General features: G+C 46.2%; 1 protein-coding gene across 1 annotated transcript; it reads right to left on the bottom strand.

Annotated features, from left to right (window-relative positions):
- Positions 1-138,084: 138,084 nt before the first annotated feature.
- Positions 138,085-138,726, bottom strand: LOC309978928 (NOP protein chaperone 1-like; the record flags this gene model as incomplete). The annotated part of the gene is made up of 1 exon (XM_082865783.1): positions 138,085-138,726. The coding sequence occupies one exon, from the start codon at positions 138,724-138,726 to the stop codon at positions 138,136-138,138; it is 591 nt and encodes a 196-aa protein (XP_082721909.1). The 3' UTR covers positions 138,085-138,135.
- Between the last annotated feature and the right edge of the window lie 5,453 nt (positions 138,727-144,179).

Below are 144,179 nucleotides of genomic sequence, written 5' to 3'. Positions count from 1 at the left end.
AATGGACAGATATAATGTGTTCATGGATTGGAAGAATTCATATTGTTAAAATGATTCCACACCCCAGAGCAATCTAGAGATTTGATGTCATTCTTATCAAAATACCAGTGGAATTTTATGAGAACTAGAACAAAGAATTCTAATGTGTAAGGAAACAGAAAAGAACCTGAATAGTCAATACGATCTTAAGAAAGAAGCACAAACTTGGACATATCACACTCCCTGTTTCAAACTATACTACATATCTAGAATAATCAAGACAGTATGGTATAGGAACAAAAGAAATATACATAGATCTATGGAACAGAATGGAGAGCCCCAAAATAAACATAGGCATATATGGTCAATTCATCTACGACAAAGGAGGTGAGACTATACAATGGGGAAAAGACAGCCTCTTCAATGAATGGTGGTGGGAAAACTGGACAGCTACATGCACAAGAATCAAACTGGAATCCTTTCTTATACCACCTACACAAGCCACCTCGAAATGAATCAAATACTTCAATGTAAGACCTGAAGCCATAAAGCTCCTCAAAGAAAACATAAGCAGTCTGGTCTTTGACATCTGTCTTAGCAATATTTTCTGGATCTGTCTCCCGAAGCAAGGGGAACAAAAGCAGAATAAACCAATGGGACTCCACCCAACTTTAAAGGTTTTCAATGGCAAAGGAAACCATCCACAAAATGAAGAGGCAGCCTACCGAATGTGAGAAAATAGTTGCAAACAATATGTCTGAAAAAGGGTTCATATCCAAAATAGATGAAGAACCACACAACTGAACCTCCAAAAACCAAAAACCCAATTAAAACTTGGGACCGAACATTTTTCCAAAGAGTACGTACAGATGGCCAAGAGACATATGAAACTATGACCAATATCACTTATCATCAGGGAAATGCACATCAAAAGAACAATGAGATTATCACCTCACACCTAAAAACTTGGCTATCGTCCAAAAGACAACAAATAAGAAGGCTTGGCGAGGATGAGGAGAACCCTCAGGCATTCTCTTGGGAAAGTTCATTGGTGCAGCCACTATGGAAAACAGTACAGAGGTTCCTCAAGAAATTAAAAATAGAACTACCATATGATGCAGGAATTACACTTGGGAGTATCTTTCTGAACGAAACAAAAACACAAATTCAAAAAGGTATACACAGGGAGATCAGCTCGGTGCTTTGTGACCACCTAGAGGGGTGGGATAGGGAGGGTGGGAGGGAGGGTAACGCAAGAGGGAAGAGATATGGGAACATATGTATATGTATAACTGATTCACTTTGTTATAAAGCAGAAACTAACACACCATTGTAAAGCAATTATACTCCAATAAAGATTTAGAAAAAAATATAAGAAAACAAAAAATACGGGAATGCATCTAAATCACATCTACAATGGACACTTAGGTTTATCTCGTATGTCTGAACCACAGTTACTCCTTTTTGACAGTCAAATGCATTCCCCTCCTCAATGCCAAAGCAGATGTACAATTCATATCCAAAAGACCACAAAACAGGCCACTTTGGTCAGTAAAATTTAAATTAAACCATGTATAAGCCAGAGTGACTTCCTCACACCTCAAAATGTGAAGAGTTTTTTTCCCTTTTGATTACAAGTCTTTCAATAGAAAGCATTGATGATCAAAATGTCAATCCCTCAGTGCCAGAATGATTCAGCTGTTTGGCCCACGTGTAGATCATGTCCCTCAGCGCTAGGCCTCCTTTATATTTGCCTAGTTAATCCACATTGGAGGAATACTGAGCAGGTATCGTGAACATGCTCAGAGGAATGTTAATGAGAAAATGCTTTATACGGGCCATACCTTTTATTATTCATACCCAATTGTCACACAAGCATTGCACATCTGCTTTTAGCAGTAGACCTAAAGCAAACAGTGATACATCATGAGTAGTTACATTCTCATAACTTCACTAGGTAATTTTCCTTTCCTCTTAAACATCAGGGCAAAATGAAGCCAACACAGTAACTTTCATAAATACACACTTCCATACAGAGGTGTCATTTATCCAATTGTTCCAAGTCCTAAGTAGCTTGAGGGGAAGGACTTCCCTGTGTCTGGAAAACACAGATCAAAGCCAGTAACAAAAAAAAAACAAAAACATTATAACCATATTCACCAGTTCACTCAGTAACCAATCCTTCTGTTAACTTCTTATGAAGCCATCCGATTCTCCATTAAGATTTTTCATTTCTTACCCAGTGTGGCATTATGATATGACATTTATCAGAGACCTGTGCTTGCCAAAAGGTCCTTCACATAGATCTTCTTGAAGATGGAGCACTTTTGCAAAGTGTTAGAGCACAACAGTAACTATCTATGAATCACATAAAGACTTAAAAGGTCATGGTTAAACATTTGACCACAATGTAAATGACAAAAGAAACCATTATTGCTGTTACATACAACATTTAGAAATAACTAGAATTATGACGGATAAAATTTTACCAGGACATACTAGCTTTTTAGGAATTCCATGTAATTTAACATACTAATCAAACATTTCTCTCTGAGATGGCTCAAGGGCCTTCGAAAGCAGCTCAAAGTTAGCTGGAGATCAAAAGAACTGTTAGAATTGGCCAAACAACACTTATTCACTGAAGAAAAGTAAAGAGATTTCGAACAAAAATACAGATCACAGACATAGGCAAAGGAACTCACAAGCTGTTCACAATCAAACGCAGCATTCCAAGAAAACTTTGGAGGGAGAAACCAAATCCAGGCTTGCCCTAACCCACTTGCAACAAAATCCATCTTAGAAAATCCTGGTCATGCACAACTCTTTCCTCAGTGATCCCTTTGCACAAATGTTCATCACCTTCTGTATCCAATTTATGTTGCCCCTTATTTTTTTCCGCATTCAGACACAACCAGCTCTACTACAAAGGGACTTTCTTTTCTCTTTATACCTGTCAGCCTGTTACCTAGCTACTCAGTTTCTTTATTACGTAGCTTCATAAATGCTTGAACATATGGAACTTCTTTTGTCTTTCTCTTCCTGTGACAAAAGAACTCTAGCTGAAGGATAGTATAGTCATTTAGGCTACCTTTCAAAGACCACCATTCCTCATTTTTCAAGAATGTATCCATACATATGCCAGAGAAATTACAACAGAATTTCATTCTTTTCTTAGTCTTAGGTTTACAACTATAGGTTGACCAGTTTGCCAGGATTTTGCCCATTGGCTATCACATGGAACTGAAGAAGAAGCACTTCTTATGCTTGAACCATAGAACACTCACACACGGACAAAAACATAACAAAATCCTAAACACCAACGGAAGCCTCAAACCAAAGGAACCAGAAACCAAACTGAAACCAAAAACCAAATAGCACAAGACTCAAATCATCTTCCAAGTCTCAACTTAGCCTGTGACCTCTGTCCAAGGGGTGCACCTTCCAAATGAGATTTCCTGGAATGAAAAGTCACCCAAATGGGAACCAAGGTTCCCCCAAATGTACAGGGTTAAAAGGACCTCAGACTGCATGCCACGGGAGTTACCACACGCTGGCTGAGGTGCTGAAACATCCCAAATGCTATTTTCCTGGTGCCCCAAAATAATCCCTGGGAGTAGGACATTCAGGGCAGCCCAGGCAGGAGGAAGAGAGGAACGTCCTCAAGGTAAAGACGGCCTGGGCAGCTGCTAGGGAGGTCCCTCTTCCACCATCTATTCCTGCCCCAGAGTTCTAACTGCTGGGATGACTGGGACACAGCCTTTCCAGGCAAGGGTCCCAGGCGGTCTGGCCTCTAAAGGAATTCTCCAACCCTACACTCTCTCGAAAGAGGCTGGCGTGGAGAAAATCTCAGTGTCCGGTAGAGTCAGGGAACCCACAGGGGCCATCCCCAAGTCAGCCCCACATTGGGTACTAAATTTGTTGTCAAAAACTAGACCTCTGTGCACCAGTGCCAAATAGAATCTCAGAGACAGAGGTCTGCAAGAAGTAGAAAAGAATAGCTTTACTGCTTTGGCAGCCAAAGGGGGACACAGAAAACTCGTGCCCTCAAAAACCATGTGTCCCAATGTGGGAGGATCTGGTGAGGAGTTTTACAGCAATGGTTTAAGTTCACAGTTGCTCCTAAGGATTAGTGGGTGTACAGGGCCTTTACTCCCTTTAATCTGGCCTCAGATGTTCTCTTGATGAGCTTCTCTGAAATAAAGAAGACTAAAATCTTCTATTTTGTGGGGGCTTTAAGTTGGTAAAGAGTCCAAAGATACTCATACCTGTATCCCTTGAGGCAAAACCAGGATCCTGCCCCAAGGCTGCACTATTGTTTCTTGATGGTTCCTCCATTGTCTCTGAATCCCCTCCCTTCCCTGATTAACAACTGTTCCAATCTACCCTTTGGAACTCAGGGAAGGTCCTGGAGGCTCTAGCCTAAATAAGGCCCTGACACTACACCTAACTCAGACCCTGATACTCTCTCTAACCAAGGCCCTGACACTACTCCTAACTCAGTCCCTGACACTGTACCTAACAAAGGCTCTGATGCTAATCCTAAATCAGGCCGTGACACTGTGTCTAACTAAGGTCCTGCTGCCATCAATATCTAAAGTCCTGACATTATCCTGAGCTAATATCCTCACCCAGGTCTTACTAAGGTCTTACAACTGTCCCAAAGTAAGCCCTTACGCTGTCCCTAAATGAGGGCCTGAGCGTGTCTTTAACGAAGACCCTAAAGCTAATCCTACAGAGTTCCTTACACTACTCCTACATCATGCCCTGACACTGTCCCTCACTCAGGCACTAAATACAGCCCTCACTTAGGCCCTCTTGCCGTACCTCAGTTAGGCTCTGACGCAGTCTCTTTATCAAGCCCTGACACTGGTCTTGATTAAAGACCTGACACTAGTCCAGATTAAAGCCCTGACACTGGTCTTAACTAGGACCCTGATGCTCTCAATAACTAAGGTCTTCACGCTATCCCTAGCTCATTTCCTGATACTACCCCTGGCCTGGAAGCCGACGGTGTCCCGAGCTAATTTACTGCCTCTTATCCTCACTGATGACTTAACGCTCTCCCTAACTAAGGCCCAGAATAGTCCTAACTAAGGCTCTGACACTGTCTCTAACTACGGCCCGGAATCTTCACGAATATAGGCCCCGCTACCAGCGAAAACTAAAATCCGGAAACTATCCTGAGTTAATATCCTGACCCATTTCTAACCAAGGTCCTGACAGTGTCCCTAAGAAAGCCATTTTGCTCTCCCTAAGTCAGGCACTGGCGCTGACCCTACCTGCAGCCATGATGCTGGGTCTAAATAAGGCCCTGATACTCTCAGTGATTAAGGTCTTGACACTAACCCTAGGTCATTTCCTGACATGCTCCATAAACTTTACCCTTAACCTATCCCTACCAAATGTGTTGCCTCTTATGTTACATGAAACCCTTATTCTGTGCCTAACACAGACACTGAATTTAGGCCCAAGGCCATGACACTGTCACTAACTGAGGCCTAGATGCCCGTCCTAAATCCGGCCTAGAACTGTCCCTCACTAAAGCCCTAACACTATTCCTAACTCAGGCCCTGACACGGTACCTAACAGAGGCCCAGATGCTAGTCCTAACGCAGGCCCTGACACTGTGTCTAACTAAGGCCCTGCTGCCGTCAATATCTAAAGTCCTGATATTAGACTAAACTAATATCCTGACCCATGTCTTACCAAGGTCCTGACACTGTCCCAATGTAAGACCTGACGCTGTCCCTAAGTGAGGCCCTGAGGCTGTCCCTAACAGACGCCCTCATAATGGCTTTAGCAAAGCCCCTGAGGATGATCCTACTGAGGCCCTTCTGCTGCTCCTAAGTCAGGCCCTGACACTATCCCTGGCAAAGGCCCTGACACTAGGCCTTACATAAGCCCTGTCGCTCTTCCGAAGTCGGGCTCTGACACTGTCCCTACCTGTAGCCTTGACACTGGTCTTAAATTAGGCCCTGATGCTCTAACTAATAAGGTCTTGGCACTATCCCTAGGTAATGTCCTGACACTATCCCTAGACCTTAACCTAAACTTGCCTTTAACTAAAGTCGAGCCTCTTATGCTAACTAAATCCCTGACGCTGTCCCTAACTAAGGCCCTGAAATTAGTCCCGAGGTGGTGACGCTGTCCCTAACTGAGGCCTGGAGGCTCATCCGAACTCAGGCCCTGACACTACACCTAACTCAGTCCGTGACAATGTACCTGACTAAGGCTCTGAGGCTCATCCTAAGTCAGGCCCTGACACTGTCTTAAGGCCCTGCGGCCATCAATATCTAAAGGCCTGACATTATCTTGAGTTAATATCTGACCCTTGTCTTACCAAGGTCCTGACACCATCTCTAAGAAAACCCTGTCGCTGTCCCTAAGTGAAGGCCTGAGGCTGTGCCTAACTGAGGCCCTAAAGCTATGCCTAACTGAGGCCTTGACATTTTGACTAGCTCAGGCTCTGATCATGTCTTTAACAAAGACCCTATTGCTGATCCAACAAAGGCCCTGATGCAGCTCCTACATCATGCCCTGACAGTGTCCCCAGCTAAGGGCCTGACGCAAGGCCTCACTCAGACCCTGACGCTCTCCCTAAGTCAGGCTGTGATGCTGTCCCTACCTGAAGCCCTGACACTGGTCCTAAATAAGGCCCTGATAGTGTCAGTAACTAAGGTCTTGACACTATCCCTAAGTCATTTCCTGACACGATCACTAAACTTTACACTAACCCTGTCTCTCGCAACTGTCCTCCCTCTTATGCTAACTGAATACCTTATGTTGTGTCTAACTCAGGCTCTGAATTTAGTCCCAAGGCCGTGACACTCTCCCTAACTAAGGCCTAGATGGTTGTCCTAAATCCGGCCCTGACACTGTCCCTTACTAATTCCCTAACACTATTCCTAACTCAGGCCCTGACACGGTACTTAACAGAGGCACAGTTGCTAGTTCTAAGGCAGGCCCTGACACTGTCTAACTAAGGCCCGGAATCTGTCCCTAATATAGACCCTGCTACCAGCAATAGCTAAAATCCGGACACTATCCTTAGCTAATATCCTGACCCGTTCCTAACCAAGGTCCTGACACTGGCCCTAAGAAAGCCCTGCCGCTGTCCCTAAGTGACGACCTGAGGATGTGCCTAACTCAGGCCCTGAAGCTAGGCCTAACTGAGGCCTTGACACTGTGACTAACTCAGACCCTGATCATGTCTTTAACTAAGACCCTATTGCTGACCCAACAAAGGCCTTGATGGAGCTCCTACATCATGCCCTGACAGTGTCCCCAGCTAAGGGCCTGACACTAGGCCTCATTCAGGCCCTGTCACTCTCCCTATGTCAGGCTCTGATGCTATCCCAACCTGAAGCCCTGACACTGGTCATAAATAAGGCCCTGATAGTGTCAATAACTAAGGTCTTGACACTATCCCTAGGTCATTTCCTGACACGTTCCCTAAACTTTACCCTAACCCTGTCCCTCGCAACTGTCCTGCCTCTTAAGCTAACTGAAGCCCTCATGCTTTGAATACCTCAGGCCCTGAATTTAATCCCAAGGCTGTGACACTGTCCCTAACTAAGGTCTAGATGCTCGTCCTAAATCTGGCCCTGACACAGTGCCTAACTAAGGCATTATTGGTTCTGATGTATCAGCTATGACTTTTTTTCCAATGGACTGCACACACTTACTAAAGTAAAATAAAAACATTATTTTTAAATGATATAAATAAATGAATAACTGCAAGAGATAGATTTAAGAGTGGATTTGGACCTGGCAGTTCTGGTGGCTCACTCTCTTGCAGTGTGGTCTGGTCTCTCTCCAATCCTTTGTCCTGTAAATGCCTTTGGGTGGCCCCGTTCACAGGAACAGTCTCTCTCACTGCATCCAGGGCTTCCAGAAACTGCAGGCGACACTCACTCAATGTCCATTTTAACAGAAAAGAAGAGGTTCAGTTAAGGTCAGGTACTGTGGTCACCCATCCAGGGCTTTGGCTGTCCTCCCTCGATGGCAGGAAGCTCTTCCACTAGCTAAAGTAGCAACTTTGCTGTTGGTGGTAAACTTAAGATTCTTGCTTTGGGCATCACATCCGAGGCTGGCCCTGATTGCCTGTGTACCTCAAAAGGCACACAGATTTCATTTGAGTCCCTGGCAGGTGGGAGCCCAGGAGTCACTCCTGCCCTCTATCTATATTAATCACCCATCTCCACAGAACACATCTGCTCATTTTCCTGTCTCTGCTCTCTCCTTTACAGAGTACAGAAACCAAATGGTAGGTGGTAAGGAAACTGTTACTCAATGGAACAGGGTCTCATGGATTATTCTATACCATGGAAGCCACAGTGGGCTGGCTTTCTGGAGAACACAGGCACTGGGTCCAGGATGCACATGGCTTCTGGAGACCACGCTGCCTCTGTGGGAAAACAACAGTTGGGAGGCCACTTGCTCCCATAACTTTGATTTTTCATGAGCATGAATGTGAAAGGTTTGCAAAAACCCGAAGGCCAAAGGATTGCAGGGCCATGGTCTGCTGTATGCTGAGGGTGGACAGGGCCACACTCAATGTCTGGAGGGTTATTTCCTCTCAGAAGGCTGGGAGGCTATGAGTGAGGAGGCCCTTTTCTCAATCACGTGGATGTAGGGAACTGAAACATCCCGAGGGCCGTCTACGCTACCCAGGTAGCTGTTCAATTGCCCAGCAGCGAGGTCAGCTGAGTGATTGGCCACAGGGGCTTGACAGGGCCCAAGCAGGCCTGAGCTGGAGGACCACAGATGCCTGCCTGGGTGGTCAGCGGTCAAGGGATATTCTGAGGTTTTATTACCTACTACTTCCCACTCAAATGGGACGAAGGATGCAGCCAGTCCTGAAGGGCACCGCCAGCCCTCAAGAAGGCAGCATATGGGGGCTGGCAGCACTACAGCCTTGCATGCATGCCAACACATCCCACTGAGTACACTGCGTGTCAGAGCTGGGCTGGAACCTGGGTCTAGCCCCACACTCCCCATGTTGGCGGCGGGGACCTTCCCGACTTCTGAGGCATCCCACAACCACAGACTGAGGTTAAGGTGGAGCTGAAACAGTCAGCAACCAGAGCAGACATTTCTTTCAACTTCTTTTGAGTCCAGGATGCAGAGAGGAAGCAGAGGTTGAGCAGAAAACCAACAGTCCAGCTTGACCCCACGTCACTTGCACCAGGAGAGTCCTGTCCATCGTGGAGGTTCAGATAGACGAGAGAGCAGAAGTCGAAGCAGGCCCAAAGATAGTAAACACTAGGTGTGTAAAGTATGAATACTTTCTGGTTTTCTTTTTATTTACAGGAAAGTTCATTTTTCAATCATTAAGATATGCTATTAGTAAAATAAATAGATTAAAATTGTGTATACCTTTTCAATCGCCCCTCACTAAATGTGAATTCTGTAGAAGGTACACATCATCTGAAATCTCTTCTTACAGGAGTCGCAGATTTAATTACTAAAAGCTGGCAGGAATCAACACAGGCGACTTTGCAGTTTAAGGATTGCCTGGGTCCGTGGCTTGCTGGGCTGGTTCCTTCTTTCCACCTCTGTAAGATGCAGGTGGAGAAGCAACGGTGAGACCTGTCTCTCTATTAGCTGTTCAGCTAGGACTTTGAGGTACTTACCCTGTGCAGTATGTGGTAGCAGAAGCACGGGTCACAGCAGGAACAGAGTACTTGGTCTCGGCCCTTAGATGACCCACAGTGGACATTAGATACTCAGCCAACAACCAGAAAAGAGAGTCCACACATCTTACCTCCCTTCTACGAACACGTGCGGCTCAGGAACACAGGACACAGAAACTGGGCAGATATAGAGTTTAAATGCAGAATCTCTGGGACTTCCCTGCTGGTCCAGAGGTGAAGACTCAGGGCTTCCACTGCAGGGGGGCAGGTTCAATCCTTGGTGGGGGAACTAAAATCCCGCATGCTGCATGGCCCGGCCTAAATGAATAAATACACAAAAGCAGAATTTCTGTTCTCAAGGTGCTGGTTGATGGGGGAGGCAGAGAATAATTTCTGTGCCCCTCCCCAGAGTGGAAGTGCCAGAGCCAGCCACAGTCGAGGATCCCTATGGGGGATGCAGGGTGGGAGGGGCAGCCGCAGGGGGAGGAGAGGTGGTGAGGAAGGGAAGGGACCCAGGGCTCCGGCCAGCGAGGCTGCCTCACAAGGCAGGCCTGGGAGACACTGTGTGGACAGGACCACAGGCCCCCTGAGGACGGGGGCTGAGCTGCTGGTGGGACCAACGGGGAGGCCCTGATAGAGGGTTGGGAGGCTCCAGGATTTAGAGCGAGCCCTGGACCCCTGTGAGGATGATGCAGGGAAGCGAAACCCTGCAGAGAGCAGCAAGGAAAGGGTGCACAGATCCAAGCAGACGCCAGAACAAGATCGCACCAGGGGACCATGTACAGGCAGTAGACGAGATTGAGTGACTGTTGGGCAGGTGGGGTGGGATGGCACCCACGCGGAGTGGGGGGGCACATCACGGGGAGCATCTAGGAGCAGAAATCTGGGGAGAGAGGAGGGAGGGCAGATACGATGAGATTGGCTGTATAGGTCAAGCCATAGTGACAAGTGTCCAGACGGTCTGCCTGAGTGCAGAGCTGGCCACCCACTCTCTCACCGTGCACCCCAAGTAGGCTCAAGCCTCTTCTGTCAAGGCTGTCAGACTTCTGCCCCCCCAGGAGCTCATAAAAAGTGTAGCTAGTAGATCTCATTACAACCCCCAGGAACTGCACGATCATATGAGTTGCCACTGTGGGAACACAGGTGCTTCAGATCTGTACTCCACACCAATTCCATTTACCAACTATAATTTCTGTCTGGAACTATTTTTCTTGGGGTGATTCCACTGTGTCTGTCCTTCAACCTTTAATTGTACATAATAACTTTTAACCAGTCTGTAGTTAAAGACTAAAGAATGATTTTTCACTGGGAATTAGCCAGTGATTTAGGAAGTCCCTTGGGAATTTAAACATTGGTGGGTGTTCCTATCTGCAAGCAGTTCCTCTACAGGCCTAAACACCTTCTGCCACAGAGCAATGGCCACGTTACGTGGTTAGCTAATGATATCAGGCAGAATCCGCTTTCACAGAACAACTTGCATCTGGAATGTCTCCCAAATCCCAGGCCCACCTTGTCCCAGGCCCTGTACTCCACCAAGACTGCAGGCACATGGAGAGAGAAAGCTTTGCCTGCCCGTCCTGTTCTAGGACAACAGTTCCAGGATCCATTCCTCTACCTATCAGCCAGCCAGGTGGCCCCAGAGGAAACTTACAACTATTGGAAAGGATAGACAGACAGAAAATGACAGTGTGGTGTGACAAGTGCTATGACATGGAACATTCAGGGGAACAACTAAGCCAACAGGAGGCCAAGGGGCTGTAGTGGGCAGGCCAGACCAGGGCGCGGGGTGGGGAGCCTCCTTGAGGAGAGACACTGTTTCCTTGAAGAGCGACAGGTGTTTGTTTGGCCGGCAGTAACCAAACAAGAGAATAACCAGCAGGGGACGCTGAGGGGAAAAACAGGCACCATGAAAAAGCAACTGCTGCCACAGCTGAGGAAATCAAATCTCCAAAAAGAGTGCAGTGTGCTGCCCTACACGCGACATACACAGAGTGACACTGAAGGGCTACGTGCCTGGATGTTGCTTAGAAGGCCCAGGGGGTCCTGGGGGTACTCAGTGTTCCTGCCGTGAATAGGGTGCTGACGCGAGGCTCCTAGGTGTCCTGAAAAGCGTACTGCCTTTAAGATAATGCAGAGCAGTGGCTACGGCCCCATGGAAACTGCTGCACACCTCTGCTTTTGCACGGCAATTCAGGGCCTTACCTCGAGACAAGTGCTCATGCTCAGTGTCCTGTTAGCAACACAGCATGGTAGGATGGTGAATTTCTCCTCGAGCAGAGTGACTACAGGTACGAGGTCCTAGAAAAATTGTAAGCGGAATGTTTGCCCACGGCAGGTCAGACGATGGCCATAACGAAGACTTCCATGGCACGGCGGACAGGCCAGAAATGTGGTCCTGAGGTTGTTCGAGGAATCTGGAAATGCAAATCTACTTAAGGAACGTGCAGTCTGTGGCCCATCACTCGGCCTACATGGAGGGCCTCCGAGGGACCAATCTATGGGCCTCGATGTTCCTCAGAAGGCCCACAGGGGTCTGGAGGTACTCAGTGATCCTGGAGGGAATTGACGCACACCCGAGGGGCCTAGGAGTCCTGAAAAGGGTACTTCCTTTAAAATGCAGAACACCTACTAAGACCTCATGGAAAAAGCTGCATGCCTCCCTTTCCCTACTGATACTCAGGGCATTTTCTCGAAGCAAGGGCTCACGTTGAGTTTCCCTTTAGCAATAAGCATGGCAGACTGAGCTTCACCCCGCCCATGGAAGCACCTGGTTTAGATAGAGGAAACTCATTTTCTTCCCAGAGCCAGGCCTACAGTGGCTAGAGACCTGTCAACAGCAGTGAATTTCAGGCTGCTTCAAGGCAGCATGCATGGAGCTTTCAAAATGGGAAAGCAAGGCTAGATCAATCAGGCCCCCATTTCCATGGGCACACACCTAGCATACATCCCTGTGGTTTTCAACAAGTCAAAAGAGACACAGGTTACCCAGTGGTTCCTTCCCTGAATCAACTCCTTGAAGCAGGGTGTTCTGCATCTACTGAACTCCCCCAACCAAGATACGCCTTAGCTAGGCCTCTGGGCCTGAGGCTCTTCAAATACCTGCAGTATTACATGAAGAACTGGGCTATAGTGGCAGTTGGAAAGCATGCCGACTTTATCCTTGAAACAGGGTGAATTCAGGTAGGAGGTCCTAGATGGAATGTGAAACCGAGTGTTTTTCTAAGTCCAGCTCAGACTAGGGCAATGAGTCAGAATTACATGGCATGTTGGACATGCTAGAATGGTTTACCTGAACCTGTGGGAGACTGGGGAAATCAAGCTGTCCCAAAAAAGAGTGTAGTGTGTTGCCCTACACTCAGCATAAACAGAGTGACTCCGAAGGACTACGAGCCTGGAAGTTGCTTAGCGGGCCCAGGGGAGTTGAGGGTGCTCACTGTTCCTGCTGGGAACAGGGTGCCCACGCGAGGCTGCTAGCTGTCCTGAAAAGCATACTGTTGTTAAGATAATGCAGAGCAGCAACATTGGCCTCAGGAAACTGCTACATGCCTTGGCTTCTGCACGGACATTCAGGGCCTTACCTTGAGGCAAGCGCTCATGCAGAGTGTCCCGTTAGCGACACAGCATGGTAGGATGCTGAATTTCTCCTCGAGCAGAGTGACTTCAACTATGAGGTCCTAGAAGAATTGTAAGCAGAATATTTTCCCATGGCAGCTCGAACAACGACCATGACGAAGACTTCCATGGAATGTCGAACTGGCCAGAAATGTGGTCTGAGGCTGTTCGAGGGCTCTGGAAATGAAGCTGTCCTTCACGAACAAGCAGTGTGTTGCCCATCACTTGGCATACACAGAGGGCCTCCGAGGGGGAGACATACGGGCCTAGACATTGCACAACAAACCCACAGGGGTCTGCAGGTAAGCAGTGATCCTGGAGGGATATGATGCACACGCAAGTGACCTAGGAGTCTTCAAATGTGTACTTCCTTTAAACTGCAGCAGAACAGCGACTAACACTTCATGGAAACAGCTGCATGCGTCCTTTCTGTATGGATACTCAGGGCCTGTCATCGAGGCAACTACTAACATTGAGTTTCCCCTTACCTCTAGAGCATTGTAGGCTGAGCTCAACACCGGCCATGGAAGCACGTCGTTTAGATAGAGGAAACTCATTTTCTGCCCCGAGCCAGGCCTACAGTGGCTAGAGGCCTGTAAACAGAAATGAATTTCAGGCAGCTTCAGGGCAGCATGCATGGACCTTTCAAAATGGGAAAGCAAGGCTACTTCCATTAGGCATCCATTTCCATGGGCACACACACCATACATCCCTGTGGATTCTAACAAGTCAAAAGAGACAGAGGTTACCCAGTTGTTCCTTCCCTGAATCAACTCCTCGAAGCAGCGTGTTCTGCATCTACCAAAATGGCTCAACCAAGGTATGCCCTAGCTAGGCCCCGGGCCTGAGGCTCTTCAAAACCCTGAAGTGTTACATGAGGAACGGGGCTTCACTGGCAGTCGGAACGCAAGCCAACTTTCTCCTGGAGGCAGGGTGACTTCAGGCAGGAGGTCCTAGATGGAATGCGAAGCCGAGGGTTTTTCTCAGCGCAGCTCAGACTAGGGCAATGGGTCAGACTTACCAGGCATGTTGGACATCCTAGAAGGGTCTTCGTGAACCTGTGGGAGTGCTGGGGATTTCAAGCTGTCCCATGAAGGAGGGCAGGGTGTTGCCCTATCCTCGGCATACACAGAATGGCTCTGACAGGTTACGGGCCTGGCAGGTGCTTAGCAGGCCCAGGGGGTCCTGGGGGTACTCACTCTTCTTGCCGGTAATAGGGTGCCCAAGTGAGGCTCCTAGGTGTCCTGAAAAGCGTACTGCCTTCAAGATAATGCAGAGCAGCGGCTACGGCCTCATGGAAACTGCTGCGCGCCTCCGCTTCCGCACGGCAATTCAGGGCCTTACATTGAGGCAAGTGCTCACGCTGAGTGTCCTGTTAGCAACACAGCACAGTAGGATGTTGAATTTCTCCTCGAGAAGAGTGACTTCAGGTACGAGTTCCTAGAAGATCTGTAAGCAGAGTGTTTTCCCTAGGCAGCTCAGACGATGGTCATGACGAAGACTTCCAAGCACGTCGGGCTGTCCAGAAATGGGGTCCTGAGGCAGTTCGAGAATTCTGGAAATGTAGCTCTCCTTAAGGAACCTTCACTGTGTTGCCCATCAGTCTGCATATACAGAGGGCCTAAGAGGAACCGACCTATGGGCCTCGATGTTGCTCAGCAGGCCCACAGGGGTCTGGAGGTACTCAGTGATCCTGGAGGGTAATGATGCACACCAGAGGGGCCTAGGTGTCCTGAAAAGGGTACTTCCTTTAAACTACAGCAGAACAGCGACTAAAACCTCATGGAAACAGCTGCACGCCTCCCTTTCTGTATGGATACTCAGGGCCTGTCCTCGAGGCAAGTACTCACATTGAGTTTCCTTCCCTTTAGCTCTAGAGCATGGCAGGCTGAGCCCCACCCAAACCATGGAAGCACCTCGTTTAGATAGAGGAAACTCATTTTCTTCCCAAAAGCAGGCGTACAGTGGCTAGAGGCCTGTCAACAGCAGTGAATTTCACGTAGCTTTAAGGCAGCATGAATGGAGCTTTCAAAATGGGAAAGCAAGGCTAGTTGCATCAGGCCCCCATTTCCATGGGCACACGCAGCACACATCCCTGTGGGTTTCTAACAAGTCAAAATGGATACCGGTTACCCAGTGGTGCCTTCTCTGAATCAACTCCTCGAAGCAGGGTATTCTGCATCTAGCAAACTGCCTCAATCAAGGTACGCTGTAGCTAGGCCTCGGGCCTGAGGCTCTTCAAAAGCCTGCAGTGTTACACGAAGAACCGGGCTTTAGTGGAAGTCGGAATGCAAGCCGACTCTCTCCTGGTGGCAGGGTGACTTCAGGCAGGAGGTCCTAGATGGAATTTGAAGCCGAGGGTTTTTCTCAGCGCCTCTCAGACTAGGGCAATGGGTCAGACTTACCAGGCATGTTGCACGTGATTAAAGGGTGTTCTTGAAACTTTGGGAGTGCAGGGGATTGCAAGATGTCCCATGAAGAAGCGCAGTGTGTTGCGCTACACTTGGCATAAACAGACAGGCTCCGAAGGGATATGCGCCAGGACATTCCTTAGCAGGCCCGGGGGCGGGGGGGGGGGGCTGGGGTACTCAGGGATCCTGCCGGGAATTCGGTGCCCACGCGAAGCTCATAGGTGTCCTGTAAAGCCGTTAAGATAACGGAGAGAGGCGGCTACGGCCTACTGGAAACTTCTGCACGCCTCCGCTTCTGCAGGGCCTTACCTTGAAGCAAGTGATCACGCTGAGTGTCCCATTAGCGAAACAGCATGGTAGGATGGTGAATTTTTCCTTGAGCAGAGTGACTTCAGGTACAAGCTCCTCGAAGAATTGTAAGCAGAACGTTTTCCCATGGCAGCACAGACGATGGTCACGACGTAGACTTCCATGGCACGTTGGACTGGCCAGCAATGTGGTCCTGAGGCAGTTCGAGAATTCTGGAAATGTAGCTCTCCTTAAGGAACATTCAGTGTGTTGCCGAACACTCGGCATACACAGAGTGGCTCTGATGGGTTACGGCCCTTGCAGTTTCTTAGCATGCCCAGGGGGTCCTGGGGGTACTCACTGTTCCTGCCGGGAATAGGGTGCCCACGCGAAGCTCCTAGGTGCCCTGAAAAGCGTACTGCCATTAAGATATTGCAGAGCAGCGGCTATGGCCTCATGGAAACTGCTGCACACCTCTGCTTTTGCACGGCAATTCAGGGCCTTACCTCGAGACGAGTGCTCATGCTGAGTGTCTCGTTAGCGACACAGCACGGTAGGATGGTGAATTTCTCCTCGAGCACAGTGACTACAGGTACGAGGTCCTCCAGGAATTGTAAGCGGAATGTTTGCCCATGGCAGGTCAGACGACGGCCATAACGAAGACTTCCATGGCACGGCGGACAGGCCAGAAATGTGGTCCTGAGGATGTTCGAGGGATCTGGAAATGCAACTATACTTAAGGAACGTGCAGTGTGGCCCAGCACTCGCCCTACACAGAGAGCCTCCGAGGGACCGACCTATGGGCCTCGATGTTGCTCAGAAGTCCCACAGGGGTCTGGAGGTACTCAGTGATCCTGGAGGGAATTGACGCACACCCGAGGGGCTTAAGGGTCCTGAAAAGGGCACTTCCCTTAAAATGCACAGAACAACTACTAAGACCTCATGGAAACAGCTGCATGCCTCCCTTTCTGTACGGATATTCTGGGCATGTTCTTGAAGCAAGTGCTCACGTTGAGTTTCCCTTTAGCTCTAGTGCATGGCAGGCTGAGCCCCAACCAGGCCATGGAAGCAACTGGTTTAGCTACAGGAAACTCATTTTCTTCCCGGAGCCAGGCCTACAGTGGCTAGAGACCTGTCCACAGCAGCGAATTTCAGGGAGCTTCAAGGCAGCATGCACGGAGCTTTCAAAATGGGAAAGCAAGGCTACTTCCATTAGGCATCCATTTCCAAGGGCACACGCAGCATACATCCCTGTGGTTTCTAACAAGTCAAAAGAGACACAGGTTACCCAGTTGTCCCTTCCCTGAATCAACTCCTCGAAGCAGGGTGTTCTGCATCTAGCAAATGTCTCAACCAAGGTATGCCCTAGCTAGGCCTCGGGCCTGAGGCTCTTCAAAAGCCTGCAGTGTTACATGAAGAACCGGGCTTTAGTGGCAGTCGGAAAGCAAGCCGACTTTCTCCTGGTGGCAGGGTGACTTCAGGCAGGAGGTCCTAGATGGAATGCGAAGCCGAGAGTTTTTCTCAGTGCAGCTCAGACTAGGGCAATGAGTCAGACTTATCAGGCATGCTGCATGTGCTTAAAGGGTGTTCTTGAAACTTTGGGAGTGCAGGGGATTGCAAGATGTCCCATGACGAAGTGCGGTGTGTTGCGCTACAGTCGGCATAAATAGACAGCCTCCAAAGGGATATGCGCCAGGACGTTCCTTAGCAGGCCCAGGGGGGCCTGGGGTACTCAGGGAACCTGCCGGGAATTCAGTACCCACGCGGAGCTCCTAGGTGTCCTGAAAAGCCGTTCAGATAACGGAGAGCAGTGGATACGGCCTCATGGAAACTTCTGCAGGCCTCTGCTTCTGCACGGCCATTCAGGGCCTTACCTTGAGGCAAGTGATCACGCTGAGTGTCCCGTTAGCGACACAGCATGGTAGGATGGTGAATTTTTCCTTGAGCAGAATGACTTCAGGTACAAGCTCCTCGAAGAATTGTTAAGCAGAACGTTTTCCCATAGCAGCACAGACGACGATCATGACGTAGACTTTCACGGCATGTTGAACTGGCCAGCAATGTGGTCCTGAGGCAGTTCGAGAATTCTGGAAATGTAGCTCTCTTTAAGGAACATTCAGTGTGTTGCCGAACACTCGGCATACACAGAGGACCTCCGAGGCACCAACTTATGAGCCTCGATGTTGCTCAGCAGGGCGACAGGTGATTGGAGTTACTCAGGGATCCTGGAAGGAAATGGTGCACACATGAGGGGCCTAGGACTCCTGAAAGGGGTACTTCCATTAAAGTACAGCAGAAAAGTGACTAAGAGCTCATGGAAATAGCTGCATGCCTCCCTTTCTGTACGGACACTCAGGGCCTGTCCTCGACGCAACTACTCACGTTGAGTTTCCCTTGACCTCTAGAGCATGGCAGGCTGAGCTCCACCTCGGCCATGGAAGCACCTGGTTTAGATAGAGGAAACTCATTTTCTTCCCTGAGCCAGGCCTACAGTGGCTAGAGGCCTGTCAATAGCAGTGAATTTCAGGTAGCTTTAAGACAGCATGCATGGAGCTTTCAAAATGGGAATGCAAGGATAGTTACATCAGGTCCCTATTACCAAGGGCACATGCAGCATACATCCCTTTAATTTCTAAGAAGTCAAAAGAGACACATGTTCCCACTGCTTAGTTCCCTGAATCAACTCTTCGAAACAGGGTGTTGTGCATTTAGCAAACTGCCTCAACCAAGGTATGCCCTAGCTAGGCCTCGGGCCTGAGGCCCTTCAAAAGCATGCAGCATTACACGAAGAACTGGGCTTTAGTGGCAGTCGGAATGCAAGCCGACTTTCTCCTGGTGGCAGGGTGACTTCAGGCAGGTGGTCCTAGGTGGAACTGGAAACCAAGGGTTTCTCTCAGTTTAGCTCACACTAGGGCATTCTGTCAGAGTTAGCTGGCATGTTGGAGGTTGTAGAAGGGTGTTCGTGAATCTGTGGGAGTGCTGGGGATTTCAAGCTGTCCCGTGAAGGAGTGCACTGTGTTGCCCTATACTCGGCATACACAGAGTAGCTCGGGAGGGCTACGGGCCTGGCAGTTGCTTAGCAGGCCCACAGGGTCCTGGGAGTACTCACCGTTCCTGCCGGGAATAGGGTGCCTACGAGAGCCTCCTAGGTGTCCTGAAAAGCGTACTGCCATTAAGATAATGCAGAGCAGCGGCTACAGCCTCATGGAAACTGCTGCATGCCTCTGCTACTTCAGGAAAATTCAGGGCCTTACCCTGAGGCAAGTTCTCACGCTGAGTGTCCCATTAGCGGCACAGCATGGTAGGATGCTGAATTTCTCCTCGAGTAGAGTGACTTCAGGTACGAGACCCTTGAAGAATTCTAAGCAGACTGTTTTCCCACGGCAATTCATACGATGTCCATGACGAAGAATTCCATGGCACGTCGGACTGGCCAGAAATGTGGTCCTCAGGCTGTTCGAGGGCTGTGGAAATGTAGCTCTCCTTAACGAACATTCAGTGTGCTGCCAATCACTGGGCATACATAGAGGGCCCCCGAGGGACCGACCTATGGGCGTTGATGTTGCTCAGCAGGCCCACAGGGGCCTGGAGGTACTCAGTTATCCTGGAGGGAAATGATGCACACCCGAGGGGCCTAGAAGTCCTTAAAAGGGGACTTCCTTTAAACTACTGCAGAACATCGAGTAAGACCTCATAGAAGCCGCCAAATGGCTCCCTCTCTGTATGGTACTCAGGGCCTTTCCTCGAAGCAACTACTCACATTCAGTTTCCCTTTATCTCTAGAGCATGGCAGGCTGAGCTCCACCCTGGCCATGGAAGGACTTGGTTTAGATAGGGGAAACTCATTTTCTTCCGAGAGTCAGGCCTACATTGGCTAGGGGCCTGTCAACAGCAGTGAATTTAAATTACCTTCAAGGCAGCATGAACAGAGCTTTCAAATTGGGAAAGCAAGGCTAGTTCGATCAGGCCCCCATTTCCAACAGCACAGGCAGCATACATCCCTGTGGTTTCTAACAAGTCAGAAGAGACTCAGGTTACCCAGTGGTTTCTTACCTGAATCGACTCCTCGAAGCAGGGTGTTCTTCAGAGCAAACTGCTTCACCCAAGGTAGACCCTGGCTAGGGCTCCGGGCCAGTGGCTCTTGAAAAGCCTGCAGTGTTTCACAAAGAACTGGTTTAAATGGCAGTCAGAACGCAATCTGACTTTCTCCTGGAGGCAGGGTGACTTCAGGCAGGAGGTCCTAGATGGAATGCGAAGCCGAGGGTTTTTCTCAGTGCAGTTCAGATTAGGGCAATGAGTCAGACTTCCCCGGCACGTTGGACGTGCTAGAACGGGGTTCGAGAACCTGTGGGAGGATTTGGTAAAGCAAGCTGTCCCAAAAAACAGTGCAGTGTGTTGACCTACACGCGGCATACACAGAGTGACTCCGAAGGGCTATGGCCTGGATGTTGCTTAGCAACTAGGACCCTATTGCTGATCCAACAAAGGCACCGATTCTGCTCCGACATCATGCCCTGACAGTGTCCCCAGCTAAGGGTCTGACGCTAGGCCTCACTCAGACCCTGTTGCTCTCCCTAAGGCAGGCACTGATGCTGTCCCTACCTGACGTCCTGACACTGGTCGTAAATAAGGCCCTAATACTGTCAGTAACTAAGGTCTTGACACTATCCCTAGGTCATTTCCTGACACGATCCCTAAACTTTACCCTAAGCATGTCCCTCACAACTGTCCTGCCTCTTAAGCTAACTGAAGACCTTATGCTGTGGCTAACTCAGGCCCTGAATTTAATCGCAAGGCCGTGACACTGTCCCTAACTAAGATCTAGATGCTCATTCTAAATCCAGTCCTGACATAGTGCCTAACTAAGGCATTATTGGTTCTGATGTATCAGCTATGACATTTTTTTCCAATGGACTGCACACACTTACTAAAGTAAAGTAGAAACATTATTTTTAATTGATATAAATAAATGAATAACTGCAAGAGATAGATTTAAGAGTGGATTTGGACCTGGCAGTTCTGGTGGCTCACTCTCTTGCAGTGTGGTCTGGTCTCTCTCCAATCCTTTGTCCTGTAAATGCCTTTGGGTGGCCCCGTTCACAGGAACAGTCTCTCTCACTGCATCCAGGGCTTCCAGAAACTGCAGGTGATGCTCACTCAATGTCCATTTTAACAGAAAAGAAGAGGTTCAGTTAAGGTCAGGTACTGTGGTCACCCATCCAGGGCTTTGGTTGTCCTCCCTCGATGGCAGGAAGCTCTTCCACTAGCTAAAGTAGCAACTTTGCTGTTGGTGGTAAACTTAAGATTCTTGCTTTGGGCATCACATCCGAGGCTGGCCCTGATTGCCTGTGTACCTCAAAAGGCACACAGACTTCATTTGTGTCCCAGGGAATTGGCAGCCCAAGAGTCACTCCTGCCCTCTGTCTATATTAATCACCCATCTCCACAGAACACATCTGCTCATTTTCCTGTCTCTGCTCTCTCCTTTACAGAGAACAGAAACCAAATGGTAGGTGGCTGTTACTCAATGGAGCAGTGTCTCAAGGATTATTCTCTACCGTGGAAGCCAGAGTAGGCTGGCTTTCCGGAGGGCACAGGCACTGGGTCCAGGATGCACATGGCTCCTGGAGACCACGCTGCCTCAGAGGGAAAACACCAGTTGGGAAACCACTTGCTCCCATACCTTTGATTTTTCATGAGCATGAATGTCAAAGGTTTGCAACAACTCGAAGGCCAAAGGATTGCAGGGCCATGGTCTGCTGTATGCTGAGGGTGGCCAGGGCCACACTCAATGTCTGGAGGCTTATTTCCTCTCAGAAGGCTGGGAGGCTATGAGGGAGGAGGCCATTTTCTCAATCACATGGATGTAGGGAACTGAAACATCCCAAGGGGCCATCTATGCTGCCCAGGTAGCTGTTCAATTGCCCAGCAGCAAGGTCAGCTCAGTGACTGGCCATAGGGACTTGACAGGGCCCAAGCAGGCCTGAGCTGGAGGACCACAGATGCCTGCCTGGGTGGTCAGCGGTCAAGGGATATTCTGAGGTTTTATTATCTGCTACTGCCCACTCAAATGGGATGAAGGATGCAGCCAGTCCTGAAGGGCACCGCCAGCCCTCAAGAAGGCAGCATATGGGGGCTGGCTGCGCTACAGCCTTGCATGCATGCCAACACGTCCCACTGAGCACACTGTGTGTCAGAGCTGGGCTGGAACCTGGGTCTAGCCCCACACTCCCCATGTTGGTAGAGGGGACCTTCCCGACTTCTGAGGCATTCCACAACCACAGACTGAGGTTAAGGTGGAGATGAAACAATCAGCAACCAGAGCAGACATTTCATCTTCTTTAGAGTCCAGGATGCAGAGAGGAAGCAGAGGCAGAGCAGAAAACCAACAGTCCAGCTTGACCCCACGTCACTTGCACCAGGAGAGTCCTGTCCATCGTGGAGGCTCAGATAGACGAGAGAGGGGAAGGTGAGGCAGGTCCATTAGATAGCGAACACTAGGTGTGTAAAGTGTGAGTACTGTCTGGTTTTCTTTTTATTTACGGGAATGTCTATTTTTCAATCATTAAGATACGCTATTAGTAGTATAAAAAGATAAAAATTGTATATCCCTTTTCACACACCCCTCACTAAATGTGAATTCTGTAGAAGGTACACATCTTCTGAAATCTCTTCTTACAAGAGTCACGGATTTACTTACTAAAAGCTGGCTGGAATCAACACAGGTGACTTTGCAGTTTTAGGATTGCCTGGGTCCGTCGCTTGCTGGGCTGCAGTTCCTACTTTCCACCTCTGTAAGATGCAGGTGGAGAAGCAACGGTGAGACCTGTCTCTCTATTAGCTGTTCAGCTAGGACTTTGAGGTACTTAACCTGTGCAGTATGTAGTAGCAGAAGCACGGATCACAGCAGGAACAGAGTACTTGGTCTCGGCCCTTAGATGACCCACAGTGGACATTAGATACTCAGCCAACAACCAGAAAAGAGAGTCCACACATCTTACCTCCCTTCTACGAACACGTGCCGCTCAGGAACCCAGGACACAGAAACTGGGCAGATATAGAGTTTAAATGCAGAATCTCTGGGACTTCCCTGCTGGTCCAGAGGTGAAGACCCAACGCTTCCACTGCAGGGGAGCAGGTTCAGTCCTTGGTGGGGGAACTAAAATTCCACATGCTGCATGGCCCGGCCTAAATGAATAAATACACAAAAGCAGAATTTCTGTTCTCAATGTGCTGTCTGATGGGGGAGGCAGAGAATAATTCATGTGCTCCTCCCCAGAGTGGTAGTGCTAGAGCCAGCCACAGTCGAGGATCCCTATGGGGGATTCAGGGTGGGAGGGGCAGCCGCAGGAGGAGGAGGGTTGGTGAGGAAGGGAAGGTTCCCAGGGCTCCGGCCAGCGAGGCTGCCTCACAAGGCAGGCCTGGGAGACACTGTGTGGACAGGACCACAGGCCCCTGAGGACCGGGGCTGAGCTGCTGTTGGGAACAGGGGGTCGGCACTGATACAGGGCTGGGAGGCTACAGGGTTTAGAGCGAGCCCTGGGCCCCTCTGAGGATGATGCAGGGGAGCGACGCCCTGCAGAGAGCAGCTAGGAAAGGCTGCATGGATCCAAGCAGACGCCAGAACAAGATCGCGCCAGGGAACCATGTACAGGCGGTGGACGAGATTGGGTGACTGCTGGGCAGGTGGGGTGGGATGGCAGACAGGGGGCACATCACGGGGAGAGCCTAGGAACAGCGATCTGGGGAGAGAGGAGGGAGGGCAGATACGATGAGATTGGCTGTATAGGTCAAGCCATAGTGACAAGTATCCTGATGGTCTGCCTGAGTGCAGAGCTGGCCACCCACTCTCTCACTGTGCGCCCCAAGTAGGCTCAAGCCTCTTCTGTCAAGGCTGTCAGACTTCTGCCCCCACAGGAGCTCATAAAAAGTGTAGCTAGTAGATCTCATTACAACCCCCAGGCACTGCACGATCATATGAGTTGCCACTGTGGGAACACAGGTGCTTCAGATCTATACTCCACACCAATTCCATTTACCAACTATAATTTCTGTCTGGAACTATTTTTCTTGGGGTGATTCCACTGTGTCTGTCCTTCAACCTTTAATTGTACATAATAACTTTTAACCAGTCTGTAGTTAAAGACTAAAGAATGATTTTTCACTGGGAATTAGCCAGTGATTTAGGAAGTCCCTTGGGAATTTAAACATTGGTGGATGTTCCTATCTGCAAATAGTTCCTCTACAGGCCTAAACGCCTTCTGCCACAGAGCAACGGCCACGTTACATGGTTAGCTAATGATATCAGGCAGAATCCGCTTTCACAGAACAACTTGCATCTGGACGGTCCCCCAAACCCCAGGCCCACCTTGTCCCAGGCCCTGTACCCCACCAAGACTGTGGGCACATGGAGAGAGAAAGGTTTGCCCTGCCCGTCCTGTTCTAGGACAACGGGTCCAGGATCCATTCCTCTACCTGTCAGCCAGCCAGGCGGCCCCAGAGGAAATTTACATCTAGTGGAAGGGACAGAGAGACAGAAAATAACAGTGTGGTGTGACAAGTGCTATGACACGGGACATTCAGGTGAACAACTAGGCCAAGAGGGGGACCAAGGGGCTGTGGTGGGCAGGCCAGACAAGGGTGTGGGGTGGGGAGCGTCCCCAAGGAAAGACGCTGTTTCCTTGAACAGCTACAGCTGTTGGTTTGGCCGGCAGTCACCAGACCTGAAAAGAAACAGCAGGGGACGTGGAGGGGAAGAACAGGCACCATGAAAAAGCAACTGCTGCCACAGCTGAGGAGATCAAGCTGTCCCAAGAAAGAGTGCAGTGTGCTGCCCTACACGCGACATACACAGAGTGACTCAGAAGGGTTACGGGCCTGGATGTTGATTAGCAGGCCCAGGGAAGCCTGAGGGTACGCAGTGTTCTTGCAGGGAATACGGTGCCCACGCGAGGCTCCTAGCTGTCCTGAAAAGCGTACTGCCATTAAGATAATGCAGAGCAGCGGCTATGGCCTCATGGAATCTGCTGCGTGCCTCAGCTTCTGCACGGCAATTCAGGGCCTTACCTTGAGGCAAGTGCTCATGCTGAGTGTCCCGTTATCAACACAGCATGGTAGGAGGCTGACTCTCTGCTCGAGCACAGTGACTTCAGGTATGAGATCCTCGAAGAATGTTGAGCAGAGTGTTTTCCCATGGCAGCTCAGATGGTGACCATGACAAATACTTCCATGGCATATCGGACTGGCCAGAAATGTGGTACTGAGGCAGTTCGAGGGCTATGGAAATGCAGCTCTCCTTAACGAACGTGCAGTGTGTTGCCCATCACTCGGCATACACACAGGGCCTAGGAGGGACCGACCTATGGGCCTCGATGTTGCTCAGCAGGCCCAGAGGGGTCTGGAGGTACTCAGTGATCCTGGAGGGAAATGATGCACACCCGATGGGCCTAGGATTCCTGAAAATGGTACTTCCTGTAAAATAGAGCAGAACAGTGAGTAAGACCTCATGGAAGCCGCTAAATGCCTCCCTTTCTCTACGGTACTCAGGGCCTTTCCTCGAGGCAAGTACTCACATTGCGTTTCCCTTTATCTCTAGAGCATGGCCGGCTGAGCTCCACCCCAGCCATGGAAGAACCTGGTTGAGATAGAGGAAATTCATTTTCGTCCCAGAGTCAGGCCTACATTGGCTACGGGCCTGTCAACAGCAGTGAATTTTAGGTAGCTTCAAGGTATCATGCATGGAGCTTTCAAAATGGGAAAGCAAGGCTAGTTCCATCAGGCCCACATTTCATGGGTACAAGCAGCATACATCCCTGTGGTTTCTAACAAGTCGAAAGACACAGATTACACACTGCTTCCTTCCCTGATTCAACTTCTCCAAGCAAGGTGTTCTGCATCTAGTGAACTACGTCATCCAAGGAACCCCCTAGGTAGAACTTCGGGCTTGTGGCTCTTTAAAAGCCTGCAGTGTTACACAAAGAACTGGGCTTTAGTTCAAGTAGTAACGCATGCCGACTTTATCCTGGAAGCAGTGTGAATTCAGGTAGGAGGTCCTAGATGGAATGCGAAGCTGAGGGTTTTTCTCAGTGCAGCTCAGATTAGGGCAATGAGTCAGACTTACCAGGCATGTTGGACGTGCTAGAACTGTTTACCTGAACCTGTGGGAGTACTGGGGAAATCAAGCTGTCCCAAAAAAGAGTGCACTGTGTTGCCCTATACTCAGCATACACAGAGTGACTCTGAAGGGCTACGAGCCTGGAAGTTGCTTAGCAGGCCCAGAGGGGCTGGTGGTACTCACTGTTCCTGCCGGGAACAGGGTGGCCACGCGAGGCTCCTAGGTGTCCTGAAAAGCGTACTGCTGTTAAGATAATGCAGAGCAGCGGCTACGGCCTCATGGAAACTGCTGCACACCTCCACTACTGCCTGGCAATTCAGGGCCTCACCTCAAGGCAAGTGCTCTCGTTTAATGTCCCATTAGTGACACAGCATGGTAGGATGCTGACTTCCTACCTGAGTATAGTGACCTCAGGTACGAGGTCCTTGAAAAAGTCTAAGCAGAATGATTTCTCATGGCAGCTCAGACGAGAGCCATGATAAAGACTTCCATGGCACCTTGGACTGGCTATAAATGTGGTCCTGATGCTGTTCGAGTGCTCTGGCAATGTAGCTTTCCTTAAGTAATGATCAATGTGTTGCCCATCACTCATCAAACACAGAGGACCTCCAAGGGACCAATGGCCCTCGATTTTGCTCAGCAGGCCCATGAGGTCTGGAGGTACTCAGTGATCTTGGAGGGAAAATGATGCACACCCAAGGGGCCTAGGAGTCCTGAAAGGGCACTTCTTTAAAATAAGGCAGAACCCCGATGAAAACCTCATGGAAACAGCCGCATGCCTCACTTACCGCATGTCTACTCAGGGCCTTATCTCGAGGCAAGTACTCAAGTTGAGTTTCTATTTAGCTCTAGAGCATGGCAGCCTGAGCCCCACCCAAGCACTGGAAGAACTCTGTTTAGCTAGAGGAAACTCACTTTCTTTGCAGAGCCATGCCTACAGCGGCTAGAGTTCTGTCCACAGCAGTGAATTTCACGTAGCTTCAAGGCAACATGAAGGGAGCTTTCAAAATGGGAAAGCAAGGCTAGTTCCATCAGGCCCCCATTTCCATGGGCACACGCAGCATACATCCCTGTGCTTTCTAACAAGTCAAAAGAGACACAGATTACACACTGGTTTCTTCCCTGAATCAAAATCTCCAAGCAAGGTGTTCTGCATCTAGTGAACTATGTCAACCAAGGAACCCCCTAGGTAGGAATTCAGGCCTGTGCCTCTTCAAAAGCCTGCAGTGTTACTCGAAGAATTGATCTTTAGTTGCAGTAGGAACGCAAGCCGACTTATTCTTTGAGGCAGGGTGACTTCAGGTAGGAGGTCTTAGATGCAATGTGAAGCCAAGTGTTTTTCTCAGTGCAGCTTAGACTAGGGCAATGAGTCAGACTTCCATGGCATGTTGGACATGCTAGAAAGGTGTTCGTGAACCTGTGGGAGTATTGGGTAAATCAAGCTGTCCCAAAAAACAGTGCAGTGTGTTGACCTACACACGGCATACACAGAGTGACTCTGAAGGGCTACAAGCCTGGATGCTGCTTAGCAACCAAGAACCTATTGCTGATCCAACAAAGGCCCTGATGCAGCTCTTACATCATGCCCTGACAGTGTGCCCAGCTAAGGGCATGATGGTAGGCCTCAATCTGTCCCTGTCGCTCTCACTAACTCAAGCACTGACGCTATCCCTACCTGAAGCCCTGATCTTGGTCCTAAATAAGGCCCTGATACACTTAGTGCCTAAGGTCTTGACACTTACGCTAGGTCATTTCCTGACACGATCCCTAAACTTTACCCTAACCCTGTCCCTAGCAACTGTCCTGCCTCTTATGCTAACTGAAGCCCTTATACTGTGAATACCTCAGGCCCTGAATTTGGTCCCAAGTCCGTAGGCCTAGAAGGTCGTCCTAAATCTGGCCCAAACCTGTCCATAACTAATGCCTTAACAACATTCCTAACTCAGTCCCTGACACGGAAACTAACAGAGGCCCAGATGCTAGTCCTAACGTAGGTCCTGACACTGTGTCTAACTAAGGTCCTGCTGCCAAATATCTAAAGTCCTGACATTACCCTGAGCTAATATCCTGACCCATGTCTTGCCAAGGTCCTGAAACTGTCCCAAAGTAAGCCCTGACTCTGTCCCTAAGTGAGGCCCTGTGGCTGTCCCTATCAGAAGACCTGAGAATGTCTTTAACGAAGACCCTAAGGCTGATCCTACAGAGGCCCTTATACAACTCCTATGTCATGCCCTGACACTGTCCCTCACTCAGGCCCTAAAGATAGGCCTCACTTAGGCCCTGTTGCCGTACCTTAGTTAGGCTCTGACGCTATCCCTACATCAAGCCCTGACACTGGTCCTGATTAAGGCCCTGACACTGGTCCTAACTAAGGCCCTGATGCTCTCAATAACTAAGGTCTTCATGCTATCCCTAGCTCATTTCTTGACACTATCCCTGGCCTGGAACCTGACTCTGTACCGAGCTAATTTCCTGCCTCTTATCCTCACAGAAGCCCTAATGCTCTCCGTAACTAAGGCCCAGACTAGTCCTAACTAGGGCCCTGACACTGTTTCTAACTATGGCCCGGAATCTGTCCCTAATATAGGTCCTGCTGCTGGAAATAACTAAAATCCAGACACTATCATGAGTTCAGAATCTGACCCAATTCTAATCAAGGTCCTGACACTATCCCTAAGAAAGCCCTCTCTCTGTCCCTAAGTGAAGGCCTGAGGCTGTGCCTAACTTAGGCCCTGAAGCTTTCCCTAACTGAGGCCTTGACGCTGTGACCACCTCAGGCCCTGATCATGTCTTTAACTAAGACCCTATTGCTGACCCAACAAAGGCCCTGATGCAGCTCCTACATCATGCCCTGACAGTGTCCCCAGCTAAGGGCATGACGCTAGGCCTCACTCAGTCCCTGTGGCTCTCTCTAAGTCAGGCTCTGACGCTGTCCTTACCTGAAGCCCTGACAATGGTTCTAATTAAGGCCCTGATACTCTCAGTGACTAAGGTCTTGACACTACCCCTAGGTCATTTCCTGACACGATCCCTAAACTTTACCCTAAGCCTGTCCCTAGCAACTGTTCTGCCTCTTATGCTAACTGAAGTCCTTATGCTGTGAATACCTCAGGCCCTGAATTTAGTCCCAAGGCTGTGACACTGTCCCTAACTAAGGCCTAGATGCTCATCCTAAATCCGGCCCTGACACTGTCCCTAACTATGGCCCTAAAACTCTTGCTAACTCAGGCCCTGACACGGTACCTAACACAGACCCAGATGCTAGTCCTATCTACGGCCTTGACACTGTCCCTAACTTAGGCCCTGCTGCTGTCAACATTTAAAGTCCTGACAGTATCCTGAGCTTATTATATCCTGGCCCATGTTTTATTAAGGTCCTGAAACTGTCCCAAAGTAAGCCTTGACGCTGTCCCTACGTGAGGCTGTGAGGCTGTCTCTAACAGAGGCCCTGATAATGTCTTTAACAAACCCCTTATGCTGTTCCTACCGAGGCCCTGATGCTTTTCCTAAGTCATGCCCTGACACTGTCCCCAGCTAAGGCTCTGACTCCAGGCCTCACTCAGTCCCTGTCGCTCTCCCTAAGTCAGGCTCTGACGCTGTCCCTACCTGAAGCCCTGACACTGGTTCTAAATTAGGCACTGATGCTATAAGTAGCTATAGTCTTGACACTATCCCTACGTCATTTCCTGACGCTATTCCTAGACCTTAACCTAACCTTGTCTAGCTAATGTCGAGTCTCTTATGCTAACTAAATCCCTGATGCTGTCCCTAACTAAGACCCTGAATTTAGTCCCGAGGCCATGAACCTGTCTCTAACTGAGGTCTGGAGGCTGTCCTTAACAAAGGCCCTCAACTTATCTTTAACTGAGGCCCTGACACTCTCCCTAATTAAGGACTGAGGCTGTCCCTGACTAAGGCCCTGAGTCTGTCTTTAACTACTGGCTTCACTCTTTCCCTAACAAAGGTCCTGACACATTCCCTAACTAAGACCCTGACACGGTCCCAAATAACTTGAGCTGTCCCTCATTAATGCCCTGATGTGGCCCATAAATGATGTACTGAGCCGGCATGAAGGTCCAGACGACGTCACTAATGACCCAAAATGTCTCTTACTAAGGCCCTCAAATTACCACTAACTGAGGCCCTAAAGATGTCCATAACTAAGGCCCTGACACTATCTCTAACTAAGACCCTCAAGTTATCTTTAACTGAGGCCATGACAGTGTCCCTAACAAAGAACCTGACACTGTCTCTAACTAAGGCCCTGAGTCTGTCTTTACCTAACGGCCTCACTCTTTCCCCAACTACTCCCTGACGCTGCCCCTACCCAAGGCCCTGACGGCATGCCTAATTGCCTGAGCTGTCTTTCACTAATACCCTGACCCTGTCCATAACTAACGCCCTGATGATGTCCCTAACGAACAGCCTGAAGTGTCTCTTACTAAGGCCCTCAAGTTTTTCTCTGAGGCTCTGACACTCTCCCTAATTAAGGCCTTGACACTGTCTGTAAGTAATGGCCTGATGCAGCTCTACCTGAGATACTGATGCTCTCACTGAGACCTTGAAGTCTCTACCTGAGAAGCTGACACTGTCTGTAACTAATTTCCTGGCTTTTTCCTTAACTAACATCCTAATTTTGTCCCTAAATAATGCCCTGACACTGGTCCTAACTACGGCCCTGATGCTGACCCTATCTAAGGCCCTGATGATGTTCCTAATAGACTTAGATGTCCCTCACTGTTGGCCTGACCCTGTCCATCACCAAGGCCATGACCCTCTTCCTAACTAAGGCTGTGATGATGTCTCTACCTGAGGCACTGTCACTGTCTATAATACGGCCTACTCTTTCCCTAACAGCCTGATGCTGTCCCTAATAGCCTCATGTATCTCTCAATAATGCCCTGATCCTGTCCATAACTAAGGCCCTGATGCTCTCTCTATGTAAGACACTGACACTATCTATAATAATGGCCTGACTCTTTCCCTAACTAATACCCCGATGCTACCGCTAATTGAGGCCCTGAAGATGTCCCTAATACCCTTAGGTGTTCCTCTGTATCACCCTGATCCTGTCCATAACTAAGGCCCTGAATATGTCCCTAGGTAAGTCTCTGACGCTGTCCCTAACTAAGGCCCTGATGCTGTCTCTACCACAGAATCTGAAATTCTAATGGCCTGACTCTCCCTAACTAACATCCTGATGCTGCCCCTAAGTGAGGCCTCGACACTCTTCTTAAGTAAGGACTTGTCGCTGTCCCTACCTAAAACCCTGACACTGTCTGTAACTAATGACCTGACTCTTTCCCTAACACCCTAGTTTTGGCCCTAACTAACGCCCTGACACTGGTTCTAATTATGGCCATGATGCTGGCTCTAAGGCCCTGAAGATATCCCTAAGTAACAGCCTGAACTGTGTCTAACTAAGGCTCTCACGTTATCTCTAAGAGAAGCACTGACACTGTTCCTAACTTAGGCCCTGATGCTGTCCCTTATAGTCTAAGCTGTCACTAAATAATGCCCGGATCCTGTCCATAAGTAAGGCCCTGAATATGTCCCTAAGTGCATCTCTGATGATGTCCTTAACAGCCTAAACTCTCTTCAAGTTATCTCTGAGGCTCTGGCACTGGCCCTTCCTAAGGCCTCACCCCGGGGCTGTCCAAGGCTGCTGGGCAGTTTTCTCTTGTCCGCATCTCTAGCCAGCTGCCTGCCATCGGGCACTCTAAGATTCTGCGATACAGTGGTCCCACGTGGGATGTGCCTGTGTAGGCTCACCTGCGGGAGGAGAGTCATGGCCATGCTGCCCTCCAGGGGACTGCGGCTCAGGGTAGGAGCCTCTCAGCCAGTGTCTGGGCACGGGGCTCTGTGTCCTTGTTTGTTGTAAATCCCTTGGAGTTACCTCTAACATTATTGAATGGATATCCCCCCCTGCATATTTATAATATAAATTATTTACCACATTAAAATCCAGGAATGACATTCTTAGAATGAGCAGGAGAACACTGGATGCCCCACCAATGATCTATTACTTGGAGGATTTAAAATTCTAATGAGAAAACACTCACTCTCCTCACCCTCTTGGGCGTCAGCATAAGGCGGGAATCAGCTGCATCTTTTATTTATCCCTCTGATTTTCCAGAACCTTTCCTTCCAGGAGAAATCTCTGGGCTCTGCGGGAGCTCTGAGTGGTGGCCATCAGGTAAATCTGAGACTGAAAAGCAAGAGGAAGAGAGACAGAGGAGGATATGAGAAGCAGTGATGGGGAGAAGCAGGGGCGTCCACGGTCAATCGCAGGCTGAGAGTCTGGGTTAGTCTCCAGCGAAGCTAAGGACCACCAGGGTCTGGCCCCACTGGCCTTGTCACCTGGTGTGGGGACTGGGGACAGCCAAACCCCCATGGCCACTCTCAGAGAAATCAGGGAGGTGGTAGGGCACCCCTGAGAGCCAGATGGAAAACGGTCATGCTGTGAAATAATAAGATGCCCTTTCCGAAAAGTGAAGACTGTTCTCTTGGTTCTCAAAGACTTGCAAATACTCTGTGTCCATCTGGAGGCATGCTGAAGCCTTCAGCTTTTGAGGGCAGTAATGGGAGTGCATCTGGGCTCAAAACCATCCATTACTCACTCCCTGAGGGTGCTGAGGATGACCCGTGTCCACCCCTCGGGTGCTGTGGGGCCTGAAATCCCCTGATCACCGAGGACGGGAGGGGCCGCACAGACACTCCACTGGACCACCGGGGGCTTGGCTGCTGGGCTACAGTCCTTTATCAGATACATGGTTTGCAAACATCTTGGGCCATTTTGGATGGTGGATTATCTTATTCCTTGCTCCTTTTATACACAACTGTTTTTCATCTTGAGGAAGTCCAATTCATCTATTTTGTCTTTTGTTGCTTGTGCTTTTGGTAGATCTAAGAAGTCATGACCAAATCCAAGGTCATGAAGATTTACTCTCATGTTTTCTTCTAGGAGTTTTATAATTTTGGTACTTGCATCTAGGCCTTTGGTCCATTTTGCGTTGATTCTTTATATGGGGGTGGGGGGGAGGTAAGGGTCCTACTTTACTCTTCTGCATGTGGGTATCCAGTTGTTCCAGAACCTGTGCTCACTGTTTGGGAGAAAATACCTGCAAATGACGCGACCAACAAGGGCTTAATTCTAAAATATACAAACACCTCATACAACTCAAAAAAGAAAAAAAAGAAAAAAATAGGTAGAAGGTCTAAATAAACATTTCTCCACATACAGATAACCAATAGGCACCTGAGAATATGTTCCACGTCGCTAATTATTAGATAATGCAAATCAAAACTACAGTGAGTTATCACCTCGTAGTGGTCAGAATGGCCATCATTAAAATGTCTAGAGATAAATGCTGGAAGGGGTGTGGAGAAAAGGGAACCCTCCTACACTACAGGTGGGGATGTAAATTGATGCAGCCACTATGGAAAACAGTATGGAGGTTCCTCAAAAACTGAAAATAGAATTACCATATGAACCAGCAATCCCACTCCTGGGCACACATCCAGACAAAACTATAATTCGAAAAGATACGTGCACCCCAGCATTCACAGCAGCACTCTTCACAACAGCCAAGACACGGAAGCAACCTGAATGTCCCTCAACAGATGAATGGATATAGAAGGTGTGGTACATATATACAATGGAATATTACTCAGCCATAAAACAGAATGAAATAATGCCATCTGCAGCTACATGGATGGACCTAGAGATTATCATACAAAGTGAAGTAAGTCAGACAGAGAACAACAAACACCATATGATATCACTTATATGTGGATTATAAAATGAGACCCAAATGAACCTATCTACAGAACAAAAACACAGTCACAAATATAGAAAACAGACTTGTGGTTGTCAAGGGGCAGACAGGGGAGAGGGATGGATTGGGAGTTTGGGATTACTAGATGCAAATTATTATACATAGGATGGATAGACAAGGTCTTCCTGTACAGCACAGGGAACTGTATTCAATACCCTGTAATTAACCATAATGGAAAAGAATATGAAAAATATGTATATATAGGTATGTTTGTATATATGGATCACTTTACTGTACAGTAGAAATTAACACAACACTGTACGTCAACTATACTTTAATATCAATTAGTTTGAAGGCACTTTTATAAATTAGGTCTTATTTCTCTTGTCCTTTCATCCTGGGACAAATGTATAACAGAAAATACCCTGGATTACTCCGGGATGAAATCGTATCACACAGAACTTTAATTGTTGAACAAACCATGAATACGAGTTACTCCATGGGATGTCCTGACCCAATATGAAGTTTGTAAACCTTGTATCAAGCCTGCAGAATCCACTAAATTTGGAAATTCAAACTGAAATGAAGCCACCTATCCCATGACTTCTCCACAACTAGTTATACAACATCAATTGGAAACCATATACAATCAAATGAATGTAGACAAACACTATAGCCTTCCTTTTTTTGCCTTTTAGATGAAGACGGTACTTAAGGTGATGTCTTGGGCCATTTCACGGTGTTACTCAATTTCCTGGGTATCTGCCATGCACACAGGAGGTACACATGTTAGTTAACTTGTTTGTGCAACTATATGAAGGTAGTTAATACCACAAAACTGTATACGTAAAGTGAATTAAATGCTAAAGTCGCGTTGTGTATTTTTAATGACAATGAAAAAAAGTGTAGCGCTGATATTTGTTACAAAAATGAACATTAAAAACATTCTTAGTGAAAAAAAGCCATATAGAAAAGGCCACCTAGATCCCATACTCATCTTGTCTGCTTCAAATCCATCAAGGTTGTCCAAATGAGGGAGAAACTCAGGAATGGTTCCAGAAAAAGAAAACTGGATCAGGATGGAAAAAGACATTTTCATACAGTTGGGACAGCAGGTGAAAGTTGAAGTGGGGCTGAGTATTAAATTATAATGTGGACATCAGGATTTCTTCATTTAGGGGTTATGTGCTGGTTCCTTGGGCAAAACACACTGAGCATTTTGTGTGAAGTGGCAAACGTGAGTACTTTTTGCCATTACTGCAACTTTTCGGTACATTTTAAATTACTGGAAAGTAAATTACTTTTCTAGACAACCATGTCAGTATCATGCCAGAAAATCAGACAAAACGGACATCAAATTTTGTTATAGAGCCTATGACTTACCCAGACCACGTTCAACCAAAGTTGTGATACTTATTTCCCTTGTAGGAGTTCGCACGGTATGAAGAGGCACTGTGGGAAGAGTATATTAGTAGCTACCATCTCTTGGGTCCTGTGGATTACCTGGGGTGCAGTAGAAACTGTGAGATTTTAGTATTGTAATTTTTCACATTACTTCAAAAAATATGCTAAAAAATAAATTCAGTAAAGTTGCAAAATATGGAATCAATATACACAAATCAGTTTTGTTTCTATACACTAATAATGAACCACCAGCAAGAAAAATTAAGAAAACAATCCCATTTACAATTCCATCAAAAAGAACGAACTATTTAGCAATAAATTTAACCAAGGACATGAAAGACCTATACTCAGAAAACTATAAAGCATTGATAAAGAAACTGAAGACACAATAGAAAACAATATTCCATGCTCATGCATCAGAAAAAAATACTATTATTAAAATGTTTGGGAGAGGGGGAAGATGGCGGAAGAGAAAGACGCGGAGATCACCTTCCTCCCCACAGATACACCAGAAATACATCTACACGTGGAACAACTCCTACAGAACACATACTGAACACTGACAGAAGACCTCAGACCTCCCAAAAGGCAAGAAACTCCTCACATACCTGGGTGAGACAAAAATAAATAAATAAACAGAGACAAAAGAATAGGGACGGGCCCTGCACCAGTGGGAGGGAGCTGTGAAGGAGGAAAGGTTTCCACACACTAGGAAGCCCCTTCGTGGGTGGAGACTGCGGGTGGTGGAGCGGGAAAGCTTCGGGGCTGCGGAGGAGAGTGCAGCCACAGGGGTGTGGAAGGCAAAGCGGAGAGATTCCCGCACAGAGGATCGGTGCCGACCGGCACTCACCAGCCCGAGAGGCTTGTCTGCTCCCCAGCCTGGGCGGGCAGGGCTGGGAGCGGAGGCTCGGGCTTCGATCGGAGCACAGGGAGAGGACTGGGGTTGGCAGCATGACCACAGCCTCCAGACGACTAGTGCTCCACGGCTACTCGGGAGTCCGGGGAAAACACTGGACCTGTCGAAGAGGCAAGAGACTTTTTCTTTGCTCTTTGTTCCCTGGTGAGTGAGGAGAGGGGATTCAGAGCGCTGCTTAAAGGAGCTCCAGAGACAGGCGGGAGCCGCGGCTAACAGCGCGGACCCCAGAGACAGGCATGAAACGCTAAGGCTGCTGCTGCTGCCACCAAGAAGCCTGTGTGCGAGCACAGGTCACTATCCACACCCCCCTTCCGGGGAGCCTGTGCAGCCGGCCACTGCCAGGGTCTCGGGATCCAGGGACAACTTCCCAGGGAGTACGCACGGCGCTCCTCAGGCTGGTGCAACGTCATGGCGGCCTCTGCCGCCGCAGGCCCGCCCTGCACTCCATGCCCCTCTCTCCCCCACGGCCTGAGTAAACCTAGCCCCCCAGTCAGCGGCTCCTTTAACACCGTCCTGTCTGAGCGAAGAACAGACACCCTCCGGCGACCTACATGCAGAGGCGGGCAAAATCCAAAGCTGAGCCCCGGGAGCTGTGTGAACAAAGAAGAGAAAGGGAAATCTCTCCCAGCAGCCTCAGAAGCAGCGGATTAAAGCTCCACGATCAACTTGATGTACCCTGCATCTGTGGAATACCTGAATAGACAACTAATCATCCCAAATTGAGGAGGTGGACTTTGAGAGCGAGATTTATGAATTTTTCCCCTTTTCCTCTTTTTGTGTGTATGTGTATGCTTCTGTGTGAGATTTTGTCTGTATAGCTTTGCTTTCACCATTTGTCCCAGGGTTCTATCTGTCCTGTTTGTTTGTTTTCTCTACTTTCTCAAAATTTTTTTCTTAATAATTATTTTTTATTTTAATAACTATTTTATATTACCTTACTTTATTTTCTATTGCCCTCTTTCTTTCTTTTTTTCTACATTTTCTCCCTTTTATTCTGAGTCGTGTGGATGAAAGGCTCTTGGTGCTCCAGCCAGGAGTCAGTGATGTGCCTCTGAGGTGGGAGAGCCAACTTCAGGACACTGGTCCATAAGAGACCTCCCAGCTCCATGTAATATCAAACCGCGAAAATCTCCCAGAGATCTCCATCTCAACACCAACACCCAGCTTCACTCAGTGACCAGCAAGCTACAGTGCTGAACACCCTATGCTAAACAACTAGCAAGACAGGAACACAACCCCACCCATTAGCAGAGAGGCTGCCTAAAATCATAATAAGTCCACAGACACCCCAAAACACACCACCAGACGTGGACCTGCCCACAAGAAAGACAAGATCCTGCCTCATCCACCAGAACACAGGCACTAGTCCCCTCCACCAGGAAGCCTACACAACCCACTGAAACAAGTTTAGCCACTGGGGACAGACACCAAAAACAACTGGAACTACGACCCGCAGGCTGCAAAATGGAGACCCCAAACACAGTAAGATAAGCAAAATGAGAAGACAGAAAAACACACAGCAGGTGAAGGAGCAAGATAAAAACCCACCAGACCTAACAAATGAAGAGGAAATAGGCAGTCTACCTGAAAAAGAATTCAGAATAATGATAGTAAAGATGATCCAAAATCTTGGAAACAGAAGAGAAAATGCAAGAAACATTTAACAAGGACCTAGAAGAACTAAAGAGGAAACAAGCAACAATGAACCACACAATAAATGAAATTAAAAATACTCTAGAATAATAGCAGAATAATAATAATAATAATAGCAGAATAACTGAGGCAGAAGAACGGATAAGTGACCTGGAAGATAAAATATGGAAATAACTACTGCAGAGCAGAAAAAAGAAAAAAGAATGAAAAGAAATGAGGACAGTCTCAGAGACCTCTGGGACAACATTAAACGCACCAACATTTGAATTACAGGGGTTCCAGAAGAAGAAGAGAAAAAAGAATGGGACTGGGAAAGTATTTGAAGAGATTAATGTTCAAAACTTCCCTAATATAGGAAAGGAAATAGTTAATCAAGTCCAGGAAGCACAGAGAGTCCCATACAGGATAAATCCAAGGAGAAACACACCAAGACACATAATAATCAAACTGTCAAAAATTAAATACAAACAAAACATATTAAAAGCAGCAAGGGAAAAACAACAAATAACACACAAGGGAATCCCCATAAGGTTAACAGCTGATCTTTCAGCAGAAACTCTGCAAGCCAGAAGGGACTGGCAGGACATATTTAAAGTGATGAAGGAGAAAAACCTACAACCAAGATTACTCTACCCAGCAAGGATCTCATTCAGATTTGATGGAGAAATTAAAACCTCTACAGACAAGCAAAAGCTGAGAGAGTTCAGCACCACCAAACCAGCTTTACAGCAAATGCTAAAGGATCCTCTCTAGGCCTGAAACACAAGAGAAGGAAAAGACCTATAATAACAAACCCAAAACAATTAAGAAAATGGGAATAGGAAATACATATCGATAATTACCTTAAATGTAAATGGATTAAATGCTCCCACCAAAAGACACAGACTGCTGAATGCATACAAAAACAAAACCCATATATCTGCTGTCTACAAGACACCACTTCAGACCTAGAGACACATACAGACGGAAAGTGAGGGGATGGAAAGAGATTCCATGCAAATGGAAACCAAAAGAAAGCTGGAGTAGCAATTCTCATATCAGACAAAATAGACTTTAAAATAAAGACTATTAGAAGAGACAAACAAGGACACTACATAATGATCAAGGGATCGATCCATGAAGAAGATATAACAATTGTAAATATTTATGCACCCAACATAGGAGCACCTCAATACATAAGACAAATACTAACAGCCATAAAACAGGAAATCGACAGTAACACATTCATAGTAGGCGACTTTAACACCCCACTTTCACCAATGGACAGATCACTGAAAATGAAAATAAATAAGGAAACACAAGCTTTAAATGATACATTAAACAAGATGGACTTAATTGATATTTATAGGACATTCCATCCAAAAACAACAGAATACACATTTTTCACAAGTGCTCAGGGAACATTCTCCAGGATAGATCATATCTTGGGTCACAAATCAAGCCTCGGTAAATTTAAGAAAACTGAAATTGTATCAAGTATCTTTTCCGACCACAACGCTATGAGACTAGATATCAATTACAGGAAAAGATCTGCAAAACAATACAAACACATGGAGGCTAAACAATACACTACTTAATGATGAAGTGATCACTGAAGAAATCAAAGAGGAAATCAAAAAATAACTAGAAACAAATGACAGTGGAGACAGGACGACCCAAAATCTATGGGAGACAGCAAAAGCAGTTCTAAGAGGGAAGTTTATAGCAATACAATTCTACCTTAAGAAACAGGAAACATCTTGAATAAACAACCTAACCTTGCACCTAAAGCAATTAGAGAAAGAAGAACAAAAAAACACCCAAAGTTAGCAGAAGGAAAGAAATCATAAAGATCAGATCAGAAATAAATGAAAAAGAAATGAAGGAAACGATAGCAAAGACCAATAAAACTAAAACCTGGTTCTTTGAGAAGATAAACAAGATTGATAAACCATTAGCTAGACTCATCAAGAAAAAAAGGGAGAAGACTCAAATCAATAGAATTAGAAATGAAAAAGGATAAGTAACAACTGACACTGCAGAAATACAAAAGATCATGAGAGATTACTGCAAGCAACTCTACGCCAATAAAATGGACAACCTGGAAGAAAAGAACAAATTCTTATAAATGCACAACCTGAAAAACTGAATCAGGAAGAAATAGAAAATATGAACAAGCCAATCACAAGCACTGAAACTGAAACTGTGATTAAATATCTTCCAACAAACAAAAGCCCAGGCCCAGATGGCTTCACAGGCGAATTCTCTCAAACATTTAGAAAAGAGCTAACACCTTTCCTTCTCAAACTCTTCCAAAATATAGCAGACGGAGGAACACTCCCAAACTCGTTCTATGAGGCCACCATCACCGTGATACCAAAACCAGACAAGGATGTCACAAAGAAAGAAAACTACAGACCAATATCACTGATGAACATAGATGCAAAAATCCTCAACAAAATACTAGCAAACAGAATCCAACAGTACATTAAAAGAATCATACAGCATGATCAAGTGCGGTTTATTCCAGGAATGCAAGGATTCTTCAATATATGCAAATCAATCAATGTGATACACCATATTAACAAATTGAAGAAGAAAAACCATATGGCCACCTCAATAGATGCAGAGAAAGCTTTTGACAAAATTCAACACCCATTTATGATAAAAACCCTGCAGAAAGTAGGCATAGAGGGAACTTTCCTCAACATAATAAAGGCCATATATGACAAACCCACAGCCAACATCGTCCTCAATGGTGAAAAACTGAAAGCATTTCCACTAAGATCAGGAACAAGACAAGCTTGCCCACTCTCACCGCTCTTATTCAACATAGTTTTGGAAGTTTTAGCCACAGCAATCACAGAAGAAAAAGAAATAAAAGGAATCCAAATCGGAAAAGAAGTAAAGCTGTCACTGTTTGCAGGTGACATGAAACTATACACAGACAATCCTAAAGATGCTACCAGAAAACCACTAGAGCTAATCAATGAATTTGGTAAAGTAGCAGGATACAAAATTAATGCACAGAAATCTCTGGCATTCCTATACATTAATGATGAAAACATCTGAAAGTGAAATCAAGAAAACACTCCCATTTACCACTGCAAGAAAAAGAATAAAATATCTAGGAATAAACCTACCTAAGGAGACAAAAGACCTGTATGCAGAAAATTATAAGACACTGATGAAAGAAATTAAAGATGATACAAAACAATAGAGAGATATACCATGTTCTTGGATTGGAAGAATCAACATTGTGAAAATGACTCTACTACCCAAAGCAATCTTCAGATTCAATGCAATCCCTATCAAACTACCCCTGGCATGTTTTCACAGAACTAGAACAAAAAATTTCACAATTTGTATGGAAACACAGAAGACCCTGAATAGCCAAAGCAATCTTGAGAACGAAAAACGGAGCTGGAGGAATCAGGCTCCCTGACTTAAGACTATACTACAAAGCTACAGTAATCAAGACAGTATGGTACTGGCACAAAAACAGAAACATAGATCAATAGAACAGGATAGAAAGTCCAGAGATAAACCCACGCACATATGGTCACCTTATCTTTGATAAAGGAGGCAGGAATGTACAGTGGAGAAAGGACAGCCTCTTCAATAAGTGGTGCTGGGAAAACTGGACAGGTACATGTAAAAGTACGAGATTATATCACTCCCTAACACCATACGCCAAAATAAGCTCAAAATGGATTAAAGACCTAAATGTAAGGCCAGAAACTATCAAACTCTTAGAGGAAAACATAGGCAGAACACTCTATGACATAAATCACAGCAAGATTGTTTTTGACCCACCTCCTAGAGAAATTGAAATAAAAATAAACAAATGGGACCTAATGAAACTGCAAAGCTTTTGCACAGCAAAGGAAACCATAAACAAGACCAAAACACAACCCTCAGAATGGGAGAAAATATTTGCAAATGAAGCAACTGACAAAGGATTAATCTCCAAAATTTACAAGCAGCTCAATAACAAAAAACAAACAAACAACCCAATCCAAAAATGGGCAGAAGACCTAAACAGACATTTCTCCAAAGAAGATATACAGACTGCCAACAAACACATGAAAGAATGCTCAACATCATTAATCATTAGGGAAATGCAAATCAAAACTAGAATGAGATACCATCTCACACCAGTCAGAATGACCATCACCAAAAAAATCTAGAAAATATAAATGCTGGAGAGGGTGTGGAGAAAAGGGAACACTCTTGCACTGCTGGTGGGAATGTGAATTGGTACAGCCACTATGGAGAAGAGTGTGGAGGTTCCTTAAAAAACTACAAATAGAACTACCATATGACCCAGCAATCCCACTACTAGGCATATACCCTGAGAAAACCATAAATCAAAAAGAGTCATGTACCAAAATGTTCATTGCAGCTCTATTTACAATAGCCAGGAGATGGAAACAACCTAAGTGCCCATCATCGGATGTATGGATAAAGAAGATGTGGCACATATATACAATGGAATATTACTCAGCCATAAAAAGAAATGAAATTGAGCTATTTGTAATGAGGTGGATGGACCTAGAGTCTGTCATACAGAGTGAACTAAGTCAGAAGGAGAAAGACAAATACCGTATGCTGACACATATATATGGAACTTAAGAAGAAAATGTCATGAGGAACCTAGGGGTAAGACAGGAATAAAGACACAGACCTACTAGAGAATGGACTTGAGGATATGGGGAGGGGGAAGGGTAAGCTGTGACAAAGTGAGAGAGTGGCATGGACATATATACACTACGAAGCATAAAATAGATAGCTAGTGGGAAGCAGCCGCATAGCACAGGGAGATCAGCTCGGTGCTTTGTGACCACCTGGAGGGGTGGGATAGGGAGGATGGGAGGGAGTGAGATGCAAGAGGGAAGAGATATGGGAACATATGTATATGTATAACTGATTCACCTTGTTATAAAGCAGAAACTAACACACCACTGTAAAGCAATTATACTCCACTAAAGGTGTAAAAAAAAAAAGTTTATTCTACCTAAAGCCATCAACAGACAGAGCCAGGAAAACTAGACACCAGTCTCCAAAGAACGACACTGGTCACCATCTACACTGCACATAAAACTAACTAAAAGTGCACAGTACTCCACATTAAACCCTTCCTCTCCTGAGTCCCCTGAAGATGCACCCCATCCAGCCAGCAGTCAGCTGCACAGGAAGATTCTCCACACTTGCTCATTTTTTCCTCTTGTGGAGTCTCCTCACCAGCGGTTCCTGAGAAAACCCAGCTCCTGTCAGTGTGGACAATGCCTCATGGTCCGGAAACCTAGGCCCTGACAGGAGACAAAGCTCCTGTCTGCTTGTCACAGAGCAAAGTCTGTGGGCAGGGTGCACCTGTGCCCCCAGGGTCACACAGGTGGGTTCGGCGCCCCCTGTGGGATGTGAGAAAAGTGCCGGGAGGGCCGCACTCACAAACCCAGAGGCCTCATCTGGGAGGCAGTTCTGCTGTATATACTAAGTTTGGAAATCCAAACTGAAATGGAGCCAAGTATCTCGCTGTATCTTCTCAAAAGATGGTTAAGGAGCAATTAATTACAAACCATATGTAATGAAATGAATGTAGACACAAACTTTACGACTTAAACCAAAATTCACTCAAAATGCCCACAGGCAAATTTAAATTACCAAACTATAAAAATCCTAGGAAATAAAAAGATATGCTACATGACTTTGGGTCTGATGACCTTATTCAGAAAACCAGAAGACAAACCACAAACTGCAAGAAACTATTTCCAAAACACATATCTGATAAAGGATTTGCACTCAAATTATGCCAACAACACCATTAAAATCTGGTAAAGATTGAAACACACACCTGGCCCAAGAAGATAAACAGGCAGTAAATAAGCATACGAGAAGAAACTCAAGATGCTGGTGGAATGCATGTACAACCAACTTTGAAAGACAGTTTGGCAGATTTTTCCAAATCAAAAAGTCTCACCTTAGGATCCAAGAAGTGTACTTCTTGTATTTAGACAACTGCTTTGAAAAACTGTGTTCAAATCAATACTAGCATCAAGTAATGCACAGCAGCTCTATTCATAATGGCTAAAAACTTAAAGATATCAGGATGCCCTTCTGTAGATGAATTCATAAGCAAATTAGGTCACATACATGTCAAGGGGAGAATACACCACCCCAAAATATGCCCATTTGACAAAAGGATTATTTTGGACTGATTAGTTTAAGAAACAGCAGACCCAGGAGAATCTTTCAAAACCAAGTAGAAAATGCCCTTTTAGGAGGTAAATTTACATTTATTAAGGATATCTCCATTTGTAAGCGTATGTCCCTCTCTGGACCAGGAATTGAATGATGACTAAATATCAAGAAAAGCTTGTTGGGACTTCCCTGCTGGTCCAGTGGTTATGACCCCATGTTCCCAATGCAGGAGACCAGGGTTCAATCCCTGGTCAGGGAACTAGATCCCGCATGCTGCAATTAAGAGCCCGCATGCCACAACTAAAGATTCCACAGGCCGCAACTAAGACCCAGTGCAGCCAAATAAATAAATGTTTAAAAAAATAATAAAAAAAAAAAAGCTTGTCAATGAAATAGGCCTGGATGTAAATCTGTGTAACAACCTTACCCTTGTTTACTGGGCTTTGCCTAATAACATCCCTTAAATGGCTGCCTCCATTCCCTAAAATCTTTTTTTTGTTCTCAGCAGGAGTATTTAAGGTAATGGCTTGGGCCGTTTCAGGGAGTGACTCAGTTTTCCTGGGTATCTTTCAAGTATACAGGAGGTACGCATGGTATATATTAAACTTCTGATTGTTTTCTCCAGTTCATCTCTTTTTCATTACAAGGGGGATCTCAATAAAGAACATAGAAGTGTAGAGGGAAAATTATTTTTCCTCTCATATAAATGCAGTGCGATAGTATTCAGAGATATAAAGGAATGGATCATCAACCCGTGCCAAAAAAAAAAAAAATACGTGCATCTAACACATTGCTAAGTGAAAGAATCCAGTCTGAAGTGCTACACAGTGTATGATCTCATTTATATGACATTCTAGAAAGGGCAAAACTGACATGGTAAACAGTTTACGGAATATGTGGTTGAAATAGTCCATATGATACCTCAGTGGTGAATACTTGTCACTGCATTTGGCTACACCCACAGATTTTTACAACCCAACAAGTAATTTACAATCTATTCAAACTTAGCTACTTAGGATATGGGAGTGTCAAAGACTGGGATACAGAATGTAACAAAGAATCTAACTGATTCAGAAATGTATGAAAAAACTCACAGTTGGTAGTGAGACAAATGGGCTGACCTAAGTTAACTTTGGAAATGTACAGAATTTGTAGGCCAAAGACAAAATGTGCCGTACATACACAGTGGACTCTATGTTCTTTCCCATGAGGGGTAGCAGCTAACAGTACTGAAACTACGATATCAGTCATCAAATGGAACAAACACTGAATTTCATAAATGACAAATGGTGGAAGCCAGGTTTCTTACCACTGGAGTTGGATGTTACAGTCAAACAAAGGGAGAAGGTTACAATATCCATGTCATAACAGATCCACTTGGTGATATCAGTATAAACTATCTTTAGCCTACACATAGTTCCACATGGAAACCTTTATAATTCTGTGTATATGCATAGGCTGGGATACATGCATATATTTCGATGTACTGTCAGCTGAGCATATTTAGCTCCCACATGTAAGTTTTTAATACCATTCTCTAATAAAAGGAACAAGGGCTCTTTGAAGAAAGGGCTGATGGTAGGACTGAGACAGTAAATATATGAAGCAGGATAATCTTAAAATATCAGAAAGTAAAGAAGTACCAAAAATTTTTTAAACCCACAAAAGAAAAAATATGTAAAATGAAAACAAGAGCAAATGGAAGAAGCTCTCAACAGCCAAAGCAAGAATGAACTAAGCAGTCTAATAATGTAGTGCTGGATTATAACCAAAAGTTTACACTAATTATTCACGTGTCCAAACTGGTATAAATAAATTACATAGTTTTTGATGAATGGTGTTAAACAGAAATCTCCTATGCAGAAAGCTTCTAAACAATGTATAGAGCCACTCAGCTGTCCATCAAGGATGTGAAGCTAACCCCTCTCTCCTCAAGTGTGGCTTCTGCATTATGACTGCCTCCTACATAAGACACACAGGATGGACATGGGAAAAAATTAACCTCACTCTAGGAAAACTTGACAAACATTACCTCAGCTAGGTGACCAAAATTAAGAATATAAGGGAGAAGTTCCCTTAAGAGCCTGTCCTCTTGATATATAGTGAAGAGGAAGCACTTCACATCTGTGGTCTGCTTTTTCAAAGCCAAGTCTAACCACGACAAAACCACCAAGCAAATCCCAGCGCCCGGCAGTCTATACAATACCTGAGCAGCCCTCCTCCACGCTGTCAAGGTCATGGAAACAAGGAGAATCTGAGCAACTGTCAGAGCCCAGAAGAGACTAAACAGACATGATGACCCCATGTTCTCTCAGACCCTGGAACAAGGAAAGGTATAACAAAGGGAACGTGAAAAGGGACTTCAGTTAATAGTAAAGTATCAGTATTTTGTTCATTATTTGTCATGATTCTGTAGAAAATTAGACAGGAAAAATTAAACGTCAAATAAGAGAAACCTACAGTAACAAATTGGAAATCTAGAGGGAAAGGGGGATTTCTTTGTAAAAACACATTACCAAAATGGACCCTAAATGAAGGAAAACACAAAAAGGCCAATTAACCACTGAGGAGCCTCTTCCCCTACTGGCTATCCTATCACTGTTCCAGGCTTTCCCTCTCCCCGGACAGGGAAGGAGCAGGGACAGAGCTGTTTGCCAGCTCCCCTAGTTTATGACCCCACCCAGTGTCTTCACCTACCCCAGCCATGCCTACCCAGTGAGGACACCTGAGGAAGGGTCAGGGCTTATTGACTCAGATGTATAAACCAGGACTTTTTCTTTTCCCAGTGACTGAACACACTTACGGAAGTAAAATAAATTAGTGTTTATTGTAAGGGTAGAAATACATTAATACTTGCAAGTGGCAAGTTGAAGAATGGGTTTGGACCTGGCAGGTCCAGGGGCTCACACTGTCTCAGTGTGACCTTGCTTCTCTCCAAATCTTTGTCCCGCTCAGTGCCTTTGGGGGACCCCATTCACAGGCACAGGCTCTCTCACTGCACTTGGGCCAACAGCAGTTCCAGGCTGACAACCACTCACCATCCATTTTCCGAGAAAGAGTTTCTCCTTTTCTTGGATTCCAAGAAAGTCATGGTTTTAAATGCCTTTGATCTGGCTTGGCTTGCATTCTCATCCTTGACCCATCACCAGAAGATGGAAAATGGGACTGGCTAGATGTGGGTTGTAAACCCATTTCGAGCTGGGTGGAACATGGGGTCATGCTTCTGCAACTGTTTGGACTGGAAGCAGGTGACATGTAATTCCCAAAGGAAAACTGAGGAACTTGGGCCTGAGAACAGATGCTGGCTGGGAGAAAGCAACAGATTCTATGTCAATGACAGCTCACTGCACAGCGCAGAATCTGACACAAAAGGAAGAAATGGGTTCACTTAGGGTCAGGGGCTGCAGCGACTCATCCATTGCTCTTACTGTCCCTCCCAAGACTGCAAGAAGTTCTTTCACTTGCTGAAAAGTCAGGATCATTGGTGGTGGCAAACTCAAGTCTCTTTCCTTGGGCTACAGGTCCTCACATCTCAGAGGCTGGCCCAGAACAGCCCATGTGCCCTCAGAAGACACACACACCTCATTCCTGCCCCTGAGAGGAGGGAGACCTGAGTTATGTCATCTCCCTGGCCATAATAATTGCCCATCCCTGAAAAACAATACTGCTCCTTTTCCAGTTTCTTCGCTCTCCTTTACTAAGAGGAAGAAACCAAATGCTAGGGTGGTAAGGACACTTGTGCAATGAAGTAACGGGAGGCTCGAGAATTATTCCATGCCATGGAACCCAAAATTGGCAGGCTTTCCAGAGGCCACATGGATGAATATGGCTCTCCAAGACAATGGCAGTGGCAGTGTAAACCTCACACTGGGAGGTCCAGTTGCTCCCATATCTTTGATTCTTAATGAATATGCATGTCAAAAGTTTCAAACAACTGAAAGGACAGAGGATTGCAGGGCCATGGTCTGCTGCATGGGTGTTGTGTCAGGGCCACACTCCAATGTCTAGAGGATTACTACCTCTCTTGGCACCCTATGAGGCCATGAGCGGGAGGCCTTTTTCTCAGCCACATGCATGTTGGTAGTTGAAACTTTTCAAAGGAATGTCTACACTGCCCAGGTAGCTCTTGAATTGCCCAGCATCATGGTCAGCTCCGTAGCTGTACATGAGGGCCTGATAATGCCCAGGCTGGACTGAGCTAGAGGACCACAGATGCCTGCCTGGATAGTCAGAGGTCGAGGGCTGTCCTGCCTGAGACTTGATCATCTATTCATGCCCACTCAGATGGGACAAAGGATGCCTCCAGTGCCAGGAGGGCCCCAGCAGCCCTCAAGAAGGCAGCATCTGGGGGCTGGCAGGTCACTGCACCCAGTCCTGTATAAATCCACGCATGTCCACTGAGTGCCCTCCTGTCTGGGCTGTGCTGGAACCTGGGGCTGTCCAGGCAGAGTAGGGCCAGCATCACCCTTCTCAGGTAGGAGGGCAGAAGGAAACCATGAATGACTTCTGACACCCTCCCCAATCCTTGACAGAGGTTGAGTTGGATAAGAAACAGTCCCAGACAAGAACAGACATTTCATTCTTCTCTCAGAGCCCAGGACTGGGGGAAGGGAGGCCAGAAAAACAGTTCTTCACCTCAGCTCCCTGACTCCTGTTTGACCCTGGGCAAGTCCTATCCATTCTGGAGGCTTCACAGAGAAGGAAAGGGGAGGGCAATGAGGGCCAATTGTGCTTAAACCTAACTCTAACCTTTACCCTAAGAACCCTAACCTCTAACTGTAACCCCCTAACAACCCTAGCCCCAGACCCCTAGACCCTCGCCACTGACCCCTAAACTCTAATCCCTGACCCTTTAACCACAACCGTCTACCATGACTCTCCAACGATGACCCATAACCCTAAACCGTGATCGCTGAACCCTCACACTGACTCAGCCCCAGGCCTAAAGCCTGGCCTAGTGGGTGCCGAGGGATGACTGAATGAACTCTCAAATAAACCGAGGAATTAAATCTTCCTGACCATGAATTTAGCAATGGTTTCTTAGATTTGACAGTAAAGCATAAGAAATGAAAGAAAAAAATAGATAAATTGGATTTCCTCAAAATTACAAACCTTTGTGCATCAAACAAGGCTATCCAGAAAGTAAAAAGACAGCCCACAGGATGGAAGACAATATTGGCACATGATATATCTCATAAGACTCTTTACCTAGAATGTACCCAGGACTTTTCCAACTCATCAACAAAAAGACAAACAATACAATTTTTGAAACAGACAAATAACTTGCATGGACTGCTCTCCAGGCAACACATACAAATGGTCAACAAGAATATGAAAAGATGTCAATGTCAGGAGTCATGATGAAAATTCAAAGTAAGCCACAGTGTGATGCACCTTCACAAACACTAGAATAAAAATAAATTTTTAAATAAATTTTAAAATATGTAAATAAAAATAACAAATGTTGGCAACAATGCAGAGAAATTGGAACCCTTAAAAGTTACTTATGGAGATGTACAATGGTGCAGTCTATGTGTACAAACCTTTAGCATTTACTCAAGAATATAAAATATAATTACCATGTGGTTCAACAACTCCACTCCTAGATATATACCAAAAAAATGGAAAACAGGCATTCATACAAAAACTTGTGCACCAGTTATTCATAGCAGCACTGTTCACAATAGCCCAGGGTAGGAAAGATTTAAATGTCCATCAGCAGGTAAATGGATAAGCAAAATAAGGTAGATCCATAAGCTGCATTATTCTGTCATATAAAGGAATAAAGTAAAATTATACAGCCGCTGTGGAAAACTGTATGGTGGCTCCTCAAAAACATGGAAAATGTATGATCCCTTCATTCCACTCCAGGCTGTACACCCAGAATATTAGAAAGCAAGGACTGGAATAGATATCTGTACCCCATATTCATAGCAACATTATTCACAATAGCCAAAAGGTGGAAGGAAGACAACACATCCTTCAACAGATGAATGGATAAGTACAGTGTAGTATATACGCAATGGAATATGATTCAACCTTTAAAACTAAGGTAATTCTCACACATGCTACAATGTGGATGAACCTTGAAGTCATTATGCTAAGTGAAACCAGCCAGACACGAAAAGGACAAACGTTCTATGATTCCACTAGTATGAGGTATCCAGATAAGTCAAATCCAAAGACAATGTAGAATAAGGTTGCCGGGGCTGAGGTGAGTTAGTGTTTAATGGCTACGGTTTCACATGGGGAAAAGAAAGTTCTGGAGATGGATAGTGAGGATATTTTTACAACAATGTGAATGTACTTAAGGCCACAGAACTGGATACTTACAAATGGTTTAAATGGGGCTTTCCTCGTGGCACAGTGGTTAAGAATCTGCCTGACAATTGCAGGACACACGGGTTCAAGCGCTGGTCCTGGAAGATCCTGCATGCCGCAGAGCAACTAAGCTCATGAGCCACAGCTATTGAGCCCTCATGCCACAACTACTGAAACCCGTGCACCTAGAGCCCGTGCTCCATAACAAGAGAAGCCACCGCAATGAGGCGCCTGCACACGGCAATGAAGAGTAGCCACCGGTGGCCGCAACTAGAGAAAGCCTGCGTGCAGCAGCAAAGACCCGACACAGCCAAGAAATAGAAAGTAATTTTTTTAAAAAGCCTTTAAAAAATGTTTTAAATGGCAAATGTTATGTGTTTTTAATCACAATGGAAAAAATGAATGAAATAATGAGCAATGTTACAATGCGGATAAACAGTGAAAACATCCTAAGTGAAAGAAGCCACACAGAAAACCCACCCAGATCATGCTCATCTTGTACACTTTCAATCCAGCAAGGTTTTTAAAGTGAGGGAAAGCCCCAGTGATGGTTCCAAGAAGAGAAAACTGGATTCGAATAGAAAAATACATTTCCACAAAGCTGGGGTAGCTGGTGAAAGTTGAAGCGGGTCTGTGAATAGGATTATAATGTGGAAACCTTAATTATTCCTCACTTTGGGGTTATGAGCTGGTTCCCTGGGAGAGTGGCCTTCCCACTCTCACAGGGTAAAACAAACTGGAGTATTTTGTGAAGATGGAAAACTTTATACTGCTATTTAAAGTCTTTTATACACTTGAAATTTACTAGAAAATAACGTACTTATCAAAACAACCATGTCATACCATGCCAGAAATACAGACATCAAACTCTGTTATAGAGGCCAAGCCCTACCCAGATCCAGTTCACCCACAGTGGGGATGCTAATCACCCTGTAGGAGTCCACATACCAGTAGAGGCACCATGGGAAGATTATATTGGGAGCCACTATGTCTTGGGTGCTGTGGATGACCTGGATGTAGATGAAACAGTGGGATTTCTGAAATCTAGTTTTCCACATTCAACCACCAAAAAACTGTTACAACTAAAAAATGAATTCAGTAAAGCTGCAGGATACCAAAAAAAAAAAAAAGAAAAATCAATGCACAAAAATCATTTGTGATTCTATACACTGATAATGAACCATCAGAAAAAGAATTTTAAAAAAATCCCACTTACAGTTACATCCAAAAAGATAACCAGGAGTAAATTTAACCAAGGACATGAAGGACCGGCACACTGAAAACTGGAAGACACTGATAGAGGACACTGAACAGACGAAAATAAATGGAGGGGCTTCTCTGGTGGCGCAGTGGTTGAGAGTCCGTCTGCTGATGCAGGGGACGTGGGTTCATGTGCCGATCCGGGAAGAACCCACATGCCTTGGTGCGGCTGGGCCCGTGAGCCATGGCCGCTGAGCATGCGCTCTGCAACGGCAGAAGCCACAACAGTGAGAGGCCCGCATACCGCAAAAAAACAAAACAAAACAAAACAAGGGCTTCCCTGGTGGCGCAGTGGTTGAGAGTCCGCCTGCCGAAGCAGGGGACACGGGTTCATGCCCCGGTCCGGGAGGATCCCACATGCCGCGGAGTGGCTGGGCCTGTGAGCCATGGCCACTGAACCTGTGCTTCCGGAGCCTGTGCTCCGCAACCGGAGAGGCCACAACGATAAGAGTCCCGCATACCGCAAAAAAAAAAAAGAAAAAGAGAAAGAAAAAGAATACTGTGAAAATATGCATTCTATGGTGGGAATTCCCTGGCTGTCCAGGGGTTGGGACTCTGTGCTCCCACTGAAGGGGGCGCAGGTTCGATCCCAGGTTGGGGAACTAAGATCACGCATCCTGCATGCTACATGGTGTGACACAAATTTTTGTTTAATTTAAAACAAATATGCAATCTAGCCAAATTAATGTTCACATTCAATGCAATCCTTACCAAAAGTCCAATGACATTTTCCATAGAAACAGAACAAATAATCTTAAGTTGTGTGTGGAACCACAAAGGACCCAGAAGAGCCAAAGCGACCCTGAGGAAGGAGAACGGGCTGGAGGCGTCTCCCTCCCTGATTTCACACTACATTACGAAGCTACAGTCCCCAAAAAGTGTGGAATTGGCACAAAAACAGGCACACAGACCAGAGGAACAGAGCAGAGAACCCAGGAATCAACCTACAGGTATGTGGTCAGTTAATTCACAAGAAAGGAGCCAAGAACATACACCAGGGAAAGGACAGTCCCTTCAACAGTGCTGGGAAAACCAGATGCCACACGCCAAAGAACAACACTGCACTCTGTCCACACCACATACAAAAGGGGCCAAAAACCCAGTTTTCCACATCAAGCCCTTCCTCTCCTGGGTCCTCCGAAGACAGACACCCTCAGTGGTCAGCCACGCACAGGAACCTTCGGCCCACTTTTCCTCACCTTCTCCCTCAGCGGCATCACCTCCCGGCAGCTCCTGAGGAGACCAGGCTCCTGTCAGCATGAACTGGACCCCACAGTGTCCCAAAGCTGAAGGCCCAGTGGGTCCTGAGGAGACCCGGCTTCTGTTAGTGTGGACCCGACCCTGGCTTGTCCCGAAGCCCGGCCCTCAGCGTGGACTCAGCCCCACGTGTTCCAGAAGCCAAAGCCCCAGCAGGTCCTGAGGAGACAGGGCTCCTCTCAGCATGACCATGAACAGCATGATCTGAACAGACATCCCGCCAAAAAAGATATACAGATAGTAAAAGTCATACAGAAACAAGCTCAAGGGCTTCTCTGGTGGCGCAGTGGTTGAGAGTTCACCTGCCGATGCGGGGGTCACGGGTTCGTGCCCCAGTCCGGGAAGATTCCACGTGCCGCGGAGCAGCTAGTTCCGTGAGCCATGGCCGCTGAGCTTGCGTGTCCAGAGGCTGTGTTCCACAACGGGAGATGCCACAACAGTGAGAGGACCACGTACCGCAAATAAAAAAAAAAAAAAAACAAGCTCAACATCATATACCATTAGGGAATTAGAAATTAAAATCATGCGCTATCACAGCACACCTATTAGGACTGCTAAGCTCCCAAAATATGACAATACCAATTGCTAGAGGGTGAGGAAAAAAAGGAACTCTCCCTCATAGCTGGGGGGATGCATGTGCAGCCACGTTGTAAGACAATTTGGCAGTTTTTTCCAAAGCTAAACAAGTCTCACGTTGGGATCCAACAATCACACTTCCAGTATTTAGGCAACTGCTTTGAAAATCTATGTCCAAATGCAAAGAAGGAGGCAATTATGAAGAACAGCACTTCCATAATGGCTAAAAACTTGAAGAAATCAGGATATCCTTCAAAAGATGAATGCATAAGCAAATTGGGGTACATCCATGTCAAGGCGAGTAAAATATGCCACCCCAAAATATGTCTCTCTGGCATGAGCATTATTGGTCTGCTTTAGAAGAAAAAAAAAAAAAAGGGCTTCCCTGGTGGTTCAGTGGTTAAGAGTCCACCTGCCGATTCAGGGGACACAGGTTCGAGCCCTGGTCCGTGAAGATCCCACATGCCGCAGATCAACTAAGCCTGTGAGCCACACCTACTGAGCCTGTGCTCAAGAGCCCGCGAGCCACAACTACTGAGCCCGTGTGCCACAACTACTGAAGCCCACACGCCTACAGCCTGTTCTCTGCAAAAAGAAAAGCCACCACAATGAGAAGTCCGCACACCGCAATGAAGAGTAGCCCCTGCTCGCCACAACCAGAGAAAAGCCTGCACGCGGCAACAAAGACCCAACGCAGCCAAAAATAATAAATTTTTTAAAAAAGCTCAGAAAACTGAGATTGCCGTTTTATGAAGGACATTTACAACAGACAAATCTCCATTTATAAGGGTATGTCCCTCTTTGCACCAAAAATAGAAGGATAATTAAATCTTAAGTAACTCTTTTCAATGGGGAAGTCCTGACTTAAATGTGCAAACAGTCATACCCTTGTTTACTGTGCTTTGCATGATAACCTGCCATAACTGGCCTTCCCCACTTCCCCAGCATCTTTCTTCTGTTTTTAGCTGAACACAGTATTTAAGGGGATGGTTTTGGTCATTTCAGGGCGTGACTCAGTTTTCCGTGGTATCCCCCCTGTATTCAGAAGGTATACATGTTATTAAACTTCGGCTTTTCTCCTGGTAATCTGTCTCTTATTACAAGGGCAGGGGGGGCCTCAACCAAGAACCTAGAAAAGTAGAGGAAAAATTGTTTTTCCTCCCATACACGTGCAGTGGAATACTACTCAACAGAAAAGAATGCACCACCAACCTATGGAAAGTCATGGATAAATCTTCAGTATATACTGCTAAGTGAAAGAATCCAGTCTGCAGAGGCTGCACACAGTATGACCCCATTGATGACATTCCAGGAAAGGCAAAGCTACGTAGATGATAAGCAGATCATGGGGTGGGGGGTTTGAAGTAGTCCATGTGATACTCTAGGGTGGATACCTGTCACTATGCATTTGTCTAAGCCCACAGATGTGCATAGCCCAAGGGGCCAATCATAATCTATTCCAACTTAGTTATTTAGGATGTAGGAATGTTGCAGGATGGAATACATAATGTCACAGAATCTAAGTGTATTAGAAATATATGGAAACAACTCACTGTAGGGGATGGGATAAAAGGTGCTGACCTAAGTCACCTTTGGAAATGAATGGAATCTGTAGACTAAAGGCAAAATGGACCGTATATAAACAGTGGGCTTTATTCTACGAAGTTCTTTCTAGGGTGTAGTAGCTAACAATTCTGAAACCTCTGCACATGTAACCTGGAAAGGAGCAATGCACAGATAAATGGCAGATGGTGGGAGCCAGGGAGCCAGCCACAGCCTTGCTGTGGGAGTGGGAAGTTACAGTTAAGCAACGGGAGAGCCTCTGCCCTCGTAATCCTGGATCTGGGCTTCCTGGGAGGATGTTGACTGGCGGGGGAAACACACAGATCTTCATGCTGGGAAGACCCTGCAGACATAGGAATTTCACACCCCATCTTTCCACCCATACCTGCAGGAAACATTCAGCCCTCCATAATCAGTCAATGTCTCACCCCCAGGCAGATAAAGGAGCATGAGGGTCTTGCTTACCCCTAAGCTGTCCCAGAATCCAGGCCCTGGGTGTGGAGCCAGGTTGGGGGTTCCTGGGCCTCTGAATCCAGGCCCTGGGTGTGGAGCCAGGTTGGGGGTTCCTGGGCCTCGGACCAGCAGGTGAGAGGAGGGAGGAAGACCGGTCCTGAGGACAGAGGTTCCCTCAAGTGTGTAAGCCCAGGAGCCCCGATGGCGCTCATTCCCAGTCCGGACATGGGCGGGGCCTGCAGTGGTTCTCTTCCCCCTGGGCCCTTTGATGAAGCCATGGCAGCACTGGGCCCTGACGTCTCCTGGTGGTGTCTCAAACTCTGACACAGCAGTTTTACAAAGGAACGGGAGAATGGAGCTGAGCCCCTGATGGCCACTCCTTTGTGGCTCTGAGTTGCTTCCACCAGGACCACAGTCACCTGCACATAGTCTGCTGTGACCTACCTGCCCCCATTGGCCTTTCCTCTCCCTCCCTGTGATGATTCCCGTGACATTTCCAGCCTGGACCCCTCTCCCAGGCCCGACGCCTCTGTCCAGCCACTGCACCCCCATCTCACCTTGGGGGCTAACAGGCCCCTCAGAGGACTGGGCCCACAGCTCCCCACACCCAGGAGCAGCCCCACCTTCCCAGGTTGCCGAGCCCAGGCACCAGGTGTAACCAAGCGGGACCCTACTGGGCCTTCCCAGGACAGACCCCTCCCCCACATGCTCTGCTGTAGCTCCTCTCTGAAGTACCTGGATAACAGTATCTGATGCACGCTTCCTGAGTTGTTTTACAGATGCTAAAACCACCACCAAGTGGAAGAACTTAACTACTTGATGATCATGAACAGGTAGCCCCGGAGCTTCTGGAGCCTAAGAATTTATAATGTTAACCGCCTGTTACCTCACCATCAACCAGAGAATTGTGCACCAGCTGATCACATACCCTGCGACGCCCCTCCTTCACCTGGCCTTTCATATTGCTTTACTGAAATCCTTCAGGGAGCTTGGGGTTTTAGAGCACAAGCCACCTGGCCTCCTGGTATTGGCACTTTTACAATTGAAGCTGCACGTTCCTTCACCACACCCGGTGTCAGTAGACTGGCTTTACTGCACTCGGGCAAGCCGACCCACGTTTTGTTCGGTAACACTGGGGCCTCCCAGGCTCCCACCCTCCTTGTGCCCCAGTGACTGTCATCTGCTCCTCCAGTCTTGTTGCAGCAAAAGTAGAAATGAAGTGTTCCTTCCCCTGAGAACAAGGAAAACAAAGGGAACAGCGAACAGGCTAGAGAAGAAACATAACCTGGCCTGAAAGAGTTCATCACTCCTTGTTTTACTTTGTCACTAACCTGTAATAACTACATTTGTACTTTTCAAAGCTAACCTCACTCCCTGACACTATGTAATTTACATTTAGCACCCATCACCCCTGACTCTGTGTGAGTTACATCCCCTGCCTCTCACTCCCTAACCTTATTATGTCCAGCACTTACATTCTATACGCCCCTCATAACAAATCACCCCCTATAGTTTTTGCATTTCAGAAACGAGGTCACCGCCGATAAACCAGAGGCAAACGTATGCAATTAGCAGACTGCTGGACCCCAATTACCACATGGCCTGATGCCAGCTATGACTGTTTTGAAATAATGCAAAGGAAAGGAAGAATGCAAGACCTTCACTACTTTTATCCTCATCCTATACCCCGGACTGCGAGAGGCCCACACATAAAATTTTCCCTGATTCTCAAGGAAAGGGGGGTGCCTAGTTCTTGAGGCACTAGCCAGCTGTGTCTTCCCTTCTGCCTGGCAGAAACATAAAGCCATCTCTCTCTTCCTCCAAAATCCCTGTCTCCGTATTTCTGTTTGGCCTCAGTGCACAGGGAAGCCAAGATTTCGACAACAGTCTGTGGCCAGTTCCCACACTAATTCCGCTCTACGCCCACAGCCCTGGCCCAAGCCCAATCTGGTGCCTGGTTCCTCCATCAGCCCTGACAAATCTCCCTGCCTGCACGGTGCGTCTCACATCCCACCCTAACCTGATCTTTCTGAAGCATAAACGAGACTGACTCTCTCCCGCCTGTAATCCCCCAAATGTTTCCCCACTTTCGCTAGGGTATCTGCCGGAAGAGACATCTGCCAAGGCCCTGAGAGTCCCCGGCATCCCCACTAGGCTGCTGGCTCCTGAGTTCCCTGACAATGAGCACCTCAGCAGGCCAGGCGACACGGCAGGAAACCCCAGAACTGCTCACCTCAGGACTGGGCCGGCACTGCCACGGCCTGATCAGAGACAGCAGAGAAGGGTTCCCCAGCTGGGACACAAACTCTGCACGAGTGGCCTCTCCTTGAGCCATTACATCAACTCGTGTGACTTGAGGGAAGGAAGGACTGAAGCACACTTGGTTCCTAAGGAGGATGGTATAGGCTCAGTCACGTCCCTCCAAATTCACATGCTGAATCCCTAATCACAGGACCCCAGGATGTGGCTGTATTTGGAGATGGGATTTTTAAAGAGGGGATCAAGGTAAAAATGAGGTCACTAGGGTGGATCCTAATCCAATAAGATTGATGTCCTACAAGAAGAGACTAGGACACAGATAGGCACAGGGGGAGACCATGTGAGGACCTGGGGAGAAGATGGCTGTCTAAGCACCAAGGAGAGAGGCCTCAGGAGAAGCCAGCGTGCACACACCTTGATCTCCGACAGCATCCAGGACTGGGAGATAGGTCTGTTACCCAAGCTGCCCTGTCTGTGCTATTTGTTACGGCGGTCCTGAGCAGACTCACACACAGGGTTAACTCAGGGCTCAGACTGGACAGAGCACACTCTCCATCCCCCTGTACATGGGTTACAGGAACCACCGGAACTGAGGAGGGGGTCCCTGAGGGGAAGCACAAGATAGAAGATGCTAGGCATTAACATGGCTGCATTCATGTTAAACGTGCCTGAAGTCCAATCACACGAGATGGTTTTGTCCTGTATGTACATCGGCACCTTCAGTCTGAACTGCAGATCTTTGGCTTCACCAGCTCCACTGAGAGCATTAGCTTCACCTGCTGTGGACTGTCTCCTATAGCATTTCCAGAACCACAAAGCACTGAAGCTTCACAGGACCCAATGTCTGTGCGCTACCGTCCAGGTGACCGTCACAACAGGGCTGCGCAGCTGGCCATCAGAACCCATTTCCCTTTTTCCTGTTCACAGCTACCCTGCACCTCCCAGCCTTCCCACCCCTTCCAGCTGGGGCATAGTGCCTCCTGTTACCAAGGGAAACAGGTGAAGTTGGTGAGGGCCTTGGCCAGCCTGCATCCTACAACAGAGGGCATGAAGCCCAGTTGGTCACCCCACCCTGCTGGTTGGAGACCTCACCTGGAAGCAGGGAGGAGAAACAAGGGGGCCAGAGCCTGGGACCTGACACTCACCTGCCCTGGACTCTCACAAGAAGGGGACAGACACATCTTGAGCTACAGCCCAGTTTTGGGAGACACTTTGTTCCAGCAACAAACTTTACCTTAAAACCCAATGTGCTTTACAAACCCCTCCCCAGCTGTCACAGAAAGTCAGGCTTCATCTCATCACACTTTTCTCAAACCCCAGCTCATGCTGAGACCACCTCTCAGGGGATGGTGCTTCAGAGAAGCCCCTTTAATAGATCCCTGGAGTTCAGCTCTAGCAGCCCTGCCTTCAGTTTAAGGGAGAAGTTTCCTTGACAAACCTTCTCAGTTTCCTGGACAACCAAGCTTCACAATCTCCCAAACTCTTCTCCTTCAAACATTCCTATTCTAGGCTGGATGAGCCTAAAGAGACAGTGCTGTCATCATGTTCCAGAAATCGATTCCCCCAAGCCGGTAGTTATTGGTTACATGATACAATTGACGATGAAATCCCAGGAGAGCCAGCTTTCCAATATAACCATTTCTGGACTCGGCACTGGGTCCCGTTCCACGGACAGAGTGGAGTGGCTGTTTCCACGTGCCCCGTGGTAGAAGAGCTCACCTAATGCAGCCAGGACTTCATCCTTTCCAGGTGATTCCAGGGTCCTCACTCTGCCCTGACCCCACCCACATGGCTGCTGTCTGTGCCAGTCTATACGGGACCTTGGCAATCTCCTAAAATGAGGGTTATTTTATACACAGGCAATGGGTTGAATGCTGGCCCCGAAAGACGTGCCCCCCCCCAGAACACGTGAATGGGACCATATCTGGGAAAAGGGTCTTTCTATATGTAGTTAAAGATCTCGAAGTGAGGTCATCCTGGGTTAGGGTGGCCCTCAATCCAATTGAGAAAGTCCTTATGAGAGACAAAAGAGGAGAAACACAGACACAGAGGAGAAGCCACGTGAAGACAGAGGCAGAGATGGGAGGTATGCAGCCGCAAGCCTGGGAATGCCTGGAGCCCCCAAAAGCTGGAAAAGGCAGGAAGAACCCTATCCTGGAGCCTTTGGAGAGACTTCTGTCCTGCAACTCCTTGATCTCAGATGTCTGGTCTCCAGGACTGGGGGAGGATGAATTCCTGTTGTTTTCAACCACCCAGCTTGTGGTCATTTCTTACAGAAACCACAGAATGGTCACACAGACCCTGCTCTGTAGGATCCTGGAGTGCGGGCCTCATTAAAGGCCCACAGAGGCTGGGTTACAGAACCCTTAGGGTCAGCATTGGGCCTCAGAAATACTAAAGCAGTGGCTGGACACCAGAATGTTGAGGGGTCAGTCAGAAGCCCATCCCTAAGGGTGTGGCTGCACACGGCCTCCCCAGGTTTTTACGCCTGTACCTGTTGGGGACAAGTATTTCCATCCTGATTCAGGACTTCTGATGTCACCCTTCACGTTGCTAATCAAGAACCCACTAGTTATACAGATGAAAACCCTTTCAGGGCACTTGCTCCAGTGGTAAACAATTCTGAAGTTGGTCAAAGGTAGGGAATCGTCTCCCATGCAGCCAGCAGCTCCCCCGCAAGGAGTGTCCTCATTGCAAGGCTGGGGGATGGTGCCGAGGCGTCTGTGAGTAAACGTGAGCTGAGCCCCAGGCCAGCTGCTGCTGAACTGTTCCCACCCTTCCCAAGTAAAACACCTGAATGTGTGCAAGGACTTGAAAGCCTAGAGGAAAGGGCTTGGAGTCACACCAGACACAGCACGCAGGCCGAGTTGGTGCCTGCAGGCCAGCCACGGTGGTCCTGGCCACGGGCGCTCTTCTGGAAGCTTTCCATTTCCCTGCCTGAGGTACCCCTCCTGTCCCGACCCCCACTGCGTTTTTCCTTCCTCACCTCTGCCCGGGGAGAAATTCCAGCAGAAGGTATGGGTGACACATCCTCTCCTTTAGCAGGTGGCAGCCCGGCAACTCCTGCAGAAAGTCCAGCAGAGCCCCACTCACACCGGGCCACCCACAGAGCCGCGGCCCCTCACTCCCTCCCAGCAGCCCAGCACCGAGACTGCTGACGGGGCAGAGAATATGGCGTCAGGCCCAGCTGCAGGGGCTCTTGCTACCTAGAGCAGTGTTTATATTGACCTCAACGCAGGCACACCTGGGGAGGGCTGGCCGGCAGTGTCAGGCTGCCCAGGTCAGCCAATCCTCACCCCTCAGGGTCTCACAGTTGCATTCTAGCCAAATTCTAGCTCTCACATTCCTGCCCCAGTGCACCTGGGGTCGGGGGCAGCAGACCCAGGCTCTGTTCCGGCAGAAGCTCCCTTTCTATGAACAGGTCTTCCCCCACTCCCATTATCCTCACTGGAGACTCAGGAGGCCACAGCATCGGGGCACCTCCAGCACCAGGACCCCACCCTAGGGAATCTCTCAAGAGCAGGGACCAGGTCTGCAGGTGGAGGGGAGGAGGGAGCCGGCCTCTTCAGGATCCCCGGGGCTAGGAAGCCTCCCTTGCAGAAGGGCCTTGGATTCAGCTTAACTGCCACCCAGGGTCTCCTACCCCTCCTCTGGTAGGGGGGCCCTTCAGATTCCAGGGCCCCAAGATCCTCCCCACCGACTTCTGACCCCAAATGCAGGGTAGGGGACCCCCTCCACGGCTTCTTTTTTCTTGCTCCCAGAATTCCCTGAAGTTGTTATACTCAGGGCGGGATCAGGGCTGCTCCCTGCAGGGCCAGACCCTGATGTCCGGCCAGACCCCAGCCGGCAAGAAAAAGGAAGCCCCGTCTCCGCTGCTGAAAACACCAGTGTGGGACGTTTGCCGTCCACTTCACCTGGCGGGGAAATGGGCACACTGAAGTGGAGAGTGATGGGTTGGAGGTGGGAAATGCGGGTGCTCGGAGCCTGGAGAGGAGGGTTCCTGAGGGGGTGAGGTCACAGGGTGCAGGAGGGGACCAGGAGATGGGCAGGGCGACGGGCAGTGCGTGTCTGGCGCTGGAGCACGTGCATCCTCGCTTGGGCCGGCCCCCTGCCCTGAAGGCTGCGTCTAGTAACACAGGGGACCCTGGAAGGGGGTTTTGTGTGTGGCTGGTTCACTAAAGCTGGGTGACTGTGGGCACATGGGCCCGGCTGCAGTCCGATGAACACACTGTTCTCTCCAGGGAAATGAGGTGGACACTCAGACCCCAGTCTGTGGATGGTCTAGTCCTCTGGGTGTCTTGTCTCTTCTTGGGGGTCACTGGGGCTTTATCCTCACTCCGTGGGGTACAGGAGGGGAGGGATACAAACGCCCCGGGCTCACTGTGCCTGGGCTCCTGGGGAGGACCTCTCTGGCCCACATGTTCACAGGTCTCAGTCACCCCTGCTCGACACTCCCCTCCAGAGACTCGGCAAGAGGACCTGCCCTGTGAAACGGGGTGCCTGGATCGGGGGGCTTGTGGGTCCCTTCTCAGATGGTCACACTCAGGTATCAGGGAGGGTGCGGTGGCCTGTGACCCCTCGCCAAGTCACCACACTGCTGCGGCTCCTTTCTGGGGCCTGAGATGCCCCAGGGGTGGCTGGAGGAGCGGGGGAGGTTGCTGTGATGGGGAAGTGTGGGACGGGGGTCCTGGGCCCTGGGTCCCTCCCCGAGGAGGAGTGGGGGTCATGCCCAGAGGGGGTGAGGCCGGTGACGGTCCTGGGTGTCAGCAAGCACAGCACCGCGCCCCGCAGGCCGGGTGTGGGATTCCTGTGGCCCCGGAACAGAACACCACATGGGGGGCGCGGTTGGGACAGGGGACACTTCCTCTCAGGCCTGGAGCCCGAGGTCAAGGTGCTGGGGGCCCGCTCCTCCGCGGCTTCTGGGGTCAGTCAGTCACAGGCCACTCCCAGCCCCGTCTCCGTCTCTGCCATGACATCGCCTTCTCCCCCATGTGTCTGGGTCCAAATGCCCCTCATGAGGATGCCCGCACACCGGTAAGTGACCTCAGCTCACCCCGGGCAGCTCTGTGGTGGCCCATCTGCACACAAAGTCCCATTCTGAGGTCCCAGGTAGTCCATCTTCTGGGGCCTCTTGAGGTGACAATCCTCGTGGTCGACACAGCTCGTGGGGGCCTGTGGGTCCCCCAGGCCGGATCCAGGAGCCTCATGGAGGATGGGGTGTCTTGAATCAGGGAGGACAGACAGACGGGCAGAGGGGAAAGGGAGGCCGAGGGGCGGTCAGACCTGCCCTCCAAGGACAGGGGGAGTCTCTAGAGGGCCGGGCCGGAGCTGGCGCGGGGACGTGGTGGTCAGAGGCGGGCGGCCTGGGCTGCGACGTCAGGATCGCTTAGGGCAACCATGACCCAGTCCCAGCCCTAATGCTTACCCTTCAAAGCACCAACACCAAGCCACATCTAATCAAGTCACACAAATACATCATGAGAAAGAAAAGTACACCAGTATACCTTAGAAATATGAACGCAAGAACCCTCCACAAAATTAGAACCACATGGAGCCAACAGAACATTAAATGGATGATGCCATAAGCAAGTATCTCTACACCGGAAATGTCAGTTGTTCAACATATTAAACCTAAGCAATGTACTGAAGAACTATAAAGAAGTGAAGTAAAAGCACATGATCCTATCAATTACTGCAGGTAAAGCTATAATCAAAATCCAGTGCTATTTCATGATACAAACACTCAAGAAAGTAGGAATAAAAGGAAGTTTATTCCATATGAAAAAGAGTAGTATACAAAGCCACAGCAAACACCGTGCGCAATGCTAAAAACTGAAATATTTACTCCTGAAATCAGGAACAAGGCCAGGAAGCTGGCCTCCACCGCTGATAATAGTGTACTGGAAGTTCTACCCAGAGTTTTGAGGGAAGAAACCAAAGGCATCCATATGTGAATGGAAAAATTAAAACTGTGTCTATTCACAGAACAAAGGTCATACCATCTTATATATAAAACTTCCTATAACAACAAAAAATTATTTGACTAATCAGTAATTCAGCAAAGTTATAGAAAAAATATCAATTCACAAAAATCTATCTTATACATATATACTAGCAATAAATAATCTGAAAAAGAACTTATGAAAACGATTCCATTTTAAATAATGTCAACATTAATATTTAGGAATATATTTAATCAAGATACAAGACTTGTTTTTCTGTATGTAAAACTGTCTGTACGTTTGAAATTACTGGAAAGTCAGGTACTTTTTAAAACACCATGTCAAAATCATGCCAGAAACGCAGAGGGAATATAAAACTTCCATACAAAGGCCAAGCCTTACCCAGATCCAGTTCACCCCAAGTCCACATGTCATTTAGAGGCACTGTGGAAAGACTTATTAGGACTTCCTAATATAAAGGACTTCCCTTTCTTCCCTGTTGTGGATGACTTCGATGTGGTAGAAACAGCGGGATTTTGGAAGTTCAGTTTTCCACATCATTCCACCAAAATATACTGTTAGAAATAATAAATGAATTCAGTAAAGATGGAAAATCAGTACACAGAACTCAACTGCATTTCTAAACACTAATAATGACCCATCAGAAAGAGAAAAAACCCTATTTAAAACTGCATAAAAAAGAATAAAATACCAAGGAATAAATTTAACCGAGGATGTGAAAGACCTGAAAACTTTAAGACACTGATGAAGACATTGAAGAAGACACAAGTCATTGGAAAGACTCCCCGTGCTCATGGAATGCAAGAATTACTGTTGCTAAAATGTCCATTCTACCCAAAGCGGTGCACACAGGGAAGGCAGGCTGTCCTGAAATTCCAATGGTGTTTTTCACAGAAATGGAGCAAATTCTCCTAAGATGTGTGTGGAGCCACAAAGGACCCCGAAGAGCCAAGGCGACCCTGAGAAAAGAGAACGGGCCGCAGGCATCTCCCTCCCTGACTTCACACTTCATCACGAAGCTACAGTCCCCAGAACAGTGGGGAACTGGCTCAAAACAGGCGCACAGACCACAGGGACGGGACGGAGAGCCCAGAACCCACTCCGCACGGTGGGGGGGGGGGGGGCCGTTAAGTTACGACAAGGGGGCCAAGGACACACCGAGCGGAAGGGCAGCCCCACGGTAAAGGGCGCGGGGAAGACTGCACACCCTATAACCCACGCGGCTCCACCGCGCACCAGCCTGACCAAAAACCCAGCTTTGCACACCAAGCCCTTCCTGGGTCGCACGAAGACGGGCCCCCTCAGCCGTCAGTCGCCCCCAAGAAGCTTCTCCCCAGTTTTCCCCACTGTCTCCTCACCTTTTCTCTGGCGGCGCCTGCGTCCTCGGGAAACCCAGCTCCCATAAGCGTGGACACAGCCCCACGTTGTCCTGAAGCGAGTCCTGAGGAGACCGAGCGCCCGTCAGCAGCCACAACCCGGCGGTGCCTGAGGAGACACAACTCCCCTCAACCGTGCTCAGAGCCGTGTCCGCGGGGAACGCGCACGCGCTGTGGGTCAGAGAGGCGGGCTTACCGCCGCCCTTTGGTCGGTGCGGGAAGTGCAGGCCGCCACTCCCTCACGGATCACTGGAGACAGCGCCCCCTGCTGGCTGTACCCATTAAATTGTGGAAATTCAAACAAATGAAGACAATATCCCATAGCTTCTCCAAAGTAGTTAAGGAACAATGAATTGGAAACCGTATGGAATAAAATGAATGTAGACACAAGTTTTACAACTTACACCAAATTCACTCAAAATTACTCAGAGACAAGTATTAAATGCAAAACTATTCAAAATTATAGGAGAAAACATAAAAGAAAATTGATATGAGCTTGGGCCTGGTCATGTAGACCTCAAGCTTTGTGGTTTTAACACACAACACAAAAAAGCAATCCAGAAAGAAAAACAAGGGATTCTGTGAACTTTATAAAATTAAAGATTTCTACTGTGTGAACAACCTCATTCAGAAAATCGAAAGACAACACACACTCAGGAAAGAAAACTGCAAACGTATCTAATAAAGAATGTCTCAAAATATACAAAGAACTACAACACAACCCCATTAAAAATATGGGAAGCTCTAAATGGACACCTGGGCAAAGAAGGTACACAGATAGTATAAATATCTATGCCCAGGACTGGGGGGCAGATAAACAGTGACTCAACTCCCTGAGTCTGTGTGACCCAGGACTAGTCCTGTCCTTCCTGGAGGCCTCAGAGAGACGGGGAGGGAGGAAGGGGAAGAGGGTGAATTGTGCTTAAACCTAACTCTAACCCCGACCACTCTCACCACTTTCATTCAACATGGTCGAGGAAGTCCTAGACATAGTAACTAGATGAGAAAAATAAATAAAAGGAATCCAATAGCAGAGGAAAAAGTAAAACTGTCAGTGTTTGTAGATGAGATGATGTTTTATATTTCATTTACTTATTTATTTATTCTGGTTGCGCTGGGTCTTAGTTGTGGCACGTGAGCACCTTAGTTGCTGTAGGCGGGTTCCTTAGTTGTGGCATGTGAACTCTTAGTTGTGGCATGCATGTGGGATCTAGTTCCCTGACCAGGGATCGAACCCAGGCCCCCTGCATTGGGAGCGCGGAGTCTTAACCCCTGTGCCACCGGGGAAGTCCCGACATGATGTTTTATATGGAAAATCCTTAAAGTGACCCCCCCCAAAACAAGTGGAATTCATTGGAAAATTCAGTTAAGTTGCAGGATACAAAATTAACCTATAGAAATCTGTTGCACCTTTATCCACTGGCAACAAACTATCAGAATGAGAAATTAAGAAAACAAACCCATTGACAATGATATTAACCAACATGAAATACCTAGGAATACATCTAACCCAGGAGGTAAAAGACCTGTACTCAGAAAACTGGAAGACACGGATGAAAGAAATTGGAGACGATAGAAACAAATGGACAGATATAATGTGTTCCTGGATTGGAAGAATTCATATTGTTAAAATGATTCCACACCCCAGAGCAATCTAGAGATTTGATGCCATTCTTATCAAAATACCAATGGAATTTTATGAGAACTAGAACAAAGAATTCTAATACGTGAAAGGAAACAGAAAAGAACCTGAATAGTCAATACGATCTTAAGAAAGAAGCACAAACGTGGACATATCACACTCCCTGTTTCAAACTATACACATATCTAGAATAATCAAGACAGTATGGTATAGGAACAAAAGAAATACACAGAGATCCATGGAACAGAATTGAGAGCCCCAAAATAAACATAGGCATATATGGTCAATTCATCTATGACAACGGAGGTGAGACTATACAATGGGGAAAAGGCAGCCTCTTCAATGAATGGTGGTGGGAAAACTGGACAACTACATGCACAAGAATCAAACTGGAATCCTTTCTTATACCACCTACACAAGCAACCTCAAAGTGAATCAAATACTTCAACGTAAGACCTGAAGCCATAAAGCTCCTCGAAGAAAACATAAGCAGTCTGCTCTTTGACATCTCTCTTAGCAATATTTTCTGGATCTGTCTCCCCAAGCAAGGGGAACAAAAGCAGAATAAACCAATGGGATTCCACCCAACTTTAAAGCTTTTCAATGGCAAAGGAAACCATCCACAAAATGAAGAGGCAGCCTACCGAATGTGAGAAAATAGTTGCAAACAATATGTCTGAAAAGGGGTTCATATCCAAAATAGATGAAGAACTCACACAACTGAACCTCCAAAAACCAAACACCCAAATAAAACTTGGGACCGAACATTTTTCCAAAGAGTACGTACAGATGGCCAAGAGACATATGAAACTATGACCAATATCACTTATCATCAGGGAAACGCACATCAAAAGAACAATGAGATTATCACCTCACACCTAAAAACTTGGCTATCGTCCAAAAGACAACAAATAAGAAGGCTTGGTGAGGATGAGGAGAACCCTCAGGCATTCTCTTGGGAAAGTTCATTGGTGCAGCCACTGTGGAAAACAGTACAGAGGTTCCTCAAGAAATTAAAAATAGAACTACCATATGATGCAGGAATTACACTTGGGGGTATCTTTCTGAAGGAAACAAAAAGAGATACACAGGGAGATCAGCTCGGTGCTTTGTGACCACCTAGAGGGGTGGGATAGGGAGGGTGGGAGGGAGGGAGACGCAAGAGGGAAGAGATATGGGAACATATGTATATGTACAACTGATTCACTTTGTTATAACGCAGAAAATAACACACCATTGTAAAGCAATTATACTCCAATAAAGATTTAGGGGAAAAAAAGAAAACAAAATATACGGGAATGCATCTAAGTCACATCTACAATGGACACTTAGGTTTATCTTGTATGTCTGAACCACAGTTACTCCTTTTTGACAGTCAAATGCATTCCCCTCCTCAATGCCAAAGCAGATGTACAATTCATATCCAAAAGACCACAAAACAGGCCACTTTGGTCAGTAAAATTTAAGTTAAACCATGTATAAGCCAGAGTGACTTCCTCACATCTCAATATGTGAAGAGTTTTTTTCCCTTTTGATTACAAGTCTTTCAATAGAAAGCATTGATGATCAAAATGTCAATCCCTCGGTGCCAGAATGATTCAGCTGTTTGGACCACATGTAGATCATGTCCCTCAGCACTAGGACTCCTTTATATTTGCCTAGTTAATCTACATTGGGGGAAAACTGATCAGGTATCGTGAACATGCTCAGAGGAATGTTAATGAGAAAACGCTTTATATAGGCCATACATTTTATTATTCATACCCAATTGTCACACAAGCATGGCACATGTGCTTTTAGCAGTAGACCTAAAGCAAACAGTGATACATCATGAGTAGTTACATTGTCATAACTTCACTAGTTAGTTTTCCTTTCCTCTTAAACATCAGGGCAAAATGAAGCCAACACAGTAACTTTCATAAATACACACTTCCATATAGAGGGGTCATTTATCCAATTGCTCCAAGTCCTAAGTCCCATATTCACCAGTTCACTCAGTAACCAATCCTTCTGTTTACTTTTTATGAAGCCATCCGATTCTCCATTAAGATTTTTCATTTCTTACCCAGTGTGGCATTATGATATGAAATTTATCGGAGACCTGTGCTTGCCAAAAGGTCCTTCACATAGATCTGCTTGAAGATGGAGCACTTTTGCAAAGTGTTAGAGCACAACAGTAACTATCTATAAATCACATAAAGACTTAAAAAGTCATAGTTAAACATTTGACCACAATGTAAATGACAAAACAAACCATTATTGCTGTTACATACAACATTTAAAAATAACTAGAATTATGACTGATAAAATTTTACCAGGACATAGTAGCTTTTTAGGAATCCCATGTAATTTAACATATTAATCAAACATTTCTCTCTGAGATGGCTCAAGGGCCCTCGAAAGCAACTCAAAGTTAGCTGGAGATCAAAAGAACTGTTAGAATTGGCCAAACAACACTTATTCACTGAAGCAAAGTAAAGAGATTTCGAACAAAAATACAGATCACAGACAGGCAAAGGAACTCACAAGCTGTTCGCAATCAAAAGCAGCATTCCAAGGAAACTTTGGAGGGAGAAACCAAATCCAGGCTTGCCCTAACCCACTTCCAACAAAATCCATCTTAGAAAATCCTGGTCATGCACAACTCTTTCCTCAGTGATCCCTTTGCACAAATGTTCATCACCTTCTGTATCCATCTTATATTGCCCCTTATTTTTTTCCGCATTCAGACACAACCAGCTCTACTACAAAGGGACTTTCTTTTCTCTTTGTACCATCAGCCTGTTACCTAGCTGCTCACTTTCTTTATTAGGTAGCTTCATAAATGCTTGAACATATGGAACTTCTTTTGTCTTTCTCTTCCTGTGACAAAAGAACTCTAGCTGAAGGATAGTATAGTCATTTAGGCTACCTTTCAAAGACCTCCATTCCTCATTTCCCAACAATGTATCCATGCAGTGGCCAGACAAAATTACAATAGAATTTCATTCTTTTCTTAGTCTTAGGTTTACAACTATAGGTTGACCAGTCTGCCAGGATTTTGCCCATTGGCTATCACATGGAACTGAAGAAGCAGCACTTCATATGCTTGAACCATAGAACACTCACACACCGACTAAAAATAAAACAAAATCCTGAACACCAATGGAAGCCTCAAACCAAAGGAACCAGAAACCAAAAACCAAACAGCACAAGACTCAAATCATCTTCCAAGTCTCAACTTAGCCTGTGACCTCTGTCCAAGGGGTGCACCTTCCAAATGAGATTTCCTGGAATGAAAAGTCACCCAAATGGGAACCAAGGTTCCCGCAAATGTACAGGGTTAAAAGGACCTCAGACTGCATGCCAGGGGAGTTACCACACGCTGGCTGAGGTGCTGCTACCTCTCAAATGCTATTTTTCTGGTTCCCCAAAATAATCTCTTGGAGTAGGACATTTGGGGCAGCCCAGGCAGGAGGAAGAGAGGAACGTCCTCAAGGCAAAGACGGCCTGGGCAGCTGCTAGGGTGGTCCCTCTTCCACCATCTATTCCTGCCCCAGAGTTCTAACTGCTGGGATGACTGGGACACAGCCTTTCCAGTCAAGGGTCCCAGGTGGTCTGCCCTCTAAAGGAATCCTCCAACACTACACTCTCTCGAAAGAGGCTGGCGTGGAGAAAATCTCAGTGTCCGATCGAGTCAGGGGACCCACAGGGGCCATCCCCAAGTCAGCCCCACATTGGGTACTAAATTTGATGTCAAAAACTCGACCACTGTGCACCAGTGCCAAATCGAATCTGAGAGAGAGTGGTTTGGAGGAAGTAGAAAAGAATAGCTTTAAGGCTTTGGCAGCCAAAGGGGGACACAGAAAACTCGTGCCCTCAAAAACCGTGCGTCCCAATGCAGGAGGATCTGGTGAGGAGTTTTACAGCAATGGTTTAAGGACACAGTTGCTCCTAAGGTTTAGTGTGTGTACAGGGCCTTTACTCCCTTAAATTGGCCTCAGATGGTCTCTTGATGAGCTTCTCTGAGATAAAAAACACTAAAATCTTCTATTTTGTGGGCGTTTTAGGTTGGTAAAGAGCCCAAAGATACGCTTCCCTGTATCCCTTGAGGCAACATCAGGATCCAGCCCCAAGGCTGCACTGTTGTTTCTTGATGCTTCCTCACTTTTATCTGCATCCCCTCCCTTCCCTGATTAGCATCTGTTCCAATCTGCCCTTTGGAATCAGGGAGGGTCCTGGAGTCTCTAGTGTAAATAAGGCCCTGACACTACACCTAACTCAGACCCTGATACTCTCCCTAAACAAGGCCCTGACACTACTCCTAACTCATTCCCTGACTCTGTACCTAACAAAGGCTCTGATGCTAATCCTAAGTCAGGCCCTGACACTGTGTGTAACTAAGGCCCTGCTGCCGTCAATATCTAAAGTCCTGACATTATCCTGAGCTAATATCCTCACCCATGTCTCACTAAGGTCTGGAAACTGTCCCAAAGGAAGCCCTTACGCTGTCCCTAAAAGAGGCCCTGAGCATGTCTTTAACGAAGACCCTAATGCTGCTCCTACAGAGGCCCATATGCTACTCCTAAGGCATGCCCTGACACTGTCCCTGACTCAGGTCCTAAAGACAGGCTTCACATAGGCCCTGTTGCCGTACTTCAGTTAGGCTCTGACTCTGTCCCTACATCAAGCCCTGATACTGATCCTGATTAAGCCCCTGACACTGGTCCTAACTAAGGCCCTGATCCTCTCAATAACTAAGGTCTTCACGCTATCCCTAGCTCATTTACTGACACTATCCCTGGCCTGGAAGCTGACAGTGTTCCGAGCTAATTTCCTGCATCTTATCCTCACAGAAGCCCTAATGATCTCCCTAACTAAGGCCCAGACGAGTGCTAACTAGAGCCCTGACACTGTCTCTTACTAAGGCCCGGAATCTGTCCCTAATATAGGCCCTGCTGCCGCCACTAACTAAAATCCGGACACTATTCTGAGCTAATATCCTGACCCATTTCTAACCAAGGGCCTGACACTGTCCCTAAGAAAGCCCTGTTGCTGTCCCTAAGTGAAGGCCTGAGGCCATGCCTAACTCAGGCCCTGAAGCTATGCATACCTGAGGCCTTGAAGTTGTGACCACCTCAGGCCCTGATCATGTCTTTAACTAAGATACAATTGCTGACCTAACAAAGGCCCAGATGCAGCTCCTACATCATGCCCTGACAGTGTCCCCAGCTAAGGGCCTGACGCTAGGCCTCACTCAGGCCCTGTGGCTCTCCCTAAGTCAGGTCCTGGTGCTGACCCTACCTGCAGCCATGATACTGGTTCTAAATAAGGCCCTGACCCTCTCAGTGACTAAGGTCTTGACTCAATCCCTAGGTCATTTCCTGACATGATCCATAAACTTTACCCTAAACCAAGCCCTAGCAAATGTTCTGCCTCTTATGCTAATTGAAGCCCTTACTCTATGCCTAACACAGACATTTAATTTAGTCCCACGGCCGTGACACTGTCCCTAACTGAGGCCTAGATGGTCTTCCTAAATCTGGACCAGAACTGTCCCTCACTAAAGCCCTAACACTATTCCTAACTTAGGCCCTGACACGGTACCTAAAAGAGGCCCAGATGCTAGTCCTAACGCAGGCCCTGACACTGTCCCTCACTCAGGCCCTAAAGTTAGGACTTACTTAGGCCCTGTTGCCGTACCGTACTTAGGCTCTGATGCTGTCCCTACAACAAGCACTGACACTGCTCCTGATTAAGCCCCTGACACTGGTCCTAACTAAAGCCCTGATGCTCTCAATAACTAAGGTTTTCACGCTATCCCTAGCTCATTTCCTGACACTATCCCTGGCCTAGAAGCTGACTCTGTCCCGAGCTAATTTCCTGCCTCTTAACCTCACTGAAGCCCTAATGCTCTCCCTAACTATGGCCCAGACTAGTCCTAACTAAGGCACTGACACTGTCTCTAACTAAGGCCCGGAATCTGTCCCCAATATAGGACCTGCTGCCGGCAATAACTGAAATCTGGACACTATCTGGAGTCAAGTATCTGACCAATTTCTAACAAAGCTCCTGACACTGTCCCTAAGAAAGCCCTGTCTCTGTCCCTAAGTGAAGGCCTGAGCCTGTGCCTAACTCAGGCCCTGAAGCTATGCCTAACTGAGCCCTTGAAGCTGTGACTACCTCAGGCCCTGATCATATCTTTAACTAAGACCCTATTGCTGACCCAGCAAAGGCCCTGATGCAGCTCCTACATCACGCCCTGACAGTGTCCCCAGCTAAGGGTCTGATGGTTGGCCTCACTTAGTCCCTGGGGCTCTGCCTAAGTCAGGCTCTGATGCTGTCCCTACCTGAAGCCCTGACACTGGCTCTAATTAAGGCCTTGATACTCTCAGTGACTAAGGTCATGACACTACCCCTAGGTCATTTCCTGACACGATCCCTGAACTTCACCCTAAGACTGTCACTTGCAACTGTCCAGCCTCTTATGCTAAATGAAGCCCTCATGCTGTGCCTAACTTAGGCCCTGAATTTAGTCCCAAGGCTGTGACACTGTCCCTAACTGAGGCCTACATGCTCTTCCTAAATCTGGCCCAGAACTCTCCCTCACTAAAGCCCTAACACTGTTCCTAACTCAGGCCCTGACACAGTACCTAACAGAGGCCCAGATGCTTGTCCTAACGCAGGCTCTGACACTGTGTCTAACTAAGGCCCTGCTGCCATCAATATCTAAAGTCCAGATATTATCCTGAGCTAATATCCTGACCCATGTCTTACCAAGGACCTGACACTGTCCCAAAGTAAGACCTGACGCTGTCCCTAAGTGAGGCCCAGAGGCTGTCCCTATCAGAGGCCCTGAGAAATTGTTAAACGAATACCCTAATGCTGATCCTACAGAGGGCCTTATACTACTCCTAAGTCATGCCCTGACACTGTCCCTCACTCAGGCCCTAAAGATAGGCCTCACTTAGGCCCTGTTGACGTACCTTAGGCCCTGACGCTATCCCTACATCAAGCCGTGACTCTGGTCCTGATTAAGCCCCTGACACTGGTCCTAACTAAGGCCCTGATGCTCTCAATAACTACAGTCTTCACGTGATCCCTAGCTCATTTCCTGCCACTATACCTGGCCGGGAAGCTGACTCTGTCCCGAGCTAATTTCCTGCCTCTTATCCTCACTGAAGCCCTAATGCTCTCCCTAACTAAGGCCCAGACGAGTCCTAACGAAGGCCCTGACACTGTCTCTAACTATGGCCCGGAATGTGTCCCTAATATAGGCCCTGCTGCCGGTAATAACTAAAATCCGGACATTATCCTGAGTTAAGAATCTGATCCATTTCTAACCAAGGTCCTGACACTATCCCTATGAAATCCCTGTCTCTGTCCCTAAGTGAAGGCCTGAGGCTGTGCCTAACTCAGGCCCTGAAGCTATGCCTAACTGAGCCCTTGACGCTGTGACCACCTCGGGCCCTGATCATGTCTTTAACTAAGACCCTATTGCTGACCCAACAAAGGCCCTGATGCAGCTCCTACACCATGCCCTGACAGTGTCCCCAGCTAAGGGCCTAACGCTAGGCCTCCCTCAGTCCCTGTGGCTCTCCGTAAGTCAGGCTCTGACGCTGTCCCTACCTGAAGCTCTGACAGTGGTTCTAATTAAGGCCCTGATACTCTCAGTGACTAAGGTCTTGACAGTATCCCTAGGTCATTTCCTGGCACGATCCCTAAACTTTACCCTAAGCCTGTCCCTAGCAACTGTTCTGCCTCTTATGCTAACTGAAGCCCTTATGCTGTGAATACCTCAGGCCCTGAATTTAGTCCCAAGGCCGTGACACTGTCCCTAACTGAGGTCTAGATGCTCATCCTAAATCCGGCCCTGACATTGTCCCTAACTATGGCCCTAACACTCTTGCTAACACAGGCCCTGAAATAGTACCTATCAGAGACCCAGATGCTAGTCCCATCTAAGGCCTTGACACTGTTCCTAACTAAGGCCCTGCTGCCATCAATATTTAAAGTCCTGACAGTGTCCTGAGCTTATTATATCCTGACCCATGTTTTATTAAGGTCCTGAAACTGTCCCAAAGTAAGCCTTGACGTTGTCGCTACGTGAGGCTGTGAGGCTGTCTCTCACAGAGGTCCTGATAATGTCTTTAACAAACCCCTTAGGCTGTTCCTACTGAGGCCCTTATGCTGCTGCTAAGTCATGCCCTGACACTGTCCCCAGCTAAGGCCCTGACTCTAGGCCTCACTCAGGCCCTGTCGCTCTCCGTAAATCAGGCTCTGACACTGTCCCTACCTGAAGCCCTGACACTGGTTCTAAATTAGGCACTGATGCTCTAAGTAGCTATGGACTTGACACTATACCTAAGTCATTTCCTGACGCTATTCCTAGACTTTAACCTAACCTTGTCTTTAGCTAATGTTGACTCTGTTATGCTAACTACATCCCTGATGCTGTCCCTAACTAAGACCCTGAATTTAGTCCCGAGCCTGTGAACCTGTCTCTAACTGAGGCCTGGAGGCTGTCCTTAACAAAGGCCCTCAACTTATCTTTTACTGAGGTCCTGACACTCTCCCTAATTAAGGACTGAGGCTGTCTCTGACTAAGGCCCTGGGTCTGTCTTTAACTACTCGCCTCACTCTTTCCCTAACAAAGGTCCTGACACATTCCGTAACTAAGACCCTGACACAGTCCCTAATAACCTGAGCTGTCCCTCATTAATGCCCTGATGCGGCCCATAACTGAGGTACTGAAGACGGCTCTAAGGTCCAGACGATGTCACTAATGACCCAAAATGTCTCTTACTAAGGCCCTCAAATTACCTCTAGCTGAGGCCCTCAAGATGTCCATAACTAAGGCCCTGACACTATCTCTAACTAAGACCCTCAAGTTATCTTTAACTGAGGCCATGATAGTGTCCCTAACAAAGAACCTGACACAGTCTCTAACTAAGGCCGTGAGTCTGTCTTTACCTAATGGCCTCACTCCTTCCCCAACTACTCCCTGACGCTACCCCTACCCAAGGCCCTGACAGTGTGCCTAATTGCCTGAGCTGTCTTTCACTAATACCCTGACCCTGTCCATAACTAATGCCCTGATGATGTCCCTACCGAACAGCCTGAAGTGTCTCTTACTAAGGCCCTCAAGTTTTTCTCTGAGGCTCTGACACTCTCCCTAATTAAGGCCTTGACACTGTCTGTAAGTAATGGCCTGATGCAGCTCCTACCTGAGATGCTGATGCTCTCACTGAGACCTTGAAGTCTCTGCCTGAGAAGTTGAAATTGTCTGTAACTAATTTCCTGGCTTTTTCCTTAACTAACATCCTAATTTTGTCCCTAAATAATGCCCTGACACTGGTCCTAACTACGGCCCTGATGCTGACCCTATCTAAGGTCCTGACGATGTCCCTAATAGACTTAGATGTCCCTCACTGTTGGCCTGACCCTGTCCCTCACCAAGGCCCTGACCCTCTTCCTAACTAAGGCTGTGATGATGTCTCTACCTGAGGCACTGTCACTGTCTATAGTAACGGCCGACTCTTTCCCTAACACCCTGATGCTGTCCCTAATAGCCTCACGTATCTCTCAATAACACCCTGATCCTGTCCATAACTAAGGCCGTGAATATGTCCCTAAGTTATGTCTCTGACGCTGTTCTTAACTAAGGCCCTGATGCTCTCTCTACGTAAGGCACTGACACTACCTATAATAATGGCCTGACTCTTTCCCTAACTAATACCCTGATGCTATTGCTAATTGAGGCCCTGAAGATGTCCCTAATACCCTTAGGTGTTCCTCTGTATCACCCTGATCCTGTCCATAACTAAGGCCCTGAATATGTCCCTAGGTAAGTCTCTGACGCTGTCCCTAACTAAGGCCCTGATGCTGTCTCTACCTCAGAATCTGAAATTCTAATGTCCTGACTCTCCCTAACTAACATCCTGATGCTGCCCCTAAGTGAGGCCCTGACACTCTTCTTAACTAAGGACTTGACACTGTCCCTAACTAAAACCCTGACACTGTCTGTAACTAATGACCTGACTCTTTCCCTATCTAACACCCTAGTTTTGGTCCTAACTAATGCCCTGACACTGGTTCTAACTATGGCCATAATGCTGCTCTAAGGCCCTGAAGATATCCCTAAGTAACAGCCTGAACTGTGCCTAACTAAGGCTCTCACGTTATCTCTAAGTGAAGCACGGACACTGTCCCTAACTTAGGCCCTGATGCTGTCCCTTATAGTCTAAGCTGTCACTAAATAATGCCCTGATCCTGTCCATAAGTAAGGCCCTGAATATGTCCCTAAGTGCATCTCTGACGATGTCCTTAACAGCATGAACTCTTTTCAAGTTATCTCTGAGGCTCTGACACTGGCCCTTCCTAAGGCCTCACCCCAGGGTTGTCCCAGGCTCCTGCGCAGTTTTCTCTTGTATGCATCTCTAGCCAGCTGCCTGCCATCAGCTACTCTAAGATTCTGCGATGCAGTGGTCCCACGTGGGATATGCCTGTGTAGGCTCACCTGCGGGAAGAGAGTCATGGCCACTCCGCCCTCCAGGGGACTGCATCTCAGGGTAGGAGCCTCTCAGCCAGTGTCTGGACACAGGGTTCTGTGTCCTTGTTTGTTGTAAATCCCTTGAAGTTACCTCTAACATTTTTGAATGGATATCCCCCCCCCCTGCATATTTATAATATAAATTATTTACCACATTAAAATCCAGGAATGACATTCTTAGAATGAGCAGAACACTGGATGCCACCCCAATGATCTATTACTTGGAGGATTTAAAATTCTAATGAGAAAACACTCACTCTCTTCACCCTCTTGGGCATCAGCACAAGGCGGGAATCAGCTGCATCCTTTATTTATCTCTCTGATTTTCCAGAACCTTTCCTTCCAGAAGAAATCTCTGGGTTCTGTGGGAGCTGTGAGTGGTGGCCGTCAGGTAAATCTGAGACTGAAAAGCAAGAGGAAGAGACACAGAGGGGGAGATGAGAATCGGTGATGGGGAGAAGCAGGGGCGTCCCCGTTCATCGCAGGCTGAGAGTCTGGGTTAGTCTCCAGCGAAGCTAAGGACCACCAGGGTCTGGCCCCACTGGCCTTGTCACCTGGTGTGGGGACTGGGGACAGCCAAACCCCCATGGACACTCTCAGAGAAATCAGGGAGGTGGCAGGGCACCCCTGAGAGCCAGATGGAAAATGGTCATGCTGTGAAATAATAAGATGCCCTTTCCGAAAAGTGAAGACTGTCCCCTTGGTTCTCAAAGACTTGCAAATACTCTGTGTCCTTCTGGAGGCATGCTGAAGCCTTCAGCCTTTGAGGGCAGTAATGGGAGTACATCTGGGCTCAAAACCATCCATTACTCACTCCCTGAGGGTGCTGAGGATGACCCGTGTCCACCCCTCGGGTGCTGTGGGGCCTGAAATCCCTTGATCACCGAGGACGGGAGGGGCCGCACAGACACTCCACTGGACCACCGGGGGCTTGGTTGCTGGGCTACAGTCCTTTATCAGATACATGGTTTGCAAACATCTTGGGCCATTGTGGATGGTGGATTATCTTATTCCTTGCTCCTTTTATACACAACTGTTTTTCATCTTGAGGAAGTCCAATTCATCTATTTTGTGTTTTGTTGCTTGTGCTTTTGGCAGATCTAAGAAATCATGACCAAATCCAAGGTCATGAAGATATACTCTGTTTTCTTCTAGGAGTTTTATAATTTTGGTTCTTACATCTAGGCCTTTGGTCCATTTTGCGTTGATTTTGTATATGCGGTGGGGGAGGTAAGGGTCCAACTTACTCTTCTGCATGTGGGTATCCAGTTGTTCCAGAACCTGTGCTCACTGTTTGGGAGAAAATACCTGCAAATGATGCGACCAACAAGGGCTTAATTCTAAAATATACAAACAGCTCATACAACTCAAAAGAGAAAAAAAATTTAAAAATAGGCAGAATTTTAGAAGGTCTAAATAGACATTTCTCCAAGGACATACAGATGGCCAAGAGGCACGTGAAAAGATGCTCCACGTCGCTAATTATTAGAGAATGTAAATCAAAACTACAGTGAGTTATCACCCCATAGTGGTCAGAATGCCCATCATTCAAATGTGTAGAAATAAATGTTGGAAGGGGTGTGGAGAAAAGGGAACCCTCCTACACTACTGGTGGGAATGTAAATTGATGCAGCCACTATGGAAAACACTATGGAGGTTCCTCAAAAACAAAAACAGAATTACCATATGAACCAGCAATCCCACTCCTGGGCACACATCCAGACAAAACTATAATTCGAAAAGATACGTGCACCCCAGCATTCACAGCAGCACTCTTCACGATAGCCAAGACACGGAAGCAACCTGAATGTCCCTCAACAGAAGAATGGATATAGAAGATGTGGTACATATATACAATGGAATATTACTCAGCCATAAAACAGAATGAAATAACGCCATCTGCAGCTACATGGATGGACCTAGAGATTATCATACAAAGTGAAGTAAGTCAGACAGAGAACAACACATACCATATGATATCACTTATATGTGGATTATAAAATGAGACCCAAATGAACCTATCTACAGAACAAAAACACAGTCACAAATATAGAAAACAGACTTGTGGTTGTCAAGGGGAAGACAGGGGAGAGGGATGGATTGGGAGTTTGGGATTACTAGATGCAAATTATTATATATAGGATGGATAAACAAGGTCTTACTGTACAGCACAGGGAACTGTATTCAATACCCTGTAATTAACCATAATGGAAAAGAATATAAAAAATATGTATATATGTATGTTTGTATATATAAATCACTTTGCTGTACAGTAGAAATTAACACAACATTATAGGAGCACGGACACTCCCGTCAGACTCAAGGTGACCTCTGGAGCCAGGACAGAGGCCCGGCCTCTCTGTGGGCAGGCGAACCCACACTACACAGGCCCTGGTGCAGTGCCCATTCCGTGGGGTCAGCTGGGTGCACGCAGGTCAGCCAGTGTCTGTGTGTCTCAGCCTGTAACCGCAGACCACACTGTCCTGCTCTGCTCACAAGAGCGAGGCCAATGGAGGGACAACAGGGGTGGGAACAAAGCCGGGTCATGGTCTGGCCGGGTGAGAAGGGGTCCAAGGAGCGAGAACCCGGCTGCCCTTGCCTGGTGAGCCGAGAGCTGACGTCCACCCTGTGGGCAGCCCCTCTCCCCACGTCCCGAGGTAAGGCTGCCTTTCCTGCACCCTGGGCAGTGTCATGCCCGTGTATAGAGCAGGATGCACAGCAGTGTACGCAGCAGGCCTGATGCCTGTGCTTGCCATGTACTTGGGGGTTGCTGAGGGTGGAACATGCCGACAGGAAACGGGCCGACCCAGGGGAGGATGTAGGGTTGAAGCATTCGGGAGCCTCTGGAGAGGATCCTCACCTGCCTGCACAGGTGGACTGAGGACACTGACCAAGGGTGGGCAGGCGGGGAGCCCCGGAAGGGTCCTAGGACTTCCCAATATAAAGGACTTCCCTTTCCTCCCTGTTGTGGATGACTTGGAAGTGGTAGAAACAGCAGGATTTTGGAAGTTCAATTTTCCGCATCATTCCACCAAAAAAAACTGTTAGAAATAATAAATGAATTCAGTAAAAACACAAAATCAGTACACACAGCTCAACTGCATTTCTAAACACTAATAATGAACCATCAGAAAGAGGAAAAAACCCTATTTACAACTGCATCAAAAAGAACAAAATACCAAGGAATAAATTTAACCAAGGATGTGAAAGACCTGAAAACTTTAAGACACTCATGAAGACATTGAAGAAGACACAAGACGGTGGAAAGACTCCCCGTGCTCATGGAATGCAAGAATTACTGTTGCTAAAATATCCGTTCTACCCAAAGCAGTGCACACAGGGAAGGCAGGCCGTCCTGAGGTTCCAATGGTGTTTTTCACAGAAATGGAGCAAATCCTCCTAAGATGTGTGTGGAGCCACAAAGGACCCCGAAGAGCCAAGGCGACCCTGAGAAAGGAGAACGGGCCGCAGGCATCTCCCTCCCTGACTTCACACTTCATCACGAAGCTACAGTCCCCAAAACGGTGCGGAACTGGCTCAAAACAGGCGCACAGACCTGAGGGACGGGACGGAGAGCCCAGAACCCACTCCGCACGGTGGGGGGAGGGGGCCCATTAAGTTACAACAAGGGGGCCGGGAACACACCGAGCGGAAGGGCAGCCCCACGGTAAACGGTGCAGGGAAGACTGCACACCCCGTAACCCACGCGGCTCCACCGCGCACCAGCCTGACCAAAAACCCAGCTTTGCACACCAAGCCCTTCCTGGGTCGCACGAAGACGGGCCCCCTCAGCCGTCCGTCGCCCCCAGGAAGCTTCTCCCCACTGTTCCTCACTGTCTCCTCACCTGTTCCTCCGGTGTCGCCTGCGTCCTTAGGAAACCCAGCTCCCGTGAGCGTGGACGCAGCCCCACGTTGTCCTGAAGCCGAAACCCCAGAGAGTCCTTGAGGAGACCGAGCGCCCGTCAGCAGCCACAACCGGGCACTGCCTGAGGAGACACAACTCCCCTCAGCTGCGCTCAGAGCTGCGTCCGCGGGGAACGCGCATGCGCTGTGGGTCAGAGAGGCGGGTTCAGCGCCACCCTGTGGTCGGTGAGGGAAGTGCAGGCCGCCACTCCCTCACGGATCACTGGAGACAGGGACCCTGCTGGCAGAACTGCTGCACCCATTAAATTGTGGAAATTCAAACAAATGAAGACAATATCCCATAGCTTCTCCAAAGTAGTTAAGGAACAGTGAATTGGAAACCATATGGAATAAAATTAATGTAGACACAAGCTTTACAACCTACACCAAATTCACTCACAATGATTCAGACACAAGTTTTAAATGCAAAACTATTCAAAATTATAGGAGAAAACATAAAAGAAAATTGATATGAGGTTGGGCTTCGTCATGTCCATCACAAGCTTTGTGGTTTTAACACACAACACAAAAAGGCAGTCCAGAAAGAAAAACAAGGGATTCTGTGGACTTTATAAAATTAAAGATTTCTACTGTGTGAAAAACCTCATTCAGACAATCGAGAGACAACACACACTGGGGGAAAAAAACTGCAAACATATCTAATAAAGAATTTGTCTCAAAATATACAAAGAACTACAACACAACCCCATTAAAAATAGGGAAAGTTCTAAATAGACACCTCCTCAAAGAAGGTACAGAGATAGTATACAAAACTATGCCCAGGACTGGGGGGCAGAGAAACAGTGGTCCAGTTCAACTCCCTGAGTCATGTGTGACCCAGGACTAGTCCTGTCCTTCCTGGAGGGGTTCAGAGAGATGGGGAGGGAGGAAGGGGAAGAGGGCGGATTCTGCTTAAACCTAACTCTAACCCCGACCACTCTCACCACTTTCATTGACCATGGTCTAGGAAGTCCTAGACATAGTAATTACATGAGAAAAAGAAATAAAAGGAATCCAATGGCAGAGGAAAAAGTAAAACTGTCAGTGTTTGTAGATGAGATGATGTTTTATATTTCATTTATTTATTTAATTATTCATTCATTTATTTATTCTGGTTGCGCTGGGTCTTAGTTGTGGCAGGTGAGCTCCTTAGTTGCGGCAGGCATGATCCTTAGTTGTGGCATGCGAACTCTTAGTTGTGGCATGCATGTGGGATCTAGTTCCCTGACCAGGGATCGAACCCAGGCCCCCTGCATTGGGAACGTGGAGTCTTAACCACTTTACCACTGGGGAAGTCCCGACATGATGTTTTATATAGAGAATCCTTAAGATGACCCCCCAAAACAAATAGAATTCATTGGAAAATTCAGTTAAGTTGCAGAATACAAAATTAACCTATAGAAATCAGTTGCATCTCTATCCACTGGCAACAAACTTTCAGAAAGAGAAATTAAGAAAACAAACCCATTGACAATGGTATTAACAAAAATGAAATACCTAGGAATACATCTAACCCAGGAGGTAAAAGACCTGTACTCAGAAAACTCGAAGACACGGATGAAAGAAATTGGAGACGACACAGACAAATGGATAGATATAATATGTTCATGGATTGGAAGAATTCATATTGTTAAAATGATTCCACACCCCAGAGCAATCTAGAGATTTGATGCCATTCTTATCAAAATACCAGTGGAATTTTATGAGAACTAGAACAAAGAATTCTAATATGTGTAAGGAAACAGAAAAGAACCTGAATAGTCAACGTGATCTTAAGAAAGAAGCACAAACTTGGACATATCACACTCCCTGTTTCAAACTATACTACATATCTAGAATAATCAAGACAGTATGGTATAGGAACAAAAGAAATACACAGAGATCCATGGAACAAAATTGAGAGCCCCAAAATAAACATAGGCATATATGGTCAATTCATCCATGACAACGGAGGTGAGACTATACAGTGGGGAAAAGATATCCTCTTCAATGAATGGTGGTGGGAAAACTGGACAACTACATGCACAAGAATCAAACTGGAATCCTTTCATATACCACCTACACAAGCAACCTCAAAGTGAATCAAATACTTCAACGTAAGACCTGAAGCCATAAAGCTCCTCGAAGAAAACATAAGCAGTCTGCTCTTTGACATCCGTCTTAGCAATATTTTCTGGATCTGTCTCCCCAAGCAAGGGGAACAAAAGCAGAATAAACCAATGGGACTCCACCCAATTTTAAAGGTTTTCAATGGCAAAGGAAACCATCCACAAAATGAAGAGGCAGCCTACCGAATGTGAGAAAATAGTTGCAAACAATATGTCTGAAAAGGGGTTCATATCCAAAATAGATGAAGAACCACACAACCGAACCTCCAAAAACTAAAAACCCAATTAAAACTTGGGACCGGACATTATTCCAAAGAGTACGTAGAGATGGCCAAGAGACATATGAAACTGTGACCAATATCACTTATCATCAGGGAAACGCACATCAAAAGAACAATGAGATTATCACCTCACACCTAAAAACTTGGCTATCGTCCAAAAGACAACAAATAAGAAGGCTTGGCGAGGATGAGGAGAACCCTCAGGCATTCTCTTGGGAAAGTTCATTGGTGCAGCCACTGTGGAAAACAATACAGAGGTTCCTCAAGAAATTAAAAATAGAACTACCATATGATGCAGGAATTACACTTGGGGGTATCTTTCTGAAGGAAACAAAAACACGAATTCAAAAAGAGATACACAGGGAGATCACCTCGGTGCTTTGTGACCACCTAGAGGGGTGGGATAGGGAGGGTGGGAGGGAGGGAGATGCAAGAGGGAAGAGATATGGGAACATATGTATATGTACAACTGATTCACTTTGTTATAACGCAGAAACTAACACACCATTGTAAAGCAATTATACTCCAATAAAGATTTAGGAAAAAAAAAAAACAAAAAATACGGGAATGCATCTAAATCACATCTACAATGGACACTTAGGTTTATCTCGTATATCTGAAGCACAGTTACTCCTTTTTGATAGTCAAATGCATTCCCCTCCTCAATGCCAAAGCAGATGTACAATTCATATCCAAAAGACCACAAAACAGGCCACTTTGGTCAGTAAAATTTAAGTTAAACCATGTATAAGCCAGAGTGACTTCCTCACACCTCAAAATGTGAAGAGTTTTTTTCCCTTTTGATTACAAGTCTTTCAATAGAAAGCATTGATGATCAAAATGTCAATCCCTCAGTGCCAGAATGATTCAGCTGTTTGGCCCACATGTAGATCATGTCCCTCATCGCTAGGCCTCCTTTATATTTGCCTAGTTAATCTACATTGGGGGAAAACTGATCAGGTATCGTGAACATGCTCAGAGGAATGTTAATGAGAAAACGCTTTATATAGGCCATACATTTTATTATTCATACCCAATTGTCACACAAGCATGGCACATGTGCTTTTAGCAGTAGACCTAAAGCAAACAGCGATACATCATGAGTAGTTACATTGTCATAATTTCACTAGTTAGTTTTCCTTTCCTCTTAAACATCAGGGCAAATGAAGCCAACACAGTAACTTTCATAAATACACACTTCCATACAGAGGTGTCATTTATCCAATTGTTCCAAGTCCTAAGTAGCTTGAGGGGAAGAACTTCCCTGTGCCTGGAAAACACTGATCAAAGCCAGTAACAAAAAAAAACAAAAACATTATGACCATATTCACCAGTTCACTCAGTAACCAATCCTTCTGTTAACTTTTTATGAAGCCATCCGATTCTCCATTAAGATTTTTCATTTCTTACCCAGTGTGGCATTATGATATGAAATTTATCGGAGACCTGTGCTTGCCAAAATGTCCTTCACATAGATCTGCTTGAAGATGGAGCACTTTTGCAAAGTGTTAGAGCACAACAGTAACTATCTATTAATCACATGAAGACTTAAAAGTTCATAGTTAAACGTTTGACCACAATGTAAATGACAAAACAAACCATTATTGCTGTTACATACAACATTTAAAAATAACTAGAATTATGACTGATAAAATTTTACCAGGACATACTAGCTTTTTAGGAATTCCATGTAATTTAACATATTAATCAAACATTTCTCTCTGAGATGGCTCAAGGGCCTTAGAAAGCAGCTCAAAGTTAGCTGGAGATCAAAAGAACTGTTAGAATTGACCAAACAACACTTATTCACTGAAGCAAAGTAAAGAGATTTCGAACAAAAATACAGATCACAGACAGGCAAAGGAACTCACAAGCTGCTCACAATCAAAAGCAGCATTCCAAGAAAACTTTGGAGGGAGAAACCAAATCCAGGCTTGCCCTAACCCACTTCCAGCAAAATCCATCTTAGAAAATCCTGGTCATGCACAACTCTTTCCTCAGTGTTTCCTTTGCACAAATGTTCATCACCCTCTGGATCATCTTATGTTGCCCCTTATTTTTTTCCACATTCAGACACAACTAGCTCTACTACAAAGGTTCTTTCTTTTCTCTTTGTACCGTCAGCCTGTTACCTAGCTACTCAGTTTCTTTATTACATAGCTTCATAAATGCTTGAACATATGGAACTTCTTTTGTCTTTCTCTTCCTGTGACAAAAGAACTCTAGCTGAAGGATAGTATAGTCATTTAGGCTACCTTTCAAAGACCTCCATTCCTCATTTTTCAACAATGTATCCATACATTGGCCAGAAAAATTACAATAGAATTTCATTCTTTTCTTAGTCTTAGGTTTACAACTATAGGTTGACCAGTCTGCCAGGATTTTGCCCATTGGCTATCACATGGAACTGAAGAAGCAGCACTTCTTATGCTTGAACCATAGAACACTCACACACGGACTAAAAAGAGGACAAAATACTAAACACCAACGGAAGCCTCAAACCAAAGGAACCAGAAACCAAACAGAAACCAAAAACCAAACAGCACAAGACTCAAATCATCTTCCAAGTCTCAACTTAGCCTGTGACCTCTGTCCAAAGGGTGCACCTTCCAAATGAGATTTCCTGGAATGAAAAGTCACCCAAATGGGAAACAAGGTTCCCCCAAATGTACAGGGCTAAAAGGACCTCAGACTGCATGCCAGGGGAGTTACCACATGCTGGCTGAGGTGCTGCTACCTCCCAAATGCTATTTTTCTGGTTCCCCAAAATAATCCCTTGGAGTAGGACATTCGGGGCAGCCCAGGCAGGAGGAAGAGAGGAACGTCCTCAAGGCAAAGATGGCCTGGGCAGCTGCTAGGGTGGTCCCTCTTCCACCATCTATTCCTGCCCCAGATTTCTAACTGCTGGGATGACTGGGACACAGCCTTTCCAGGCAAGGGTCCCAGGTGGCCTGACCTCTAAAGGAATTCTCCAACCTTACACTCTCTCGAAAGAGGCTGGCGTGGAGAAAATCTCAGTGTCCGATCGAGTCAGGGGACACACAGGGGCCATCCCCAAGTCAGCCCCACATTGGGTACTAAATTTGATGTCGAAAACTCGACCACTGTGCACCAGTGCCAAATCGAATCTGAGAGAGAGTGGTTTGGAGGAAGTAGAAAAGAATAGCTTTAAGGCTTTGGCAGCCAAAGGGGGACACAGAAAACTCGTGCCCTCAAAAACCGTGCGTCCCAATGCAGGAGGATCTGGTGAGGAGTTTTACAGCAATGGTTTAAGGACACAGTTGCTCCTAAGGTTTAGTGTGTGTACAGGGCCTTTACTCCCTTAAATTGGCCTCAGATGGTCTCTTGATGAGCTTCTCTGAGATAAAAAACACTAAAATCTTCTATTTTGTGGGCGTTTTAGGTTGGTAAAGAGCCCAAAGATACGCTTCCCTGTATCCCTTGAGGCAAAATCAGGATCCAGCCCCAAGGCTGCACTGTTGTTTCTTGATGGTTCCTCCATTGTCTCTGCATCCCCTCCCTTCCCTGATTAGCAACTGTTTGAATCTGTCCTTTGGAAATCAGGGAGGGTCCTGGAGTCTCTAGACTAAATAAGGTCCTGACACTACACCTAACTCAGACCCTGATACTCTCCCTAAACAAGGCCCTGAGACTACTCCTAACTCATTCCCTGACTCTGTACCTAACAAAGGCTCTGATGCTAATCCTAAGTCAGGCCCTGACACTGTGTGTAACTAAGGCCCTGCTGCCGTCAATATCTAAAGTCCTGACATTATCCTGAGCTAATATCCTCACCCATGTCTCACTAAGGTCTGAAAACTGTCCCAAAGGAAGCCCTTACGCTGTCCCTAAAAGAGGCCCTGAGCATGTCTTTAACGAAGACCCTAATGCTGCTCCTACAGAGGCCCATATGCTACTCCTAAGGCATGCCCTGACACTGTCCCTGACTCAGGCCCTAAAGATAGGCTTCACATAGGCCCTGTTGCCGTACTTCAGTTAGGCTCTGGCGCTGTCCCTACATCAAGCCCTGACACTGGTCTTGATTAAAGACCTGACACTGGTCCTGATTATAGCCGTGACACTAGTCCTAACTAGGATCCTGATGCGCTCAACAAGTAATGTCTTCACGCTATCCCTAGATCATTTCCTGACACTACAAATGGCCTGGAAACTGACTCTCTCCTGAGCTAATTTCCTGCTTCTTATCCTCACTAATGACCTAATGCTCTCCTAACTTAAGGCCCAGACTACAGCTAACTAAGGCCCTGACAATGTCACTAACTAAGGCCCGAAATCTTCACTAATATAGGTCCTGCTACCAGCAATATCTAAAATACGACACTATCCTGAGCTAATATCCTGATCCATTTCTAGACAAGGTCCTGACACTGTCCCTCAGAAATTCCTGTTGCTCTCCCTAAGCCAGGCACTGATGCTGTCCCTACCTGCAACCACGATACTGGTTCTAAATAAGGCCCTGATACTCTCAGTGACTAAGGTCTTGACACTATCCTTAGGTCATTTCCTGACATGATCCATAAACTTTACCCTAAACCTAGCCATAGCAAATGTTCTGCCCCTTATGCTAATTGAAGCCCTTACTCTCTGCCTAACACAGACCCTGAATATAGGCCCAAGGCCGTGACACTGTCACTATGCCCTAGAGTCTCGTCCTAAATCGGGCCCAGAACTGACACTCAATAGAGCCCTAACACTCTTCCTAACTCAGGCCCTGACATGGTACCTAAGAGAGGCCCAGATGGTAGTCTTAACACAGGCCCTGACACTGTCTCTAACTAAGGCCCTGCTGCCGTCAATATATAATGTCCTGACACTATCCTGAGCTCATTTCCTGACCCATCTCTTAACAAGGTCCTGAAACTCTCCCTAAGTAAGCCCTGAAGCTGTGCCTGAGTGAGACCCTGAGGCTGTCCCTAACAGAGGCCTAGATAATGACTTTAGCCGAGTCCCTGAGGCTGATCCTACCCAGGCCCTTATGCTGCTCCTAAGTCATGCCCTGATACTGTCCCTAGCTAAGGCCCTGAAACTAGGCCTTACGCAAGCTCTGTCACTCTTCCCAAGTCCAGCTCTGGCGCTGTCCCTACCTGAAGGCCTGACAATGGTCCTAAATTAGGCCCTGATGCACTAAGTAACTGAAGTCTTGGCACTACTCCTCGGTCATGTCCTAACACTATCCTTAGACCTTAACCTAAACTTGCCTTTAACTAATGTCGAGCCTCTTATGCTATCTAAATCTCTGATGCTGTCCCTAACTAAGGCCCTGAAATTAGTCCCGAGGCTATGAACCTCTCCCTAACAGAGGCCTGGAGGCTCGTCCTACCTCAGGCCCTGACACAACACCTAACTCAGTCCCTGACACTGTACCTAACAAAGGCTCTGATGCTGTCCCTACCTGAAGCCCTGACACTGGTCCTAATTAAGGCCCTGATACTCTCAGTGACTAAGGTCTTGACACTACCCCTAGGTCATTTCCTGACACGATCCCTAAAATTCACCCTAAGTCTGTCCCTTGCAACTGTCCTGCCTCTCATTCTAACTGAAGCCCTTATGCTGTGCCTAACTCAGTACATGAATTTAGTCCCAAGGCCGTGACACTGTCCCTAACTGAGGCCTACATGCTCTTCCTAAATCTGGCCCAGAACTGTCCTTCATTAAGCCCTAACACTATTCCTAACTCAGGCCCTGACACGGTACCTAACAGAGGCCCAGATGCTAGTCCTAATGCAGGCCCTGACACTGTGTCTAACTAAGGCCCTGCTGTCGTCAATATCTAAAGTCCTGACATTATCCTGAGCTAATATCCTGACCCATATCTTACCAAGTTCCTGAAACTGTCCCAAAGTAAGCCCTGAGGCTGTCCCTATCAGAGGCCCTGAGAATGTCTTTAACGAAGACCCTAATGCTGATCCTACAGAGGCCCTTATACTAATCCTAAATCATGCCCTGACACTGTCCCTCACTCAGGTCTAAAGATAGGCCTCACTTAGGCCCTGTTGCCGTACCTTAGTTAGGCTCTGACGCTGTCCCTACATCAAGCCCTGACACTGGTCCTGATTAAGGCCCTGACACTGGTCCTAACTAAGGCCCTGATGCTCTCAAAAACTAAGGTCTTCAAGCTATCCCTAGCTCATTTCCTGACACTATCCCTGACCTGGAAGCTGACTCTGTCCCGAGCTAATTTCCTGCCTCTTATCCTCACGGAAGCCCTAATATTCTCCCTAACTAAGGCCCAGACTAGTCCTAACTAGGGACCTGACACTGCCTCTACTAAGGCCCGGAATCTGTCCCTTATATAGGCCCTGCTGCTGGCAATAACTAAAATCCGGACACTATCCTGAGCTAATATCCTGACCCATTTCTAACCAAGGGCCTGACACTGTCCCTAAGAAAGCCCTGTCTCTGTCCCTAAGTGAAGGCCTGAGGCTGTGCCTAACTCAGGCCCTGAAGCTATGCCTACCTGAGGCCTTGAAGCTGAGACCACCTCAGGCCCTGATCGTGTCTTTAACTAAGACCCTATTGCTGACCCAACAAAGGCCCTGATGCAGCTCCTACATCATGCCCTGACAGTGTCCCCAGCTAAGGGCCTGACGCTAGGCCTCACTCAGGCCCTCTGGCTCTCCCTAAGTCAGGCACTGGCGCTGTCCCTACCTGCAGCCATGATACTGGTTCTAAATAAGGCCCTAATACTCTCAGTGACCAAGGTTTTGACACTATCCCTAGGTCATTTCCTGACACGATCCATAAACTTTACTCGAAACCTTGCCCTAGCAAATGTCCTGCCTCTTATGCTAATTGAAGCCCTTACTCTGTGCCTAACACAGACACTGAATTTAGGCCAAAGGCCATGACACTGTCACTAACTGAGGCCTAGATGCCCGTCCTAAATCCGGCCCAGAACTGTCCCTCACTAAAGCCCTAACATTATTCCTAACTCAGGCCCTGACGTGGTACCTAGCAGAGGCCCAGATGCTAGTAGTAACACAGGCCCTGACAGTGTGTCTAACTAAGGCCCTGCTGCCGTCAATATCTAAAGTCCTGACATTATCCTGAGCTAATATCCTGACCCATATCTTACCAAGGTCCTGAAACTCTCCAAAAGTAAGCCCTGACGCTGTCCCTAAGTGAGGCCCTGAGGCTGTCCCTATCTGAGGCCCTGAGAATGTCTTTAACGAAGACCCTAATGCTGATCCTACAGAGGCCCTTATACTAATCCTAAGTCATGCCCTGACACTGTCCCTCACTCAGGCCTAAAGATAGGCCTCAATTTAGCCCTGTTGCCGTACCTTACTTATGTTCTGATGCTGTCCCTACATCAAGCCCTGACACTGGTTTCTAACTGGTTTCTTATGACTGGTTTCTAAGTTTCTAACGACTGAAAGGACAGAGGATTGCAGGGCATGGTCTGCTGCATGGGTGTTGTGTCAGGGCCACACTCCAATGTCTACAGTATTATTACCTCTCTTGACAGCCTATGAGACCATGAGCGGGAGGCCTTTTTCTCAGCCACATGCATGTTGGTAGTTGAAACTTCTCAAAGGAATGTCTACACTGCCCAGGTAGCTCTTGAATTGCCCGGCATCATGGTCAGCTCCGTAACTGTACATGAGGGCCTGACAATGCCCAGGCTGGACTGAGCTAGAGGACCACAGATGCCTGCCTGGATAGTCAGAGGTCGAGGGCTGTCCTGCCTGAGACTTGATCATCTATTCATGCCCACTCAGATGGGACAAAGGATGCCTCCAGTGCCAGGAGGGCCCCACCAGCCCTCAAGAAGGCAGTATCTGGGGGCTGGCAGGTCACTGCACCCAGTCCTGTATAAATCCACGCATGTCCACTGAGTGCCCTCCTGTCTGGGCTGTGCTGGAACCTGGGGCTGCCCAGGCAGAGTAGGGCCAGCATCACCCTTCCTGGGTAGGAGGGCAGAAGGAAACCATGAATGACTTCTGACACCCTCCCCAATCCTTGACAGAGGTTGAGTTGGATAAGAAACAGTCCCAGACAAGAAGAGACATTTCATTCTTCTCTCAGAGCCCAGGACTGGGGGAAGGGAAGCCAGAAAAACAGTTCTTCACCTCAGCTCCTTGACTCCTGTTTGACCCTGGGCAAGTCCTATCCATTCTGGAGGCTTCACAGAGAAGGAGAGGGGAGGGCAATGAGGGCCAATTGTGCTTAAACCTAACTCTAACCTTTACCCTAAGAACCCTAACCTCTAACCGTAACCCACTAACAACCCTAGCCCCAGACCACTAGACCCTCGCCACGGACCCCTAAACTCTAATCCCTGACCCTTTAACCACAACCCTCTACCATGACTCTCCAACGATGACCCATAACCCTAAACCGTGACAGCTGAACCGTCACACTGACTCAGCCCCAGGCAGAAAACCTGGCCTAGTTGGCGCCGAGGGATGACTGAATGAACTCTCAAATAAACCGAGGAATTAAATCTTCCCGACCATGAATTTAGCAATGGTTTCTTAGATTTGACAGTAAAGCATAAGAAAGGAAAGAAAAAAATAAATAAATTGGATTTCCTCAAAATTACAAACCTTTGTGCATCAAAAGACGCTATCCAGAAAGTAAAAAGACAGCCCACAGGATGGAAGACAATATTGGCACATGATATATCTCATAAGACTCTTTACCTAGAATGTACCCAGGACTTTTCCAACTCATCAACAAAAAGACAAACAACACAATTTTTGAAACAGACAAATAACTTGCATGGACTGCTCACCAGGCAAGACATACAAATGGTCAACAAGGACATGAAAAGATGTCAAATGTCTAGAGTCATGATGAAAATGCCAATTAAGGCCACAGTGTGATGCCCCTTCACACACACTAGAATAAAAATAAATTTTTAAATAAATTTTAAAATATGTAAATAAAAATAACAAATGTTGGCAACAATGCAGAGAAATTGGAACCCTTAAAAGTTACTTATGGAGATGTACAATGGTGCAGTCTATGTGTACAAACCTTTAGCATTTACTCAAGAATATAAAATATAATTACCATGTGGTTCAACAACTCCACTCCTAGATATATACCAAAAAAATGGAAAACAGGCATTCAAACAAAAACTTGTACACCAATTATTCATAGCAGCACTGTTCACAATAGCCCAGGGTAGGAAAGACTTAAATGTCCATCAGCAGGTAAACGGATAAGCAAAATAAGGTAGATCCATAAGCTGCATTATTCTGTCATATAAAGGAATAAAGTAAAATTATACAGCCGTTGTGGAAAACTGTATGGTGGCTCCTCAAAAACATGGAAAATGTATGATCCCTTCATTCCACTCCAGGGTGTACACCCAGAATATTAGAAAGCAAAGACTGGAACAGATATCTGTACCCCATATTCATAGCAACATTATTCACAATAGCCAAAAGGTGGAAACAACACAACACATCCTTCAACAGATGAATGGATAAGTACAGTGTAGTATATAGGCAATGGAATATGATTCAACCTTTAAAACTAAGGTAATTCTCACACATGCTACAATGTGGATGAACCTTGAAGTCATTATGCTAAGTGAAACCAGCCAGACACAAAAAGGACAAAGGTTCTATGATTCCACTAGTATGAGGTACGCAGATAAGTCAAATCCAAAGACAATGTAGAATAAGGTTGCCAGGGGTTGAGGTGAGTTAGTGTTTAATGGCTACGGTTTCACAGGGGAAAAGAAAGTTCTGGAGATGGATGGTGAGGGTATTTTTACAACAATGTGAATGTACTTAAGGCCACAGAACTGGATACTTACAAATGGTTTAAATGGGGCTTTCCTCGTGGCACAGTGGTTAAGAATCTGCCTGCCAATTGCAGAACACACGGGTTCAAGCGCTGGTCCTGGAACATCCTGCATGCCGCAGAGCAACTAAGCTCGTGAGCCACAGCTACTGAGCCCTCGTGCCACAACTACTGAAACCCGTGCGCCTAGAGCCCGTGCTCCGTAACGAGAGAAGACACCGCAATGAGAAACCTGCACACGGCAATGAACAGTAGCCCCCGCTGGCCGCAACTAGAGAAAGCCTGCGTGCAGCAGCAAAGACCCAACACAGCCAAAAAATAGAAAATAAAATAAAAAGTTTTTTAAAAAGCTTTTAAAAAATGGCTTAAATGGCAAATGTTATGTGTTTTTAATCACAATGGAAAAAATGAATGAAATAATGATCAATGTTACAATGCGGATAAACAGTGAAGACATCCTAAGTGAAAGAAGCCATACAGAAAACCCACCCAGATCATGCTCATCTTGTACACTTTCAATCCAGCAAGGTTTATAAAGTGAGGAAGAGCCCCAGTGATGGTTTCAAGAAGAGAAAACTGGATTCGAATAGAAAAATACATTTCCACAAAGCTGGGGCAGATGGTGAAAGTTGAAGCAGGTCTGTGGATAGGATTATAATGTGGAAACCATAATTATTCCTCACTTTGGGGTTATGTGCTGGTTCCCTGGGAGAGTGGCCCTCCCACTCTCACAGGGTAAAACAAACTGGAGTATTTTGTGTAGGTGGAAAACTTTATACTGTTATTTAAAGTCTTTTATACACTGGAAATTTACTAGAAAATAAAGTACTTATCAAAACAACCATGTCATACGATGCCAGAAATAGAGACATCAAACCCTGTTATAGAGGCCAAGCCCTACCCAGATCCAGTTCACCCACAGTGGGGATGCCAATCACCCTTGTAGGAGTCCACATACTACAAGAGGCACCATGGGAAGATTATATTCAGAGCCACTGTGTCTTGGGTGCTGTGAATGACCTGGATGTAGATGAAACAGTGGGATTTCTGAATTCTAGCTTTCCACATTCAACCACCAAAAAACTGTTACAACTAAAAAATGAATTCAGTAAAGCTTCAGGATACAAAAAAAAAAGAAAATCAATGCACAAAAATCATTTGTGATTCTATACACTGATAATGAACCATCAGAAAAAGAATTTTTAAAAAATCCCACTTACAGTTGCATCCAAAAAGATAACTAGGAGTAAATTTAACCAAGGACATGAAGGACCGGCACACTGAAAACTGGAAGACACTGATAGAGGACACTGAACAGACGAAAATAAATGGAGGGGCTTCCCTGGTGGCGCAGTGGTTGAGAGTCCGCCTGCCGATGCAGGGGACGTGGGTTCGTGCCCCGGTCCGGGAAGAACCCACATGCCTTGGTGCGGCTGGGTCCGTGAGCCATGGCCGCTGAGCCTGCGCTCTGCAACGGCAGAGTCCACAGCAGTGAGAGGCCCACATAACACAAAAAAAACAAAACAAAACAAAACAAGGGCTTCCCTGGTGGCGCAGTGGTTGAGAGTTCGCCTGCCGAAGCAGAGGACACAGGTTCGTGTCCCGGTCCGGGAGGATCCCACATGCCGCGGAGCAGCTGGGCCCGTGAGCCATGGCCGCTGAGCCTGCGCTTCTGGAGCCTGTGCTCTGCAACTGGAGTGGCCACAACAATGAGAGGCCCGCGTACCGCAAAAAAAAAAAAAAAAGAATACTGTGCAAATATGCATTCTATGGTGGGAATTCCCTGGCCATCCAGGGGTTGGGACTCTGTGCTCCCACTGCAGGGGGCGCAGGTTCCATCCCGGGTTGGGGAACTAAGATCACGTATCCTGCATGCTACATGGTGTGACCCAAATTTTTGTTTAATGTAAAAAAAAATATGCAGTCTAGCCAAATTAATGTACACATTCAATGCAATCCTTACCAAAAGTCCAATGGCATTTTCCATAGAAACAGAACAAATAATCTTAAGTTGTGTGTGGAACCACAAAGGACCCAGAAGAGCCAAAGCGACCCTGAGGAAGGAGAACGGGCTGGAGGCGTCTCCCTGCCTGATTTCACACTACATTACGAAGCTACAGTCCCCAAAAAGTGTGGAATTGGCACAAAAACAGGCACACAGACCAGAGGAACAGAGCAGAGAACCTAGGAATCAACCTACAGGTATGTGGTCAGTTAATTCACAAGAAAGGAGCCAAGAACATACACCAGGGAAAGGACAGTCCCCTCAACAGTGCTGGGAAAACCAGATGCCACACGCCAAAGAACAACACTGCTCTCTGTCTACACCACACACAAAAGGGGCCAAAAACCCAGTTTTCCACATCAAACCCTTCCTCTCCTGGGTCCTCTGAAGACAGATACCCACAGCGGTCAGCCACACACAGGAAACTTCTGCCCACTTTTCCTCACCTTCTCCCTCAGCGGCATCACCTCCCGGCAGGTCCTGAGGAGACCAGGTTCCTGTCAGCATGAACTGGACCCCACAGTGTCCCAAAGCTGAAGGCCCAGTGGGTCCTGAGGAGACCCGGCTTCTGTTAGTGTGGACTCGACCCCGGCTTGTTCCGAAGCCCGGCCATCAGCGTGGACTCAGCCCCACGTGTTCCAGAAGCCAAAGCCCCAGCAGGTCCTGAGGAGACAGGGCTCCTCTCAGCATGACCATGAACAGCATGATCTGAACAGACATCCCGCCAAAAAAGATATACAGATAGTAAAAGTCATACAGAAACAAGCTCAAGGGCTTCTCTGGTGGTGCAGTGGTTGAGAGTCCACCTGCTGATGTGGGGGGCATGGGTTCGTGCCCCGGTCCGGGAAGATCCCACATGCTGCGGAGCTGCCGGTTCCGTGAGCCATGGTCGCTGAGCCTGCGTGTCCAGAGCCTGTGTTCCGCAACAGGAGATGCCACAACAGTGAGAGGACCGCGTACCGCAAAAAAAAAAAAAAAAAAAAAAAGAAAGAAACAAGCTCAACATCATATACCACTAGGGAATTACAAATTAAAATCATGAGCTATCACAGCACACCTATTAGGACTGCTAAGCTCCAAAAATATGACAATACCAATTGCTAGAGGGTGAGGAACAAAAGGAACTCTCCCTCATAGCTGGGGGGATGCATGTGCAGCCACGTTGTAAGACAATTTGGCAGTTTTTTCCAAAGCTAAACAAGTCTCACGTTGGGATCCAACTTCCAGTATTTAGGCAACTGCTTTGAAAATCTATGTCCAAATGCAAACAAGGATGCAATTATGCACAGCAGCACTTCCATAATGGCTAAAAACTTGAAGAAATCAGGATATCCTTCAAAAGATGAATGCATAAGCAAATTGGGGTACATCCATGTCAAGGCAAGTAAAATATGCCACCCCAAAATATTTCTCTCTGGCATAAGAACTATTGGTCTGCTTTAAAAAAAAAAAAAGGGGGCTTCCCTGGTGGTTCAGTGGTTAAGAGTCCACCTGCCGATTCAGGGGACACAGGTTCCAGCCCTGGTCTGGGAAGATCCCACATGCCGCAGATCAACTAAGCCTGTGAGCCACACCTACTGAGCCTGCGCTCTACAGCCCATGAGCCACAACTACTGAGCCCGTGTGCCACAACTACTGAAGCCCACACACCTAGAGCCTGTGATCCGTGACAAGAAAAGCCACCACAATGAGAAGCCCGCGCACCGCAATGAAGAGTAGCCCCTGCTCACCACAACCAGAGAAAAGCCTGCACGCAGCAACGAAGACCCAATGCAGCCAAAAATAATAAATTTTTAAAAAACTCTCAGAAAACTGAGATTGCCGTTTTATGAAGGACATTTACTACAGAGAAATCTCCATTTATAAGGGTATGTCCCTCTTTGTACCGAAAATAGAAGGACAATTAAATCTTAAGTAACTCTTTTCAATGGGGAAGTCCTGACTTAAATGTGCAGTCATACCCTTGTTTACTGTGCTTTGCATGATAACCTGCCATAACTGGCCTTCCCCCCTTCCCCAGCATCTTTCTTCTGTTTTTAGCTGAACACAGTATTTAAGGGGATGGTTTCGGTCATTTCAGAGAGTGACTCAGTTTTCCGTGGTATCCCCCCTGTATTCAGAAGGTATACATGTTATTAAACTTCGGCTTTTCTCCTGATAATCTGTCTTTTATTACAGGGGCAGGGGGGCCTCAACCAAGAACCTAGAAAAGTAGAGGGAGAATTGTTTTTCCTCCGATACACGTGCAGTGGAATACTACTCAGCAGAAAGGAATGCACCACCAACCTATGGAAAGACATGGATAAATCTTCAGTATATACTGCTAAGTGAAAGAATCCAGTCTGCAGAGGCTGCACACAGTATGACCCCATTGATGACATTCCAGGAAAGGCAAAGCTAAGTAGAGTAGATGATAAGCAGAGCATGGGGTGGGGGGTTTGAAGTAGTCCATGTGATACTCTAGGGTGGATACCTGTCGCTATGCATTTGTCTAAGCCCACAGATGTGCATAGCCCAAGGGGCCAATCATAATCTATTCCAACTTAGTTATTTAGGATGTAGGAATGTTGCAGGATGGAATACATAATGTCACAGAATCTAAGTGTATTAGAAATATATGGAAACAACTCACTGTAGGGGATGGGATAAAAGGTGCTGACCTAAGTCACCTTTGGAAATGAATGGAATCTGTAGACTAAAGGCAAAATGGACCGTATATAAACAGTGGGCTTTATTCTACGAAGTTCTTTCTAGGGTGTAGTAGCTAACAATTCTGAAACCTCTGCACATGTAACCTGGAAAGGAGCAATGCACAGATAAATGGCAGATGGTGGGAGCCAGGGAGCCAGCCACAGCCTTGCTGTGGGAGTGGGAAGTTACAGTTAAGCAACGGGAGAGCCTCTGCCCTCGTAATCCTGGATCTGCGCTTCCTGGGAGGATGTTGACTGGCGGGGGAAACACACAGATCTTCATGCTGGGAAGACCCTGCAGACATAGGAATTTCACACCCCATCTTTCCACCCATACCTGCAGGAAACATTCAGCCCTCCATAATCAGTCAATGTCTCACCCCCAGGCAGATAAAGGAGCATGAGGGTCTTGCTTACCCCTAAGCTGTCCCAGAATCCAGGCCCTGGGTGTGGAGCCAGGTTGGGGGTTCCTGGGCCTCTGAATCCAGGCCCTGGGTGTGGAGCCAGGTTGGGGGTTCCTGGGCCTCGGACCAGCAGGTGAGAGGAGGGAGGAAGACCGGTCCTGAGGACAGAGGTTCCCTCAAGTGTGTGAGCCCAGGAGCCCGGATGGCGCTCATTCCCAGTGCGGACATGGGCGGGGCCTGCAGTGGTTCTCTTCCCCCTAGGCCCTTTGATGAAGCCATGGCAGCACTGGGCCCTGACGTCTCCTGGTGGTGTCTCAAACTCTGACACAGCAGTTTTACAAAGGAACGGGAGAATGGAGCTGAGCCCCTGATGGCCACTCCTTTGTGGCTCTGAGTTGCTTCCACCAGGACCACAGTCACCTGCACATAGTCTGCTGTGACCTACCTGCCCCCATTGGCCTTTCCTCTCCCTCCCTGTGATGATTCCCGTGACATTTCCAGCCTGGACCCCTCTCCCAGGCCCGACGCCTCTGTCCAGCCACTGCACCCCCATCTCACCTTGGGGGCTAACAGGCCCCTCAGAGGACTGGGCCCACAGCTCCCCACACCCAGGAGCAGCCCCACCTTCCCAGGTTGCCGAGCCCAGGCACCAGGTGTAACCAAGCGGGACCCTACTGGGCCTTCCCAGGACAGACCCCTCCCCCACATGCTCTGCTGTAGCTCCTCTCTGAAGTACCTGGATAACAGTATCTGATGCACGCTTCCTGAGTTGTTTTACAGATGCTAAAACCACCACCAAGTGGAAGAACTTAACTACTTGATGATCATGAACAGGTAGCCCCGGAGCTTCTGGAGCCTAAGAATTTATAATGTTAACCGCCTGTTACCTCACCATCAACCAGAGAATTGTGCACCAGCTGATCACATACCCTGCGATGCCCCTCCTTCACCTGGCCTTTCATATTGCTTTACTGAAATCCTTCAGGGAGCTTGGGGTTTTAGAGCACAAGCCACCTGGCCTCCTGGTATTGGCACTTTTACAATTAAAGCTGCACGTTCCTTCACCACACCCGGTGTCAGTAGACTGGCTTTACTGCACTCGGGCAAGCCGACCCACGATTTGTTCGGTAACACTGGGGCCTCCCAGGCTCCCACCCTCCTTGTGCCCCAGTGACTGTCATCTGCTCCTCCAGTCTTGTTGCAGCAAAAGTAGAAATGAAGTTTTCCTTCCCCTGAGAACAAGGAAAACAAAGGGAACTGTGAACAGGCTAGAGAAGAAACATAACCTGGCCTGAAAGAGTTCATCACTCCTTGTTTTACTTTGTCACTAACCTGTAATAACTACATTTGTACTTTTCAAAGCTAACCTCACTCCCTGACACTATGTAATTTACATTTAGCACCCATCACCCCTGACTCTGTGTGAGTTACATCCCCTGCCTCTCACTCCCTAACCTTATTATGTCCAGCACTTACATTCTATACGCCCCTCATAACAAATCACCCCCTATAGTTTTTGCATTTCAGAAACGAGGTCACCGCCGATAAACCAGAGGCAAACGTATGCAATTAGCAGACTGCTGGACCCCAATTACCACATGGCCTGATGCCAGCTATGACTGTTTTGAAATAATGCAAAGGAAAGGAAGAATGCAAGACCTTCACTACTTTTATCCTCATCCTATACCCCGGACTGCGAGAGGCCCACACATAAAATTTTCCCTGATTCTCAAGGAAAGGGGGGTGCCTAGTTCTTGAGGCACTAGCCAGCTGTGTCTTCCCTTCTGCCTGGCAGAAACATAAAGCCATCTCTCTCTTCCTCCAAAATCCCTGTCTCCGTATTTCTGTTTGGCCTCAGTGCACAGGGAAGCCAAGATTTCGACAACAGTCTGTGGCCAGTTCCCACACTAATTCCGCTCTACGCCCACAGCCCTGGCCCAAGCCCGATCTGGTGCCTGGTTCCTCCATCAGCCCTGACAAATCTCCCTGCCTGCACGGTGCGTCTCACATCCCACCCTAACCTGATCTTTCTGAAGCATAAACGAGACTGACTCTCTCCCGCCTGTAATCCCCCAAATGTTTCCCCACTTTCGCTAGGGTATCTGCCGGAAGAGACATCTGCCAAGGCCCTGAGAGTCCCCGGCATCCCCACTAGGCTGCTGGCTCCTGAGTTCCCTGACAATGAGCACCTCAGCAGGCCAGGCGACACGGCAGGAAACCCCAGAACTGCTCACCTCAGGACTGGGCCGGCACTGCCACGGCCTGATCAGAGACAGCAGAGAAGGGTTCCCCAGCTGGGACACAAACTCTGCACGAGTGGCCTCTCCTTGAGCCATTACATCAACTCGTGTGACTTGAGGGAAGGAAGGACTGAAGCACACTTGGTTCCTAAGGAGGATGGTATAGGCTCAGTCATGTCCCCCCAAATTCACATGCTGAATCCCTAACCTCCAGGACCCCAGGATGTGGCTGTATTTGGAGATGGGATTTTTAAAGAGGGGATCAAGGTAAAAATGAGGTCACTAGGGTGGATCCTAATCCAATAAGATTGATGTCCTACAAGAAGAGATTAGGACACAGATAGGCACAGGGGGAGACCATGTGAGGACCTGGGGAGAAGATGACTGTCTAAGCACCAAGGAGAGAGGCCTCAGGAGAAGCCAGCGTGCACACACCTTGATCTCCGACAGCATCCAGGACTGGGAGATAGGTCTGTTACCCAAGCTGCCCTGTCTGTGCTATTTGTTACGGCGGTCCTGAGCAGACTCACACACAGGGTTAACTCAGGGCTCAGACTGGACAGAGCACACTCTCCATCCCCCTGTACATGGGTTACAGGAACCACCGGAACTGAGGAGGGGGTCCCTGAGGGGAAGCACAAGATAGAAGATGCTAGGCATTAACATGGCTGCATTCATGTTAAACGTGCCTGAAGTCCAATCACACGAGATGGTTTTGTCCTGTATGTACATCGGCACCTTCAGTCTGAACTGCAGATCTTTGGCTTCACCAGCTCCACTGAGAGCATTAGCTTCACCTGCTGTGGACTGTCTCCTATAGCATTTCCAGAACCACAAAGCACTGAAGCTTCACAGGACCCAATGCCTGTGCGCTACCGTCCAGGTGACCGTCACAACAGGGCTGCGCAGCTGGCCATCAGAACCCATTTCCCTTTTTCCTGTTCACAGCTACCCTGCACCTCCCAGCCTTCCCACCCCTTCCAGCTGGGGCATACTGTCTCCTGTTACCAAGGGAAACAGGTGAAGTTGGTGAGGGCCTTGGCCAGCCTGCATCCTACAACAGAGGGCATGAAGCCCAGCTGTTCACCGCACCCTGCTGGTTGGAGACCTCACCTGGAAGCAGGGAGGAGAAACAAGGGGGCCAGAGCCTGGTTCCTGCCACTCACCTACCCTGGACTCTCACAAGAAGGGGACAGACACATCTTGTGCTCCAGCCCAGATTTGGGAGACACTTTGTTTCAGCAACAAACTTTGCCTTAAAAGCCAAGGTGCTTTACAAACCCCTCCCCAGCTTTCACAGAAAGACAGGCTTCATTTCATTATAGTTTTCTCCAACCCTAGCTCACGCTGAGACCACCTCTCAGGGGATGGTGCTTCAGAGAAGCCCCTTTAATAGATCCCTGGAGTTCAGCTCTAGCAGCCCTGCCTTCAGTTTAAGGGAGAAGTTTCCTTGACAAACCTTCTCAGTTTCCTGGACAACCAAGTTTCACAATCTCCCAACCTCTTCTCCTTCAAACATTCCTATTTTAGGCTGGACGAGCCTAAAGAGACAGTGCTGTCATCAGGAGCCAGAAACCGATTCCCCCAAGCCTGTAGTTATTGGTTACATGATGCTATTGATGATGAAATCCCAGAAGAGCCAGCTTTGCAATATAACTATTTCTGGACTCTGCGCTGGGTCCCTTTCCATGGACAGAGCGGATTGCCTGTTTCCACAGACCCCGTGGTGGAAGAGCTCAACTAATGCAGCCAGGACAGGACCATATCTGGGAAAAGGGTCTTTGTATATGTACTTAAGGATCTCAAGGTGAGGTCATCTTGGGTTAGGGTGGCCCTCAATCCAATTGAGAAAGTCCTTATGAGACACAAAAGAGGAGAAACACAGACACAGAGGAGAAGCCACGTGAAGACAGAGGCAGAGACGGGAGGGATGCAGCCGCAAGCCTGGGAATGCCTGGAGCCCCCAAAAGCTGGAAAAGGCAGGAAGAACCCTATCCTGGAGCCTTTGGAGAGACTTCTGTCCTGCAACTCCTTGATCTCAGATGTCTGGTCTCCAGGACTGGGGGAGGATGAATTCCTGTTGTTTTCAACCACCCAGCTTGTGGTCATTTCTTACAGAAGCCACAGAATGGTCACACAGACCCTGCTCTGTAGGATCCTGGAGTGCGGGCCTCATTAAAGGCCCACAGAGGCTGGGTTACAGAACCCTTAGGTCAGCATTGGGCCTCAGAAATACTAAAGCAGTGGCTGGACACCAGAATGTTGAGGGGTCAGTCGGAAGCCCATCCCTAAGGGTGCCGGCTGCACACAGCCTCCCCAGGTTTTTACGCCTGTACTTGTTGGGGATAAGTATTTCCATCCTGATTCAGGACTTCTGATGTCACCCCTCATGTTGCTAATCAAGAACCCACTAGTTATACAGAGGAAAACCCTATCAGGGCACTTGCTCCAGTGGTAAACAATTCTGAAGTTGGTCAAAGGTGGGGAATCGTCTCCCATGCAGCCAGCAGCTCCCTCGCAAGGAGTGTCCTCATTGCAAGGCTGGGGGACGGTGCTGAGGCATCTGTGAGTAAACGTGAGCTGAGCCCCAGGCCAGCTGCTGCTGAACTGTTCCCACCCTTCCCAGGTAAAACACCTGAATGTGTGCAAGGACTTGAAAGCCTAGAGGAAAGGGCTTGGAGTCACACCAGACACAGCACGCAGGCCGAGTTGGTGCCTGGAGGTCAGCCAGGATGGTCCTGGCCCCGGATGCTCTTCTGGAAGCTTTCCATTTCCCTGCCTGAGGTACCCCTCCTGTCCCGACCCCCACTGCGTTTTTCCTTCCTCACCTCTGCCTGGGGAGAAATTCCAGCAGAAGGTATGGGTGACACATCCTCTCCTTTAGCAGGTGGCAGCCCGGCAACTCCTGCAGAAAGTCCAGCAGAGCCCCACTCACACAGGGCCACCCACAGAGCCGCGGCCCCTCACTCCCTCCCAGCAGCCCGGCCCCGAGACTACTGACAGGGCAGAGAATATGGCGTCAGGCCCAGCTGCAGGGGCTCTTGCTGCCTGGAGCGGTGTTTATATTGACCTCAACGTAGGCACACCTGGGGAGGGGTGGCCGGCAGTGTCAGGCTGCCCAGGTCAGCCAATCCTCACCCCTCAGGGTCTCACAGTTGCATTCTAGCCAAATTCTAGCTCTCACATTCCTGCCCCAGTGCACCTGGGGTCGGGGGCAGCAGACCCAGGCTCTGTTCCGGCAGAAGCTCCCTTTCTATGAACAGGTCTTCCCCCACTCCCATTATCCTCACTGGAGACTCAGGAGGCCACAGCATCGGGGCACCTCCAGCACCAGGACCCCACCCTAGGGAATCTCTCAAGAGCAGGGACCAGGCCTGCAGGTGGAGGGGAGGAGGGAGCCGGCCTCTTCAGGATCCCCGGGGCTAGGAAGCCTCCTACGCAGGAGGGCCTTGGACTCAGCTTAACTGCCACCCAGGGTCTCCTATCCCACCCCTGGTAGGGGGGTCCTTCAGATTCCGGGGCCCCAAGATCCTCCCCACCGACTTCTGACCCCCAACTGCAGAGTCGGGGACCCCCTCTGCGGCTTCTTTTTTCTAGCTCCCAGAATTCCCTGAATCTGTTATACCCAGGGTTTATTATGGCGAAGGATGCAAGTTAAAATCAGCGAGGACAGGGGGATGAGGAGGGTCCAGCTTCCTCGGCTGTGGCAGCCCAGGGAAGCCCACCTGAGTCCTGTAGTGCAGGGTTTATTGAGGTCTGTCACGTCAATGTGGGGACCACCATGTGCCTGACCTTGGCCTCCAGCCCCCGGGGGACTCAGGATTCCCATCATGTATCACACCATCAGCACAGACCAGCCTGGAGCGAGGCCCATGGAACAGCTCTGAAAGGAGGAAGATGGGGCAAGGACAGCTCGCCGGCTGCAGGGAAGGTGCTTATGACTGTCTGTGGCCCCCAGCCAGGCTGAAAGCAGGCCTGAGAGCCTCAACGAAGGGAAAGAAAAGAGAGAGAGGATGGAGGAGAACAGTGGGGGAGGGGTCAATTCACCTCCAGGTGGCAAGACACAAGTGTCACAGCAGAGACTGGGGAGGAGAGGGGGTCCGGTGGGAGGAGCCGGAGAAGAAATACCTGGAGGAGGCTTCCTCCCCTCTCCACTCCAGACAGGGTGCACGGGGTGGGCGACAGTGTTTGCATCCACTCCCCTCACTAAGAATGTGCGCTTCAAGCTGGTCTTGAGAACACACCTCATTCTTCACTGTGACTGCAGGTTGGGTCTTCTCTGCCCACCTCCCCCTCACATTTCACTTGGCCCTGAAGTCGTCATTTTTTCAGGCAAACAGTCTGGCTCAGCGGGCAGAGCTGAGCACCTTGGAGGCAAATCCTGACTCACAGGTGTAATATATATTCATATTAATAGCTTATTTATATTTATTTATTTATTTTATTATAATAAAATAATACTATATAAATATATGTACATATAATGTAAATAAAATGTTAAATATGATATACTAATATTATTTTAATATAATAATATTTATTAATATATCAATAATATATGTTCATATTAATCATACATAGGCTGATTTATTTAGTGACATCCTTGGCAAGAAGAAAAGTGAAGCTTATAGAAAGCAGAAGAACTGAGAACTTTGAAGATCTTTGAGAGAACTCCATGTCCACGATGTAAATGGAGAGAAGTATGTGAAGGGCTCCTGGCCAGGGCTGCTCACAGAGCTTTTCTAGGCACCCTGTTTACTGGGTCAAGAGTGAATAAGGGAGCCCCAGATGTCTGGATAAAAGCAGGAGCCTAGGGTCCAGGGACCAGCCCCCCTGGACAATGCCTGTCCTTCTTTCACCATATTGCAGTGGCCCAGCCCGACCGCGCATCACCTCCTCACTTACACTCCTGTGAACAAACATTACCACTTCTCCTACACAATGAAGTGTGCGTGTTGCAGAAGAATTGGCACCTTCAAAATAGTGACAAACATCTTAAAACTATGGAGAGAGGGAGAAGGAGAGATAGATGGACAAATAGGTAAGCATGCCACAGTTGTAGACTATAATTTAAAATTTATGAAAGAAGAAAGTAATGTTAAAACTCTGTGGCTCTCAGGCTTCCCTGGTGGCGCAGTGGTTGAGAGTCTGTCTACCGATGCAGGGGATATGGTTTCGTGCCCCGGTTCGGGAAGATCCCATATGCCGTGGAGCGGCTAGGCCCCTGAGCCATGGTCGCTGAGACTGTGCGTCCGGAGCCTGTGCTCCACAACTGGAGAGGCCACAACAGTGAGAGGCCCGCGTACCGCAAAAAAAAAAAAAAAAAAAGAAAAAGAACTCTTTAGCTCTCAGCTTTTATTTTTACCAATGCCTTCATTAAACAATTTATCAGTCATCTAAGTACAGTAGATTCTAAATCATAAAATAGGATTTTAATTTTGAAGTACTTTTGTTTTCTACATTACCAGAATGTACCTTCAAATCATCCAATGTCTTCTTAACCAAAGCAGACATTTGTTGCATATTGAAAGACCCTGTCAGAATGTTCCCAGGAGGGTAGGAAGGAGTTTCCTGGAACATCGTCTGCCCTTCCCCTGTTGCCAGAAGTAAGAGTGTTTATTAGTTTTGAAAGAGTTTGGTGAACTGGTTCAGTTCCTACACATGCAGAAATTGTTTGTTGACCAACATTCTCCACTAGGTTCAGCCTCCACTTGAATGTGCCCTAAATCCCGAGCCACTAAGCAGGCCAAGAGCCTCGCTGTCCCATTAACCCCTCTGCTTCCACCCACCAGAGTCATGGGCCCACAGGATGCAGAATAGACTGGACTCTAGGCCGCTCGTCTCCTCCTACCCTTCCCCACTCACAGGCCCAGAGAAACCAGGCTTCTTGCCCTGATTTAAGGAGGAAGGAGATCCAGCAACAGTGCCAGAAGAGGCACATGGGAGGGGTCCTTGCACTCCCAGAGAACCGTGGACTCGTCATGTAGGTTTGGGTGGAACATGGTAGCTGGAAGAGACTCAGGACCTGACACCTATGAGACTTCACCTGCTGTACAGACTCAGAAACCGTCTGTGGGCTGTGCGAGCTGAGGAACGGTGGGGGCACTTGATGGAATGGAAGTAGAGGGGAGGGTTTTCCCTGTTGCAAAACACAGGCTGTGGTCTTTCTGGGCTGGAAATATTGACAGCTCAGCACCTAATGGAGGGTGTTGGTTGGAGGTGTCCTGGTAGTAGAGTTTCTTAGGGAGGTGAGAGGAGATTCTGGGAGGATGCAAAACACCTCCGAGAGCCTTGGGCCACACACCCAGCCTTCTGACACCAGAGGTGGAAGGTAGCAATTTCTTATATTTAAAGCTGTCCCAGGTCAGGACAGCCGATTTCCCAGGGCCTGAACAGTGGGGAATACAGTTGGGTGTTGCTAACGATGAGCAGTGTCCCTGAGAAGAGGACAGACAAGGGTTCCCGAGCAGCCAGAACAAAGGCTATTGAGTCAGCAAGACAGTCACGAAGCGGGTGAGGCAGACACTATGCTGGAACTCACAGCAATCTTTGCCCTTGAATAAACCCCCACAGTGGGGTGAAGTGTTGGAAGAGGGAAGGGAAGATGGAGGACTGTGCGGGGCAGGCACACAGGTGAGCGTGCATGGAACACATAGAACATCTTAGTTCCTTGGAGGGTTTTTATTGAGAAAATAAGGACAGGTCCATGAGGCAGCCCTGAAATATGGATGGTCTAGAAAGTCATTTATTTTTTTCTTGTCAAGCTTTACCTCTTCCGGGTGGAAAGAGAAAAAGAGAAAGAAAGGAAGGAAGGAAGAAAAGAATGACAAGAGATGTCTCTAAGTGTTCACTGGTTCTCCTCCATAGGGGCCTGGCAGGGACCTCAGCAGAATATGCCCTCAGGGGACCAGCACTGTACCTCATGTGACCCCAGGGTGACTGCAGGTCCCAGGGCACTGCTTCCTTGTCCCCAGCACAAGAACTTGCCTGGTGGCAGCTGCCCTCTTCACTAGAGTCTCTCAGTGTTCGGAGTTCTTTTTGCTACAATGAGGGACACTAATAGTGGGGTCATGGTCATGTTGGATGATGTTGGGGATTCCAAGGAAGGGCAGCATGGCTGGGCTTGTGTCCTCTGGGCCTACTGGCAGCTCCAGGTGAGTGGGGTAAGTTGGGGCCAGGCAGGGAAGCAGTACTCAATGTTAGTCAACTGTAGACTTTAAATGGTTAAAATGGAAAATATATGTTTTACAATTAAAAAACCCCTCCAAAAACCCTGGTGGCATGTGAATGTACATAAAACCTTATGGCTTAAAAAGAAAAATTCTTAGGCCAAACGAAGGAGTACATTACTGATACATTCTAAAACATGAGCCTCAAAAGCGTGATATTCAGTTTAAGAAGCCAAACATAAAGGGCACATATTGTATGATTCCAGTCACATGAAATATTGAGAATAGGCATATCCGTGGAGACAGAAAGCACATTTGTGGTGGCCACGGCCTGGTCATAGGTGGAACAGAAGAGACTAATGGGGATGGGGTTTCTTTTTGAGGTGATTAAATGTTCTGGTATTAGTGCCGATGGTTGCACAACTTTGTGAATAGATTATCAATCACTAAATTCTACACTTTTCAAAGGGTGAATTTTATGGTATGTGAATTATGTCTCAACTTAAAAAATGGTGATTAATAAATGTGATTTTTAAAATAACATGGGGAACATTATCATGAGTTTTATTTGCTTCCTGCCATCCTAAGCTCTGTAGATATGAAAAAAGACACACACACACCCCAAATGAGAACAAGCACTATGTACTGAGAACTTGTCTATAGAGCACGGGAGTCAGCCACCACCACTCACATCAGGCTGAGACTCAGGGCACACATAAGAGTGGGGACACTTTCTGATGGCAAAAAAAAGGAAGGCATGTGCTCCCCAGAGCTTGTGATGTGAGGAGGCTGGAGACAAGTTGATAGGAAGAGGGTCGTCCTAAGTGATTACTTAAGGGAATATATTTGGCTTTCCCCGCATTTGGTTCTACATGGAAAGGACTGAAAATGACGAAGCTGTGAGTCATTGACCAAATCCTGACCCTTCGGGTCTATTGCTGCAGAGGTTGGAGTCTGGTTTTCCAGATTGGTTTCTGCAGGGTGTGGGGCAGGGCCTTGTGGCTGGAGGGAGAGGTTCCCAGGCTTCCAGGTGGATTTAGAAAATTCTGCATCCCAAAACCCTTCTTCATCATCTTCAATCAATCAGATACTCTGTGGGTAGAGAAACTTGAATCAATGTCTTTAAAATTAACTGCAAACAGAATTGAAAATGACTAATGTACAATATAACGACATTCTAAAAGGCAAATATCAATACAAGAATCAAACAGAATTTTATAAATTCCTTCCAAGCAATGAATATGCTCAATTAAAATCACACGCTCATGAACTTCAGTATTTGGTAGTACATATCTGTGTGAAAAGAATTTTCAAATATGAAATGTATAAACCATGCAAAATCTCCTTATAAGTCAGCATTAACAACTGAAATTTTGATGATAGGAACCTGTAATAAGCTAAATGGCATCCCCCTTGCAAAACAATTCCATTTTTCTCATTAGCAGAATTGTATCACAAAAAAATGTACTAAATATATTTTAAATTTCATTAATAAACATTTTGTGGAAAGAACTGAAAACCATAGTAATTATTACAGTAATGTCGACTTACTGTAAATCTTAGGATTTCTTATTTCACTAATGTTCACATTGTAGTGAATCTCATGGCAAAAAGAGTTCATTAAATTTTCTTCTTGCCCCAATACCGAAATCTGGCCTTCTGGTCGACCTTGCCGCTGCAGACGCCAAGTGACTTGCAACTGGTGTGAACCTCAACAGGAAGTATCCAGATAGCACACGGGCGAAGGCGCAACGCCACGCTCCTGACAACCGGCCTCGACTCAGGCCACCATCGGTCCCCTTTCTCGCCCTGGGGTGTCCTCCCCTGCGCCCGCACGTCTGTAGGCCTTTCACTGTCTGCAGAGCTTCTTCAGAGAAGCTACCGACAACCGCGCCCACCCAGGGCCTCGGCCAGGCTCGTGTCTCCTCCCGACCACCACGGATGCCCCGGGCGGTCCCTGTTTCCCAAAGAGAAACGGCAACGACTTACGACCACCGTAGCCTAGGAGGAACTGCCGCCCCTCCAGGAGCGCCCTACACGCTTGCCCTCGAAAGTCCGAGGTGACGGGACCTGAACAGTTTCGAAACGCAAGCGCCACGCTGACGAGGCCACCAAGGTGGGGACGAGAGCTCCCCGCATAGACGTGGGTTCAATCTGCCGGGTGGCTCCTGTCTGTTGACCCGCATCCTGTGCCCCTGCCTCAGGGCAAGATCCGCCCCCGTGACCGCCTCGAGTGGAAGCCGGAGAAACTGAAGTGGACCCCGTTGAGCAGCCCCACCGCCAGGACTGCACCAGGATGGACCCGGGCCCCCAAGCCGGCGAGGAGGCACCGACGGATCGTGACACACGGTGTACGATGCTGGTCACGGACATCCTCTCGTGGTCGTGCGTAACAGGACGTGAGGTCTCCGCGGGCCAAGGGGCACAAGAGACTGCTGGTCGACCGGCGCAGACCTCCCCACAAACCTGCGAGGGAGCTCAGCGCCGGCCCCACAACACACTTCTCTCCACATTCAGTCTCTGGTGAGAACAGGAGGCGCCCATCACTCCGCACCACCGGGATGGTCGCCGCCAGCGTCGCCGGCCTCAAGGATATCTGGCCCGCCCCTGGGGGGCGAGCCACATCCCTCGCGAAGGTCGAGAAAGCTCAGAAGGGAAGGGACAATATAAAAGCGGCCGCCAGGTGGCTCCCGACAACGGGCTCGAACGTCAGCCGAATGGATTCTGATCGCTGGCCGGCGAGGGATCAGCTCCGACCGCCCAAACGCTCGAGTTCGTCTCGGGCCGTCCGCCTAGGAGCTACCGGCCCCCAGCAGCGGACGGGGCTGGGAAGATTTGTGCAGGAGGCTGCCGCGAAGGAGATGCGCTCCTCACGCTAATGTGGAGAATTCTGCAGTCAGAACCCTGACTCTGAAGACTTGCGTTCCCTTAGTGCCCAGCCTCTTACCTCCTTATCAGGAGACCTTAGCAATTCACTTGGTTGCTCCAATTATCTCTGCCCACCCTACACCTGTGCAGCTCTTCTCTCCATGAGCCTAGAGCTGCTTTCCCAAGGAAGACAGCCCCATGCCATTGCAGGTAGGAGCCAAGGAGACAACTGAACATTTGCATCTGGACCTATGAGAGAAATTTTATGTATCCAACACAGGAAGATACAAGACTGAGAGGGTCTTATACCTTTAGCACCACATGAGCATAGCTTTCATGAAACAGTGACGCACACTCGGCAAGTCCAGGGGTGTCAGGAAGAAGAAACACACACACACACGCACACACACACACACACATCTCCAGGTCTAATAAGAACACTTACCAGGGCTGGCAATGGTGGGATCAGAAAGCCCATTGTTCCCACTTCTGGCGTTCCCTGGGCTAGAATCCCAGCTCATTCAAGCAGATACTGGTTGTTTTACTGATGTATCTGTGTGGGAGTGAGGCCTTGGAGCTCCCTAGACTGTCATTTGCTGTCCAGTGCTCTACACTTTGTTCTATGTACTATGCCCCTTCTCCTCCATACACAGTCACAATTAAGAAAATAAGAATCTGCAGACATTGCATTCAACTTTCTAATTTGAATGAAGGTTAAGAACACAAAGGAACAGAGTTATGTGAATAATTTTGCTAAGGAACTTACCTTTATTTTTTTGAAGCTATCAAAATGCTTATGAGTAGTCTGTAAAAGGTTAATCTTTTTTAAAATTAGGAAAAATAAATGATTCTTTATTGCTATCTCTCACCAAACTCCAAATCACCCCAGCACTTATAACACAGGACTCAACTGATGAAACGTCTGCTCCCCCCTGGCCTGGAGATTTCTGTTCTGAGTCATTCTCTATCCCCTGTGTTCACCGCATTCCTAAGTCCACTGCAGCCAGTAACATGATGAAGGAGGCCACTGAGCCCAAGGGATGACCTTTCAAAAAAGAGAAGGAAAAAACCTCTCCCTTCTTCTGTGAGGTCACAGCCTTAATGGAGGCTGGAACAAGTGAAAGTAAATGTTGGGAAAGAGAGTGTTTCTACATTGGTCCCTGACCTGCCATATCCCTAAAAGGGTGGTGAACATAACTGGCGTTAATATTTCCTGGGTGCACTTAGAAGATCCAGACCCAAAGTACAAACCTAACCATTTGGCAAAAGATGGATCAATACAGGAACCAAAGTAAGCTTTTTTTCTCACCTGTTGTTTCATTATCAGGAACTCTGGCACTACCTGACCTCCTCTGCATCCTTATGCAGGGACAATCCGAAAGTCAAGCAGATAAATCTGAGGAAAGAGAAAGCAGCCATGAGAAGCCAGCCTTTCAGAGTATTGTTAGATACATCAGGCATCAATCCCCAACCACTCAGCTGGGAGTGACTCCTGCCACCTTACCCACAGACATGCGCAGACAGAAGGAACGCTTTTCCTTCCCATGGTCAAGAACAAGGCTGCATTGGCTACTCGGCATGTGGAGAGGATGTAATATCCCCATTTTGCAGAAAACAATGCAAATTATGGGGTGTTATACTTTGATTCGACTTACTGTTCAGTTATTATTTTATTAATATTCAGTTCCTAGGATTAACACTAATTCCCAGATAACCCTTACCATGGTCTTCTGGAGAGTCCTGTCTCCACATCAAGGACACCTCTTGCAAAGTTCTCATTTAATAATTCTTGGTGAAAGGCACCGTCATTTGTTCTCCAACACCCATTCCAGGACTTTAGCACCCCACCTTCCCTGTTGCGCCCCCCGCCACCTTGGATACCCTTGCCTCAGTCACCTTGGTTCCTCCCCATGTGGAAATCAGCAACATCAGAGCCTCAACCTTAGCTCTGCCCTCCATGTCCTTGCACATGTGGCCAGGAGATTTTCTATCAATTTAATGGAGGATGGAACAATCTGAGGACCCATGTCTTTTGACATTACATGTCAAACATTAACCTGGGCTTCAATGAAAAGATAATTGATTAAACATAGCTCATGGATATAGTGTTTGAAACATAAAGAAGACCTAAATCTTAATCAGAAAGCTATGACAAGTGAGGGTTTACCAGATAGAAAATCTGTGTGAATTCAGCAAAGTAACATTACCTGTGAATGTAACTAACAGGGGGAGATTTTCAATGAAGACCATCACTGAGGAAGCCGCCTAGAAGTCACATGTAGAGAAATGACTGAATGATTATTATGTGAGCAATTTTTAACGCCTCTCTTTCCTTGTCAATAGCAGGGATTTCATGCTGGAGAAGAGCCCACTGAATGCAATGAATATGAGGACATGTCACATACAACAACCTTAACTCCACGTGTGTTACACTTTCAGCCCGAATGGGAGAGACTTCAGCCGTTATTCATCACTGAATTAACATAAGCAAATTATACTAGAGGGAAACCATGCAGATATCAGAATGTGGAAGGTTTTTAGTCACCCTCCAACCTTAGACAACATGAGAGAGTGCACTCTGGAGTGACTCTTGCAAATGTGCTGAACATGGGAAATAATTCAGCTGAAGCCTCGCATTTATACACCAACAGCTCACACTGGAGAATACGAACCTTATAAAGGTAATGCAGCGAGAGAGCTGACTTTTATTCACACCAATAAACTCACACGGGAGAGAAGCCCTATGTTTGGAATGACTGTGGAAGAGCTTTCAGTGACCATCCAATGCTTCAATAACATGAGCACATTCACACAGGAGAGAAACCACAAGGAATATCATTTATGTGAGAAAACACTTAGTCAAAGCCATAACCTTAGTCATGGGGGAGAATTCACACTAATGAGAAAGCCTACAAATGCAATGAATGTGGAAAAGCCTTTAAACGCAGCTCTCACGCTTATACGCACTAGAAAACTCACAGGAGAGCCACCCTATGTCTGGAATCCATGTGGTACAGCCTTTACCCAGAGCTCCCACTTTGATAAACACCAGAGAATTCATACCGAGTAGAAACCCTGTGTTTGTAATCAGTGATATTGAGCCTTCAGCCAGAAATTATCCCTTTTAAACCACAGGAAAGTCATGTGGAGAGAAACCCTGACCCTGTAATCATGGTGAAAGAGCCTTCAGTTGGAGCTCCAGCCTCAGAATACACAGAGAACTCAGAGTGGACTGCATCCCTGACACAGTAGAGAAGACATCGCAAGGTTTACTATGAGGAGAGCCCTCTTGGGGTAAACCATCTAATCATTGCTGTAGAAGAAATCCGATGAAATGAATGCTAGAGTTCCATTAGTCATGGAGTCTTTAGACATCAGAGGGTTCACACTGAAAAAATAGTCTCAGTGTAATGAAGGAAGGACATTCTTCAGTGATTCTTTATTCCTGACTGAACAAGAAAGTGCTCACACTGAGAAGATGCCAATTCTAAAGACAATGTGGAAAATCTTTCACTTGCTATTCATCAGAAAACTCATACTAGGAAAATAGTCTATAAAGAATGTGTTAGCATGCAATTGAGTCAATAATTCAGTCCTTCAGCAATTGTCTTATTATTAAATATACAGTATAAAGATGTAGATGGTGAAGGGTTTTGAGAAGTGCTGCAAGCAATATTCAGTGTCAAGTAAGAAGAAACGAAGCAAACCTGTTTCAGTAGATCAGGATTTGCAAATACATAAGCACTACTGAGTGGGTATGTGTCATTCAAAATCATGAAATATTGTGATAAGTAAGAATGAGTCCATTTTCTGTTAATACTCTGTCACTGTTGATCAGTTACACACTTTCTGACTTTATAAAATTATAATCATAATTACAAAGACTGGGATCAATCAGGAAACAACGATGAATGTTAACTGAAAATGTAAAACATAGCACGATGTGTGTTAACTCATACATTAGGGTCCAAATATGTGTATACACATTCCGGAAGAATGGCTTCAAGAATAAATACACACATACTTTGTGATTAACCTCTGCTGCTTCAATTAATTCTATTACTTAACGTTCACTTACTATTTCTCGTATGACTTAAAAAAATGTATACATTAATTATATTTAAAGAAAGGTGAATAACTGTGGGTACATGGACAGGAAGAACTCAAGAATTCAGAGTCAGATGGTGGTTTAATCCCTACATAGCATTTTGTAGCCAAGGGTTTCTTTGTTTGTTTTGTCCAAGAAGAACAGATAGATATCTTCAGGACTGAGAAGGTGAGAGATCTTTGCAGACATAAAAAGAGTTCTACTTTGAGAATGTATTAGAACATTGAGGGGTGCATATACTAAATCATGTAAACACAAAGGAGATCCCTCACAGAGCCATTGGTAAGTCTACCTTTAAAGCTTTACTCTTTGATGTAGAAAAATGGTACTAAAAAAAGTTCCGGGAGAAAGATCACCATAGAGACAACGTCTATTTTGTCAATTAAACCTTCAAGAAGGCTAGCTAGGGAGAGCGTACAGGCTGCATGATGAGTTCTGGCCCTTTTTCAGTTCAATTTCTTTTTCTTTGTTGGCCAAAACATTCGTTATAACCCTGAGGTCCATTGAAGCCTAATGGGTTGAGAAATGGTATTCTAGGGCCTATAAAGCCCATCATGGGGACTTTCCTAGCATTCCAGAGGTTAAGACTTCAACTTCCGATGCAGGGAGTGTGGGTTCGATCCCTGGCTGGGGAGCTAAGATCTCACAAGGCTCGCAGCCAAAAAACCAAAACATAAAACAATAACAATATTGTAACAAATTGAATAAAAATCTTTTAAAATGGTCTTTAAATAAAAATCTTTTAAAATGCAAAAAAATCTTAAAAAATTCCTTTAAAAAACCCATGATGTTACCTGCAACATTACTGTGTGTACGTGCATCTGAGTGCACACACACACACCCATGCAAGGGAGTGACACTGTAACAGCCATCTGATCAAAAGGGAAAATGCCATTTAGGAATTATTAGCATAAAGGATTCATACAGGAGAAAAATAAGCTAAATCACCCTGTTTGTTCATTTATAAACTTTTCAATTATTAAATATTTAAAGAGAATTTCCAACATTTCAGAACCTGGATTGTTATGATGATTAAACTGTAAATAGCAGAAGGCCTTTCTCTTCATAGAACTCTATATTCTAATGCAGGTAATAAGAATCATTTGCCAAATGAAATTTCTGATGTTAAAAAAAACATATTCATACATTGTATAGTCACAAAATATCACTACTAGTCTACAATAAAAAGTTCACACTTCATAAAATAAAATTGACATTTAAAATAGTCTCAATTCTGGAACTTTGAAAACTTATATATTTTTAGAAAGACTGGTCAGTAAAAATATTTTACAAAATTCTCAATTTTGGAAAAGCTTCTCTACATGAATTGGGGAGAGCAAAGCTAGGTTTCCTGTTTTAAGAACCAGGTTTGCTCTTCTCTATATTCCAAAATAAGTATTTTTTAAATTCTTAGAATTCAAAACTATATGTTTGAAAATCAGTAACGATTTTTATAAGGATAAAAATTCCCTGTATGTGCCTGTTAAAATTCCTTTCATTATCCATTTTATTCAAAATTCAACCGGATACCATTTTAAAGGATAACAGACAGGAGGATTGCTATCTTGCTCTGTATATTGGGCTTTTAATTTCTTTCTAATTTTTTTGAAAACCCAAAGTAATCCAAAATAACACATTATATCATAAAATCTAGAATTTCCCAGAGTGTTCTGTAGTGTATATAGTCCCAATGCGATTATATACATTATTGGTAAATTTGAACTTAAGTGTATTCCTAAATACAAAATAAAAATCTAAAAATGCATTTACCTATATGTTTCATTATGCAATACTGCCCTTTTAAGAAAGAAATGGCTTACCAGATGCAAGAATACCTGGAAGTTGCATAATATGTTTTTATATTTAATAACAGAAAATAAGTTAATAAGTGATATCTTTGTCGTTATACATTTTTATATTCTTATGTAAATTACATATTCATTGTTTCATCAATGTGATTGTTTTCTGGTTTATTTTACTCTAGTGTGAATTATAGTGCATTAACTCTTGATAGTTTTCTATAAGAAAATGATTCTTGATGAAATTCTCTGTGATCAATTAACTTTGGTAAACACTGCCACAGTCAAGAGCTGTCACCAAACCAAAATTTAAAGTAAATACTTTTATGGCTTACAATGTTCTATTTTGAGGCTCAGAAATATCTAGCAGTTTATGCAGTTGACGCTAATTTGTGTGGGTGCTAGGTTTTAGTTACACAAATTTGTGATTATTTCTGAGATGAAAATAAAAATATCTGCAGGTGGATTCGCTTCCTCAGTGCAGGAATAATTGTGAATTAGTGTTTATTCTAACTGAGATTACTGAGAGTAATGTAACATATTTACATCTACCTAAAGTTTGTTTCCAGGGAGAAAATCCGCTAAAAGTTTAACTGTTTTAAAAGTATAAATCCCAGCAAATGAGTTTCAAAAAAAATTTTTTTCCCGCTTTTCTAGAGCAGGGGTTGGCAAACTTGTGTAAAGGACCAGAGAGTAAATATTTTAGATTCGTCATAGGATGTCTGTTATTTCTACTCAGCTCAGTCATTGTAGCCAAAAAGCAGCTACAGTAAAATGTAAATAAAGGAGTATAACTGTGTTTCAATAAAACATTATTTATTGACAAGGAAATTTGAATGCTATATAATTTTCGTGGGTTGCAAATAATCTTTTTATGAATTATTTTCAGCCATTTAAATATATAAAAACCACTCTTAGCTTGCAGTTCCTACCAGCACAAGTTGGGTGTGGAATTTGGCCGATGGGTTGTAGGATGCAATGGCCTGTTCTCTCGAATTACAGTGCAAACATCCCTCCTTGGAGACCAGCATTCCAAAACGAATTGATTGTACTAGCCCTCCGCCAGAAAATATGAAAACTACAATCAAAACAAAAAACAAGTTACCAAAACCTGCCCATGATGTGAGGGGATTTATTCCTCCCCCACGGTGCCGCCCCTGCTCATGTATGGTCCCCTCCTCGTGGCGTCCCCAGCCACCAGCAGTGAGTGAGACTGTCCTGATCCTGTGCTCCCTGTCCGGCCGCATGCATGGGACCAAAGAGTTCCGAGCAATAGTTATTTGCTGGGCACAGATCCTCATCCATCAATTCACCACTAACTTCTGTGGCTCCCAGAGGGACAGAAAGCCGCCTATCCAGCCCCACCCCCGGCTTGGAGTCCAGCCACTAAGGGTCCACCTTCTCTGAGGGCTAATGGCCAGAGTCTGACAGCTGTTGTGGGTTCTGTGCACCCAAATGTGGTTGCGGCAGTGACCTGTTTTTCAACCTCACGGCCAACACCAGCGGATGACTCTGACAGTTCAAGTCACCAAACGTTTTATTTTAGTAGGGGACAGAACATCTTCTACAAAACATTTATAAAGAACATTTCTGTTGCCCAGGATGGGAAATCTGGGCCCTTACACACCAGAGACAAAGATCAAAGAAGTAGCACGTGGGGTGCACTGTGTAGTTGACCCCCGCGCTGCTGTTCCAGTGCCGACCCTGCGCGCAACGTGCAGCCAGCGAAGCGGCCCGGCGCTGCGTCCTTCGGCTCTTAAGCTACAGACCGGGAAGCACGTGGAGCCAGAAGTGGAAGCGGCCCGGTGTCCCAGGACCGGCCAGGAAAACCCGACGGCGCCTCTGGCGTCAGTGTCTCCACGGCTCCGCCTGCAGCTCGGCCGGCACGTCCGGGAAGGAGCGACCGCGGGTCGGGCAGAGCACACGACAGGGCTCCGGACTGGGGCGGCGATTGCGGCTGGGTCCATCCCCGCACGAGCTCCCGCCCCCCTCGCTGACGTCACAGGTGCTGGATGCGTGGCGGGAGACCTGGAGGCGGCGAGGAGAGGAACGTAACGGCCTGCAGGCCCAGGAGACTGTCCCGCTCCTCCGCGCTCAGGGGAAGCGGCAGTCGTGGGAGAACCACGGGCGGTAGAGCGGGTTCTCGGCCCGGCAGAGGGCTTCCCACCAGCCGGGCTCAGCCCCGCGGGGCCGGAACAGCATCCGCTTCCCTCCCTAGGCGCACATCCCAGCCCGCTGTCTCTCCCGTCGCCGAGGGAACTTGGGGTCGGAGGACGGAGAGAAGGGGCGCGATCCCAGCATATCCTCTGGCACCCCGAGGCTGCCTCGTCCTCCGCAGACAGGGGTCTGTCCCTGAGCTTGGCGGCGGGGCCCAGGGCCTCAGACGTGCCGGTGCCCTGGCCCTTCCCCAAGCAGAGGACCTGGTGCTCATTTTGAAATGTATAGTAATTCCAAATTAATCTGTTGTGTAACAAGAAGTAATATAGTGTTGTAGATCAGTTATATTTCAACAGGCAACCAACAAGCAAACAAACTCATCCAATAACAGTCCGATTTGTGGTCCACAGAGGCAGGGCGTGGGAAGGGGTGGGACTGGATGAAGGTGGCCCAAACTGCAAGCGTCCAGCCGAAAGAGAGATGAAGTACCAGGGATGCTATGCAGCACATGATAAAGAAAATAAATACTTCTGTCTTCTACACATAAAACTGGTTAAGAGAATAAATTATAAGGGTTCTCATCACAAGAAAAACACATTTTTCTATTTCGCTAATTTTGTACCTATATAAGATGATGAATGTTCACTATATTTAGTATGATAATCATTTCATAACATATGTAAGTCAAATCATTATACACTGTAAAGTTACTCTGTGCTCTATGTCCGTTATACCTCAGTAAAACTGGAAGAAGATAAATGAATAAATAAAATGATGCCTCATTGAATCTCCATTAAAATGGATGGTAAATGGAATTTTAGTGGGCATGTGCAGCAGTTTTTGTATTCTAATAAAAAACATTATTGATTTTCAAAAGTGTATTTTGTAATTGAACAGTTAATTTAAAAATACTTATTTCATACTATTTTGAACAATTATCTTGGCTGTTAGAAATGGAAATCTATCTTTATTCTTCTCAAATCTTGCAGAATAGCTTTTCAACGGTTCAGAATTTTGTAAAATATTTTTTAAAAGCCCAGTCTTTTTGACAATTTTTGGCCTTCCAAAGCTCTATAATGACACTGTTATAAATCTCAATTTCATTTTTTAAAATGGCAACTTTTCTTTGTAATAGGAGCAAACATTTTGTAGTTACACAATTTGTAAACCCTTATGTATGTTTGATTTTCAATATCAGAAATTTTATATTGCAGTGTATTTGAATTGACTGTGTTAGAATGTAGAGTTCTATGAAGATAGGAACATTGTATTCTTTACAATTTAGTCCTCATAAAAAGCCAAGTTCTGAAATCCTGGAAGTTTTCAGTAAATATTTGTTAATAATTGAAAATTTGATAAATTAATGACTAAGGTTACTTATATGTTCTCTCTCCTGATGACCCATTTATACCATTGATTCCAGACTCACATTTTCTCTTTAGGATCAGATGGATGCTATATGCTCTCTCCCTTGCTTGCATCTTTGTGTGTGTGTGTGTGCATGTACACAGACAGGAGCACAGACACACAAATGTTGCAGGCAACATCCCATGCTTTATAGACCCCTACAATACCATGCTTTCACCCATTAGACATCCGTGGACTTTAGGGTGATAATGAATGCTTTCAGGCCAACAAAGTAAAAGCAATTTATCTGAAGAGGAGCCCGACATTATCAGGCAGGCCCTACCCTCTCCAAATCTGAAAATGGAACTCTCCATGTCTGCAATGATTTTTTTTATCTTACCTTATTTTATTTATTGGGGCTATAGTTGTTTTACAATGTTGTGTTTCTGGAATGATCTTCCACATTCTTGGTCCTGACATATCTATCTGTTCTTTGTGGGGGAAAAAACATTTTGGCTAAGAAATTCTGTTGCAGGAATAAACCCCTGCCTGACTGATTTCTTGGAATTTTCATGGCCGGGTCCAAAAATTCTCCAGGACTAGGAATCTTGTGAAAAAATTAAGTTTATTTGTAATTCAATTTTAAGTCATGAGAGGCACATTGAGTGAAAATATAAAAGGAATAGAATAATTGAAGCACCAGATTTTACAGTGTTTTGAGACAGAGGCATTCTCACCTTGTGAGTTCATCAGTGTGAATAAAAGTTAAGGCTCTGCTGAAGTGTGTCCCACATTTATTACATTAAGGGTTCTCTCCAGTGTGAGTTTCTGGTGTATTTAAATGTGAGGCTTCAGCTAAACTATCTTCCACGTTTATAACATATATAGGGGTTCACTTCAGGGTGAGTTTTCTCATGACATCTAAGGTTACAGCATTGTCTACAAGCCTTCCCACATTGATGAGACCTGCATGGTTTCACTCCAGTCTAAATTATCTTATGTTAGTTCAATGATGAATAAAGGCTGAAGGCTCTTCCAAATTGATTGCAAGCATAGAGTTTCTGTCCTGTGAGAGGTCACTCATGTGGCGTGATAGTTGAGTTCTATGTGAAATCTCCTCATATTTGTTACATTCAGTGGGCTCTTCTCAAGTGTGAAGTCCCTACTATTGATAAGGAAAGGAAAGACTATTAAAAGTTTGCTCACATAAAATTCATTTCTATACTTCTCTACACATGAATTCTAGGCTGCTCCCTCAGTGATGGTCTCCACTAACTACCCACCCCACCATGTTACTTATATTCACATAGAGTCTCACTTTGCTGAATTCATATAGATTTTTCTAACTTATAGCCTCTCACTGCCATCGTTTTCTGATTAAGTTTTCGGTCTTCTTTATTTTTCAAACACTATATACATGAACTACATTTAAGCAACTGCCCTTTTGAAACTCAAGATACAGTTAGTTTTTGGGGAAAAATGGTTCCAAATGAAAACTATTCAAAGGCCTCTGCCGGACCAGCGTTTAAGTCCCCTTTCAGTCCGATGGTTGGGCTGAATTCCTCTTACCCTAAGATCATATCTCTTATGTGGACAGCGGGGTTTATTCCCGTAAACTTACTTTTGACCTTCAGATAAATGGCTTCTTCCTGAAGCTACTGTCTGTGAACATGTTTAAAATATTGATCTTTAACACAGAGAAAAGGTATGAAATGGAGCAATATATAAGAAATTGGAAACATATTATAGGATATTGACAATTAGAATATATCTTGAAGGGTAAAACAAACGAAAAATAAAATGGCTGGGATGTTGGTGAGATAAGGATGAGGAAAAGCACCGGAAGGGAGGGACTGAAACAATGGGTGCTGCGTTGACGTTTAGCACTAGTCGCCACAGAGCCATCCTTTCCTCTAAGGCCAAGGAATATGCAGAAGGTTAGATTAATAAGATTGATACGTTCACAGAATTGTGACACCATCGGAGGGATTTTTCTACATTGACTTCAACAAGATTTCAGAGACATTTCACTCAAAGAAACCTGCAATTGACATTACCCCAGGTCTGGATGAAGTTCACAATCACATGTCTTGAAAGTCACTGATTCCTAAAAACATGCAGGACATTCTGGTTCAGGCTGCCCACTTCCCCCAAATGTCCAGAGGTGATGGTCGAGGGTGACAGTAATGAGATAAGGCAGTTGTGTGTATCAAAAGCTCAAACCTGTTTGACGTCAAGTCCAATGTTCCTCTGGGCTGACTTGGCGTATGCCTTTCAGGTGCATCACAGAGATAGGCACACCCTGAATACAGAGTGACTTTCATGGTAAAGGAGCATCACATGAGGGGTGGTGTGAAATAACCTGCACAGTCCACAAAAGAATGTTAATTGTGAGCTGACTGGCAATTAAAAAATGTGTACTTGGGAATTCATAAATATCCCTGCTCCCCACTACTTTCAGTTAAATCTACAGACTTAGCACAAGACAGGCAATATACATGTTCTGCCACTTATCAGCAGTGACTACAGGCCAAGTATTCCCCAATACAAACCTCACTGTTCTCATGTGGGAAATACGTTAATAACCTCTCAAGAGAGTTGAGTGATTAAATGAGCTGACATGACATGTTTGAACATAACAAAACTCAATAAATCAAAGCTACAGGTGAATTAGTCATTAAAAAGTCAGAGAACCTTGATGCCATGTCCACCATTTTGTGTGAGTGAACAGACTGTGTATACAACTTGGGGTCCGCAGTTGCTGCCTACCTAACCTCGACACAGACCATACACAGACCTCCTATCACCAGATAGGAGGACAGACGGGCTCAGCTTCACAAGCCAGCGGTACCGGGGCTGCCAAACTGTAAGATGATCCCCAACTGACCTTTCCTGTGGGTTGAGGTCCCTCTTTCCCTCCTCGTTTCCTGGGACCTCATCGCTTTGACTATCATTGTCTCTCCTGTAGATTCCTCCTGTCTTCCCTGCTCAGAGACTAATCGGAGACTCTCGATGGTCCAGGGCTCTCCAGGGCTTCACATATCGTCACGATTTCCTAAGTGTTCCTCTACCTACTATATCCTACTCAATGCACCAATTAAGGAAAAAATGCTTTCTGTAAAGTGATTCCAGTTTCTGAACAAAGGTTACCTAAACAGGGGGAAAATGTCTGGTTTGGAACAAGAATGAATGGAAGTATTTTGTTTTGACTTTCTAGAGTTTTCAAAATAGTCAATTGTATTCTGAGAAAACAGATTAAAAATTGGAGAAACAAAGAAAAAAAAAGCAAATTGGCCCCACCCTCCCCTCTGGGCCAGTCCTGCTGAAGGGCTTCTTCTCTTTCTCCTGACCCCTCACCCTGCACAGCCCTCTAGTCAGCACCTCTGACCCTGGACGTATTGAACTCACCCGTCCACACACCTCCTCCCCTGCCAGACGTTGAAATTCTGTTATTGCTCATCCCTCCACTTGTGCCCATCACATGACAGAGCTCACTGCATTGCAGACTCGCTTATGGAGTGAGTCACACCCCCGTCAAGCCCATGGTTGAGGGGAGAGAAATACAACCTCTCATGTGCCCACTTTACCATCACAGCCTTCATGGAGTCTGGAGCACCTCGGTGTAAATGTTGGAAAAGAGACAGATGCTGTATTAGCTCTTGCCCTACTCCACGATCCTCACAGAGATGCCATATGACAGGACTAGTGCTCAGAGCCTTCACTTCCACCAGGATACACTTAGAGCACTCAGTCCAAGTGGTGACACCTTTCTATCCACCGGAAACAAAGTTACCATACCAGGAGAGAGAGCAAGTCCCCACTCACCTGGGGACACATTGCCAAGAACTCAGCTGCTAGTATTCTCTCTCAGAGACACTGTTTACTCTAAGCGGGAAAATCCAAGGAAAGAGAAGAAAGCCATGAGACTTGAATCCTATCTAGAGTTTTCACACCTAAGAGTCATGAACCCATAAATCTTTACCTGGGAGTGAACAACCACCCCACCTGCAAATGTGAACTGGTCTATGAGAAAAGAGGAGTAATCTTGTTTCCCACGGTCAAACTAAGAAGGCTTTGGCTACTGCTTCTCATAAGGGAAATATTAGTTTCCCAAATTTATTTATTAGGAAATAAAAATCAAAGAGTTTTTAAAGGTAATTAACCCATGATATTCCAAGTTATTAGTCAGTTTCCTCCCTCGCCCCAAATGCTAGGAGAACCTCCAGTGCACTGACCCCACTCTCCTAACATGTGTGCCAACCGTCTTCATTTTTATTCCAAATTAATCAAATCAAGGAATTTCAACATATAGTTATGAAGACCAACAATTTCCATATTCCTCTTTCCATATTCCTTCCAAATTCATCACATTTGCTGGTCAAGATTCCAATCTTGGAGGGCTCCAAGTACCTGCTTCTTCCATGACTGAATCTAACTAGGATATTAAATCTGGTGGGGTTTGCAAATCTCCCAACATCTTTCAAATATCGCTGGCCATTGTACTATATCTAGATGATTCAGTCTTATTCTATGCCTCACAAATATTTCAGACCTTCTCCATATCTTTTGATTTTTAATCATTCTCAGTATTTTCGCCACTTTCCACAAAAGGGACCACCTTCTACTAGACAGATTAATCAGATAATTTGAGGAAATTCTTCAGCTCACTGTCACAAAATCTACAAATATTGCTCATGGTTTATTCCCAAGCCCATAGTAAGAATTGAAGAATCATCTCTTCCTTGGCCAAGCCCAATTTCTCCAATTGTATTCTTTTCTCTCCTGCCTCCCTGGAAACTTCATGTAATTGATTATAATTTAATTATTATTTACCTTGGTATTAAAATACAGATACTATAAAACCCTAAAAATATCTTCCTTGAATGTTTCATAAAATCAAACAACACCAGTCCTTATATAAAGCCACACAAAACCCACAGCCTGATGGGCTGTTTGTAGGTTAAATATATTTATATAAAGACTAATCCTCCAGCTGCAATTCTCTTCCCAGAACTGGCCACAATTCACAAAACAGTGAGACCTCCGGCCAAGGCATCAAGACTGGTTTTGGAGGTTTTTAGAATATTAGCAAATTAAAGGAATCTCTTATACTTTCCTTACATATATCTAAGTGGTTAATGTGTTGAGAAGGAAAAGTTTGTGTTAGGGAAGTTGTTCCTTGATTAGATTTATCCTGATTGGCATCCAGATTAAAGGAGTTCTTTATGATTATACCGTATCAGATCTATTAACAGGAGCCCACAGACAATTCTATGCCTGATTCTATAGAAAAAGACTAAAACTTTGAACTCAGGAGTGTGGTAGCTGCATACTTAAGTAAAGACACAAACACAGTTTTCCCACACATTTTGTTTCTGGTGATTACTAAATAAAATTTTCCCCAGGAGGACTCAAAGTCATTTATTATTCAAAGAATTATTAATTTAAAGATAGTTATTTAATTTGATTAAAGAACATTGGTCACAGGCCAACTGAGAGTAGATTAGGTTACTGTGTACATGGAATTTCTGTGCATTTACAATCCTTATGTAATAGTCAAGAGAAACTTGCTTTATGACTCTACGGTTTACTTTTCTGCAATTTGTCCAGAGAGGAAAACAGGAAAAAAAGAAAAGAAAAAAAAATGATGAGTAGAGATATCATGAAATATTACGTGTGTTGCCTGTAGGTTCTATTCAAGACAACAGAGAGAGGAGAGTTACTCAGCTAGTAATTTAAAGAAGAAATCTCTGAGGCACTGCCATTTAACCTGAAAGTGAAGCAGTATAAGTGTAGCTGGAACTATGTATGTGTATATCAGGGAGGAGATGAACAGAGACGAGAGTGCTCATTGTAGAGATAAAATCGATGCTTGGTTCTGTTTGTGTGGTTCTGGGACGTTATGTCAATGACTGAGCCCCAAATAATTAGTGGAGCTGCTATCTGAAACTGCAGACGAGAGGAGTAGTAGTTTTTATTTGGGGAGGAAGTTCCTGGATTCTGTCAGATATACATTTCATTGTAGGTGTCTGCTTCCCATGCAGTTACGGATGAGACCTCAGAAATGAAATCTAGCATTCGTTTTTATGCATTATTATCATAGTGGTAACAGGAGAAGACTGAATAATTATAACAGTTTTCGAAGATGGTGTATATAGTAAAAAGAGAGAAGAGGGCTACAATGGAGTCTTGAGATGTTGAAATAGTATTGTTTGAGGAGAACTGCGCACAGTACAATGGCAGGAACTGACTAGTTTAAAGGCAGTGGGGAGTTTGTGATGTCAGAGGACCTTGGAAATGTAAATTTCCTGACGGAGGTCATAGTCCAATTCTGCTTGGGTCCAAGTAAAATACGAGAAACATTCATTGGATTTAATCATGGAGAGATAACTATAATGTTATAAAGGTTTATGTATACGCAAGTCAACAGTAACAGGGAGATCACCCCTAGTAAATCAAACTGTGGAAGGGGCGCCCAGAGACTGTCACTAATACTGCACTGCTCTTTCAGTTTACTTTGGAAAGAGGAAATTCATTGGGCAGGAACTAGAGATAAATTGGTTCAGAGATTTTGTTTCAAGAATGAAGAAACTGAAAAAGATGAAAGAGAATGGACTGGGAAGAGATGGGTGTTCGCTGGTAGAAGAGCTTCAGTTTACAATTAATAATAAAACATCCTCCAGAGAGCAGGAGAGAAGGGGATACATTTGAGAAAAATGGGCTTATCCAGGCGTAGAATTGACTTTCAGTTTAAACAGGAGCGGCATCGCCAATGGGTGAAGATGCAGGAATAAGAGTGGACTTCATGACAGTGAGCTGACACATTTCTTCGAATATTCTACTTCATCTGCATGGTAGGAGGTGAGCACACTGTTGAAAGTGAGGGAAGGTGAGAATTTCAGGGATTCAAAGAAACAAGGGGAACATTCGAAGTGTGTGCAAAGCATGGGAGAATGGTTTATGATCACGTCCTGGTAGGATGCAGATATTTATAAAACTCATTGGGAGATACGTATGATAGATGCAGCCATAGGAAGCGGAGTCTTTTTGTCATCTCTCATTGGGGTCTTGATCATCAGCTGTGTTCAGAGGTCAGAGGGACCTGAGAATTGTTCCATAAAACTCAGGAGACATGGGACTGATCGGGAGGCTGGGTCAGTGCAGTGGAGGATTCCTGTGTTGGGAGAACCTAAGCACGGTAGTCATTGTGTGAACAGACTGGAGGGGAAGTGTTATGATAACAGGGAGGATTCCTACCACTGATTTGATAGGTGACATATCCAGGTGAAATTTGAATCTGGGATCCACACCTCAACACCAGCATATTTAGGAATTTGAGATTCAGAAACAGCCTGAGCTACGTTTGAATTCTAGCTCTGTCATTTTCTAGCTGCATGATCTTCTCACATAAGCAAAATTTCAGAACCTAGCTTATGTTAGTTGTTAAAAGGTAACTAATCTATAAGTAACAGAGTTGTACTAAAGATAGATGAGCAAACGTAGGTAAATCTCAATCACAGGGTCTCAAAAGGAATGTTTTCTCTTTTCAGGATCTCAGGATCAAAGGGTTGTGATCCACCCCTCTTCCTGACGCATTATCAGTATTTGTCTATGCAGTAGTTAATGATTAACATTGACTTAGGTAGCACTTGCCAGTTGACACATACTTTGCTATAGAAAAATTATGAAGTGAAGAATGTTTCTCCCCATGACATTTAGTAGGACAGAAGTCCACCTACTATTTCACTAATGTATCTGAAGGTGTCGACTAAATTTCACCCCAAATTAAACTTCACTCTATATTTGATGAGCGTGTCTGCCCTGTGTGGATTGTGGTACCCAACAGTGGGCTTATTATGTACGTACTCCTGCTGCTTTCCTGTGCAAGGGGTTTTTAGTCCTGATTTGTGTGACAAGACCTTCCAACAAGACATGAGTCCCTGGATTGTTTTCCCCACCATGAAGTAGATCCAAAGTGGCCTGGCCATATGGTCCAAGGCCATGGAGGGCAGCAATAGGGTTGAGGCTCTCATGTTGCCTGATTCCCACATGGGGAGGAACCAAGGTGACTGAGGGCAAGGGCATCCGGAGTGTGGGGAGAGGGCACAGCAGGGAGGGTGGGGCCTCTGAAGCACTGGGGCGGGTGTTGGAGAAAAAATCCTGGTGCGTTTGATCAAGAATTATTTCATGAAACATTTGAGAGTGGTGTTCGTTCTGTGGAGTCAACATTCCCCAACTGATCATTGTGCGGGTTTCCTGCAGTTTGGTGTAACTCCTAGGAACTGAACATTAATGAAATAACTCTGAAAAAGTAGCTCTAATAAAAGTACAACACCCAAGGATTTTCATGTTTTATGTGTAAATGAAAATATTACTGTCTTGATTATGTGCAGTAGCCTAAACTGCCTTATTGTTGACCCTGGAGAGAGGGGGGTTCACCATATCTACACATGCCCAGGGGTTAGGTGGTACAGCTCATTCCCAGGTGAGTGGCTGGGGATTCATGCCTGGAATGCCTAACAATGCTTTAAATGCCTGGATTCTCTTGGTTGCTTTCCCTTTCCTCATCTTTACCTGCTCAGTTTTTCATCTGACCCTGCATAAGTATGCAGAGGCGGACAAGTGTTGGCTGAGTTCCTTACAATGAAACAACATGTGAGAAGAGACTTATTTTTATTCTTGAATTGGTACATCTTTTGCCAAATGGTCAGGTTTCTCCTTTTGGCCTGGATCTTCTAAGTACACCCATGAAATACTAATGCCAGTTATGTTCACCACCCCATTAGGGAGACTGATGTGGAAATAATCTCCTTCCGTCATTCACACCCACTTGTTCCAGACTCCATTAATGCTGTGACTTCACAGAACACATGGGAGAGATTTTCACTAAAAACAATAAATACAGCCCTTAGCCTCAGTAAAGAAAAATTCCCTAATTACCATGTGAATGACTACAACAGCCTTAGGTGTATGGTGAACACAGGTGATAGTAATGAGAGAAACAAGTTTGCAGACCCGGGGTGGGGTGGGGGGGTGGGGTGGTGGAGCAGATGTGAAAAGTGCTGGGGTGGAGGTGGATGCTGGACAATAAAGAGTAATGAGGAATTATTTACTATTTCTAATTTTTAAAATATTAAGATTTTTATAGACTATATTTGAACATTTTTAAGTCTACAAAAGAAGATATATAAAATTTCCTTCCTTCACAATAACTCAATTATCCTATGTGTACTTTTCTTTTTAAAGAGTTTCCTATTTATTTATTTATTTATTATTTATTTTTGGCTGTGTTGGGTCTTTTTTGCTGAGCACGAGCTTTCTCTACTTGCTGCGAGTGGGGGCTACTCTTCGTTGAGGGGCACAGATTCCTCATTGCCATGTCTTCTCTTATTGCTGAGCACGGGCTCCAGGCGCGCATGCTCAGTAGTTGTGGCTCACGGGCTTGGCCGTTCCGCGGCACGTGGGATCCTCCCAGAACAGAGATCAAACCCATGTTTCCTGCATTGGCATGTGGACTCTCAACCACTGAGCCACCAGGGAAGTCCCTCCCTATGTGTTCTTCACCTTTGTTCAAACTTGAAAATTGAATGTAACATATGCAGATTATTATTTTCTTAATTGTAACTGTGTATTGAGAAGAAAGTGTATGATAGAATGAAATGTAGGGCACTGGACAGGAAATGACACATTAGGGAGCTCGAAGCCCTCACTCCCCGCCAGTAACATAAATTCAGCCACCAGGGTTTGTCAGCACAGGGGACCCAAGAAGTGGCAACAATGATCTCTTTTCTGCTCCCACCACTCTCTGACCTGGCAGGAGTATGGATTACCTGCCGATATGTGTGTGTGCGTGTGCGTTTCTTTTTTCTTGGTGCCACAGCTGGACTTGCTGATTCAGCCTGTGTGTTTTAAGAAAGCAATGGCCATGTTGCGCTAACAATACAGTGGACCCTCCGTCGCTCTTGTGTCTTTGGGAGTTGAGTGCACACAAAATTTTTATGGTAGATCCAGGCGCGAACTTCCAGTTGTCCTCTTGGCTCATACCTGCTATGTCAGGGGAATGTTCTTCCCTTGGGAAATCAGCTCAAAGCTTTTGGAGAGAAAGGCTGCACAGGTGTAGGTTGGGGCCAGCAACCCTCGGCATGGACGACTGGGCAAACCAAGTGAATTGCTAAGGGTTCCTGATATGAGGAAACAGGCTGAGGACATAGGGAGGCCAGGCCTGCAGAGTGAAAGTTCTTCTTGCCTGTAGGTAGCTCTGGGTGTGGGTGGAGGAGAGACATTGAGGGGTTGAGATGCCAGCTGCCTGTCCCTGGACTGCAGAAGGAGGGGGCAGAAAAGCAGGAAGTGTGGCTCATGTTTGTTTCTGACACACTCATCGTTCTGGTTCTTGACTCCAGGCTGTAAGGAGGAATTTACTCTTGTTTTGCAAAGTTGCTTTACCTATTCCAATCCTCTACTTTTCCATTTACTCTTTTCAAAAGATATATATAAACTCGCTATTTTCATTAAACAGCTTGTCATCAACATTTTTTCCAAGTCAATACCTATACATCTAGCTCATTTAAAAAAAAATCAATAAACCAAAGCACAAAGTGATAGTACTGTATTGTCTGAATGTACTTGAAATTTAACTAACTGGTCCCTCTCAATGGCTGTTTTCTAAATGTTCTGTTCTTAAGTAATACTGATATCAATATTCTTAGTACATATGTATTTGCACAAATGTTCCCACCTACCCACTTCTTGTCATTTGACTGTGCTTGTGGAATATGTAAAGATCAATTAAGTGGTCAAGTTATCAATCGTTTCCTTTATGGCTTCTGGGCCCTGGTTTTGATGTTTTAGTAACACATCCACTCTGCAATTACAGAATAAAATGTCGTCCGTGTTTTCTATTGGTACGTTCATGGTTTCAGCTTACAGTTCACGCAGTCCATTCCCCTGCAGAATTTTCCTTGTTTACAGCGGCCGGCGGCCTAGGAATAGCGTGAAGAGCGCGTCTCCTTCGCGGCAGCCTCCCGGCACCATCCTCCCAGCTCCTCGTCTCCCGTCTGCTGCCGGGGTCGCGCCGTGTCGTGCCGAGCCGGGCGCTAGCTCCGAGGCGGACTCCCCGAGACGAGCTCGGGCGTTTGGGCGGCCGGCACTGCACCCTCGCCGTTCGGCGATCGGCATCCGGCCCGGGGACGTTCGAGCCGGTGGTCGGGCGCCACCTGGCGGTCGCTTTTATATCGTCCCTTGTCTCCGGAGCTTCGGCGATCTTCGCGAGGGCTGACATTCGGACGCCGGGCGCGAGGCAGCGTTCCGGGAGCCCGGCTATGCGTGTGGCGACTGTCCCGGTGGTTCCGGGGCATGGGCTCCTCCTGCGTTCGCTGGAGATTGGGTGTGGAGGTTTATGAGCATGTGATCGTTGCCTCGCTCCCTAATGCGATGTGGGGGTTACCTGGCTTGGTCGACCAGCAACCGTCCGTGCCCCTCCAGCCACGGGAACTGAGCGGACTCGACCCTACCTGGGCCGCCCGCCGCGTTGTGTAGTGAGAGGTTCTTGCGAGCCCTCCGGAGCGCCTGAGGCTTGATGGTCCGTCCTTCTGAGTCACTTTAGGAGCGTTCATTTTCTACCACTTCGGTCCACCAGCGTCCCACTCCGGACGTGGGGAACGCACTGGGCACGGGCGTTGAGGCCGTTGGAGGGCCCGATGTGCTTGTTGACTGGCGCGCTTGGGTCCCGCTCTCCGTGGCGTGGGCGCATGCTGCTCTCGCGGGATTTGGACGGGCAGACATGCATAATGTGAGGCCGTCGCTGCGCTCCCTAGAAGTCGTTGAATGGTGGGTCTGCACGGTTTGACCAGCACTCCCTTGTGTCTCTTGCGCATGAAACGCCCACATTGAAGCATGTGGTCAAGAAAGGGTATCCATCCCCGGAGTCGTCCGTGTGGCCCGGTGGTCGTACTTCTGCTTTCCAAGTGTCGCCTGAGAGTGGTTCAAAGTCTCCTACGGACGTGGACGCCGACAAGTTTCCGCCGGCCTTGTTTCCTGATCCCGTTCGCCCTTATTCCCAAATATGTTTTTCTCCGCAGTGGGTAGGGCCCGAATGGCGTAACGGGGAGGCACTGGAAGTGCGACCACGGCCTTCACGTCCTCCTTCCCACGAGACCGCCACGCCCCGTCCAATAGGACGCCCGGTGCTGCTTCTTGGCTGCCTTGGGAAAACTGTGCGTCCCGGTCCCGTCGCCGTGGTGGAGCTCCTCCCCTGTGGTTACTTTCTCCGAAATCCGCGAAAAGCGGTCATGGGGCTCCACAGATGGTATTCCCTTGCAGGGCGAGGTGCGTCTACGGGGGAGCGCCCGGCGTCCCCACTTCTGTTGGCTTCGTCGGCGAAGCGCTTGTGTGGACCAAGTCCTCTCACCACAGGGGAAAACAAGGACAGTCGCAGGCGAGAGGGTAGGGCGCTCCAGGCGCAGCCACGGTTCCGCCTGTGGCTTGGTGGTTGGAGAAGCCTAACAAATGGGGAAATGGGGAGGAGCTTGGGGCGTCTGGTGATGGTCGTGAGGAGGCACGAGGCGATGCGCGGTCCTGTGTGGGCGCGGTTGTCAGAGGCTCCTCGTGAGAATCTCGGACCGGAATGGCCTCTGAACGCGCGTGTGGACGAGGAGACAACCCGGGGAGAGAAATGGGACCTGTGGTGGGCCAGAGGGGATGAGTTCGGAGGGGTGGAGGCGCACCTTCTCTTCCGTGCCATCCAGATCTATCCCGGTGGTTTTTCCTCCATTTGGTTGTTACCTGGCGTCCGCTGTTGCAAGGACGACTAGATAACCATACAGCGTTGTCCTGGCAAGAAACAATTTCAGTGACTTGAGAATTTGTTTTGAGATGCAATAGTGTAGACACTGGTGAAGTGAGAAATTCTGACATCTACAGAACCGAAAATTACTATTGTCGTTACTCAACTGTATTGTAATTACCATTGTTTGTATTTAGTGATAAAACTAAGTTGAGTCACACAGTAGCTGATTAATTGGGAGATCAAAGAGGGGTTTTCAGTATTTCTAAATCCTGCTCAATGGGCAGAGGGCAAGGTGGAGACAGCAGGTATGTGCCAGGTAAGGCTGTGACGTGTGTGAGAATAAAGAGAGGTGCTGAGCAGATTATGGATGGTTTCTGAATGGTACAAGAGGCTGGAAAGCATTCTTAAAGATACGTGGGGGGACAGATCTGGTAAGTTGCATTTTACAGAAAGAGAAAGGCTCATTGCTAGTCTCCACAGAAGGATTCAGTAACAGAGTGTCTTATCAAATGCTCTCAGTTAAAAACACTCCAGGTAATAAATCCTTTAGAAACATACGCTACACATTTGCTCGCAGTAGAATTATGCATTGCTGCATTGTTTGTAATATAAACGGATTATTGAATATCAGCGTTCATCCCAACGTGGATTGGCAAAGTGCACTGTAGTACATCATTCAGTGCACTGTCGTGCAGGAAACGATGTCTTGATAGAGGATAATTTGCAAGATACTGTCAAATGAATAAAAGCAAGCTGTAACAACACGGTGCCTAGTGTTCTACTATTAGTGTTTTTAATTAGGGTGCCAAGGAGAAATGTATATTCATATTTGCTTGTATGCACATAAAGACACTCTGGAAGTTTGCTGTGGGAAACCAGATACATGGCTACCTGTGGAGGGCAGGGGCTCCTGGGCAAAGAGGGGAGGCGGTGCGGGGTACAATGTAATGCAATTTTCAGGACCTTCAACCACGTACATGTATTACAACCTCTCTAGAAATCCAAGAAATTGAATTTTTTAAACCTCCCAGGATTAAAATGCATTTACTATTTCTACCAACTGAGTACATGTCGTTTGTTTTACCATGGAGAGCTATGCCTTCTCTAAAATGTCTACTCAAGCCTTCCATGGTGATTTTGACTATTTTCCCTTACTTTGGTAGCAAAGAAAACCAGGGTAATCAATGGCTGTGTAGTTCATCAGCCCCTGCAGTGGCTCCCCTGCGTTTTTCTTTCAAATACTTTATACATTGTGTTTTTTGGTGCTATTTTCATAAGTTTTATTTGCAAGAAAGAGGATACAGGAGAAATAAAGCTGTATTAGGGTTTTGCTAGGGTTGCCAGAACAAGATAGTGCAGGCTGGGAGGCTTAATTTTCTCACAGCTCTGGAGGGTTTGAGTCCAAGATCAAGGTGTCTACAGGTTCAGTTTCTTCTGAGGCCTCTCTCCCTTGCTTGCAGGTGGCTGCATTCTTGCTGCATCCGCAGATGGACTTAACTCTATGAGCTAAGTGTGCATGACTGTGTCCTAATCTTCTCATAGGGGCACAGCTCTGGGTTAGGGCTCACCCTTGTGACCCATTTAAACTTCATCATCTCTCCTAAGGCCCTATCCCAAATACAGTCACATTCTGAGGTACAAGGGTCTGGACTTCAATATATGAACTTATAGGGTTTCAGTTCAGACCTGAAGGGAAGCTGCTCCCCGTTGGTTGAAGCAGAAATCTCAGAGGAGAGAGGAGTCTTCCCACATGGCCTAGAACTTCTTGACACAGCCAAGTCATGATCTATAAGCCTGATTCCGAGGTTTTGCATGTCTCTGTGACAGAGAGTGGAGGTCAGGGAATGACTAAGGAATTATGTCCTCAGTACATTGTCACTATTTCTGCCTTTTGGAGGCCAGGTGTTCACAAAAGTAAAGAAGTTATGTTTTGCTCAGCAAGTTCTCGGCCGTGGAAGTACACAACGCACTGAGGAATCAGCCTAAGTGTCTCCCATATCCTGAGCAGGCCACGGACACAGGAGCAGGAGACAGCCATTAGAGGCCATAGCCTTGCTGGGAAGCAGGTGCATCACCAGTTTAGCTCAATCAGATCTGTGTTCTAGGTGCTGAGCTTGAGGAGGGCGTCAGTCCTGGGACACTGTGGACACAATGCAGAAAAATTACCTTAAACCCTGAGTCATACTTAAATAGAAAAAATGTGAGATATTCTTATTGCCTCCACTGAGCTATAAACTTGGTGAAGGTGGCTATTTATACGTTTCACGTCTTAGTCTCCAGAAAATTCCACATGCTGGAATCCTGGAGACTCTCAATAAATATTTGTTACTTTAATGAGTGGTGTGTGAGAGAGCTACCTGATTTTTCTTGAAGACTCTTGTCCTGTGATAATTTACAAAATCCAGAACACTTGGGAGATATGTTCTCCCTTAAGTATCTGATGGATACTGTGGACCCTCCAGCTAGTAATGCACATGCACAGACACAAACACATTGCTGCAGTCGGCCTCAAGTGTTCTATTTCCCTCTTTCCAAGTTCATAGACCAACCCTTTAGCATTCTATATGTACGGGCTTTATACTGGCTTTGTGTGTGTGGGTGTGTGTGTGTGCATCATCAAAGAAAAAGTTAATGGATTTGAAGGGAGAGAACACATCATGTAACTCCTGCCCTCTCTCAAGCCAACCCGACAGCAGATAAACTTAGGACATAGGCATTCTCCATGGGGACCATCTCTTTTCCCCAGGTCTTTATTTTTCTTTATTTTTAACATCTTTATAGAGTATAATTGCTTTACACTGGTGTGTTAATTTCTGCTTTATAACAAAGTGAATCAGCTCTATAGCCCGGTCCTTATTGATTAGCACCATTCTCATTGGAGGAAGAATGGAACTCGGGAGGGGGACCAGGTCCCTCTGACTTCCCTGGCTCAAGGTGCAGAGGGTGGGAGGGGTGCCCCAGCCCCTGCCCCTGCCTCTGTTTACTCCCTGAAAAGTAGGGGCCACAGCCTCAGCTGCTGAAGCGGAAGAGCCACTCCTCTTCTCTTTGCTTAGTGTTCTCATGCAATATCTCTTCCAATATTTTCACTTTCAGCATATGAATGTCCATACTTCGAAGTGAGTCTCTTGTAGGCAACATATAGTTGGACCCTTTTTATGTCTATCTTGTCCATCTTTTTTTTTAATGTTATTAGTCACCTATATTTTAGTATGAAACATTTTATTTCTTTATATTTAAATCTTTAAGACCTACATAATTTATCTTAGTGTCCAAATTGGTTTAAAAACAGCCACCCCTGACTCTGTATATTAAATAATTCAACCATTTTACACTTAACTTAAAACGACATCCCTATCACATATTAAATTTTTGTTTTTCCTTTTCCTCCTATGTCCTAAGAATGTACAGAGGAACTGAATTTAGTTGACATCCTTAACTGTATAGAATACCTAGTCGTATTATATGAGAAGGCCATGGCAGGAGAGAAATATAATTCTACACACTAGTATATATTCTAGACTGACTAGTCTCTTTCACTGACCATCAGACTATTTCTACTTGGCTTTGTATTTCCAGTGAAGTTACACTTTCATATCCGCATGGATACCATGGCTTAAAATGCCCTGTACATCCTCAATATACCTGTAAATTAATTTATCGACATCATTCGGTGCCTACTGTGTACCATGCACCAAGCTAAGGAGTGAACCAGACAAATACAACTCTTCCCACAATGTGGCATGAATATTATCTGGTAGAAGACAATCCTTAAATATTCACACCAAAATCCATCACAGCTGTGTTTGGTGCTACAAAGTATACCCTTTGCAGCTGAGAAGTCTCGTTTCCAGATCTGTTCACTGCTGCATACTTTGAGTGCACAGCCGATTTCCAATTCCCAATGAAAAATACCAGAAAGAACTTGGAGAATTATCTTCAGAGTATTTACAAGATGTTATAAGCTAATGAGAGGAGTAGGAAAAAATAGTTAAAACAAACCCCTAAAATATTAGGCAACAAAGTCTCATCAGCTCAATGCACTTGGAGACAGTCCTTTAAACTCTCAGGTCTATATCCTGAGCAAAGCCAGTCCCATGGCAGATGAGGTCCCAAACAAGTTAAATAAGATCAAGAATGTGGCAGAAAGGCAACTCCAATGCAGGATAATTTTGCCGTTTGAAAGGGAAAACCTGTTACTACCATTTTATGTACTGTGACTTGTTTTCCTGGGGTGTCCCTATTCTCTACAATGAATAGGTTTCAAAACTGTGGGCAACTGGAAAGAATAATGTTAATAGCCGAAACAAACAAAAAATTCCTTTATGAGAAAAAGAAAAAAGAAAACCAAAAGAACCACAAAATTTTCCAACCAGCAAATTTTACATGCATTAAGAGGCTACAGAGTCACTGACAGTGATTAAACCACAGAGCACCAGTTTTCCAGCTGAAACTGGAAAGGATTTTTTTTTAAATTAAAGTAGATATGTCTGAGGGCATCTAAATATAAGTAATTCTTTTCTTTGTAAAAAATTTCTCCCTCGGGGTGGGATAGGGAGGGTGGAAGGGAGACGCAAGAGGGAGGGAACATGGGCACACATGTATACATATAGCTGATTCACTTTGTTACAGAGCAGAAACCCAACACATTATGTAGAAACTATACTCCAATAAAGATATTTAAAAAAAAAATTCTCCCTCACTGAACCCATTTTGATGGTAACAAATAAATGTGACTTTAAAATAGCCTAAGAAAAACCCCAACATAAGTTTTTGTTTGTTTTTTGTTTTGTTTTTTTTCAGTACGCGGGCCTCTCACTGCTGTGGCCTCTCCCGTTGTGGATCACAGGCTCCGGATGCGCAGGCTCAGCGGCCATGGCTCACGGGCCCAGCTGCTCCGTGCATATGGGATCCTCCTGGACCGGGACATGAACACGTGTCCCCTGCATTGGAAGGCGGACTCTCAACCACTGCACCACCAGGGAAGCCCCAAGAGGCCAATTTAAAACAAAAACAAATGGGTAACTTGTATTTTTACTTTAAGTTTGAGATTTCTGAAGTCTATGTTGATGAAAGAGGATGTCAACAAATTCACTCATCACCATACATAAAGTTAAGCTTTCTAAACTAAATCTCTTTAGCATGAGATCAAAAACAGTCTGCTCTTAGAAGATCCCCAAATGCTATCTCTTCCAACTCTTTAAAAGCTAGCTTGTTTCTCCAAGAAGCAAAATACATTCATTTTTGCAAACAAGCACCATAGGTATCTGAAATGCAAAATAACCAGCAAGCCACATTCTTTTTCACAGAATTAACGGGAACTATCACCTGTTTCTCAGATTGTTTATGTCCCTGTTTTCTTTTTTTTCACTGGCAGGACGGTCCAGAACCTCTATTTTGCCTTTTCCATCTTCTGAATTAGGAAGCTTAATGGTATCGATGGTGACTTCACCTTCAGAAGAGGTGCTATCATCTTCATCCTCAAATTCTGAACTGTCCTCTGAACTGTCTTGTGAATTCTCTTCTGAACTGTCCTCTTCTTTTGAATCAGACTGATTCATCTCAAACAAGGCCATAACCATTTGCATAACTTTTCCGAGAGTGTCAATATTTTCAATATTGAAATGACCAGGTGGTGCAGCTGACATTTCTTTCCTTAGCTTTTCATTTGCCTGAGCCATCTGTGGGAGAAAGCTCTGTACTTGGTCCAATAGGGGACTCCTCTCTATCCGAACTTTTTGAAGAGTGGAATTCTTTCTGGAATTACGCTTGGAGTTGATGACCAACTTGTCCCGAATACCTCCGTGGCCGACACTGCCCGCCGTCAGCACCTCCCTGGACACCGAGACCCTGGAGCCGTCCCAGGAAAACGACGAACAACTCGTGTCGGGCTGGGATTCGCCGCGGGCCTCCATGCTGCTCGCCCGTCTTCAGAGCAGCCCCTCCAGGCCCGGATGCCGCATAAAGGCTGGGGACATCTTTGTTTTTTAACTGATGAGTTTAAGATATATATATATATATATATATATATATATATATATATATATAAATTACTGATATGAAATGACATTTAATTGCCAATTTGTTTTCTGTAATGTCATATAACTTTTCTGTCCCACATTTTCTCACATACTGACGTCCTTTGTTCTTACTCTTTGTACTGACTCATTTTTAAAATTAAATTCTTTGGCTGTGCCAGGTCTTAGTTGTGGCATGGGGGAACTTTGATCTTCTTTGCAGCATGCGAACTCTTAGATGTGGCAAGTGGGATCTTGTTCCCTGACCAGGGATTGAGTCCAGGCCCCCTGCATTGGGAGCGTTGAGTCTTCACCACTGGACCACCAGGAAAGTCCCCTGACTTGACTTACATTTAATTTCCTTCTGTGTATATTCTATAGATATTAAATTTGTGGACACCATGGAGATTACATATAAAATCCTATCAAACTAGCTTAAACTGATATCAACATAATTTTAATCACATGCAAAATCTCTATTGCATCTCCAATTACATTACACATTAATTACATATTATTAATGTCACAAGTCACATATGTATACATTGTTTTCTGTTAATGTAAATGTACGAATTAGTTATTTGGGGATGCTATAACAAAATGCCACAGCTTGGGTAGCTTATAAACAGAAGTTTATTTCTCATGGTTCTGGAGGCTGAAGTGTGAGATCAAGGTGGTTAGGTAAAGGTCTTTTCTGAGTCATAGACTTTTCATTATATCATCACCTGGAGGAAGGGGCTAGAGAGCTCTCTGAGGTCTCTTTTAAAAGCACACAAGAGACTTCCCTGGTAGGCCAGTGGTTAAGAATACGCCTTCCAATGCAGGGGACATGGGTTCGATCCCTGTTCAGAGAACTAATATCCCACATGCCAAAGGGCAACTAAGCCCATATGCCGCAACTATTGAGCCTGTATGCTGGCTCTAGAGCCTGTCTGCCACAACTACAGAGCCTGTGTGCTGCAACTACCGAGCCCCCATGCCATAGCTAGATATGAAGCCTATGCATCACAACAAAGATCCCACGTGCTGCAACTAAGAGCGAATGCAGCCAAATAAGTAAATAAATACATATTTTAAAATAAATAAAAGCACACAAATCCTATTCATGGAGGCTCTGCCCTCATAACCTGAGCACCCCCCAAAGGCCCTACATCCTAATACCACTACATTTGGAGGTTTTATTTTTAACATATGAATTTTAGGGGAAAAAATCATGCAATAGCAATACATTTATATTTTAATATTTTGGTTTTAAAAAATATCCTAGAAATAAAAAGTGTAGTTACAAGTCAAAATTAAAGATTTTTTCTTCTATTTGTCCATTTATTTTCCTTTATCAGAGACATATATATTTTCATATGGCCTCAAGTTTCTGGTGTCCTTCCATTTGAACTTGAAGTACTCCCTTTAGCATTTCTTGAAGGATAGATATTATGGTACTGAACTCCTTCAGCTTTTGTCTGAGACTGTCTCTCATGTTCCTCATGTTTGAAGAATAATATTGTAAGATATAGAATTGTTGGTAGGTAGTTCCCGCCATGCTTTAAGCATATCATTTCACTCTCTTCTGGCCTGCAAAATTTCTGATGAGAAAGCAACTGATAATCTTACTGACAATCACAATTAAGTGGATCATAATAATTGTCACATATAACTTTGTTTATATATATTTCTTAATGCTAACCTATTTACAAAAGTACTTACTGTTACAAACTTTTGTATGTATCATTTCAAGACAACTTAACAAATCAATAATTTTATTCTACTTATTTATAAAATAAGAGGTTATTAGCCAAAATTATGAATTCATAGCTGAAATGTGTGGTAAAACATTCTTGATAAGAGTTTTTCATGTCTGAGAATTTTGATATGAACTCCGGCTTTTCAGTTTGATTTTAGCATTGATAGATCCAGTGTGAGGATTCAATGTTGACTAAGGAATTAAAAATCCCTCAGGGCTCTCCTTCATTCATTACAGTAAAAGTGTTTTCTATGCTGTGAAAAATCATGTGTATGTAAGTCTATTCAATGATATTCTCCAGTTAAAATGATCTCCATGTCAGTTACATACACATAGTATGTAAATCTTCTGCATGGACATCCCCTCTTTGTAACATTTCTACTAGATATCATCAAAATTTAGTCTAATTTAGTCTATAAAGTGAACACTTTATGTTGGGCTAGTGTTTACACTGCACCATAACTGTGTTCTATGAATCTGCTGAATTCCTCACTTACCTCATTCCCAGGTTTCACATGTGGATGACCAGAGTTCTCACCTGAATAAATTTACTATTTTCTTACAGCTACATTGGTCCACAGGGAAATAACTTGCCTGAATATCATTTCTTGCTTTTAATGGTCACAATTTTTGCTTGAAATAAGACAAAAATAATAATTAAATTAAATAAATAAGAAACGACACATGTGACATTAGGGGGATTAAATTGTTGAAAAGTACATTACATGGGGAAACAACATGAATTTGAGAAATACACCAGTGAATAGAAACATGGTTTAGAAAAATGTTAATAAGATGTTCAGTGTTTAGGTAAAAGAAAAATAAAATATATTCAGACGCTACAGGGAATATGAGACGAAAAATTATTAAAGGGACCATGGCAGAGACAAAAACATGAAATTTTAACTTCTACGAGGACAGGAATTTTGCTTCTCTGAGGTGAAAAGTACAGGGGGAAACGTGAAGAGAAATTGATGTGTGATGCATAATGACAGAATCTGGATAATCTGACTCAATGGCTTCACATACATTTCTAAAAATATCCTTTAGTCGAGCCAACCTCCAGTTGACATTCCAAGTGTCCTGCTCCCTCCCCACACAGAGCACATGTGTCTGGAGCTGACTTGGACCCCAGCCTGGGGAAACCCTCCTTTTCCCTCCACACCTACTCTTCTTGCTCCAACTGGGAAATTACATCTGGTTTGCAGAGCTGATGCCCTGATACATGTGGGAAATGCTAGATGGATTTAAAGTTCTGTGTTGAGAACCGTGCATGCAATGCAAGTGCAGGACAACATGCCAAGGCTCAAGTGTAAGGGCATCAATGGCAGCGCAGGTTCGAGCACGCTGAAGAAGGGAAACACTGAAGGTTGTCACCCGACACTTCACTCAAAGACAGTAAAAGTCTCTGGCTGCTGCTGTTCTTGCCCAAGAGGAAAAACAGTCTGCACGCTGCCTAGACGTCTCAGCCAAGAAGGAAGCAACGTTTTCATAATATCGTTAACACTGCTTTCTAACAGAATCCAATAAACATAAGACCCATGAGATTATTACTTGGAGTTCATGTAGAAAGGGTGATACAAGCTGTTATGTGTTTTTTGCTGTGTTCAAACCTCATAATAGTCCCCCGAGCAGAAGAATTACTTAGCAACATAAAGTCACTTGTCTGTTAGATAAAATAGCCCTTATCTGTGTCCAGCATTATTATGTGTGTTGGTGGCAGACTAGTAAGGAGTACGTGCGATTGTGGTAATGGAGACTGTATCTCCATGAAGGGGCACATGTGCTGTGATTAGTAAAGGAACACATTCGTTCCAGCTTGCTCTAAGTGCTACAGAAGCATGAGTTAGGGCCAAGAGTACAGCAGCATATGTGGAAGCTGCAGAGCCTATCTCAGTAAGACATGCATAAGGAAGTAAATAAGTATTGAGAGATGCACCCAGAAGATGAAACAACGGGCGTCCTCCAGCATCACGTCTGTGTACATCTTTGTCTGCAATGTGTCCAGCAGGTCCTACTCTTTATGAGTGAGTTCTACAAACACGTGCTCAAAGGTCACTGATCTCTAAAGCCCCATCAATGGCTCCTCTGGGCTGATACGGCATGTGCCTTTCATACATATTCAGAAATATATATACTGTGAACAAATATTACTAAAGGAAACATATGAGGTGTTGTGTAAAATAACCTATCAATTTCCCAAGAAAGTGGTAATTCAACTTCCAGATAGGTTATTATAAAAATTTTACATGCAAATTCATAAGTAATCTTCTCTTCCCAATTCCAAGTAAGTCTGTAGGTGCATCAAAAGGCAATCAATAGCCCTGATCTGCCACTTTGTCAATTGTCAGGCAGTGAGGGTAGAGATAGAGCTGAAGCTCCATGTACATTTTACGTGTTTTTTTCACGTATTGAAGGTGTATCTGGAGTCCTGCTTTTCTTTCCCGGGTTAGAGCCGCAGACACCAGTCATCAGAACTCATGAGATTTGCTGGCTCCATGTGTCAGGAAAGCCCAGGATCAACTTTTCTCTTCTACATAGTTTCTCCTCTGGGCTTGGAATATGAGACTTAAGTCAGCCCAAGTCCTCCCATGGATTTCTTTTACCTGCTGCTGTTTATTTTTGCTCTAATTATACCTTCACTATGCAAACCTACAACTGTGGCTCCAAAGCATGTGCTAAACTCGGACTCTGATTTCAAAATACTCCAAGAAACTTGTCATTCAATAAGGGAAGTCTGTAATCCCTCAGTCCTTAATTTTATTAGTATTATGATTGGTAGTAGTACAATTAATTTCTTTATGATAGTAATCACTATCGATATTATTATTTATCACTATTGTTGTTATTGCATTTCTTATTAAGTTTCTCTGCTCATGAATGTATCCAATTTACTGAAGAGTATTGTGGAGGGTTTTCAACAGACTTACATACACATGGTGCTTCCTGGTTCCTGCTGTAGTTATGGGTACTTGTGGGTCAGAGAGCCTACTGAGATACTCAGACTTACCCAGTGGAGGAGGGGACAGTTGTTACTGTGAGCCCCAGGTAGGACATTCTTGACTTTCTTGATCCTCTAGAACAATGTTTAAGTCCTCTTAAGTGACCAAAAAGAGGGACCAGTGCAAGAGCCCTGGAAGATACCCTTGTCCTGCCGGACTCAGCACAGGATTTTCCACCTCAACTCTGTGCCAGGAACCACTCTCACGTCTCCTGGGAAAGCTGGAGAGGGTGCCCCTCCTGGAGTTCAGTCCTCCGAATTAGAAAAGTCAGCCCAGGCACTGACATTGTGACAAGTGAGGAGTAAGGAGCGTATCCTTGGCATGCCTGAACCTGGGGACATGTTCCAAATTCACTCAGGGGTCCAGGAAAAGCTGGTGCAGCACTGGCAGACATAGAGATGGTGACTTGCCTGCTCAAGTAATCATTTCTTTTTCTAACTCCCCCAGGGAGCCCCTGCACTGTTTGTGCCAACATATCATCCTCCCTGCTGACCCAGGATCACCTGCTTGTTTTCTCCTCTCAGAACAAATTTCTTTGTGCAAACCTAGGATTCTGAATCTAAAATACCCCAGAGGATGTCAGATATAGGTACCCTGAAATTTACTTA

Source organism: Leucopleurus acutus (genome assembly GCF_964270905.1).
Source record: "Leucopleurus acutus genome assembly, contig: HAP1_SCAFFOLD_194, whole genome shotgun sequence".
Lineage (NCBI taxonomy): Eukaryota > Metazoa > Chordata > Mammalia > Artiodactyla > Delphinidae > Leucopleurus > Leucopleurus acutus.
The sequence above is the reverse complement of the archived record's forward strand: the minus strand, read 5'-3'. Positions and strand labels throughout refer to the sequence as shown.